The sequence below is a fragment of the Primulina eburnea genome, chromosome 16, assembly GCF_022965805.1.
Source record: "Primulina eburnea isolate SZY01 chromosome 16, ASM2296580v1, whole genome shotgun sequence".
Lineage (NCBI taxonomy): Eukaryota > Viridiplantae > Streptophyta > Magnoliopsida > Lamiales > Gesneriaceae > Primulina > Primulina eburnea.
In genome coordinates, this window is record NC_133116.1 from 9,336,582 (window position 1) to 9,480,760 (window position 144,179).

General features: G+C 34.6%; 8 protein-coding genes and 1 long non-coding RNA gene across 15 annotated transcripts in view; 7 read left to right on the forward strand and 2 right to left on the reverse strand.

The window, feature by feature from the left end:
- The first annotated feature begins 16,705 nt into the window (after positions 1-16,705).
- Positions 16,706-17,209, forward strand: LOC140815997 (protein NRT1/ PTR FAMILY 8.3-like). The gene has a single exon (XM_073175064.1). It carries the CDS (start codon positions 16,706-16,708, stop codon positions 17,207-17,209), a length of 504 nt encoding a protein of 167 aa, XP_073031165.1.
- A 32,649-nt stretch (positions 17,210-49,858) lies between these two features.
- LOC140816299 (protein indeterminate-domain 4, chloroplastic-like) lies at positions 49,859-54,941 on the forward strand. 3 transcript variants are annotated; one of them, XM_073175481.1, is made up of 5 exons: positions 49,859-50,305; positions 50,666-51,065; positions 52,470-52,978; positions 53,513-54,122; positions 54,660-54,941. In XM_073175481.1, the coding sequence occupies exons 1-4, from the start codon at positions 50,185-50,187 to the stop codon at positions 54,079-54,081; spliced, it is 1,599 nt and encodes a 532-aa protein (XP_073031582.1). In that variant the 5' UTR covers positions 49,859-50,184; the 3' UTR covers positions 54,082-54,122; positions 54,660-54,941. The 3 variants fall into 3 exon arrangements, with proteins under 3 accessions (XP_073031582.1, XP_073031580.1, XP_073031581.1); XM_073175479.1 differs by having other exon boundaries at positions 49,860-50,301; XM_073175480.1 differs by having other exon boundaries at positions 49,863-50,301; positions 53,516-54,122.
- Positions 54,942-58,037: 3,096 nt separating this feature from the next.
- On the forward strand, positions 58,038-59,735 carry LOC140817467 (cytosolic Fe-S cluster assembly factor NBP35-like). Its single transcript, XM_073177167.1, is given in 4 exon segments — positions 58,038-58,232; positions 58,337-58,466; positions 58,636-58,825; positions 58,827-59,735. Coding segments are annotated over 4 exon segments (1,077 nt in total). The 5' UTR covers positions 58,038-58,189; the 3' UTR covers positions 59,541-59,735.
- Positions 59,736-65,827: 6,092 nt separating this feature from the next.
- On the reverse strand, positions 65,828-68,228 carry LOC140817077 (uncharacterized). Its single transcript, XR_012114714.1, has 3 exons — positions 68,164-68,228; positions 67,894-68,020; positions 65,828-66,288 (listed from the first exon to the last, which is right to left on the reverse strand). It is a non-coding gene; the product is annotated as an uncharacterized lncRNA (long non-coding RNA).
- A 2,992-nt stretch (positions 68,229-71,220) lies between these two features.
- On the forward strand, positions 71,221-86,686 carry LOC140817521 (ADP-ribosylation factor GTPase-activating protein AGD2-like). Its single transcript, XM_073177247.1, is given in 21 exon segments — positions 71,221-71,388; positions 71,497-71,573; positions 73,464-73,564; positions 74,255-74,325; positions 74,670-74,732; positions 75,499-75,543; positions 76,263-76,328; positions 77,307-77,354; positions 77,461-77,556; positions 77,639-77,680; positions 78,808-78,969; positions 78,971-79,024; positions 79,711-79,842; positions 80,492-80,710; positions 81,445-81,528; positions 81,624-81,893; positions 83,141-83,262; positions 83,759-83,846; positions 84,311-84,765; positions 85,878-86,006; positions 86,489-86,686. Coding segments are annotated over 20 exon segments (2,358 nt in total). The 5' UTR covers positions 71,221-71,340; the 3' UTR covers positions 85,993-86,006; positions 86,489-86,686.
- Positions 86,687-89,193: 2,507 nt separating this feature from the next.
- Positions 89,194-92,659, forward strand: LOC140816270 (pyruvate kinase, cytosolic isozyme). Of its 3 annotated transcripts, none has more exons than XM_073175407.1 (4): positions 89,194-89,338; positions 89,839-90,122; positions 90,812-91,273; positions 91,647-92,659. In XM_073175407.1, the coding sequence occupies exons 2-4, from the start codon at positions 89,865-89,867 to the stop codon at positions 92,457-92,459; spliced, it is 1,533 nt and encodes a 510-aa protein (XP_073031508.1). In that variant the 5' UTR covers positions 89,194-89,338; positions 89,839-89,864; the 3' UTR covers positions 92,460-92,659. The 3 variants fall into 3 exon arrangements, with proteins under 3 accessions (XP_073031508.1, XP_073031509.1, XP_073031510.1); XM_073175408.1 differs by having other exon boundaries at positions 89,215-89,335; XM_073175409.1 differs by having other exon boundaries at positions 89,234-89,342.
- A 2,534-nt stretch (positions 92,660-95,193) lies between these two features.
- Positions 95,194-98,911, forward strand: LOC140816457 (alpha-galactosidase 1-like). Its single transcript, XM_073175734.1, has 14 exons — positions 95,194-95,577; positions 95,944-96,002; positions 96,098-96,154; positions 96,266-96,300; positions 96,397-96,500; positions 96,601-96,676; positions 97,258-97,316; positions 97,412-97,477; positions 97,554-97,637; positions 97,730-97,794; positions 97,940-98,022; positions 98,116-98,206; positions 98,429-98,478; positions 98,564-98,911. The coding sequence occupies exons 1-14, from the start codon at positions 95,441-95,443 to the stop codon at positions 98,795-98,797; spliced, it is 1,200 nt and encodes a 399-aa protein (XP_073031835.1). The 5' UTR covers positions 95,194-95,440; the 3' UTR covers positions 98,798-98,911.
- A 2,053-nt stretch (positions 98,912-100,964) lies between these two features.
- LOC140816263 (katanin p80 WD40 repeat-containing subunit B1 homolog KTN80.4-like) lies at positions 100,965-111,796 on the reverse strand. 2 transcript variants are annotated; one of them, XM_073175399.1, is made up of 18 exons: positions 111,426-111,796; positions 110,281-110,411; positions 109,834-109,951; positions 109,506-109,732; positions 109,038-109,140; positions 108,346-108,416; positions 108,136-108,210; positions 107,900-108,043; positions 107,576-107,801; positions 106,893-107,414; positions 105,333-105,398; positions 105,130-105,221; positions 103,707-103,832; positions 102,790-102,864; positions 102,542-102,654; positions 101,804-101,920; positions 101,615-101,683; positions 100,968-101,530 (listed from the first exon to the last, which is right to left on the reverse strand). In XM_073175399.1, exons 1-18 carry the CDS (start codon positions 111,457-111,459, stop codon positions 101,467-101,469), a joined length of 2,373 nt encoding a protein of 790 aa, XP_073031500.1. In that variant the 5' UTR covers positions 111,460-111,796; the 3' UTR covers positions 100,968-101,466. The 2 variants fall into 2 exon arrangements, with proteins under 2 accessions (XP_073031499.1, XP_073031500.1); XM_073175398.1 differs by having other exon boundaries at positions 100,965-101,683.
- Positions 111,797-138,440: 26,644 nt separating this feature from the next.
- The window catches only part of LOC140816678 (plant UBX domain-containing protein 7), a 5,975-nt gene continuing 236 nt past the window's right edge, over positions 138,441-144,179 (forward strand). The window contains exons 1-10 of one of the 2 annotated variants that reach the window (XR_012114611.1): positions 138,441-138,680; positions 139,866-139,993; positions 140,085-140,198; positions 140,730-140,928; positions 141,533-141,610; positions 142,462-142,530; positions 142,625-142,768; positions 142,937-143,048; positions 143,484-143,826; positions 143,892-144,062. Coding sequence is in view for 1 of the 2 variants with exons in the window: in XM_073176074.1 (XP_073032175.1) it covers positions 138,579-138,680; positions 139,866-139,993; positions 140,085-140,198; positions 140,730-140,928; positions 141,533-141,610; positions 142,462-142,530; positions 142,625-142,768; positions 142,937-143,048; positions 143,484-143,731; positions 144,013-144,179 (1,361 nt within the window). In the remaining variant the exon portion in view is untranslated. Of the gene's footprint in view, positions 138,681-139,865; positions 139,994-140,084; positions 140,199-140,729; positions 140,929-141,532; positions 141,611-142,461; positions 142,531-142,624; positions 142,769-142,936; positions 143,049-143,483; positions 143,827-143,891 lie in introns of both variants that reach the window. The other variant, XM_073176074.1, reaches the window with a different exon arrangement.

Sequence of the window (144,179 nt, forward strand, 5' to 3'; positions counted from 1 at the left end):
TAATGTGCTCTTGGTTGAAAATATGTGTTACAATTTAATTAGTATTAGTCAACTGTGCGATAATGGTTCTCAGTAGCTTTTCAGAAGCGCACATGCACAGTTAAAGATGCTAATGAGTCTATAGTCTTAACCGGAATAAGAGAATGTAACACTTACAAAGTATCATGGAACAAAGATCATGTTAATGTTCGTATATGTTTAGTTGCCTCCCTAAATGATAAACATTGGATGTGGCACAAGAGATTGAAACATCTTAACTTCAAGTCAGTCAATAATATCAAGAAGCAGAATATAGTTGATGGTTTACCTGATATTAGTTTCGTTAAAAATCATGTATGTTCTACATGTCAACTTGGCAAACAAGTAAGATCTAGCTTTAAGAATAAAGGTAGTAAATCAACATCAAGATGTTTGGAATTATTGCATATGGACTTGTTTGGTCCAATCCCTATCATGAGCTTAGGAGAAATAAAATATACTCTTGTTGTTGATGATTACTTTTCTAGATTTACTTGGATAATATTTCTTGCTAGAAAATACCAACCAGTAGCCACCTGATCAAACTTCTGAAAAAGATTCAAAATGAAAAATCAATTTCTGCCATTAAAATCAGAAGTGATCGGGGCAATGAATTTACTAACAAAATTCTAGAGTTATATTTGGATGAACATGGTATTCATCATGAATATTCAGCTGCAAGAACGCCTCAACAAAATGGAGTAGCTGAGAGGAGAAACAAAACTCCAAAAGAAGCTGCTAGAACAATGGTAGCAGATGCAGAAATCTCTCAGCGTTCTGGACAGAAGCAATCAACACAGCGTGTTATACACAAAACAGACAATGATCAATAGGAGGCATAATCAGACTCCATATGAGAAATGGAAAAGGAGTAAGCATAATGTATCATATTTTCATGTATTTGGTTGCAGATGTTTCGTGCATTATAATGGTAAAAATTACTTATCTGCATTTTATTCAAAATCAGATGCTGGACTTTTTCTTGGATATTCAGCAGTAAACAAAGCATATATAATTTTCAATAATAGGACTCTTAATGTTGAAGGATCTATTCATGTTGTCTTTGATGAAGATACCAGTGCTCCTGGAATTTCTAACATGTCAAATCTAAGTAACATATTAGACAAAATTCCTCTGGAACTGTATAGTGAAGATGATGCAGAACCAAGTGTCAAAGATGCTCAAAATCCAGAACCAGACATTCCTTTGGTAGAACGAGTTGTTCAGACACAGGATGTACCAGAACCAGCAGCTGACATTACAGAACCTACTACTGCTTTACCTGAGCATGATCCAATTCCATTAAATCAGGAAGAAATCCCTCTAAACCCTTTTATTTGGAGAAAATCACACCCTCCATCATTAGTTATTGGAAATCCAGCAGCTCCTTTAAGAACCAGAAGGCAAATGATAAATGAATATGTGTATGCTGCTTTTATCTCTCAGGATAAACCAAAGAAGATTGAAGAAGCTCTTCTGGATCCCAGTTGGATTGAAGCTATGCAAGAAGAGCTGAATCAATTTAAGAGAAATGAAGTGTTGTTTCTTGTACCTAGATCATCTCATCAAGCAGTTATTGGAACTCGGTGAGTATTTAGAAACAAGCTAAATGCAGAAGGTTCTGTTGTTAGAAATAAAACAAGACTGGTGGCTCAAGGTTTCAGACAAGAAGAAGGAATAAATTATGATGAGACCTATGCCCCAGTAGCAAGGCTTGAAGCAATCAGAATATTCTTAGCTTTTGATGCCTTCAAGAACTTCAAAGTTTAATAGATGGATGTAAAAAGTGCCTTCCTAAATGGTCTACTGCTAGAATAAGTTTATGTTGAACAACCCTCATGTTTTATTGATCATTTCTTACCGCATCATGTATTTAAATACACAAAGCTTTGTATTGTTTGAAACAGGCACCTAGGGCTTGGTATGACACTCTCTCACAATTTCATGTCAATCATAATTTTACCATCGGCACCGTAGATAAAACTTTATTTACATTAGTTAAAAATAAGTACATTTTATTAGTACAGATTTATGTTGATGACATTATATTTGGATCAACTAACCCTTAATTGTGTGAAAAGTTTGCAAAGATAATCCATGAACAATTCGAAATGAGCATGATGGGAGAATTGACATTCTTCGTAGGACTGCAGAATAAGCAACTCGATACGGAAATCTTCATAAATCAGGCTAAATACACAAAAGAAATACTGAAAAATTTTGGTATGGAAACATGATCTGCTGCTTCCACTCCAATGAGTTCATATACCAAGCTTGATAAAGATGAAAGTGGAATTTCAGTAGAGGTAACTCAATATCGTGGTCTTATTGTCACATTGTTATATCTTACTTCCAGTAGACCTGATATTATGTTTGCTGTTTGTATTTGTGCAATATTTCACTCTCATCCTAAGCAATCGCATTTTATTGCTGCTAAATGAATTCTGAAATATTTAAAGGGTACTCAAAATGTCTACCTATGGTATTCCAAGGATTCTTCTTTCGATCTTATTGGATATGCAGATGCTGACTATGCAAGTTGCCAACTGGATAGAAAAAGCACCAGTGGTTTTTGTCAATTTTTTGGTGATAGGTTGATCTTCTGGTTCAGTAAAAAGCAGACTTTCATAGCTACGTCTACTGTAGAAGCAGAATTACTGGTGGAAGTTGCTACTCTCAATTACTTTGGATGCAACAACAACTTAAGGACTATAGATTTCAAGCCTCTGAATGACCTATATTATGTGACAATATCAGTGCTATAGCAATTACACACAATCCAGTACTTCATTCCAGAACGAAGCACATTGACATCAGGCATCATTTTATTAGAGATAATGTGTAGAAAAAAGACATTCGTCTGGAATATGTCTCTACTGATCAACAAGCAGCAGATATCTTTACGAAACATCTGCCTGAGAATATGTTTTCTTATTTTCGTAATGTTCTTTGTTTAATTGATTTATCATAACTACTGATCACTATCTTCTGTTTTTTATGCATTTAACAGTAGATAATAAAATCAGACGCGTTACAATATATAAGCAGTTACAATTGTTGATATCAGCAGTACTGAGATTTACAGAAGAAATCCTAACTAAAAACTACTGTAATCACCCCCTCTCTTCGCATGATCGTGGTTTGTGAACAGGATGATTCTGCAGCTTAAACATAATAATATAGAATAATCTAATCGATTATTCAGCCTACAGATCCATAAGTTGGCTCCAGGTCTTCATCTTTTTGAGAGCGATGTCTTCAAACATCTTCTTACGATACGCCGGAAGTTGTCTTCGGAACTCCCCTGCTGTATCCGACTCCGGAGCATACTCAGGTGTATCGCTTGCACTGTCCATTTGTTAAGTGACTAAAATGATTTCATTTGTGTGTTTGCAGATATTTATATTAATCCTCGCGGAAGTTGAAGAGTCACTTGACTATTCACCTCCTGTATGAATATCAAGAGTCATCTGTCATTCCCTCAGATCTCAAATCTTCGCATTTAATATTGGTTTATTTCCATTAATTTATGCGGAATATTGTTGTATTATGACTGATATTTCTGTGCCATTTCAAAAACAGAAGGAGACTTTTCCTTTCGATAAAACAATGCGTCTACTGGATTTTGTCAAAAGTGTTGGAAATATTTCAGTACTTTAACACTTCCAGTAGATATTATCATAAAACGACAAATCTTCTTCTAATTTGTTTTAGTAACCACTTTGGACAGCCCGTCTTTTATTGACTTTTAAAATCTTTTAATATTTAAAATCATTGGCTCAAATGCCACTCATCTTTTAACTTTTCAAAATCTCACCGTAAACATATTGACACGTGTCCTTATGTTTACACTGACGGTTGTACATTTTGAACTTAACCGCCTCTTCTCTTTCATTTCACTTTTATGATTTCAGACTATTGCATACTTGCTATTGCTTTCTCTCGCATTCCTTCTACTACACAATCTACTTCGAACCCTTTTCAATTGGAGAGAATGACTGGAGCTTATACACTCAATGCTTACCAAGTCAACTTTGCGTTCGTTCTAACAATTAAGGATGAAAACCTTGTTAAAATGTTCGAGACCATTGAGAAATCTGGTCTTCAAAAATTTCTGGAAGCACCGACAATCATTTACAAGACCAGCCTCTTGGATTTCTATGCCAAAGCAACCATTGAGAATGAAAAGATCAAATACTCTCAGGGAGATGCATTCATAACCATTGATGCTGCAATTATGGGATCAACTTTCTTTCTTCCATTCTCAGGTAATTTTGAATGTTCGATTATTACTAAGGAGGAGATGTCTACTGCTCTTACATCTTTCTCAGCTTCTGGAGAAGAACTCTCTCCCTCTTGCTTTAAGAAGCTTCTAAAAATGGATACTCACCGATATTTCCGCGAAGGCTATTCTGGTCAAGGTTGGCACTTTTAATAGATTGACCAAGGAAAAGGTTCAAGTGATGATGGCCATCACTTCTGAAGCCAAAGTGGATTGGAGTCGCTCCCTGTTCAAAATCATGAAGGACATGATTTTAAGGAAAGGTACTGGTTTTGTTGTTCAAATCAGCAAAATGTTGAAGGATGTTGGTTTTCCACTCACATCCGAACATCATGGTTCATATCTCACCATGGACGATGATGACAACGTACTGGATTTAAGGCCAAAGCCATATGTGGCTGAATTTGTTGCCCTCAAGAAAGATATTTGTGATGTTCAAACTGAGGCTCCAGCACCTCAGAATAAAGTAAAGGAAGAGAACTTTTGCCTTGACTGATTCAGATAAAACCATATCTAAAGAATCTCTTGCTCCCACCAAAGCCTCTCTCACAGCCACTCCGACCAAAAATAAACCCAAAACCACCATCCGCATCAAAAAGACAGCAACCATTGCTGATCTTGATACTATCCCGTTGAGACCAGTCTTTCCAACAGTCATCTCGACCAAACTAGTATCTATCCCCCTCCTCAAAACCAGTAGTCATCCCTACTGCAACCACTTCCACTTCTTTTCAGACCCTCAGAACCTCATTTGGAGTTGTTATTAGAGAACCTGTTGCAGGGTCTTCTACTTTTAGACCTGTGCAACCTGTCTCTGCATCAGACAAAGGCAAAGAAAAACTCTTTGAAGAACCGAAAGATATTGGCGCCAAGTCATTAGTTCAAACAACGTTTGATCTTCACATGGATGAAATAGAGAAATATGTCGGTGGGGACATTATCTTCTTCGATGATTGGCTCAAGGTTAGAGTTTTCCACCCCATCACATATTTAGGAACTCCAATTTTTACCGAAAAGTTGTGAAAAATGAAAAGCATATCTTTGCTTCTGCTAAGACAAAAAATGTGATTGAGACAATTAACAAAAGAGTTACATTCTTGATCAGCTCAAGCGTCAAAAGCTGGATTATGTTTTGAAGACTTTAAATTCTAATTTTGATTATGTGAATCCTACTGCTATTCAAGATCAAGATGTAATACAACTTTTGTCTGATCAGTTGAGATTGATGAATAAGCAACTTCTTACTCAAAAACAAGTTTTTGCCCAACCCTTGCAGTACAGAGTAGGCCTTGTCCTATACATTCTAAAGATTAAGCCAGTTGAGCAAAGGACTACAGCTCCTTCTGAAGCCAAATTCTACAGTACTCCTGCATCTCCGACATTGCATTCTAAATCTTCTTCACTTATCTTTGTTCATGACTTACCGTCTGTTGATGAAGTCATTTAGTGGATTGTTCATGCTGCTACTGCACCAGAAGATTCTCAGGTTGATGATATGGTTCCAGAAGGACATCTAGAAGCCCAACCAATAGTACAATCAATGAAAGAATCAGATGATGCTCCTTCATCTTCACTGCCAGATTTGGATAAATTTTTTGCTGAACATCAAGCATAAATGGAAGCTTTGGTGGAGGTCCCATCTGAATCAAATCCAGTTGTTGAGCCCATGGAAATAATTGAAACAGATACTGGTTCGCACCAACCAGAAGAAAGAGCAGCACTTGAACAATCTACTGCTACAGAAGAAACTTTTGCAGAACCAACAACAGCTCCCTCTTCTGCTCAACCAGAAGCTGTTCCCTCCTCTGCAGTGATTATCCCTCCGTCTGATTCAGCTGCTCACATTGCTCATATTGCATAAATCAGGCAACATATTCAAGAAAGATCTGAATCCCCACAAGAACAGTTTGACCTTGAATTTGAGATAGATGTTCTTAAAAGAACTCTTGACAATCTATCGGAGATTGTAGAACAGTTTTCTCGAGAACATGCTGGTGAAGCTAGTGCTACCAAGCTCTATCGTGACCACATTTCTAAAGAGGTCACTCGCATGGCGGAGTCTTTGGCCAAGGTCTATGTTGAAACCAGTTTATTCAGGAAATCTTTTTTCACAAGTCAGAGTAACATCTTGATCGGTCAAGCTGAGATCATTAAAACTGTCTCTGATCATGATTCGTCTATTCTCTCAGTCTCTAACAAAGTTGCAGCTATGGATTCGAAACTTGAACTTATTGATACCAAGATTGAGTCCCAATCTCAATCTCTTCAGGCGCTTAATGAAAGAGTTTTGAATCAAGCACCATATTTGGAGATGCTGAATAATGGAATTCTTACTCTTATTGACCGAGTGGATGACTTACTCACTCGAACTAAGACTAATGATGCCAAAAAAGGGGAATCAGAAGGTAGAACTGGAGAAGGCAGAACTGGAGATGGCAAACATCATGCATAATATTCTTTCAGAAATCAAGATCCTCAGGACGAGGAAACTTTGTTAAGAGATATTGGAACCATTGTTTAAACTATTTTGTTTATTTACTTATCAATTATCTTGTTAATAACTTTATCTGATTTATGTTATAACTGTTGTTCTTTATCTTTACTAACATTTATGTTTTGGCATCACAACAAAGGTGGAAATTGTTAGACTTAATTTAATTGTGGTGATGAAAGTCAAACCATTAGGACGTGATAGTAATATCAGAAGATGGTATAAAATCAGAAGCACTCGTATCGATAAACAGTACAGTACTTATCGAGTACTGAACGGCTTGTAAAAGCAGAAGCAAAATTAGCTTAAGCAGAAGAACTTAACGTCTTTTGTTTGAACAATACAAGTCTTAAATGTTACCGTTACTTTACCTAGTACTAGTATTAATTACACCATTTAATGATGTACGAAGTCATTTAACATCCCTTACTAGTTTTGGTATAGACAAAGACTGATTATTCTGAAGCTATTTGCATGACCATTTTTCGGTGATAAAGCTGATTTACTCAGAGTCAAAGAAGTCGTTTTGTTTATAGACGTTGATTCAAGGTTTCTATATATAAAAAGATCAATCATATATAGACAACAATGATTATTATTATCATTAAACACATTCTCTATCCAACGTTGTTTTGAGCAATCAAGAACTACTATTATCCTCAAGCTCAATATACAGAAAACAACACACTCTTTATTAGGGATGGCAATTTTCTCCGAACCCGTTGGAGAATCCGATACCCGACCCGAATAGAAATGGGTATGGAGAGATTTTTAGACCCGATTAAATAATTGGGTAATCGGGTATGGGGATTTTCGGGTTTGGGTATGGAGGCGGGTTTGATATAATCCGACCCACACCGACCCGAATACCCGTTTAAATTAAATATATATATATATATATATGTATATATATATATATAGTAATTATTTATTTATATTAAAGATTCATCTTCTCAAATACAAGTAAATCATACATTTATAGTAATTATATTTATTTATATTAAAGATTCATCTTCTCAAATTCAAGTAAATCGATACTTTTTCTTTTCTTTTCTCTTTCGCTTTCACTTTTACGTTTCAAGGTTTTACCGTTATTTTATTTTTCATTCAATTTTTCATCTTCTCCATTGATAAGTTTATTCCATGTTTGACTTCAAAAATCGAAAAATATTTTATTTTTGTGGAATTGCGTACTTTTATTCAACTAATATAAACTATTTTTAATATTTTGTTATTTTTCTATAAAATTTATTTTGCAAATTTTTATCATTAATAATTTTTCATATTGTTCATTTAAATAATTTTTTAAATATTCATAACTTCATTGAAACAATTTAAATTTGAAAAAATTCAATTGTATATGATAATAAGGTATTTGGGTAGGGTATGAGTATCCGATAATCCGATGGGTATAAGGATGGGGATGAAATTCAATACCCGATGGATATGGGGATGGGTATGAGGATGAATTTAATAAATGAGTATGGGGATGTATGTATGAAATCCGACCCATACCCTACCCATTGCCATCCCTACTCTTTATAGAAAATATCCGATTTTCTGAGATCACTTTGTGAGTTGTTACTTCATCTCTTCACAAGTTATTTACTTTACTATATCTTATTGGGAAGAGTTTTGTAATCCGGAAAAGAGCCTTTTCCAAAAACTTGTTGTGTTCATTATTTTGTGTTGTGAAACTAAGAGTTTCAGTAGATGTAGGGTAAGTCCTACTGAAGTGGGTGTGTACAAGAGTTGTACTGTAATAACCAAAGTCTTTAGTGATAGCTTCTGGAAGCAGAAGAAGGAGAGACGTAGAAGATTTCATTTTCGAACTTCCAGAAACAACTAATGTCTACTGTATACTGTTTTATTGTTTTCACCCTCATACCATCATATCATTTCTGCATTTATTATTGTGATCTGCTGGATATATATTCGAACAAGATAAGCTATAATCTCTAGCACCTTTGCAAAAACGTTTAACAAATGAACGAGTTTATTCACCCCTGCTATAAATTCTATATAGATCACCAACAGGATGTTACAGAATCTATGAAAGAATGTGGAAGATTTAATTCGTGCCGAAGTGTTAGTAGTTGCTTTCACAGGAAAATTTACTTTAACATAGGGCGTCCTGCTAGGAAACATATTGGCAGGGAGCAAATCATCTTTAGCAACGTTCTTCATAATGAATTAATATGCGGGTTTTCAAGGAGATATTGGATACATGCTAATCATTGTATCCCATCTGCAATGCATCAATTGTTATTGGTTTGGAAAAATGATGTGGAAATTGTAAAGGCGGACGCGTATCCTTTCAATCTAGCACTAGATTAATTTAAGTATGATATTATGATGGTGTATTTGGTCCTACGAAGTTTTGTTGCAATATTTTGCTAACTGCAAGTATACGATATCAAGTTTTAGTACTCGATTAAGCACACATATCGTTCTCACGTGAAGTGAAATTTAATAACATATTTGTCACGTCCCGGGACGGGAGTTGGTTGACACATGCGTTGCTCTCAAATTTACATGCGAAAACAACCAGCCTCGGAGTACAGAATTCAGAAACCAGTCTTTTATTCATAATACAAAATAAATCAATTGTCTGTTACAACTCGAATACTGATGTTTTACAGCGGAAATGTAAAACCAGACATAACAGTGTCTTAACAGATACAGCAGAATTAACATAAAAATAAACTGAGAACAATAATCTTCTTCACCAGCGTTCATTGAGCCCACGAAAAAGCTGGTACAATTCCGCTCGCGCGCGGCTCCTCGTGCACTATAAACTTTCATTTATAGTATCTAAATAAATTTGATTAGGCTATAATTAACGGTCAATCCAAGAGTTTCACATCGTTTACATTGTAAGTCATATTTTTATTTTCCGTTGTTTCAAAGTTTGTGTCGTTCGGCACCTGACAAACGCTCGCACGCCACAAAATTTCATGTCAAACAAAGTCTATTGTAAGTCGTGTTTTTAGAATTGTCATTTTGGTTATTTCACATGGATGATGCTATTTTTTTTTTTTAAAACATGACAAGACCTGAATTTAGACCTAATATTTTGAGGGCCCAAAATAATATAATTCCTTTATAGACTAGGTTTTTATCGTCCATTTTTTTTTTTTTTTTTTTGTACCAATCTATAAATCATCAACTTTAACCTTTCAAACAAATTTATAGAGTTAATAAATTTTTTTGGGTCTAATTTATTATTTTTTTGTCCAATTTATACACTAGTATTTTAACTCTCCAATCATAGTTATTTCCTTCTACCGTGGCACTTTTTTCTCATGATTATTTTTTACATTGTGATATATTACAATTTCATTTTTTTTAAAAAAAGAAGATAATTTAATTCGTGACTCCATTTTTGCTTCTTGTCTTTATTAATATAAGATCTAAAAATTCTTTAATTTTTTGTTCTGTTATTTTTTTTTTTTTTTCTCATAATCCTCATAATTTTGTAATAAATTTATTTTAAATTTTCTTTTTGAGATAGATTATGTATGTTATTGACTAAGGCAAAAAAAAAAGTTAGTGAACATTAACTTTGTAATTTTAGTTAATATTTTGCTATATAGTTTTGAACATCATATCTTATTTGATATTTTAGTTTACATTTTATATATTTTTTTTTTCTAAAAAATATTAAGTAGGAGATCTCATTTTTTAAGTTCGACTGGTGAGTAAATATTTGTTAATGGAGACTTTGTCTTCCCTAACATTTTTGTGGTTATCTGGCATGTGTCTGATGTGTTTTTTGGAGTTTTTTTTATGTGCTCGTTTTCAAATTGAAGGATTTTAATTACCTAATAACTTTGTAAGGTTTGTAATCAATTTTAATATTTTATAAAGTCTTTAATTTTAAAAACAATAGGTCAAATAATTTTATTAAACTTCACTCCTGGAATTATCATGTTACTAAGTAACAAAAAAAATTGATTAAAATTGTAAATAAGCTAAATTGATTGGCGTAATATAGTCAATATAGATGGGGGGAAACAAAAACAAAAGAGGACAAAAAATAAATGAAGAAAAAAATTGCCATACAAACGAAAACAAAAAGGAAAAAATAAATAAATGGTAAAATGAAAAGAAAAAACAAACAAATAAAGGTCATACCAAGATACTACATTTTGAACATTTTTATCTCATTCAATATTTATATCAAATTTTACAAAATATCAGAGTCGCTAATCATTTTGTCATATATATATATATATATATATATATATATATATATATATGTATCGCGACGCAAACGATGTCTAAAGGTGGGTATTTGTTGGATAATTAAAGTTTCAGTGAATTAACAAAAAAGAAACCAAGCGGCGCTGATCGAACTTTAAATAACTAAGGGTTAAAAATCAGCAAGGTTCAAGAAAGGATCTTTGGAACTTAAAGTAATTTCAGCAAGACTGTCATTTGTATCAAAATTTTTGAAGGTTGTTGAATGTGGATAAGATAATAAAAGAAGACCCCATCGAATCCACAAGCCAACAAGACTCAGAGTTTCCAGCATTGAAAAGTTTATCCGCAGGCTAAACGGTTTGGTTTCGAACATGATTCTAGTGATTGTTTATATTGCAGTGTTTTTGTAATATATCAGCAACCAAAACTTATCCTGTAAGCGGTTGAAGAATCGGTTGAAACAACTACAAGTTGTTGGATAAGGGTGAAGGTTGAAGGCTTGCACTGATCACCAACATACATTCTGAAAAAGAGGCAGGTATAAAGGGCCAAGTCATGCAAGGATGAAATTGCGATCATTCACCAGAAAGGAAATCGAACAAGGAGCATGAAGCCATTCACAAAAGACACGAGAGCTTTTCTTTGAAATCCATAGGAGAGAAAGGCTGTGGATTGAGTGGTGTAATTGTATTTGAAACTTGTTCATTTGTATATCGTTTTGAGTATTAGTGGAAACACCTCCCGTGGATGTAGATCTTTTGATCGAACCACGTAAACCCTGCGTGTCATTCTTCATCCTTATTTGATGTTGATTCAAAGCATACGATTATCATTCTCATTTGCGTTCAATCGTGAACTCAATACACAAAGTTGATTCAAGTTTTAATCGAGAGAAAATACAACAACTGGTATCAGAGCCAGGTTCTTGGCTGTTAAGGAATTCGAAGATGGGCTCCAAGATTGAGGTCGATCGTTTCGATGGATCAGGGGACTTTTCTCTGTGGCGAAGAAGAATGCATGCTGTTCTTGTTCAGCAGAAAGTCGCGAAGGCACTTGGCGGTGAGAAATCTCTACCAGAAAATCTAACCGCTGATCAGAAAATGGACATCATGGAGACAGCATTCAGTTCACTCACTCTTCACCTGAGTGATAAAGTATTACGGGAAGTCGCCTCAGAGAAAACAGCCGCAGGAATCTGGGCGAAACTTGAATATCTATACATGACAAAATCGTTGCAAGATAGGATATATCTTAAAGGTAAATTCTTCGCCTTCAAGATGAATGATTCAAAATCCATTACTGAAAATCTTGATGAATATAATAAACTCATTCTTGATCTGGAAAACCTTGAAATCGAAATAAAGGAAGAAGATAAGTCAATCATTCTCCTAAATGCACTTCCTAGCACTTATTCGGTATTAGTGGATACAATGAAATATGCAAAGGAGAACATGGTATTTGATGAAATCCTGAAGGTCTTGAAAGCAAAAGAATATCAAAGATTAGCAGAAAAAGACCTCGAGGAAGTAGGAGACAGCTTGTACACAAAGGGAAAATACGAGAGAAAGGGAAACATCAACAAAAAGAAATCCAAATTCAACCCCAAGTACAAGAAACTGAAATGTTTCATTTGTCACAAACAAGGCCACTTCAAGAAAAATTGTCCAGATCGATTTAAAATTGGTGACAAAAGAAATGAACATGGAGAAGCATCTGTTGCACAAGATGGCTATGAAAGCGCAGAAGTTCTGTGCATAGGAGACTGTCAAACAGGTCAAGAGTGGATCCTAGATAGTGGATGTTCCTTCCATATGTCACCAAACAGAAACTGGTTTGAAACCTTTGAAGAAATAAAAGGTGGTCAAGTAATTCTTGGCAACAATAAGACATGCCAAGTCCAGGGCATTGGCACAATAAGACTTGTCATGCAAAACCAGACTGAACTTACTTTACAAGGAGTGAGATATGTTCCTGAGTTGAAGAGAAATCTGATCTCACTAGGAAGTCTTGATCAGCTTGGATATACATTCAAGGCTCAAGATGGAAAAATGACAGTATACAAAGGCTCACTTACAGTCATGAAGGGTACTAGATCAAATGGTCTTTACACTCTCCATGGGGGGACACACGTTGGAACTGTCAGTGCAGCTGAGCAAAGCCGTGACGATCCAATGATGTGGCATTTGCGTCTAGCCCACATAAGTGATAGAGGACTACAAGAACTCCAAAAACAAGGACTTCTTGGAAAGATATCACTAAGGAAGCTTGAATTTTGTGAGGACTGTATAAAAGGCAAATCTACAAGGGTGAGATTCAGCAAAGGAACACATGTATCCTCTGCTCCTCTGGATTATGTACATTCTGACCTCTGGGGACCATCAAGGACTCTGTCAAATGGAGGGGGAAGATACTTCATGTCTATAATTGATGATTACTCTCGGAGGGTATGGATATATATCCTGAAAAACAAAAATGAAGCATTTGAAAGATTCAAACAGTGGCTGGTTTTGGTTGAGAACCAGTCAAATAAAAGACTAAAGAAACTCAGAACAGACAATGGCTTAGAGTTTTGCTCAAAAGAATTCAAGGACTTCTGCAAACACAAAGGTATATCAAGGCACTACACTGTCCCATACACCCCTCAACAAAATGGACTGGCCGAGTGAATGAATAGAACCATCCTTGAGAGGGTAAGATGCATATTGGCTCACTCAGGAGTTCCAAAGAGTTTCTGGGCAGAAGCAGCAACCACGGTGTGTTATCTAATCAACAAGTCCCCCTCTGTCCCATTAGGATTCTTAACACCCATGGAAAAGTGGACTCATGAACCGCCTCTTCTGGATGAACTAAGAGCATTTGGATGTGCAGCATATGCACATGTAAAGCAAGGAAAGCTGGAACCAAGAGCAATCAAATGTATCTTTCTAGGATATCCTGAAGGTGTCAAAGGCTACAAACTTTGGTCTATAGAACCAGGAAACCAAAGGACTATAATCAGCCGAGATGTTACTTTCAAGGAAGACTTTTTTCCTTACAAAGATGCAGCTCAAACTGATGAGCCCTCAGCAAGACAAGGCTATCCAAATAATACAAAGTTTGAGGTGGAGCTATCAGACAATCCCCAATGGGGTTCAACTGATGACACATCAGTTGACACTAAATTAGAAAGTCCTTTACATGACACAGATAATCTGGAGCACTATCAACTGGCAAGGGACAGAAGCAGGAGGGTGATTAAACCACCAAAAAGGTTAGGACATGCAGACCTTGTCTCCTATGCATTCTCAGTTGCATCACAAATAGGTGATGATGACCCAGCAAACTTAAAAGAAGCCATGAGCTCTGATGATAAGGAAAATTGGTACCAAGCAATGAAGATGGAAATGGATTCCTTGGAAAAGAATGATACCTGGAAATTGGTGTCAAAACTAAACAATCAAAGAATAGTTGGATGTAAATAGATATTCAAAAGAAAGGAAGGTATACCTGGAGTTGTAAAACCAAGGTACAAGGCTAGACTTGTTGCCAAGGGATTCTCTTAGGTAGAAGGGATAGACTTTCAAGAAGTTTTTTCGCCTGTGGTCAAACATAGATCGATAAGGACTGTATTGTCTCTAGCAGCAAAAGAAGACATGGAGCTTGAACAATTAGATGTGACTACAGCTTTCCTCCATGGTGATCTTGAGGAAAAGATATACATGTCACAACCACCTATGTTTGAAGTCAAAGAGAAACCCCAACTTGTATGTCTGTTAAAGAAATCTCTCTATGGCCTTAAACAAGCACCGAGGCAATGGTACAAACGGTTCGATGACTTCATGATAAGCCATAATTTTACAAGAAACAACTATGACTGGTGTGTATATCACAAGACTCTGAAAGGTGCAAGTACAATGTTCCTATTGCTCTATGTGGATGACATGATAATTGCGTGTTCAGACATGAAGGAAATCTTAGCACTAAAGGCAGACCTAAGTAGCGAATTCGAGATGAAAGATCTTGGACAAGCTAAAAGGGTCCTTGGCATGGAAATCAAAAGAAATAGACAGTCGAAGGAATTGACCTTAATGCAACAAGGATACGTGCTAAAAGTGCTAAATAGATTTGAGATGTTAGATGCCAAACCAGTGACTGGTCCAATGGCATTACATTTCAAACTATCAACGCAACAAGCACCAAACTCAGAAGAGGATAAAGAATACATGGAAAAGGTTCCTTATGCCAGTGCAGTAGGTAGCTTAATGTACCTAATGGTCTGCACTAGACCTGACCTTGCTTATGCAGTAAGTCTGGTAAGTAGATTTATGGCAAATCCTGGTAAAGAACACTGGAAATCAGTTAAATGGATCTTAAGGTATCTTAAAGGTACAACAGACACTGGTCTAACCTTCAAAGATCCAAGAGAACATGACAACTTGATAACAGGGTACGTAGACTCAGATTATGCTGGGAGTATAGACACACGGAGGTCTCTAACAGGCTATATATTCACCATCAACGGCACAGCAGTATGTTGGAAAGCTAACTTACAATCGGTTGTAGCACTCTCAACCACAGAAGCTGAATACGTGGCTGTCACTGAAGCATTCAAAGAAGCAAAGTGGATGAAAAGTTTCATGGAAGAACTTGGATACAAGCAAAAGACAGTGACAGTGTTCTGTGACAACCAGAGCGCCATACATCTCTCAAAGCATCAAGTTTTCCATGAGAGAACAAAGCATATAGATGTAAGGCTACATTTTGTGCGGAATGAGATTGAGACTGGAGATATTCAAGTTCTTAAAATCAGCACAAATGACAACCCGGCTGACATGTGTACCAAGGTCATAGGGACAAATAAATTTGAGAAATGCAAAGATCTGGTCAATGTGACCAGATGCAAGCTGCCTTAAGACAACAAGACAGGAGGAGGTGCGTACACTAAAATTCTTGATTGCAGATAAGGTGGAGAATTGTAATATATCAGCAACCAAAACTTATCCTGTAAGCGGTTGAAGAATCGGTTGAAACAACTACAAGTTGTTGGATAAGGGTGAAGGTTGAAGGCTTGCACTGATCACCAACATACATTCTGAAAAAGAGGCAGGTATAAAGGGCCGAGTCATGCAAGGATGAAATTGCGATCATTCACCAGAAAGGAAATCGAACAAGGAGCATGAAGCCATTCACAAAAGACACGAGAGCTTTTCTTTGAAATCCATAGGAGAGAAAGGCTGTGGATTGAGTGGTGTAATTGTATTTGAAACTTGTTCATTTGTATATCGTTTTGAGTATTAGTGGAAACACCTCCCGTGGATGTAGATCTTTTGATCGAACCACGTAAACCCTGCGTGTCATTCTTCATCCTTATTTGCTGTTGATTCAAAGCATACGATTATCATTCTCATTTGCGTTCAATCGTGAACTCAATACACAAAGTTGATTCAAGTTTTAACCGAGAGAAAATACAACAGTTTTGTTTCCTGAATTATTTCACACAATGGCAATCTCTTTGTTTGGATTTATGCCGCCATAATGCCACCATGCATGATGCATCCTTAGTAGACCTATAATTTGCATTCTTACTTTTCATTTTGCTTGATTAAATTCTGTCATGTAGCCGGAATGATCATGCATGTGCGTGCCGTCACTTTTCTTTAGTCTGACTAACAAAAACAGTATATCCTGATATTTTTATGTCGTTTGTATAATTTTCTGGCTCCCAGTCTATGACAGAATTCTTGTTCCAATTGCCTGGAAAAGAGAGAGGATTCTCAGAGTTGCAAAGAATGGGCATTGTCCTTTTTCTTTTAGTCTTCTGCATGTCCGCTGCTGCTATAGTGGAAATTTGGAGATTGGACCTGGCCCAATCACTCTGGTTGGTGGACGAGCCTGTTCCAGTACCAATAAGCATCTTCTGGCAAGTGCCTCAGAATTTTCTATTAGGGGCAGCTGAAGTTTTCACATTTATCGGGCAACTCGAGTTCTTCTATGACCAATCTCCAGATGCCATGCGCAGTTTGTGCAGTGCCTTTGCGCTCTTCACAACTTCCTTAGGCAATTACCTCATGAGCTCTTTTGTTCTGACCATTGTCACATGGATTCCAGATAATCTGAACAAGGGTCATCTTGATTATTTATTTTGGCTCCTGGCTGGACTCAGCCTACTTAACCTGGTGATCCATGTCTTCTGCTCCAAAAATTTTAAAATCGAATATGGTGACATGAGATGAAATGATATTTTACTGGAAACTACACAGTACAGAAGAACATGATTATTGTTTGTATTTGCTCTTTATATACTTTTAGAAAACGTTCTTCCACTATTTAAAATCTTTGAAGAAATCGGTTCATAGTTTCCTTTAGATGCATTATGTACAGAGTGTTAGTCCTTTCACAGTTTTTTTTTTTTTTTGACAGTTTGATGATACATGAATAATCGGTTTGTAACGAATCTAAGGGCATGTTCAATGATTGAGGAATTTCGTTGATAACTTCATAGTATGGACAATGTTGATAGATAATATCGTAGTGGAGATGATTTTATTCAATAATTTGTTATTTTATTCAATAGTTTTTATATATTCAATAATTTGTTATTTTATTCAATAGTTTTTATTCAATTTAATAAATTGATATTTCAAAAACAAATAAATAAAACATAATTTCAAAAATATAATTACATGTAAATAAATTTTAAAACATAATTAAAAACTACAAATAATTAGAAAAAATATATAATTTGCAAATTTACACGCAATTTTTTTTTTTAAAAAAAACATGCAATTAAAAAATTATAAATAATGAATTGAATCGTTTACGAAGAAATTTTTCTTGTATCTTCGTATAATACTCATGTTGAACGTAACTCGGGTTTGGATCGTTAACTTTTTTTTCCCTATGATCAGATTTTCTTGTTATATGCTGCCCTTGAAAAGAAAAGAGATGTAACAAGAAATCTGATCATAGGGAAAACATGCCCTTGAAAAGGAAGATGCGAAGATTTATCACTTCCTTTCAATATGTTGCTCAATTTTTGCTATATGCTGAGCAATCTTCGCATCTTCCTTTTCATAGTATTGTGTCTCTTATTTTATTTTTTTTCATTTTTTGAGCAAATCTACAACATTTCAAGTTTTCGATCCTTCTCTTTTCACGACCTTTTTGAAGGCCTTCCTTCCCACTCGTCTAATGGTTTTGCTCAATTTCTGCACGACGTCTCTTTCATCGATGATGGCGGTATCTGAGGGTGTAAAGATTCATCATTAATATTCTTAAGTTTCTTGGTAGAATTCATTGAAATCCATTTGAATTTTTCGAATGACCATATCTATCATTTTGGTTGCTCTCTCGGCATCAACCAAGCTTTCTCATCAAATCATGGAATCCCATAATTTTGCTCGAATATTGTTTGAGCAATATTTTTTGTGAAGGGAAATAATTTCCATATTAAATTGATTAATTTCCCTAATATTATCTTTTCCTTGTTCATTTGATTTAATATAATATTTAATTATGGTTTTGCCTTTCTAGATAATTATGTTAAGATTTATTGTGATATAATATCTTCCTTAAATTTAATTTTCTATTGATAATATTATGTGGAATATTGGGTTTGCCTTTTCTAGATATTATATTTATGGTAATGATTTAATGATATATGATATCAATGTTTAAAAAGAGTTTATTTCTAATTAAACTCTCACTTTCCTTGTGATATGTTTCCTTGAAGAATAAAAGTCTACATCTATAAATAAGAGATCAAGGACATTGTTGAAGCTCTCTCTCTCGCTCTCTCTTCTCAATCAATATACATGCACTGTGCACGTCATGGTTCTCATAGAAAAACATCCTACAAAGGCGTTGATTGTTTTGAAGAGCAGTTGTCCGTTTTGTTTTTCACTCTTCGCTTGGAGGTTTTCATGAATGCATAACTGATGCACTTTTGCACGTCGAGATTTCAGAGACAAATAATTCTACGAAGACGTTGCTGTTTTGAAGAGTGCTGGACGTGTTGCTCTGAATGTTGCCAATATCTACAGACAACGTCTGTAACGATGTTGACTGAAGATTACATCTAATTGATCGTGTTTTTCGGGATCAAGTTTTGCTTTCTTGTTCACGTTTTAATATTGTTGGTTGTTTTAGGAAGCTTTATTTTCTCAACTTGTTGAGAAAATTGATTTTTGTAATAATCACTAGTGATAGGTTTTTGTAATCGGTTTGATTTTCTAGTGATTAATTTTTGCCATAAGGCACCGCACAAATATTTATACTTGTGCATATTTAATCTTGTCCATATATTTATGTTAAGTGAATTTGTGTTACAAAAATATAATATTCCACTGCATGTTGTCCGAGATGTTGTAACATCTGGCACAACATTTAATTTTGACAAAAGACAAATTCTCTGTTTTACATCCTATTCTGATATTGTTACTATTTTTGATATATGTCGGACAAAATAAACCTAACAAGTGGTATCAGAGTCAACTCTTTATATACTAAGTGCTGATTCTGGTTTTATTTTGTTTTGACATAAATATTTAATGGACACATCACTTGCAAACGGAGCACTTCGACCACCATCTCCTAAACCTCATGTCCAACAACAGTTTCGACCAAGGAATGAAGAAAAACGCTGGTTGCAAGTGAATCCTTTAGGTTTTGCCCTAGGTGTTGCCACACCTGGCCGCAACATCTGAAAAAAACAGTGTGTTTGAAATCCACAACTTCTGGAAATTTGAGTGGAGATGGTGAATCAGAAGCTGATGATGAAGAAATCACTCTTGAGAGTGAGCAAAAGCTATATGAAGAGTTGTTTGTAGATTGGACCAAAAGAAATAAGTTGAACTCAACTCTCATGAAATAGAACACTGATCTAAAAGCTGTAGGTTGCTAAACTTGAAGTAATCTTGAGCAAAAAGGACTTAGAACTTGGTAAGACCAAAGAATAACTTCAAAAGGCAACTGAAACTTTATCTAAGTTCAACTCGAGCACATTCAAGCTTGATTCTATACTCTTGATGGGAAGGGATGACAAGAAAGGTTTAGGTTTCAAAGCCAGTGTGTTTGAAATAGGTGAGTGTTCAAAATCTACTGTGTTTGTGAAAGGAAAAACTGAAACATTCACACCATCTCAAACTACATCTTCAACCAAAAGCTCTCACCAAAAGACAACATACTACACATGTCCCTAAGAGAAGAAAACGAAGGTACATATGTCATTACTGCTTTAAGCCTGGTCATATCAGGCCCTACTGCTTTAAACTCCGGGATGACTGTTTGAATCGAAAGTCGAGTCGTATGTTGTCCCCGAATGTTGTCCAACATTTCCCACAACACCTCCCATCATCGACCTACAGTAAGACAAATTTGGATACCAAATGTAAAAACTCAATGTACTGTTGTCTATACTTCATTGACCAACTCAATGTAATGTTGTCTATACTTCATTGAGAACTAACACTGCAGGTCATTGGTACTTTGATAGTGGAAGCTCACGCCACATAACAGGTTCAAGAGAACATCTCATCGATTATGTTGAAAAAAATCATGGTAGAGTAACATATGGAGGGGGAGCTAAAGGAAAGATTGTGGGAAAGAGAACTTTGAATGTGGAAGGACTACCAAAGCTTCACAATTTGCTTCATGTTTAAGGATTAAATTCGAATTTGATAAGCATAATCCAATTGTGTGATGATAATTTGCTTGTTAAGTTTGATAGACATACTTGTGAAGTTTTTGATGAAACTAATATGTGCATTATGACAGGTACAAGGTCTTCGGATAATTTCTACCAAGTAGGTGAAGATCTTTCATGCAAACATGTGCAAATCACCGAACTTGACCTTTGCCATCAAAAACTCGGACATGCAAGCTTCAAAACCTTAAAGAACTTGAGTAAGTACGATGCAGTACGAGGTATGCCTAACCTTTCATTTGGTATACCATTTGTATGCGGAGATTGTCAAAAAGGTAAGCAGAATCGCGCGTCACACCCAGTATTGCCATCATCTGGGACAACACACTGTCTGGAGTTACTACATAAGGATCTTATGGGTCCTATGGAAGTTGAAAGTTTCGGAATAAGAAATATTCCTTTGTGTGTGTAGATGACTTTTCACAATTTTCTTGGATAATTTTTATTAGGAAAATTCAGACACTTTCGATGTGTTTAAAAAATTGATCACAAGGATTACAAACATTCATAATTTGAAGGTGAGAAAAATAAGGACTGACCATGGTAAGGAATTCGAAAACACTTCATTCTCATCTTTTTGTGACAAAAAAAGTATTTCACATGAATCTTCTGCTCCAAAGACACCACAACAAAATAGGATAGTCGAACGTAAGAATAGAACACTTCAAAAAATGGCAAGGGTGATGTTGATTTCAAAGTGTATTTTAAAGCATCTTTTGGCAGAAGCCCTTAACACCGCTTGCCAAATTTCAAATAGGGTGTATTTGAGAAGTGGTTCGACTATGACATCGTATGAGATAATTATGGGAAAGAAGCCTAACCTTAAATATTTTCATGTTTTTGGTTGTGTGTGCTATATTTTGAATGACAGGGATAAACTTGCAAAATTTGATTCAAAGAGTGACAAGTGTTCGTTTTTGGGATATGCAACTAATAGTCGAGCTTACCGCATGTTTAATTTACGTACTAGGACTATTATGGAATCCATTAATGTTGCTTTGGATGACTATGCAGATTTGAAAAAGAAAACAGCTGAAGATAATGCGGAAGACCTACTGGAAATTCCAATCATACTGAAAAATGCAGATGTTGCTCCAGATGTTGCAACACCTAGCACAACACTTGACACTGAAGTCACTGAAGCTGAGGACGAAACGAATAACAATGATGACGCAGTAGATGATGGACATAATATTCCAAGTAAAATTAAGAAAAACCATCCATCATCTCAAATAATTGGAAGTATGCATGAAGGTGTCCAAACTCGAAAGAAAGAAAAAGTGGATTACCGAAAGATGGCTGGACTTATTTGCATGAGCTCCTTATACTCCCAGATTAAGTGAATATCTACTGGAAATTGGCTTCAAACGAGGTGAGGTAGACAAAACTCTTTTTATTCAGAAATCTAAAGGTGATATTCTTATTTTTCAAGTCTATGTTGATGATTTCTCACAATTTTCATGGGTTAGTTTCATTAGACATCACTTTATTCAAAATTTAGTAGAAAAAGGATTGATTCGAATTGAATTTTTTGGTACAAATAACCGACTGGCTGACATATTCACAAAAACATTAGATTTTGAGAGATTCTCCAACCTTAGGAAATCTCTCAGCATGTGTTTTAAACATACATAGATGGTGTCTCAGATGTTACAACATCTCGGACAACACCTAACATGCATGTGCATTTCTAAAACTTAGACAAACTGCATTTGCACTCATACTGTTATATGATGTGTTACCACAATGTTGCATAATCTTCTGGTGCACTTACAATTTCTTGTTCTATCTAAACTTAACACACTTGGATATGATTAATAATTTGATTAAATCACAAAGTAGTTGAGAGATGATCATGTACTCCATGACATTGACCCATACGAAAGGTGACTTGAAAAGATTAAATAAAAAAATCAATTATGCATATTGATCTGTATCAGAATAAAATATGGGAAATAGCTATCTAAAAGAGTCCGATGAAGACTGTGCTTTTAGTGTGCGAGCTACCTCTTCTGAATTTCATACAGAAAGTAAAATAGAAGAAATTTGAAAAAGCTATCAAGAGGAGTCCTAAAGAAGACCGTTCTTCTAGTGTGAGAGCTACAACTTCTATGATCAGAAAGTTGTTAAATCATCAAGTGTGAAGATAAATCAAAATTTTTTTTCTGGAATTGTGCGTGTTGTCAGAAGATGTTGCCAAAATTTGTGCCAACACTTCATTTGTGAACATATATCATATTTGTTTTCATGTTTCTATTTCTGTTACATTATGTTATTAGGCATAAATAGGTCATGCATAAACATAACATTGTGAATATTGTTGTGTCATGAGGTACGAGTATTTCGACAAAGAAAATTCGCTGAAATCCAGATTTTACGAAAAATTGAATATGTGTGATGTTTGATGTTCTAGTGGTGTTAATTCGATGTGGGTTTTAATTGTGGAAATTTTTTGAAATGATTTTTGACGCAATTATCTCAGTAATTTTGGATAGTGATTACGGGCTAAAGCTGATCTTGTCTCCTATGAGAACTTAGTTTCTGACTATCGTCTGGCTATAGAGGTAGATGTCCATTCTGGACAAAAAAGGGAGAAAATGCGACTCAAACTCAAGGGACTGTGAATTGAAAGGATCACATGATACCATATATCTGATATCTTTGATTGCTCTTTTTTTTAATGTTCTGCTCTGTTAAGGTTCTGCTTCCCTGATGTGTTTCTGTTTTAATGAACTGCTAATATTGTAGGTGTTGTCTCAGGTGTTGCCAACACAACTGAACAATGCCCGTACTAACTTGATTTTATTCAGGGGAGAAAACTGGAGTTCAACTGAGAAATTGAGTTTGATTTGATTTTGTCCAGAAAGGCAAAAAGAGGGAGATTGAAAGGAAATATAATTTCATATTAAATTGATTTCCATATTATTATCTTTCCTTGTTGATTTGATTTAGTATAATATTTAATTATGATTTTGCCTTTCTAGATAATTATGTTAAGATTTTATTGTGATATAATATCTTTCTTAAATTTAATTTTCTATTGATATGATTATGTAGAATATTAGGTTTGCCTTTTCTAGATATTATATTTATGGTAATGATTTAATGAGATATGATATCAATGTTTAAAATGATTTTATTTCTAATTAAACTCTCACTTTCCTTGTGAAATATGTTTCCTTGAAGCACTCTCTCTCGCTCTCTCTTCTCAATAAATAAACACGCACTGTGCACGTCATGGTTCTCATAGAAAAACATCCTACAAAGGCTTTGTTGTTTTGAAGAGGAGTCGTCCGTTTTGTTTTTCCCTCTTCGCTTAGAGGTTTTCATGAATGCATAACTGATGCACTTTTGCACGTCGAGATTTCAGAGACAAATAATTCTACAAAGACGTTGCTGTTTTGAAGAGTGTTGGTTTACGTGTTACCTTGAATGTTGGGAATATCTGCAGAAAACATCGTAACGAAGTTGGCTGAAGATCGTTTTTGTTACTCCAGTATTTTGGCTCACGTTTTTAACATTTTTGTTTTAGTTTTTATTCTGGTGATTTTTTTTAGAAAGCATTTGTTTTCTCAACTTGTTGAGGAAATTGATTTTTGTGAAAATCACTAGTGATAGGTTTTTGTAAATGGGTACGTTTTCTAGTGATTAATTTTTTGCCCTGAGGCACCGCACAAGTATTTATACTTGTTCATATTTAATCTCGTCCATTAGTTTATGTTAAGTGAATTTGTGTTACGAACTTTAATTTTCCGATGCATGTCGTCTTAGATGTTGTAACATCTGGCACAACACTTAATCTGATAAAACACAAATTCTCTGTGTTACATCCTATACTGATATTTTTATTATTTTCGATATCTGTCGGACAAAATAAACCCAACATTTTGGTTAAATGCTAGTTCACTTATTTTATTTCAAAAAGCGAACAATCATTTCTCAACATCGGTGAAATGTTTTTATATATTGTTCCATGCACATAAATTCCATTCATTTAGCAACTCATGATTAAATTCATTCAAAACCAATCCCTAGAAACTAGAGTTACTTTGATCATTGTCAAGTGTCGGATTGATGGAACCGTTGCAACATGATTTTACGAGGCCTAGCTTCGTCTTCGTATTCGATCTTGTTCCAATGTTTCCTTGTGACGTCTTCATCCCATCATCAGCAGCTAAGTTCTTTCCTTTCATTTTTGATTTAGGAGGATTGATCACTTCCTCAAGATTTTGGAAGAATTGAATTTGATTGAAAAGAAAACTCAACATCTGATCATTTGAGTATTCAGATTCGAATTGAGAAGAATTTGGGGACATCATTTCTCTACGAATAAATTTCATATTTGGATTTAAAATGAAATGAAAGAGGAAGAAAATTTGATTTATAAAGTGAAAGTAGAGGAAATTGAGATTTTTAAGGGGGGTGTATTCAATCTAAACTTTTAATGACTTTTATGGAATTTTAAAATCTAGAGCTATCCAATCTAAACTTTTAATGATTCTATATATGTTTAGTGGTATTCAACATGGATTTTGGTAGAGTTTTAAAAAGTCATGTGGTATTCAAACTTGACTTTTTAAAACTCTACAAAAGTCAAGAGGTATCCAAAAAATCTATAGATTTTCAAGGATTCTTATTTTATTATTCATGTACAAACCTTAAAGCCTTATGTACAATTGCAGAAAATCTAAAATATTCTTCCACCTATACCAAAGATTTTGATGGACTTTCTTTTCTGAAAAATACGCTATCTCTCTTCTATCTCAAGCCATCTCTAGAGTTCTTCTCTCTCAAAAAAAAATTTCTTCTATTCAAATGTCTGATTGATCAATCTTGAATTTATTATATTGCCAATATTTATATGTAAAAATAGATGAATTGTTGTTTTTTCTTGAATCATTATGATTATTGTATTTCATAAATTATTCATTTTAATAAAATTTTATTATGAACTTATAAAAATATTGTTCATTAATATGTTGAATTGATATAAAGAATTGAAATTTTGATTTTAATAAATTGGATAGTTCATTTGTCGTTTTTCACAAATTAAATTTATTTAACCATTAAATAAGTAAAATTTATTTAAATTTTCATAAATAAAAAAAATTTAAAATTTAATAGGTTATACATGAAACGTCTCGCTCATTTTTAAAAATGCGGAAATAATTTTTTTTTTTTACTAGCTCACACTTTCGAAATAACATTTAAAAATGATCTTAAATATTCGACCATAAAAATAGCGTCGTTTAAAAATAATCAAATTCATCCTTTAAAATAATCATATTTATTTTTAACATTAAAATATTTAAAATCATTAACGTATGAAAATATTCATCTCCTCTCAATCTCATAAATCGTAATGCGGAAAACATGTGGTCCTCGGGTCATGTCACCGCACCAGGTCTGCCTACTCAGAGTTCGGAACCTCCAGTTCCCTCATCATCAAGCTCACCTGCATCACACACACCTAGTGAGTCTAAAGACTCAACACGCCTGTACCAGGAATAACAAGTACATATACATAGCACACAGTAGTGAAAAATATCATACTCAACATATCTTTCATGAACTTTAAAAGCATAACGTAAACGTGTTGTGTAAAATCATATCGTATTAAAGCATTTCATGTCATCATATACGTAAAAGTTTCGTGTAAAATCATAATGCCAACACACCTTTCATGAACTTTGAAACATGACTATAAACATGTCCTATAAACTCATGTCGTGTCAAATCATGTCATCTCATATCATCATATACGTGTCAAAACATGTCATCGCATGTTATCATATACTTAAATGTGTCGTGTAAAATCATATCGTATTAAAGCATGTCATCTCATGTCATCATATACGTATACATTTTCTTTTTAATTGAATTCAGTTCATTAGTTGTGACTTTCGTATCAGCTCTATCGTATCAGCTCTATCGATGGATCCATCTATAAAAACCGTGGTACCCGGCGGCGGGGGACATCAGCGACAGCATTACCCGCCCACTGAGCCCGGGCCTCAGCTCATCATATCTCATGTCATCGTATACATATACATCGTCAGTCACAACCAATTCCCATCATTCAAAAAAAAATATCATCATTTTCATCACTTAAGAAAACATGCGTATTCTTAACTTTTCTTTTAAACCAATCATACAACGTATTTATCATAATTGAGTAGAAATCATAAAAACGATGCATAAACATTTAAAATATCATATATTTGTGCATAGGGCGCTGCCAAGACCAAAATCTCACCCCGGGTGCAAAATGACCATTTTGCCCTTGGAAACCCGAAAATTATCGTTTCACCTCTAGACTTCTAAAATTGACCCGAAACTAACCAAACTCCTTAAAATGTCCCAAAAACGTAATTATAAGCATTCCTAGACGTAAACTTGAGCCCATAACACAACTTATCTAATTCGTTTTAAAACTTCGGCCAGGGTCCCAATTTTAACCCGAATCGACCCAAAATCTAACCAGATTTTCTCCTACTTTTTACCATATTTTAAAAACACTTAATAGGTCCCAAACCATGTCATTAAGATGTTAATCCATGGCTGAAAATTTTCAGAACTTGACAGTAACTCTCGGTCCTATCCCATTACCACACCTCATGTGCATTAATCTCCCAACAACTCACGTCCCAAGCTAAATCGATTCTCCAGCCATGAACCAGCCTAATAAGGACCTCGATCAGACCCTCATGCACCTAACAAAACCAAGCCACTGACCCCCTGCACGCTCCCAACCACTAGGAATTAAGAAGACGCAACAAGCTTCCTCCCGAGACCAAAATGCTTCTCCCTAGCTTGTTCGATCGTTCCCTTGTTTTCAGCATGGATCAAGCCTCACTAAACCGTGTCTCAGACCTAGCAGGGCCTGGTCCAAGGCTTGGTTCAGCCCTCACACCGTCGGCTCGGCCTCTACCCCATTCCCTACCAAAAAACGTGACTCTAAGCCACCACACCATCGACCCTACACACCAACAGGAACAGATCGAGATATCCAGCAATATTGACAGCACTAAACCCACTTCACACAGCCCCTTCTCAGTAAGAAAATGGCAGCCCTTTGCACAACATATCATCAAAATTATGAGCAACAACCGAAAAATGCAAACACTCACAGAAAAACCGAAAATCGTGAATGTACAAGGCTGGATCGAAAAACTTTCATGAATTTTCATAAAGATCAGTATACTATTAGCGTGTGTGAAGAGAAAAGGGTGATACATGCGTGCCTTAACGATTGAAGAACAAGAACGATGCAATGGAGACCCGGGATGATTTTTCCTTTGAAGAAATGGTGAGACCGATGAAGCCTTGAGGTTGCTTGTGAGGAAACTGATGGGAAAAGGATATGAGTGGTTGGTGTCGGCTGGTTCAATTATCGGAGTGGGGTAGGTTTAGATTAATGGGTACTTAAGAGTTAATTAAATAGATACATAGATAATGGGCTTTAAAATAACGATTAGAGGTTTTAAAATCTAATTAAGCCCAACAAGCTTAAAAGTAGGCCCATTAAGTCCAAACATACTCCCGAAAAATATTTCGTGTTGGAAAGATTTTGAAAACATTAGCCGAAACCTCAAAACGTCCCCCGATTCGATAAAATTTGCGTACTGTTAAAAATAAAATCATGCGGGTAAAAATACCCAATAAATCCTAATTCTTGAAAAATACCTTTAAAACATCTTATTTTAATTAATAAAAATTAATCATGTAATAAAATAGTTTTTTCCTGAAAATTCTCCGGTCTCCGATTCTCGTTCGAACGTGAAATGCATCTAGAAATCTTAAGGCATAAATTTAATGAATTAAATTATATCATGCATGAATTATGTATAAAATGCACAAAAATAATTGAACACATAATTAATGAAATAAACATGCATTTACTGCTTTAAAACAATTTAATAAAATACCAAAAAATTTAATAAGTTGTATGCATGTGGTTCCCGTGGACTTCCAAATTTTCGGGACGTTACAATACATGTTCAATAATTATTTAAAAGAAATTAATAAAAAAATAAATCACAATTATAAAAATTTACAAAAGTCTACAAAAATCTTGAAAAAAAGTCTATTAAAATCTATGAAATATGTTTTACAATTCAATGAGATTCTATAAAAGTCCATCAAAATCCATCAACTCCACAAAAGCCCACCTTTTAAAAAAAGTCATTAAAAGTCATTAAAAGTTTAGATTGAATACACCCCCTAAAGGTTTAATGATGTTAATTTATAGGAATATGGTTGAATTTTCAAAAATATGAGCGTTGGTGATTTATCATAACTATTTTAAAAAATCTTGATTTTTTTTGCCAAGATTTTGAACTTTTAAAATTTTAATAATTTTTATTTTTTAAAAAAAATTAAAAGTTGGGTGAAATCTGGTCGTTGATCGACAATAACCAGATCAACCCAGCCATTTTTTATTTTTAAAAAAATTGTTATTTGAGGATTGATGTCTTGATCAAAATAACTAATTGAATCAAGTAAAATGGTATTTGTACTGATTTTAGTCTTTTTATATCATCAAATTTGGATATTTGTCTCGTATTATTTTTTTTATTTTTTTTGGTAATTTTAGTTATTTTTAATCGAAGTGTTGATTTATCACTACACATGTCAACTCCGTATTGGTGTCGTTTCAACCAATGTTTTTATAACCGGACCGTTAATCGAACCGGTCAAGCCTTAAAAAATGGTTCAACCGGTTCCACCGGTTCCACAGAACGGTCGAACCGGATCAATAAAATTAATATTTATTTATTTTATATAATAAATAAAATAGTAAAATATTGATTATTTATGTTTTTATAGTTTTTACTTAATTTTTAAGATGAAAATTACAACAAATATCCAAATAAACACCACTTTTCCGGTTTTTCCGATTTTTCCGGGTTTTAACCGGTTTCCGGTTTTTCCGGTTTAACCGGATTTTAACCGGGTTTTTTCGGTTAAACCGGTTTTTCCGGTTTTTTCCTTATCTCCAGACCGGTCTGGAGGCCGGTTCGCGGTTGAACCGGTCCGACCGACCGGTCCGGTCCGACCGACCGGTCCGGTCCGGTCCGGTTTTGAAAACAGTGGTTTCAACGTCAAATCAAAAAAATGAGCGGATGAAGATTGAAATTTGACAACATAAAGGACCAAAATCACAACAAAATAAATATACATGACAAAAAAATACAATTTTCCATGTAAAAAGTCTATTTTTAGTATTTGGCCACTAACTTGAAGCAATATACCATGTTTATTTTGCAGAATGAAATTAAGAATAGAATTATTATTTAAAGATGAATTCTCGGAACAATTATATTTGATTTTATAATTTTCTATATATGTTCCTTTTTTTAGGTAATAAATATGGTGATTTAGGACTATGATAATTTGTTGGTCGCAAAAAACAAGCAGCTCAAGATTACGGTTTCTTTTATATTTTTAAAACTTAAGATCATATTTTAAAATTGAAATTTATTGTAGTGTAAATATATTATCTGTAGTGCCCAAATTCAGTACACGTATAACACATTCATTTATTTAATTAGTAAATCATTTAATTAATTTTAAAATGTAAAAATAGCGTCGTTTAAAAATAATCAAATTCATCCTTTAAAATAATCATATTTATTTTTAACATTAAAATATTTAAAATCATTAACGTATGAAAATATTCATCTCCTCTCAATCTCATAAATCGTAATGCGGAAAACATGTGGTCCTCGGGTCATGTCACCGCACCAGGTCTGCCTACTCAGAGTTCGGAACCTCCAGTTCCCTCATCATCAAGCTCACCTGCATCACACACACCTAGTGAGTCTAAAGACTCAACACGCCTGTACCAGGAATAACAAGTACATATACATAGCACACAGTAGTGAAAAATATCATACTCAACATATCTTTCATGAACTTTAAAAGCATAACGTAAACGTGTTGTGTAAAATCATATCGTATTAAAGCATTTCATGTCATCATATACGTAAAAGTTTCGTGTAAAATCATAATGCCAACACACCTTTCATGAACTTTGAAACATGACTATAAACATGTCCTATAAAATCATGTCGTGTCAAATCATGTCATCTCATATCATCATATACGTGTCAAAACATGTCATCGCATGTTATCATATACTTAAATGTGTCGTGTAAAATCATATCGTATTAAAGCATGTCATCTCATGTCATCATATACGTATACATTTTCTTTTTAATTGAATTCAGTTCATTAGTTGTGACTTTCGTATCAGCTCTATCGTATCAGCTCTATCGATGGATCCATCTATAAAAACCGTGGTACCCGGCGGCGGGGGACATCAGCGACAGCATTACCCGCCCACTGAGCCCGGGCCTCAGCTCATCATATCTCATGTCATCGTATACATATACATCGTCAGTCACAACCAATTCCCATCATTCAAAAAAAATATCATCATTTTCATCACTTAAGAAAACATGCGTATTCTTAACTTTTCTTTTAAACCAAGCATACAACGTATTTATCATAATTGAGTAGAAATCATAAAAACGATGCATAAACATTTAAAATATCATATATTTGTGCATAGGGCGTTGCCAAGACCAAAATCTCACCCCGGGTGCAAAATGACCATTTTGCCCTTGGAAACCCGAAAATTATCGTTTCACCCCTAGACTTCTAAAATTGACCCGAAACTAACCAAACTCCTTAAAATGTCCCAAAAACGTAATTATAAGCATTCCTAGACGTAAACTTGAGCCCATAACACAACTTATCTAATTCGTTTTAAAACTTCGGCCAGGGTCCCAGTTTTAACCCGAATCGACCCAAAATCTAACCAGATTTTCTCCTACTTTTTACCATATTTTAAAAACACTTAATAGGTCCCAAACCATGTCATTAAGATGTTAATCCATGGCTGAAAATTTTCAGAACTTGACAGTAACTCTCGGTCCTATCCCATTACCACACCTCATGTGCATTAATCTCCCAACAACTCACGTCCCAAGCTAAATCGATTCTCCAGCCATGAACCAGCCTAATAAGGACCTCGATCAGACCCTCATGCACCTAACAAAACCAAGCCACTGACCCCCTGCACGCTCCCAACCACTAGGAATTAAGAAGACGCAACAAGCTTCCTCCCGAGACCAAAATGCTTCTCCCTAGCTTGTTCGATCGTTCCCTTGTTTTCAGCATGGATCAAGCCTCACTAAACCGTGTCTCAGACCTAGCAGGGCCTGGTCCAAGGCTTGGTTCAGCCCTCACACCGTCGGCTCGGCCTCTACCCCATTCCCTACCAAAAAACGTGACTCTAAGCCACCACACCATCGACCCTACACACCAACAGGAACAGATCGAGATATCCAGCAATATTGACAGCACTAAACCCACTTCACACAGCCCCTTCTCAGTAAGAAAATGGCAGCCCTTTGCACAACATATCATCAAAATTATGAGCAACAACCGAAAAATGCAAACACTCACAGAAAAACCGAAAATCGTGAATGTACAAGGCTGGATCGAAAAACTTTCATGAATTTTCATAAAGATCAGTATACTATTAGCGTGTGTGAAGAGAAAAGGGTGATACATGCGTGCCTTAACGATTGAAGAACAAGAACGATGCAATGGAGACCCGGGATGATTTTTCCTTTGAAGAAATGGTGAGACCGATGAAGCCTTGAGGTTGCTTGTGAGGAAACTGATGGGAAAAGGATATGAGTGGTTGGTGTCGGCTGGTTCAATTATCGGAGTGGGGTAGGTTTAGATTAATGGGTACTTAAGAGTTAATTAAATAGATACATAGATAATGGGCTTTAAAATAACGATTAGAGGTTTTAAAATCTAATTAAGCCCAACAAGCTTAAAAGTAGGCCCATTAAGTCCAAACATACTCCCGAAAAATATTTCGTGTTGGAAAGATTTTGAAAACATTAGCCGAAACCTCAAAACGTCCCCCGATTCGATAAAATTTGCGTACTGTTAAAAATAAAATCATGCGGGTAAAAATACCCAATAAATCCTAATTCTTGAAAAATACCTTTAAAACATCTTATTTTAATTAATAAAAATTAATCATGTAATAAAATAGTTTTTTCCTGAAAATTCTCCGGTCTCCGATTCTCGTTCGAACGTGAAATGCATCTAGAAATCTTAAGGCATAAATTTAATGAATTAAATTATATCATGCATGAATTATGTATAAAATGCACAAAAATAATTGAACACATAATTAATGAAATAAACATGCATTTACTGCTTTAAAACAATTTAATAAAATACCAAAAAATTTAATAAGTTGTATGCATGTGGTTCCCGTGGACTTCCAAATTTTCGGGACGTTACAATACATGTTCAATAATTATTTAAAAGAAATTAATAAAAAAATAAATCACAATTATAAAAATTTACAAAAGTCTACAAAAATCTTGAAAAAAAGTCTATTAAAATCTATGAAATATGTTTTACAATTCAATGAGATTCTATAAAAGTCCATCAAAATCCATCAACTCCACAAAAGCCCACCTTTTAAAAAAAGTCATTAAAAGTCATTAAAAGTTTAGATTGAATACACCCCCTAAAGGTTTAATGATGTTAATTTATAGGAATATGGTTGAATTTTCAAAAATATGAGCGTTGGTGATTTATCATAACTATTTTAAAAAAATCTTGATTTTTTTTGCCAAGATTTTGAACTTTTAAAATTTTAATAATTTTTATTTTTTAAAAAAAATTAAAAGTTGGGTGAAATCTGGTCGTTGATCGACAATAACCAGATCAACCCAGCCATTTTTATTTTTAAAAAAATTGTTATTTGAGGATTGATGTCTTGATCAAAATAACTAATTGAATCAAGTAAAATGGTATTTGTACTGATTTTAGTCTTTTTATATCATCAAATTTGGATATTTGTCTCGTATTATTTTTTTTATTTTTTTTGGTAATTTTAGTTATTTTTAATCGAAGTGTTGATTTATCACTACACATGTCAACTCCGTATTGGTGTCGTTTCAACCAATGTTTTTATAACCGGACCGTTAATCGAACCGGTCAAGCCTTAAAAAATGGTTCAACCGATTCCACCGGTTCCACAGAACGGTCGAACCGGATCAATAAAATTAATATTTATTTATTTTATATAATAAATAAAATAGTAAAATATTGATTATTTATGTTTTTATAGTTTTTACTTAATTTTTAAGATGAAAATTACAACAAATATCCAAATAAACACCACTTTTCCGGTTTTTCCGATTTTTCCGGGTTTTAACCGGTTTCCGGTTTTTCCGGTTTAACCGGATTTTAACCGGGTTTTTTCGGTTAAACCGGTTTTCCGGTTTTTTTCCTTATCTCCAGACCGGTCTGGAGGCCGGTTCGCGGTTGAACCGGTCCGACCGACCGGTCCGGTCCGATTTTGAAAACAGTGGTTTCAACGTCAAATCAAAAAAATGAGCGGATGAAGATTGAAATTTGACAACATAAAGGACCAAAATCACAACAAAATAAATATACATGACAAAAAAATACAATTTTCCATGTAAAAAGTCTATTTTTAGTATTTGGCCACTAACTTGAAGCAATATACCATGTTTATTTTGCAGAATGAAATTAAGAATAGAATTATTATTTAAAGATGAATTCTCGGAACAATTATATTTGATTTTATAATTTTCTATATATGTTCCTTTTTTTAGGTAATAAATATGGTGATTTAGGACTATGATAATTTGTTGGTCGCAAAAAACAAGCAGCTCAAGATTACGGTTTCTTTTATATTTTTAAAACTTAAGATCATATTTTAAAATTGAAATTTATTGTAGTGTAAATATATTATCTGTAGTGCCCAAATTCAGTACACGTATAACACATTCATTTATTTAATTAGTAAATCATTTAATTAATTTTAAAATGTAAAAATAGCGTCGTTTAAAAATAATCAAATTCATCCTTTAAAATAATCATATTTATTTTTAACATTAAAATATTTAAAATCATTAACGTATGAAAATATTCATCTCCTCTCAATCTCATAAATCGTAATGCGGAAAACATGTGGTCCTCGGGTCATGTCACCGCACCAGGTCTGCCTACTCAGAGTTCGGAACCTCCAGTTCCCTCATCATCAAGCTCACCTGCATCACACACACCTAGTGAGTCTAAAGACTCAACACGCCTGTACCAGGAATAACAAGTACATATACATAGCACACAGTAGTGAAAAATATCATACTCAACATATCTTTCATGAACTTTAAAAGCATAACGTAAACGTGTTGTGTAAAATCATATCGTATTAAAGCATTTCATGTCATCATATACGTAAAAGTTTCGTGTAAAATCATAATGCCAACACACCTTTCATGAACTTTGAAACATGACTATAAACATGTCCTATAAAATCATGTCGTGTCAAATCATGTCATCTCATATCATCATATACGTGTCAAAACATGTCATCGCATGTTATCATATACTTAAATGTGTCGTGTAAAATCATATCGTATTAAAGCATGTCATCTCATGTCATCATATACGTATACATTTTCTTTTTAATTGAATTCAGTTCATTAGTTGTGACTTTCGTATCAGCTCTATCGTATCAGCTCTATCGATGGATCCATCTATAAAAACCGTGGTACCCGGCGGCGGGGGACATCAGCGACAGCATTACCCGCCCACTGAGCCCGGGCCTCAGCTCATCATATCTCATGTCATCGTATACATATACATCGTCAGTCACAACCAATTCCCATCATTCAAAAAAAATATCATCATTTTCATCACTTAAGAAAACATGCGTATTCTTAACTTTTCTTTTAAACCAAGCATACAACGTATTTATCATAATTGAGTAGAAATCATAAAAACGATGCATAAACATTTAAAATATCATATATTTGTGCATAGGGCGTTGCCAAGACCAAAATCTCACCCCGGGTGCAAAATGACCATTTTGCCCTTGGAAACCCGAAAATTATCGTTTCACCCCTAGACTTCTAAAATTGACCCGAAACTAACCAAACTCCTTAAAATGTCCCAAAAACGTAATTATAAGCATTCCTAGACGTAAACTTGAGCCCATAACACAACTTATCTAATTCGTTTTAAAACTTCGGCCAGGGTCCCAGTTTTAACCCGAATCGACCCAAAATCTAACCAGATTTTCTCCTACTTTTTACCATATTTTAAAAACACTTAATAGGTCCCAAACCATGTCATTAAGATGTTAATCCATGGCTGAAAATTTTCAGAACTTGACAGTAACTCTCGGTCCTATCCCATTACCACACCTCATGTGCATTAATCTCCCAACAACTCACGTCCCAAGCTAAATCGATTCTCCAGCCATGAACCAGCCTAATAAGGACCTCGATCAGACCCTCATGCACCTAACAAAACCAAGCCACTGACCCCCTGCACGCTCCCAACCACTAGGAATTAAGAAGACGCAACAAGCTTCCTCCCGAGACCAAAATGCTTCTCCCTAGCTTGTTCGATCGTTCCCTTGTTTTCAGCATGGATCAAGCCTCACTAAACCGTGTCTCAGACCTAGCAGGGCCTGGTCCAAGGCTTGGTTCAGCCCTCACACCGTCGGCTCGGCCTCTACCCCATTCCCTACCAAAAAACGTGACTCTAAGCCACCACACCATCGACCCTACACACCAACAGGAACAGATCGAGATATCCAGCAATATTGACAGCACTAAACCCACTTCACACAGCCCCTTCTCAGTAAGAAAATGGCAGCCCTTTGCACAACATATCATCAAAATTATGAGCAACAACCGAAAAATGCAAACACTCACAGAAAAACCGAAAATCGTGAATGTACAAGGCTGGATCGAAAAACTTTCATGAATTTTCATAAAGATCAGTATACTATTAGCGTGTGTGAAGAGAAAAGGGTGATACATGCGTGCCTTAACGATTGAAGAACAAGAACGATGCAATGGAGACCCGGGATGATTTTTCCTTTGAAGAAATGGTGAGACCGATGAAGCCTTGAGGTTGCTTGTGAGGAAACTGATGGGAAAAGGATATGAGTGGTTGGTGTCGGCTGGTTCAATTATCGGAGTGGGGTAGGTTTAGATTAATGGGTACTTAAGAGTTAATTAAATAGATACATAGATAATGGGCTTTAAAATAACGATTAGAGGTTTTAAAATCTAATTAAGCCCAACAAGCTTAAAAGTAGGCCCATTAAGTCCAAACATACTCCCGAAAAATATTTCGTGTTGGAAAGATTTTGAAAACATTAGCCGAAACCTCAAAACGTCCCCCGATTCGATAAAATTTGCGTACTGTTAAAAATAAAATCATGCGGGTAAAAATACCCAATAAATCCTAATTCTTGAAAAATACCTTTAAAACATCTTATTTTAATTAATAAAAATTAATCATGTAATAAAATAGTTTTTTCCTGAAAATTCTCCGGTCTCCGATTCTCGTTCGAACGTGAAATGCATCTAGAAATCTTAAGGCATAAATTTAATGAATTAAATTATATCATGCATGAATTATGTATAAAATGCACAAAAATAATTGAACACATAATTAATGAAATAAACATGCATTTACTGCTTTAAAACAATTTAATAAAATACCAAAAAATTTAATAAGTTGTATGCATGTGGTTCCCGTGGACTTCCAAATTTTCGGGACGTTACAATACATGTTCAATAATTATTTAAAAGAAATTAATAAAAAAATAAATCACAATTATAAAATTTACAAAAGTCTACAAAAATCTTGAAAAAAAGTCTATTAAAATCTATGAAATATGTTTTACAATTCAATGAGATTCTATAAAAGTCCATCAAAATCCATCAACTCCACAAAAGCCCACCTTTTAAAAAAAGTCATTAAAAGTCATTAAAAGTTTAGATTGAATACACCCCCTAAAGGTTTAATGATGTTAATTTATAGGAATATGGTTGAATTTTCAAAAATATGAGCGTTGGTGATTTATCATAACTATTTTAAAAAAATCTTGATTTTTTTTGCCAAGATTTTGAACTTTTTAAATTTTAATAATTTTTATTTTTTTAAAAAAATTAAAAGTTGGGTGAAATCTGGTCGTTGATCGACAATAACCAGATCAACCCAGCCATTTTTTATTTTTAAAAAAATTGTTATTTGAGGATTGATGTCTTGATCAAAATAACTAATTGAATCAAGTAAAATGGTATTTGTACTGATTTTAGTCTTTTTATATCATCAAATTTGGATATTTGTCTCGTATTATTTTTTTTATTTTTTTTGGTAATTTTAGTTATTTTTAATCGGAGTGTTGATTTATCACTACACATGTCAACTCCGTATTGGTGTCGTTTCAACCAGTGTTTTTATAACCGGACCGTTAATCGAACCGGTCAAGCCTTAAAAAATGGTTCAACCGGTTCCACCGGTTCCACAGAACGGTCGAACCGGATCAATAAAATTAATATTTATTTATTTTATATAATAAATAAAATAGTAAAATATTGATTATTTATGTTTTATAGTTTTTACTTAATTTTTAAGATGAAAATTACAACAAATATCCAAATAAACACCACTTTTCCGGTTTTTCCGATTTTTCCGGGTTTTTAACCGGTTTCCGGTTTTTCCGGTTTAACCGGATTTTAACCGGGTTTTTTCGGTTAAACCGGTTTTCCGGTTTTTTCCTTATCTCCAGACTGGTCTGGAGGCCGGTTCGCGGTTGAACCGGTCCGACCGACCGGTCCGGTCCGGTTTTGAAAACAGTGGTTTCAACGTCAAATCAAAAAAATGAGCGGATGAAGATTGAAATTTGACAACATAAAGGACCAAAATCACAACAAAATAAATATACATGACAAAAAATACAATTTTCCATGTAAAAAGTCTATTTTTAGTATTTGGCCACTAACTTGAACCAATATACCATGTTTATTTTGCAGAATGAAATTAAGAATAGAATTATTATTTAAAGATGAATTCTCGGAACAATTATATTTGATTTTATAATTTTCTATATATGTTCCTTTTTTTAAGTAATAAATATGGTGATTTAGGACTATGATAATTTGTTGGTCGCAAAAAACAAGCAGCTCAAGATTACGGTTTCTTTCATATTTTTAAAACTTAAGATCATATTTTAAAATTGAAATTTATTGTAGTGTAAATATATTATCTGTAGTGCCCAAATTCAGTACACGTATAACACATTCATTTATTTAATTAGTAAATCATTTAATTAATTTTAAAATGAGTTTTAAGCCGTGCATGATTTAATTGAATGCATTATTTTAAATTATTTATGTTTATGTGATGCACGTTAAAATGTTTTTCGAGTTTATGTTTCAGGCGATTATCCGAGACGGGATTGAGGAAAAGAGACCGGTGATGATTTTGGCAAATTTAAAATGTGGTAATTTTATTTTAAGGTTGAGTATGGAGCATTTTAAATGATTTATTAAATTTTAGCATTTTAAAGCCTAAATTATTCGTTTGGGAATTTTAGAGTTTAAAACTTTTAAAATTAGTATTTTATGTGTTTTATTTTAATTAAGGAATTTTTAGTGAAGTTAGTCATTTATGTATTTTAAATCTTTTTAGTGGGTGAGCATTTTATTAGCATTCAAAATAGCATTTTTTTTAGTAGCCATCTAATTAGTACTTTTAATTGGTTGCTAATTATACAATTAAGCAATTAAATTCCTAAATTTCTTCCCAAACACACGCACACACGCACTAACACACACACACACATTCACGATAACACACTTACATTTTCATTCCATTTCATTTTCACCATTTTAAAAGAAAGTTTAGGGTTCTAGGAACCTTCAGCAGCCGCCCCATCCCCTTCACCATCTCAGCCACTTTTCGTGAATTTTATTACAAGATCTTAGCGCCACGATCGTCCCGGATCGAGCCTCGCACCATCTCCGCTTCGGTATCGTCGTCACGGTATTTTTAAATATCAAAAGGCACGTATATTCTGTACTTGATGCATCGATCATGTCATATTATGCGTGCGTTGTTATTTATGCGTAAAACCATGTGTATGTTGTGTAGAAATTTAAGCAATCATGTTTAAATCACTTTTGGAGCCCTTTTTAGATCTAAAAATCACGTTTTTACTATTCTGGTTGAAACTGCGAATTTTAGGTCGAGATTTTGAGAAAACTTTAAACTAGAAAATTGTAGAACTTTTCGATGCCTTCGATTTGATATAAAATTCGAGATTTTTGGATGAAAATTGAGTGAGTTATGACGTTTTTTGTGGGACTGCTCAAACTGCGACTTTTACGAAAATTGTGTTCTTGAAGTTTCTATGTTGCAGGCTTCTTTGGGGATCTACGGGTGATCGCTGCTGCGTCTAGGTGTGATTAGTAGGATGTTGGGATGTTAATTGATACGTCGTTTAGTGTCGATAGGCACTCGAATGCATTAGAAGTCGTGTTGAGTCTTTAGACTCACTAGACTTGATCGATGCAGGTGAGTATGTGGATGAGGAGACAGGAGGTGGCGACCAAGGGGCAGGCTTGGACTGAGCGAGAGGTTAACCCGAGGACCGCAATGTTTATGTTTTTAAGCAAATGTTAATTTACTCTGACTTCATGTTTTGAGGGAAACACTTGAGAAAACTTTTGAGAACAAATTTTATTGTAGTACTTTGAACCGCCATGTCTTATGGGGGAGTTGGTTGGGATATTTTTATGGCAAACTTTGAATGTTATTTTATGTTTAAGAAGATTTTTAATTTTTCCGCAAATTTTGAGTATGAAAAGTACGGTACGTTACATTATCTACCGAGAAAACGATCGAAATGTGATGATTTAAAATATTAAAGTTACCAACTATAATCTTAGATAAATCGACAAACATTCGATCCTACAAAGTTTGTAACTAACATGTAAGAAAGAAATATTTTATCACATTAGGAAAATGTAAAAATAAAAATAAAAATTAATTATATACAAATAGTGATTAATAATTACCATCCAGAGTGGGTCTCGTGTGAGACCGTCTCACGGATCCTAATTTGTGAGACGGGTCAACCTTACTCATATCCATAATAAAAAGTAATACTCTTAGCATAAAAAATAATACTTTTTCATGGATGACCCAAATAAAATATTTGTATCACAAATACAACCCGTGAAACCGTCTCACACAAATTTTTGCCTACCATCCAAAGTGATACCTCATGGATGAACCCACTACCCATGGCCCATTCCAAGCCCAAATGGAAGACATGATCATCAAGGGCTCAGGTATTTTCCTATAAATACTAAGTTTGAGTGTTTAATTCAGACATTCACTATATTGTTTTCAGCGGCACCCTTAGCTGCTCCCCTCATATATCCTCATCCATTGACTTGAGCGTCGGAGGGGCTACGCCAGGACACCCTCCTGGCCCCCTTCTAACGGTCTTCTTCATGATTTCAGACTCAGGACAATTTCAAAACTATGCGCCTGTACTAGTGACACTTACCGGAATCGGACCCTAAATTTCCCGTGAGTATCACTTGGGGCCGTCTGTGGGAAATTTGAGTTGAAACGTAGAGATGGTAGGTAAGAGAGGGAGTAAAAGAGCTACCTCAGCATCATCGCGTCCTCAGAGGGGACCTGAACAATCTCATGTTGAGACAAGACAGGAACAACCTCGTCAAGAGACAAGAGCTGAACAGCCCCTTCACGAGACAAGGGTCGAGCAAACCCCGTCCCAATGAGAATGTGGGGAACTTGACCCTGGAGCTGTTGGGCCAATTTATCACTCGGACAGTGGATGAGGCTATGAAGAGGAACCAAGAATCTATGTTTGTTGAAAAGAAGGCCACTCGCCAGGAGCGAGAGGAAAATGCTGAGGGCCACCAGAGCAGGGTTGAAGAGACACAGCCGCACCAAAGTGGGGAGATTGGTGAGATGAGAGAAATGTGGAAGAAAATACGGATGTTGAGGCAGCAGTTGAGAAGCAGAGCGTCAGAACCCAAGAGAGGAAGCCCCTTTTCACTAGCCATTTTAGAAGAAGGACTTCCTACAAATTTTCAACAGTCGAATGTGAGAGAGTACGATAGACATACTGACCCTGAGGAACACTTGGGGAGATTTGAGAATGCGGCACTGTTACATCAATATTCAGATGGGGTCAGGTGCAGGGTGTTTCTGGGCACGTTGGTGAGGTTAGTCCAGCAATTGTTTAACACCTTGCAGCCCAACTCCATACGATCTTTCGAGGAATTTTCCGCTGCTTTCTTGTACAGATTCGCTTGCAGCAAAAAAACACCAAAAAAAACTATTTGAGCCTGTTCGTGGTGAAACAACAAGAAGCTGAAACTTTGCGAGAATTTGTCCAGAATTTCAACAACGCAGTGCTGGAGATACCAGCGGCCACTCCTGACATCATGATAAGTGCCTTTACCCAAGGACTTAGAGGAGGAGAGTTCTTTAAATCATTAGTGAAGAAACCTCCATCAAGTTATGATGATCTGTTATTTCGGACGGAAAAATATGTAAATCTTGAAGATGCCCAGCGGCATAAGAGGATGGAGCTGCAGCCTGGGGGAAGCAGAGTTGAGGGAGCAGAAAGAGGAGGTAAGAAGAGAGGTGCGGGCGAGAGGGAGGATGATAAGGCTAGGGGCAGATGACAATTCTCATATCATGTTCTTCTAGCTGGGAGTCGTGACAAGGTGATGGAGGTGAGGGAGCCCAAGGGAAGGTGGGAGAAGTCGCAAAGGGTTGAGTGCATTGTTAGATTGCCTTCGCGGGATAGACGAGAAGGATCCTCATCCAGGAGTCGACAGAGGTCTCCTCATCCTGGAGTCGATAGAGGTCTCGCTTGTCCCCTAAGTGCGGTCAAGGCCCTCCATGGATAAATCAGAGGATCGAGGAGCAGAGAAGGGAAGGTCGAGGTCAAGATGTCCCTCAGGAGCCCATCGAGCCGAGAAGGGGAATGAACGAGGATAACCACCCTACGAGAGGAATTATTCATATGATCTCGGGGGGTCCAACTGATGGAGACTCTGGGCGAGCTCGGAAGGCACATGGGAGAAGGTGGGAGAACTTTGAGATATCTAGTGGTGCATACTTACCACAAGATCCTGTCATCAGCTTTGGACCAGAAGATCTCTGAGGCGTTGTGACTCCACATAACGATGCCTTAGGTGGTGACGACCAACATTGCCAATTATGATGTGGCGAGGATATATATTGATAATGGAAGCTCCGTAAATGTCTTGTTCAAGAGCACGTTGGATCAAATGAAGGTGGAATGATTCGAGTTTGAGCCAGTCTCCACCCCGCTGTATGGGTTTGCAGGACCTGCCATCCCACCTTTGAGTCAGATTGTGCTTCCCATATCCTTGGGAACTGATCCTCGCGGGTAACAAAAATGATAACGTTCACCGTGGTGGATACCCTTTCAACGTATAATGGGATCCTAGGACGGCCAGCCCTGAAGGATTTCAGAGCCGTAAGTTCAACTTATCATAAGAAGCTTAAGTTTCCTGTGGAAAAGGAGTTGGAGTCTTGTGCGGGGACCAAAAAGTCGCGCGTCGATGTTATGAAGGGGTAGTGAGGGATGATGGAAAAATAGCGTTTGTGGAGCTTAACATGATTAGGAAAGGAAGAAGTGGGCAACTTTGTCCTGTGGAGGTACAAGATAAGCAGAAATCGAAGTTGTAAAATGCGCCGGGCAAGGCTCTAAAGATTCTCGAGAACGCTTACCACCTTAGAGAATATTAATCTTGACTTGAATTTTGTTGTATTTCATTTCTTAATTTGTTTTACGTAATTAGTGAATTTTAATAAAGCCAAGTTCTTATATTAAGTTCGTGGATGTTGTTATATTATGAGGATGATATGAATTAAATTTTATTTTCCTACTACGGCATCGCCTAGTAAAGGAGCAGAATTGAGAGAGAAATTTTATTTTCCTGCTAAGGCGTCGCCTAGTAGAAGAGTAGAGTGGAGGAGGAGAATTAAATTTTCCTGCTAAGACATCGCCTAGCAGAGGAGCAGAGTGTGGGAGAAGAAAAAATTTATTTTCCTGCTAAGGCATCGGCTAGCAGAGGAGCAGAGTGGAGGAGGAGAATTAAATTTTCCTGCTAAGGCATCGCCTAGCAGAGGAGCAGAGTGTGGGAGAAGAAAAAATTTATTTTCCTGCTAAGGCATCGCCTAGTAGAGGAGCAGAGTGTGGGAGAAGCAAAAATATATTTTCCTGCTAAGGCATCACCTAGCAGAGGAGCAGAGTGGAGGAGGAGAATTAAACTTCCTGCTAAGGCATCGCCTAGTAGAGGAGCAGAGTGTGGGAGAAGAAAAAATAAATTTTTCCTGCTAAGGCATCGCTTAGTAGAAGAGCAGAGTGGAGGAGAAAGATTGAATTTTCCTACTAAGGCATCGCCTAGTAGAGCAGCAGAGGAGATGAGATTGATATTAAACTTTTCCTACTTGAGCTGAGCCTGGTAGAGGAGCAGAGGTAAGGAGATTGAAATTGAATTTTTTCTATTAAGACATTGCCTAGTAGAGGAGCAGAGGTGAGGAGATTGATATTAAATTTTTCCTACTGATGCATCACCTATAAGAGGAGTTAGATGGTGAGGAGGTCGAAGTTTTATTTTTCATTCTAAGGACTATTTTAGCAGAGGAGTCAAGGGCGCAGGGACGTGGAAATTATTTTCCCGCTAAAGCTAAGTAGAGGACCTTGAAGATGGGGGCGACAAGGGCATGCCGGGTCAGAAAAATTTATTTGTTTTGTCGATAACAAATGATGTTTGCCGCTGCGAAAATTACGGAGATCGACCTGCCCTGTCAGGTCGTGGGGGTTTGGGGGCAACGCCCCCAAAAGCTCTTCAGAAATCACATTGTGTTCGCAAGGGGCGAAAGGCGAGGCTATGCAGGGCGAGCGCTCGACGTGCTGGGCAAGGTTGTGCTTGGGCGAGGAAGGGCGAGGCTGTGCTTGGGCAAGGGCACGCAAGGCGAGGGGCGAGCGCGCTGTCGAAGTGCTCGGGCGGTGCGAGGGGCGAGCTGAAGCACGGGCGAGCGTGGGGCAGGCGCTGGGCCAGTGGGCAGGCGGCTGTGCAAGCGCTCGGCGTGGGGCGAGCTAGCAGGCGAGGGAGAGAGCTGGCTTGGGGAAGGGCGACGAAGGGCGAGCTGGCGTGCCTGGCGAGCGTGATGAGGGGCGGCGAGAGGCGAGCAGAGCGCTCGGGCGGTGCGAGGGGCGAGCTGGTGTTCCGGGAGAGCGTGAGGAAGGGCGGTGAGAGGCTAGGAAAGCGCTCGGGCGATGCGAGAGGCAAGCTGGCTTGCCGGACGAGCTTAGGGCGAGCAGGGGCAAGCATGTGCTCGGCGAGGCGCGCAGGGCGAGAGGTGCGCCTGGGCGAGGCGAGCGTGCGCTGGACGAGGCGCGCAAGACGAGAGATGCGCCTGGGCGAGGCGAGAGTTCGGGCTGGGCGAGCGCTCGTCTTGGCAAGGAGACGGCGAGACGATGGCTTGAGCGCTGCGAGGGCAGGAGGGCGAGGCTGGGGCGAGCCGAGAGCGAGCGTGCGCAGGGCAGGAGGGCGAGGTTGATAAGCGCGCAGGGAGACGGCTCGGCTGGACAGTAGACTCGACTGGAGCACTCGTGGTGCGGCGATCGTGCGGGGGGTAGGAGGCGAGGCTGGCGGCGGCGTACGTGAGTGATGACAGTGAGGTGATGATGAAGCGATGTTAGGGTTAACACGCAGATGAGACGTAGAGGGGAGAGAGCTGGTGAATTGAAGAGAAAATTCTGTAGGGGAAAGTGAAATTGAAGTGAGCAGGGGACTTCTATTGATAGAGGACGCCCAACCAAATCTTTCCTTTCAAAGCAAGATTGAGATTTGATTCGTTTCCAAATTTTTGGAGACTGACGGACGGCTGGAAGAAAATGCATAACTCGCACTCGGTACTGAGGACAGCACAACTAATCGAACTTTGAACATGCGATTCAGTTCGACTCGGAAGGGGGAGACTGGTGATATCCCATGGATGGACTCACTACCCCTGGCCCATTCCAAGCCCAAATGGAAGACAGTCCCATCAAGGACCCAGGTATTCTCCTATAAATATCAGGTTTGAGTGTTTAATTCAGACATTCACTATATTGTTTTCAGCAGCACCCTTAGCTGCTCCCCATATATCCTCAATCACCGACTTGAGCGTCAGAGGGGCTACGCCAGGACACCCTCCTGGCCCCCTCTAACGGTCTTTTTCGTGATTTCAGGCTCAGGACAATTTCAAAATCATGCGTCATGTACTAGTGACACTTACTTGAATCGGACCCTAAATTTCCTGTGAGTATAATAAAGTAAAAGTAACCTTTAGATATTTGGATAAATATTTATGGAAAACATGTCACACAATATGCTAGTAAAAGTGGAGTTCTGAGTTAGTAAACTGAACTTTTTTTATTACAAAGTGTTTGGATAAACATGCGAGGACAAATATGCCAAGACAAATAATGTAATTCCAATGAATTAAATATGAAAATAATTTATATGTAACACTTTTTCTGTGTCGATTTATCCTAATCCCTACAACTAACTAATTAATTAAAATATAAAACAAAATTGACTAAGAAATATGAATTTAAATTACAAAATTATCGTAATTAAATGTGACAGGCATGGATGAGGAACTGACGAACGTACTGTTGTCCCCCCCAGACCCAGAAAGGTAAACTAATTCATTTTATTAATTTAACTATTTTTATTTATTATATTAATTATTATTAATAAAATATATACTTATTTATTTAATAATAAATAAAAGGAGGTGGACCCCATTCCCCCGCCGCATATGGACAGAATATGGGGCGTGGGGCTCAGCCTGGAAGCTCTGCGCTTGCACCTTCCTCCTTTCTTCCGTCCTACACAAAAATCTGGCCCATCCGGTGGCGCAAACGTTAACTAATATATATATATATATATATATATATATATATATATACTTAGAAGAGGAGTCACGTGGAATACGTAAAAACGGGGAAATTATAATTTTGATGTTTTATATTTGCTTTTTTAGTTATCGTTTTAATATATTTTATATTGTCAGATTTCAATGTTAGCTCGCTTTTTTTATTTTTTTAACCATTTTTAATTTTTTCCTGATGTACGCGCTAATATAATGCCGATGTTGCTTTGATGAGGTATTTAGTATCATTTCAAGACTTACCATGACAGAAATTACAAAAAAGGAAATAAACATGATCATCTTGTTGAATTCTCAAATTTTAATTTTATGTGTCTAAAAATCACTATCATCGTGTGATTGATTGTATGCAATGATTTAGTGTTGAAAATTTGATTTTATAGTTATTGAAATGAATATCATGTGGTATGTGATAATTTGTGGCAAAATTAATTAGCAACTTCTTTTATTAACTTGGCTTACTAGGGTTTGATATTAAAGGTTGATCTTAATATGATATTTTCTTTCACTAATTTTTTTTTATTAGAATGCTGATATAATATTAGTTATATGTTGATAATTTTATATCATGTTTGACATTGCTAACGTGGTAAAAAACCAACTTATTGGATTAAAATCAAAATTTGACGACTAAAATTTGAAACACATTTATACGACTTTTATACTTTTGTTATTATAGTTTTTTTGAATTTGACATTAGAGATTTAATTTAGAAATGTTTGATGTCCTCGTGAAAAATCAGTATGTTTTTTTTTTTTTTTTCATTTTTGGTCATATTACGTTGAATTTTTATTTTTAGTACGGTAATTTGTATCTTTTTTTCATTTTTATTCATTTAACATGATTTTCGTTCTTGGTGTTTTTTTGACACGAAGAAACGATGGACTCGGGTTTAAAAAAATACAAAAAAAGAAGAAGATGTAAGTTATATGACTAAAAATAAAAATTCATCATAAAATGACCAAAAATGAAAATTAAATACAAGTTACACGAAATAAAAATGAAAATTAATTGTTAACTTGGCCAAAAGTTAAAAAACTGCAAATTACAGAACCAAAATTAAAATTTTTCTATATATATATATTGAGCTTCAAATTATATTTATTTCAATGAATTCAATATTTTAGATCTATAATGATAACTCATTATATTGATTGTAAGGTTGAAGCTCGCTATAAATATTATAAATCAAATATACAATTTTATGTTTTGTTAGAAATAAACATAAATTTATTTAATTAATCTACTACAAATCAACAAGTGAGTTATGTTTTTCTTACAATTATATATCAAGTTTTTTTTTGGATAAATATTGGTGAATTATTATTCAAAAACAAAAACAAAAACAAAAATATTAGAAATAAATATGTTGAACTAAAATATTGAAATAACATGTATATCTTAACAATCAATTATTTTATCAATGAACTTTTAACATAAAATTAACCCCTAGACTTATAATTTGACTATGCCCCAGCCTAGTAGTCTGTAAATCAAGCTCATAAAATAATCCATACTGGACAATTCTCGTGCCATAGATTCATCCGAAAAAGTGTTAAAATCTTTTTCGATTTTAACTCATTTGTTTTTGTACCGCGTACGTGATTGCTATTTTCAATTACCCAATTTAATCTTCTTACATTGCAAAATGGATCGCAAACAAAAGGGAAAAAATGAGAAATTTATTGTCAATTCAATTTGGTAAATTTATACTGTCTCTTAAATGCATGGAAATTTATATAATGTTAGAAAAAAAAAATTATATTGGGGACTATTCATTGTCAGATTGCTATGCTCTACCAGTCTAATTGAGCAATCTTTTAAAATGTAATTATAAATAATTGAGTTAATTTATCTTATTGTTTTTTAAAATATTAAATAATATTTTAAATTTTAGTTTTTAAAAAAAAATCCAGGTGAAAAATAGTCTAATTAATTTAGTTATAAATTTGTTATAAAAAAATTTGAATATTAGTTTAATAATATTTTTTAGTTTAATAAAAAGATAGGGAGGTTAAATAAGACCCAAAATACAAACCATTTAATGATATAAATTTTCTAAAAAATTGAATTAAATTTATAAATCAGTTATTATTATATAAATTATTTAATTCATAATTATATAGCACTGCCTCTGAAGTCTTAATTGACATGGAAATTATAAACAGTGTTAGAAAAAAAAGGGGAAAATATGTCAATAAATAACATTCCATCAGTCCCAATCTGCTGTCAGATGGCTAATTTTCTATTCTCAACCAGTTGATTCGAATTTTTTAAATTTAATTATAAACTATTGAGTACTTAATATATCTTAATTTTTTTAAAAAAATTAAAGAATATAATAAATACTGTTTGAAATTTTGGTTTTGTTAAAAAATTTCAGGTAAACAATAATCTAATTAGTTTAGGTATAAAATTTTATAAAAAAATTGACTTTATGCAGAAATAGGAATTTTATTTTTAAAATTATTTTTACATAAGTTTAAATAAAAAATTTGTCACCATAATAACATACAAATCTCTTCCATTGATATTCACACACACACACACACACACACATACACACACATATATATAGACAAAAATTTGTATGAGACGGTCTAACGGGTCGTATTTTGTGTGACAGATATCTTATTTGGGTCATCATGAAAAATATTACTTTTTATGCTAAGAGTATTATTTTTTATTGTAGAAAAAAGTTACAAATGCTAAAATTTATCATATATATTTCCATGCTTGACATTTGTTTAGAGCTACGTCACGGACGTTTTTTCATGAACGACAATTGTCGTGTGCAATACAAAAAGATAAATTAACGCAAATTGCAAAAATTTCGAAAATGGCCTACTTTTTTCATACGATACATATAATCAATGCGTGTGATTTCACATATAATCTGGATTTCGGATTCGAGTCGCGTTAATATATATATATTATGAGAAATTAATAAAAATAATAATCGAATTGATGGTGAAAAATCAAATAAAAAGAGAGCTGGTAGGTTAAATAAGACCCAAAATATAAACAATTTACTAATAAATAAATCAATTTTATTTTTTAAAATAATTTATAAATCAATTATTATATAAATATAAATTATTTTATTCTTTCATGAAATTATATATTACCTAGAGTCACAATTAGCCAAAATAGCTGTCTATCCTATACTAAAAAGCATCTTTTCAATTGGAAAATTTAATTTTTCACTGAAAGCAAGGAAAATTTACATGTACAGTCCAAACAAAAAGGTATCATATCAAAACAGCCATGGCTAATAATATTGAAGCTTTATACACACACATATATATACACACATATCCTCTTTCGTTCTCTATATTTATCTCTTTTTTTCGCTTATCCATCGATTTTCGCATCGTTTTCTATTAAATTTCTTTCTTTAATTTACATATATATATGTTTATATCTTCAAGTTCCAATCTGCAGAGCTTCAATCCCATGCCAGTTCTTGAATCATTTCCATGAGATAAAGCTAGAATTCGCAGAGGTGAAGTAATCGAACAGAAACACATAGATGCGTGAGTTTTAGCCGAGCAAAAATGGCGGCTTCTTCTTTTTCAGCAGCTTTTCTTGGAATGGGAGATGAGAATGAGATTCAGATTAAGGAGCAGCAGCAGCAGCAGATTTTGTCGGCTGTTCAATCTCAGCCATCTGCTTCTAATTTGCTTAAGAAGAGGAGGAATCAGCCTGGAAATCCATGCGAGTATCATCAAGAAATTAATTATACATATTCTTTGTTTTAAACCAAATCCACGATAGCCAAACGAGTTTTTTTTTTCTTTAAAATTTTGATTAATTTCTTGCCTTTTCCTCTCTAACAAACTTGTAATTAAGGTTGAAACCCTAGCTATATGTATGTCTTTTCAATCCCACAAAAGTTTCCAAGAAATGAAGTGGAATTAATCTTCAAAAAGCTTGCTAGCTATATATCTGGCTAGAAGGCCTAATCGATGTGAAAATTTCCATTTTTATTTATTTATTTTGCATACAGAATTTTGATGATGGGTGAATTATTAGTTATATGTTAATTCAAATTTGAGGTTCCATTGATTAATTTTTGCAGATCCGGATGCAGAGATTATAGCACTGTCTCCAAAAACCCTAATGGCTACCAACAGATTCATCTGCGAAGTGTGCAACAAAGGGTTCCAAAGAGAGCAAAATCTGCAGCTCCACAGAAGAGGCCACAACCTGCCATGGAAGCTGAAGCAGAAGGGTCCCAAGGACCAGATCAAACGGAAGGTGTACCTCTGCCCGGAGCCGACCTGCGTCCACCATGAACCCGGCCGGGCCCTCGGTGACCTCACCGGGATCAAGAAACACTACTCGAGGAAACACGGCGAGAAGAAGTACAAATGCGACAAATGCTCCAAGAAATACGCCGTACAGTCCGACTGGAAGGCCCACTCCAAGACCTGCGGCACCAGGGAATACAAATGCGACTGCGGCACTCTCTTCTCCAGGTCCGCCTACACACACACACACGCACACACGCACACGCACACATATACATGTATGTTTGTATGTATCTGAGGTGGGTTTTTGGTTTTCTTGATGATTATTTAAGTGCATGCAGATGGGGTGAAAACCCAAAAATAAAAATAAAAAGGTTTTGGTTTCACGGGTGCTACAGATCTTGAAATTGATTCGTTTTATTCTTTGGAAGTTTGCCTGTGGGAAAAAAGAGAATGAGTCCACGTGAAATATGTATGTGGAAAACGCCATCACATAAGAGGGGGACTCTGGAACATTTGCATGTGTTTCTTTCAAGTGTTATTTTGTTTGTGTAATCTGTGGTGTACAAGGTTTGTTCCCTTATGCCTTGGTTTTTATGCGCTGTGTTGTTCTATTTGCAGCTATATATCCCTTCCCCACTCTCAAATCTCATCCACCCATTCATTTTTCCTCCCACTCTTTTATACAATTATTTCAAATTTCTCTCTATTCAATTTCTTATCAACAACATGATTTTGTATATTTTGAGGACAAACAAATTTTCAAATCAAGTTTAAAATGTTAGAAGCTCGGTCCTCACGACGCCTCCCTCGCGACCTAAGAGTGTGGTCGGATGGAGTTATTAGATAGGAGAAAATGATATGGGGAGTTAATTTCAAATATTTTGTACTAATTTGTAATCCATTAAAGTTCATGAAATTTAATACTTTTCAGATTACAAGTTTAATAAATTTAAATATTTTAACTTAAAATCATTTAATTTCAAATATTTCGATTTGAGCATAACCTAACGTGATATATTTGTGTGTAGCTTATACTTTTCTATAATATATACATGTAACTACTACCTTGTAAATGTTGTGTGCAAATAGCTAGTGAGAAATTGATCTACCTCTCCCAACATTGGATGCTCATGCTCAATTATATATACACATCTTGTCTTCTTTCCCTTAAACTTTTGTGAGTTCAATCTACCAACTAAATTATTCCACCCTCTCATGATTCCCTACTAAGGACTGAGGAACAAAATGTCTCCATATTTTATAGTCCCATTCATATTTATTTCAATTTACTATATTTCTAGAGAAAAATATTGATATTAAATCAAATTTATAACGGCTATTCCGAGTGTGTGTATATGTATGTATGTATGTATGTATGTATGTATGTATTGTGTGTGTGTGTGTGTATGTGTTACCATATTTTAATCTTGTACATTCCACAATAATCTTGTCATTAAAAATGCATCCAAAAAAATAAATGAAATTGCTGAAACATATGTATTTAATGAACAAACCATTGTTATTTCTTAGAGCATGCATGCTAAAATTTAAATATTAATTTAATACACAAACTGTTGAGTGTATTTCATGGATGTTTTATATAATTTGTTTGTTTGATTTTTGTTGCAGGCGTGATAGTTTTATCACACATCGGGCATTCTGTGATGCCCTAGCCCAAGAAAGTGCTAGGAATCTGAATCCACCTTCACTCAACACCGTTGAATTCAACCCGGCATTAGCAACTCATGATGTACTCAGGCTCGGAAATGGCGGCACGACCAGGCATGGCCCACAGTTCGACACCCTCGTCGGCCAGGGATTCCGCCTTCAGCCTCCTTCTTCTGGGGCTGCCGCCGCTCTTTTCGGGCTGCAACCACATAATGATAATCGAGAAGACGAGAATAATCAATGTTTATCCTCCTTCGGATTAACAATGCCAAACAAGTCGCCTTCATCGTTTCAAGGACTGATGCAGTTTCCTCCCCAGCTTCAGATAACTGCCAACAATGGCTCGAATTCTTCCTCCATGGCTGGCCTTTTCAATCTCGGCTTCTTTCCAAACAGTACCGTTGATAATGTTGGCGCCAGACAAGGTTCCGGTGGCGGGCCGGAAGAGTACGTCACTCTCTTCTCAAATGGTACGTCTGTGATTTGTGTATATATATGTGTGTGTCATGCATACCTACCACTAGATAGAATGACTGATTATTATCAATGGACTGCATTAGTATATGTGAGGAGTTCGAGGGGATATGATCATATTAATCTCGGAATTTTTTGAAAAAAATAAAATTCGTAAGAATTTAAATATTTTTCACAATGGAGTCATAGACATTTGAATCTCATGTCCAGCCAAATTTGCATTTTTTTATGACAATGGAACTTATAATTGTTACCTTTCGATACATATCGGGTAAACCTCGAACTAATACATTACATATTATTTTCTGGCATTTATGCACGCATCCAATAGTAAGCATTCTTAAGTGATCTTCCTGATAGAGCATAAGCATTGCTTCAATTCAATTGTATATGTATGTATGTATGTATGTATATGTGTGTGTGGGAATCAAGAACTAATTAAAAATCAAACTTAAAAACTATATATTATTTTTTTTATAACTGAATATTTAGTTTTTCTATTACTATATTGTGAATTGTGGATTGATCAGCAGGTAACATCATGAGTGCTGCTATCCCTTCACTCTACAGCACCTCACATGCCACACAAAACCCCAGCGCGGCACACATGTCCGCTACCGCGCTGCTACAGAAGGCTGCTCAGTTGGGCTCAACCACAAGCAACAACGCTGCATCGTCGCTGCTCAAAACCTTCGGAAAATCGAATCAGTCGACGCTCGACCAAGAAAACTATGGAGGGTCTTCTTCTGTTTTTGGAGAAAGTTACAATGGGATCAGCCATCTCCAAGATTTAGTGAACCCCATGAACTCCTCCATTGGTGGGGGCACATATGATGGAGAAATTCATGAGAACGATCAATACAGAGGATTCCGAGCTTATAATAGTAACAATAATATTAATACTAATGAGAATGATACAGGTTTTAGCGGCGGCGGCGGCGGCGGCATAGAACGAGCTGGGGCGGGGAGATTGACGAGGGACTTTCTTGGGGTAGGAAGAGGGCAGCTGCAACATGGCATGTCGTTCAGCTCGTTAATGGAGCCGCAAGGAAAGAACGGCGCATCGCCACAAGCTTTTGGGAGGGGGAGTTTCCATTGAAGCAACTACAGCTTTTCATTCTATGAATCGGAAATATGAAGGTATGCATGCCAACTACTGGTAGCATTGCTATCATCTTTATTTTCTCATTTCGAAATTACCTTTTTATATGTTTTACACACACAAATATACATATATCATGTAAAATTTCATGTATGGTCCTTAATATTTGATTCATAGCAATTTTAATTCTCTATGTTATCAAATCTTATAAGTATTAGTTCTGTACTTTCCGATTTGTTGAAATTTTAGTGACGGCTGATATGATACTATACACGTACATTGGTGTCACTTCTAAGAATGCAAATTTTCCTTATTTTTTTTATTAATTTTAAATCGTTTTTATCTACAAAATTAGAGATTACATCAAAACTGATAACTTTATGAATGATTTTTTTTAAAAAATTGATCTATTTATGCATTAATATGGATGGTACGATCATGCAATTACATCATGCACGTAATTACTCTCTATATTACCTCGTACTGAAATAATAATGCAACAATTATCGTTTACATGATATTATTATTTAAATATTTTATTTATAACATGAAATTATTGTTATCCATGCATGCAGGAAATTAATATATGATCGGGTGTGATTCAAGAAGCGCTTCTGACGATCTCCATGCAAGGGGTACAACCACAAAAGAAGACCTTTTTTAAAAAAAATAAGTTATTTTGGGGGAAAAACTAGGCAACATATTATAATTAATTAAATATAATATAGGGAGACAAGTTTAATTTTGTTTTTCATTTTGTAGCAGACTTTTTCTTTGTTACTTTGAACCTTTGGGAGAAAAAAAACGAAAATGAATGCGAAAATTTATATTATTGCAGAATTAATATTTTAGGAAAAATCATTTTTTTAGTTTATTTACTTATTTTATTTGGGGTTTTAGTTACTAACTCGTCGAACTTCGGTTTAGATAGATACACACACTAACGTGCAATTTTTGGTTATTTTGGTGTAATTATTGTTGATATAACGTCGAGCAAATCAGCAATTTGTAGCACTATATCAACTCTTCAATGAAATACGACCAAAAACCAACAAAAATCAAATTTATTATTGCATGTACCAAAACAGAACTTTGAATAATTAATGAACCAAAACCCAAAATGAGATAAGTTATTGTATCGTAAGAATTATTTTCTCAATAATTTGGTAGCATTTGCAATACCTTATTTCAAGTATTTCTCAACTTATACATACAATTTATAAATAATATTTCATTAGCTAGAAGTTTGGGAGTACTTGAAATAAATTCTTCTCTAATTTACATGATCAGCTTTTATATAGTGCATGATAGCTATTCTTGACAATCAATTATTTTGAAACGAAGTTAAGCTCATAATTATTATATTTGTAAAAAAAAAGTTTAATTTTCAAAAAAAAAAATTATGAGCGGATAATTATTCAGCTAATTAAATAAATCGTCTAATCAAGATGGCTGATGACGATATTCATGTTGTAGTAAAGGTTCAATTTTAATATATTAATATGAAAACATATGAGATTTAATTCCTCGAATAATAATTATTCATTAAGTTGAAAAAGACATATCAAGTGACTCAAGACCCACCCTCGTGTCTTTCGATCGATTTTTGAGAAGAAACATTGTATTATTGGCCAATGAAACTATTAATCAAATTATTTCAAAGTCATCACGGCTGCTTTATTATATATATAGTCAGCAAGAACACACGACGCATGCATGTAATATTAATTATCGTTTTTAGAAAAAATATACGAAAATTGAGATTAAATTAACTTTATGACATTAATAAACTAGAAAAAAAAAGAATGAAATAAAAGAAATAGAGATTATATGGAATAAAAGTTAAAAAAAATTATGTTATAAGTGAGAAGTTAAAACAATAGTTACAGGCAATGGCGGAGCCAAGATTTGAAATCTACACTACCAAAAAAAAAATTGAATCCGCGAAGGTTTTTGTTAAAACCGTCGCGATGTAAATACCACTATAAAAAAAGTGTTTCTAGAAGCGGTTTTTTAAGAGCACTTTTAAAACCGTTAATTTGTGCAAACTGAACAACAAAATCGGTTTTACTTAAACCGTTTCTATTTCCTTGCTTTTATCAATGGTTTCATAACCGCTTTAGTTGCGTCATTTTTAGTACCATTTGTATCAACCGCTATTATAAATTGCTCTTATTGATTTAGCTACTAGGATCATTATGGAAACTACTCTAATTGAATATTTTTAACAGCAGTTTCACAAAATCAATGTTGTGGACCGCTCTTATGGCTCTGTTTTTTTAGGACGGGTCTGAAAATTATACCTATTGAATACATTTAGCATTGGTCATATAAACCGTTTATGTCAATTGCTCTTATTGTTATAACTATTAGGAGCATTCTGGAAGCAGCTCATATTGAAGACATGTAACAAAGGTTTTAACAGACCGGTGTCGTGGACCGCTTTTATTGCTCTATTTTTTAAGATAGGTTTAGAAATTGCACCTATTAAATACTTTTAGTATTGGTCGTATAAACCGCTTCTATAAATTGCTCTTATTGATATAACTATTAGGAGCATTCAGAAACAGCTCATATTGAAGACATGTAACAACGGCTTTCACAAAACCAGAGTCGTGGACCACTTTTATTGATCTAGTTTTTATGATTGATTTGAAAATTATATATATTGAATACTTTTTAGCTTTAGTTTTATATACCAATTATTTGATTCGCTGCTACTAGGAGCATTCTAAGCACTGATCATATGTATAAACATTTTATATATGAACGAGAAAAGCATGAACCTTTTATTCTAGCTTCACAAGCTAAAATGGTTTATTATGTATGTGATCCAAAAGAAGAGGACCGGTATTGTGTTATTCGTCATACACCAAGAGATACATACAATATGGATGATGAAGATGACATCAATACAATGCATTTTGTTGATCTCAATTTTTCTAGTATGCAATCACTGTTAATTGATATAAATGGGGAAGATGTTGAATTAACTAGATCTGATGTTGAGGGCTCAATAGTTGATGGCATATCTGTCGCGGACAATGAAACTGATGGTGAAAATTTTAATTGAATTTTGTGTTTTCCTGCATTTTGGTGAAAACATATCTCGGTATTACATGAACTTTCTAAAGACATGGAGAAAGTATTTAGCCGTTTATTCGACTACTAGCTTTAAATAGAGATAGTTCATCCGCAAATATTAATTTCTTGGTTTGATTTTGGTTTTGGTTTAAAAATTAAGTGTATCTTCCGAGAGTTTTTTATGTACCTTATAATTACCACATTTTGTTCATAATATTAAATATTATGGATTCTTAAAAAATTAATTTAAGAAAAAATTAAAGAAAATGAATATAAAAATAAATATTATGGTAGAGCGATCGAACCGTGGTGCTTGAGCTGCTGTGTGGTTTAAAAGATTTGATTTGCATCATTACAACCAGCTATAGTTTTTGGTAAAACGGTAAACATTCGGTCCTACAAACTCTACCTAAGAAAAGAGACATAATGCAGCAGGACTCAATGTATTTGCGACGGTTTTAATAAAACCGTTGCTAACCGAAGCGACAGCTTAGACAACCGTCGCTACGTAGAGACGGTTCTCATTTAACCGTCGCTAATTATATACCTGTCGCACATTGGCAACGGTTCGGCTTATATCGTCGCAAACATTAGCGACGATTTTATTAAAATCGTCGCAATTTTTTTTAAAAACGACAATATATACCCGTCGCTAAATATGACGACAATGTAAGAAAAACCGTCGCTACTTTATAGCGACGATTTTTATCGCGATGGTTTAAGAAACAACCGTCGTGTTGAGATCCTTGCATGAATGTTTCAACATCAAATTGGAAATCAAATCATAGGTCATGTTGAGATAGGATGACTCACATGCACATTAAGGTGGTTTTACATTAGTTGATATGTCCCTATGATGTTTTAAAATATGGGCCTATTATTATTTGGGCTTCGACACTGAGGGACTCGTTTAAGGCCCAGTCCACTAAGAGCAACCACCGACTTTACCCGGTTATCTAAGACGCTATTTCTTTCTAGGGTTTCCAAGGGGTTGGTTTTTCAGACAAGAAGAGTAAGAGAGATGGAAAACGGAGGCAACGAAATACCTGAAAACGCCAATGAACGTATGTGAATCTTCTTAGCTGTTGTTCAATTTCAGATTTTAGCTCTTTATTTTTTGTTGAGATCGCTTATTTTTTAATCAATCTTTTTCTGGTGAAAATTTCAGATTGCCCAGGGACTCAATCTGAATCAGCTGGAAAATCCGATTCTTGTGAAGGATGCCCTAATCAGGAGGCTTGCGCTACTGCTCCGAAAGGACCCGACCCAGGTCTAAATTATTTATTTGAGTTTATAAAGTTGTATCTAATTTGTTTGATCTGATTTTTTGGTATCGAATTTCTTTTAATAGTGAGTACCATTAAAATCAATGTCTGGGTTTTCTCCATAATCATAGAGATGCTAAAATATGAAAAAGACCATCCTTTTTGTGTTGTTTTCTGACTGGTTAGCTATATATTCCTGTAGTATGGCAACAGTAAAACACAAAATTCTGGTGTTATCCGGCAAGGGTGGAGTTGGGAAGAGTACATTCTCAGCTCAACTTTCTTTTGCCTTAGCTGGTATGGATTATCAGGTAGGTCTTCTTGATATTGATATTTGCGCTCCAAGCACCCCGAAGATGCTCGGTCTTGAAGGGCAACAGATTCATCAGAGTAAACCTTGGTTGGTCTCCTGTTTACGTTGAGTCTAACCTTGGGGTCATGTCTATCGGTTTCATGCTCCCGGACGCTGATGAGGCTGTCGTATGGAGAGGGCCACGAAAGAATGGACTCATCAAGCAATTCTTGAAGGATGTGTACTGGGGTGAGCTTGATTTTCTAGTAGTCGATGCACCACCTGGGACCTCAGATGAGCATATTTCAGTTGTCCAGTTCCTTAAGGCGACCGGAATAGATGGTGCCATTATAGTTACCACTCCACAACAGGTATCTCTTATAGATGTGAGGAAAGAAGTCAGCTTCTGCAGGAAAGTCGAGCTACCGATTCTTGGAGTCGTGGCGAATATGAGCGGTTTGTGTCAACCATTGTCGGATCTCAGATTCTTGAGCCTGACAGATGCTGGCGAGCAAAAAGACATGACTGATTGGGCTATCATGTACTTGAAGGAGAAGGCACCAGAAATGCTGAATTTGTTCGCTTTTTGTGAAGTTTTCGACAGTAGTGCTGGTGGTGGCGCAAAAATGTGTCGAGACATGGGGGTTCCCTTTCTTGGAAAGGTTCCCTTGGACCCTCAGCTGTGTAAAGCTGCAGAAGAAGGAAGATCTTGCTTTGATGATGGTAAATGTCAAGTAAGTGCTCCCGCCTTGAAGGCGATTGTGGAGAAGGTGTTGTCGGAATTGAAGGCGTCAAGAATGGAGGGTGTGGCGTAGATGCTTGCTGTAAGTTATTATCAGGGGGAGGACTGAGGAGTGTGTTATGTACATTATCAAATTTTTAAAGTCAGCGAAGGTTATGTTCAAGAATTATGTTTCGTTTATGTTCCCGAAATGAATAATTACATATGGAATAATTTTCTTCGACAATGGCTAATTTGTTAGTACAAGTTTATTTTGTTTTTGTTTTAATTTCTCATCAACCAAGCCCAGTTCAGTTGGGGCTGATTTACCATCTTTATATTGATGTACCGTGTACGAGGTTGGCTCGAAATATTCAAAGTCTTGGCAGCATCATTCGAAAATAAAAGTTAGAAATATATTTATAGTATTTTGATAAAATACTAAAATTTTTGAGGAATAAACAATACACCCCTAATTTTGTCTATGAAACTGAATGTAACACGACGAGTTATTGGTTCTTTTTGAGAGACGAGTTGGTGATATTCATGAAATCTGAATAAAGACTGGCAGAGTGATCTTAGCGAGCTGAAATTAGAAAACACAAGACCGTGTAGTGGTAGTACATAGTTTTTGAAAGGATCACATGCATTTTTGGTGGCATTCATCATATTTCATAATCTGCGATATTGAAGCGCGTGAAAGACCATCTTTTGATACATAAAAACCATAGTTATGATACATGTTCATCGTAGTTTCAAAATGTTTCTCATTAACAAAATCTTCAATATTTTCGTTATTGAACTCGCAAGATTCAGAAACCGACAAAACATTGACAATATGATAATATATCTTCATAATCCTGCAAGAAAAAATAATGAAAAAATGAATATCTCTAAAATCATTCATTTTTAGATGATTAAATTAAATATTTTTAAACTAAAACATACAAAGATAATATTTATAGACATAATCTTACTATTGAAGCTGACATATTCTATGATTATCTTACTATTGAAGCTGTGATCTACGATTCTTCGAATTATAATATTCATCAATTACAGAATCCGTGTCTATATTTGAAGCAAACTCTCTCTTAATGTAGATAATCATAGAATATGTCAGAAAACAATTATCTCCCATTTTATTGCGAAAAACTGTTTTAACATGCTTTATAGCCGAAAATGCACGCTCCATAGTTGTCGTGGAAACGTGCAAAGATAAAACTAGACGGATCAACTTGTCAAGCAAATTATAATGTTGCAACTTTTTTGTTTCAAATAACCCTCGGCACAATTATGAGATAGTGAACATTTTCTGAATATCTTCATGACAAACTGCATCGAGCTCATAACGTTGTAGTTGACACCTCAAATGATGCATTTCCTGTTCAGTGAAGTCCTCGGGATAATACTTCTCAGCGAGAGTACAAATCTTGTCAATGTTGAACTATTTAAAATTATCTTTTAGATCCAAAGTAGAGATGAGAATTAGAAAGTTTTACTGTCTCATTACTGAATCTAGAGTTTAACTCTTCCAACTCAAAATCTATGGCAACATTAGATATATCATGATGAAAGTGATGTTCAACTGTGATGGTATCCTTTTTTCCGGAATGAACGAGTAGAATGCTTATAATGAGAACTCATCTCGGGCATATCGACATCCAATCTTGTGCAAAATGATTTTATATACGAAAGAAAAATATCAAAACCATGATTTTTCAGTGTTAGGAAAAGTTCTTTAGTCGTAGAGATCAAATCCATTGCACTTATGATATCAAAAGATTTTTGTTGCAATGCACGACAAAGCAAATTTGTGATCCCCAAAATTGTATGCATCAAATGCAAAATAAAAATGAAATCGAAATACTTCATGAAACGTCTGCTATTCGTTTTCTTAAAACATGCTAGAAATTTTTATTTTTTTTAACCTCACTTAGCATCGGCCGAACCATAAAATATTTTTGACATCATTTTAAAAATAAACATCCGACTGCCATTTAAAAATCCAAAGGAAAATATTTTAAAACATAAAATCGTCAAACATTTTACCAACCTAAAAACATTATTTGAAAAGTATAGCTCATACTATAACCTCTCAAAAATCTCTCATAACATAAATAAAAGACGTAAAAATATCTTTAACATTACTTAAAATCATAAATAATAACTAGTGCGGAAAACTAGCGTCGGTCCTCGGGTTATGTGCCTCTTCAGTCCAGCAAAGTTAGCCATCAAGACCTCCATTATCATATTCATAATCAATATCACCTGCATCAATCACACTTAGTGAGTCTAAAGACTCAACACGTCATATTCTTGATAACGAGTGATACATAATACAGTTAACATATAACAGTGAAAAATACTTGTACTTAAAATATCGTTTTCCTGAAGATACATAAACATTTTCGTAAACATTTTCGTAAACATTTTCATAATGCATAAAACTTTTAAATAAAAACATTTTCATAATCTTATGAATAAACATTTCATATAACATAAACATATTCATATTCATATCAACATATTCATGTCATGTTCATATCAACGTAATCATATTCATATTCGTATTCATGTTCGTGTATGTTGAATTCAGATCGTTGATTGTGACTCGTATTCTTAAACGTATTGGGCGATGGATCCATCTAAAGAAAACCACAGTACTGGGCGGCGGAGACACCAGCAACACTATCACCGGTCAACTGGTACCTTGGCTTACGTATTATCATATTCGTATTCGTATCACGTATTCGTATTCGGATCCGTATCCAATGAAACACGATCGTCGGGCTCCCACTGGACCATAACCCTCATGATATTTCCAACATATTCAGTAGTCACAATCCATTCACATCCTTCAACATGTCGTATTTCCATCACTTAATAAAAACATGCATATAATATCATTTTATTTTGAAACCAAACATACAACATATCTTTTAAATGTCCAATTTAAACCTTAATAATTCATGAACATTTAAAAATCATATTTCAACATATAAAAATTCATAAATATCCATAATCATTGAAAATAATCATATTAGCACATAAAACAACATTCAGGACACTGCCATGACGTTTACTAATTTTTAGGTGTAAAAAGACCGTTTTACCTCTGGATGTAAAATTTCCTGTTTTAGACATTTTCTTAATTTCATTGACACTAACATGTGCCAAATAATTATTTTTTTCCATATTTTTATTTCGTTTAAATCAATGACTTTTAATGTATCCCTTAAATAAGTCGTATTATTGCGTTTTAATCTCGAATTAAACCAAAACTTAAAATAAAATTCTCAAATTAAAAACTTAGGCTTCTAATAATTATTTAAGCTTAAACCTAAATTTTCATAATTTTATGAAGCTTAAAACTAGACTTTTCAATTAACTCGTTAATTAGCGTTTCGTGCGTCGATTAAATCCCGAATAAATCCAAAACTCAATATTTTGACCCCAAATTTTAAACATAACATTTTTATGATTTATTCTACCCTTTCAAGTCGTGAGCCACACCCGTGGACCCATGGATTCAATTTTAGTTGTTTAATTTTCGTTTTTGACACCTTATCGAACACACTGAGCCATCTCCTAATTTACTCGAGCCACGATCGAGCCACCTTGAGCCAAACCTAGCCAACCCATCTAGGGACCCTACTGTACAAGCCCAGCCCGAAAACAAGCACTGGCTCGCTCCCAAAACCTGCTGAAACTTGAGCAAATATTCTGCATGTGTGTGTGAGTGCATTCCCACTTGTGTTATGTTTCCTAGTTACCTAGGACTCTTCCAACCATCTAACCACTGACCACCCATGACCCTTACTGACCCTAGACCACGCTCAAACACGTGCCAGCCCAGCCCAGCCCAAGCCACTGGACCAGCCCACAAGTCACCTGAAAAGTTCAGCAGCCTGCGCGTTCCTAGTTTGCTCCCTCACGTTTCATGTTCTGCTCGTGCCCTCCTTGAACCAAACCATACCAGCCCCTGCCCAGACCCTTGTGCACCCCCTTAGGACCCTAAGGACCGAGCCTAGCCCTGCCCCAAGCCCCCTGGACGAGCAACTTCCTCCCTGCACCAGCTGATCACCTGCGCACATCCCTAAGCAATTCTCGAGTGGAGTCCTAGCTAGCTAGGACTCCTCCCAACCCCTGGTCTCGAGTCTTAGCCCTCCTAGGACTCTCCCTAGGACCTAACCACGACCCCTAGGACCCAAACTCCTGACCTGGTCGAGCCCTCTTGCCCCATGCACCACCACCGATCCTTGCACCTCGAAACTAACAAACAAACTCACGGCCCTCTTTGCTTCTCTTGCCTACGGTTCCAGCTTAATTTTTTCTTTTATTTTATCATGCTTTGGCTATAAACAATTCAATATTAATACCCTATTCATGACAGCCCCTTAAACAACATAAAAACATATTTTTTGAACCCAAAACACATGCTTTAAAAATCAATTATGATGCATCTACGAAAATATTGCAAGGTGCAACTTGTTTTCATGAAATTTTCAAACATAAATACATAATATGGTGTGATGATGAGTAAAAAGAGAATATGGCGTGCCTTTGCGTATTTTACGCACGAGAAACCGTTGGCGATTGAAGAACGGCGACGAAGATCCTTGGCTAGAAATTTCCTTGAAGCTTTCAAAGCTTTTCTCTTGATTATTGCTTGTGTGTGCCGTGTATCTTTGGAAGAATTTTTCAGAAAGTGAGGCGTGTATTTTTGTGTGAAGAGTGTAGGGTTTTGCACTTTATATATTAATTAACACACTAACAAAAGCCTTGACATATTAACAAGTTAATTAGGCCCATTAAGCCCATTAGTGTTTAATTAAAATATTAAAAATAATTATGTTTAAATAAGTTTGTGAAGTCAATAGCCGGGTTGTCAAAACGTTCGTATTTTTACTAAAAATCCAACACCGATAAAATATACGTCCCGGCGTATAAAATAACCTAAAAACCCCTGATTTTCAGAAATAAGAAAAACCCACAATCATATTTTAAATAATTAAAAACAATTATTTAATAAAATCATTTTCCATTTTGCAGCCATCGGTCTCCGTTCTTCGATCGCAACTCGAATAACCTTTAAAAATACATTTTAATGCAACCATGTAGAAAAATAATTTTAAACATGCAAATATGCACAACATAATTAATCCATGAAATTAAAACCATTAATTGAAATGCACAAGGAATTTAATAATTTACGCATGTGGTTTGCGTGGACCTTTAAATTTTCGGGGCGTTACACTTCATCACTATTAATGAACCACCATCTTCCCCGCGCATTGAAGTAGAGGTTCCATCGGTTATAATGTTTTCGAGCACATTAATAGTTGCATCATAATCTATCAAGCTGCAAATAGAATCAAAATGAGAGCTCCAACTAGTAGTATTTGCTCGATGCAAAGTATCAATCTGATTAGCTACTCGCCTAGTCTCGCGTTCAACGACAACAACAGAACGTGGAATTTCATTAACTTGATAAGATTGTAACTCGGCATTGCGCTTGGAAGAAGATTTAACAAGAATGATAATATTCGTCGGATTTGAAAAGAAAAGCCATATATAGATCTCTTTTTCAGCCGCTGCAACTAATGCTAGTTGGAGTCGATGGGCAAAACAATATACATAATATGCACATGGGCGATCTTTAAGAAATAAAGCTTGCAATACATTAAAAACACCACTCATGTTACTAACACTATCATACTCTTGACCTCACATATTATGAATTTCTAGATTATAATTAGTGAGGACATCACATATTTCTTTCTTGAGTGTTGCAGCTGTGGTGTCATGAACATGCATAATTTGGAAAAAACGCTCCCGCAAAAAACCATGGGCATCAACAAATCTCAAAATTATAGCAATCTGTTCTTTGTTAGATACATATTTTGCTTCATCTACCAAAATACAAAACTTAGAATCTCCAATTCCATCACGGATTTTATTTCTGACTCTATTGCCAATAATATGCAAGAATTCTTTTTGAACTTCTGGTGATGTATATATTGCATTTCCCAGAGCCTTATCTAAGATAACATCACCAATACTAGCATTTTATTTCCTCAATAGTTTTAACATCTCGACGAAATTGCCACAATTTTGAGAATATGAAGATTCATCATGACCTCTCAATCAACATGCTTGCAAACTAAGCCAACGTCCCGCTCTCAATTGTTGCTGCAAGCCTTAATCGATTTTTTTGAATATGTTCAGAAGTTTCTTGATTCATAACTTTATCTATATGACCAGTAACATTAATCAAATCAATAACAGATTTCGAAGATTTATTGTGTGTCGAGTTAAAACTTCCCATGTGAGACAAAAAACCACACTTGGCTCCATCATTAACGCGTTTCTAACTTCTAAACCCTTCATTTGTAAATGTAGATTGTTGTGCTCCACTTAATTCAAAAAGATAGCACGGAAAACAAAATATTGCATCCTTCGAAGGAGAGTACTCTAACCATGGAAACTTTTTAAACCATGTATATTGAAATCGACGATGCTGCTTCCTTGATTCAGACCGTGGGTATTCCGACAATTTAGGTTGATATGACCTCATTTTGATGTAAGCTCGTCTAATTTCATCATGGTGATTAACAGTATGTTGCCACATCGAAATACGCAATCCAGGATCTCGTTCAAGGAAAATGTCATCAAATTCAACTCTTTCAGATTTAGAAGGAGGTTCGAGTTCCTCATTAAAAGTGGATGCATGCATGAGTCTCGGTCCTCTCATGTGATGAAAGATTATCAACTATTGGCTTGAAGAATGACATATTATTGTTTCTCTTCATTCTTTCTTGAATTGACATTAAAATAACCTAATATAAACAAAAATATTAAATTGAGATTAGAACCAAAATTGTGTACGCAAAACAGAGACCAAAACAAACTGATATATATATAATGAACTTCATATTTTATTGGCTTAAAACTAAACGTATGATAAAATCTGGTGTTGAATATAATAAATTAATTTGGTATTGAAGTTGCAACAGTGCACAAAGCACCTATGCAAAAGTAATAATATTTTAAAAACCACAAACATAGATCTTCTAAAATGGAAATATGGATCATGGATGGGTAGTTTTGCTTGTGATTTAAAAAAATGGAGTTTTATGTTCTATTTCAAATAATATGATGTTGCTGGTCTATTTAACTCTTGGCATACATACCTATATTGTTTATTAAAGTCAATTTTTTTTACTAATTAACTTTGGTATAAGAGCAAATTTTTTATTTACTACTAATATTTCAGTTATAATAAATTATATCAAATTTACTTGAACCAACCTTCAATTTTCTTTCACCATTTTTGTCTTTTGAGCCGGATCGAAGCTTTAAAAGAAACTAAATACACAGAAGGGAGAGCACAATCAATGCATTCACGAGTAGATTATATTATAAAAATAAAATAAAAAAATAATCACATGAAGATTTCAACTCTTTTTAAGTTAATAACAAATAGAAGCATGTGATCCATTCATCAAATTATATCATAAAGAGAAAAAAAAAAAAAGCTCAGCCAGATTAATGATAATCTTTGAGTGGACTAATTACAAAATACTATATATTATATATTATGCTTATGAAATGTTCAACTTTATGCACAAACAATACTGAAAACTACATTCAGAAGGTAATATGTTTGATCAGTTCATATAAAAGGTCCCTGCAATTTATCTTGACCAAAGACATAGAATGAAGGGAGAGCACAATCAATGCATTCACCAGTAGTCAGTAGAAATGGAAAGGTTCTGAGGGATGATATGAAGTCATGAATTGAGGGAGTTTGTTCATGTTTATTGGGGAAATAAAAGATTTGGACAAACTGGAATAGGAAGAGCCTAGCTATAAATTATAATTAAAGAGGGCAGTTATGGCTTTTGAAATATATGAAATGGCAAAAACTTGTGTGAGACGGTCTCACAGGTCGTATTTGTGAGACGAATCTCTTATTTGGGTCATCCATGAAAAAGTATTACTTTTTATGCTAAGAGTATTACTTTTTATTGTGAAAATGAGTAGAGTTGACCCATCTCACAGATTAAGATCTGTGAGACGATCTCATATAAGACCCACTCATATGACATTTAAGATCAACAAAGCAAATATATCAACAAAGCAAACACCTATAGAACACAACATAAGCATGTTTAACGCAAACATCATCTTACAGAGGAAAATCTAAAAGAACACATTAAAACAATTAAACAAAGACAGCAAAGGAAAAACAAATATGCGAGGAAGCATATGAACAAAGGCAGTTTAGGAACCCATGAAGTTCTTAAATTCCTTTGAAATGAAAATGAAGCGACATTAATTGGTTCAACAAAATATTTTCCTCCGCGAGTGAAACAAGGAACATTAAAACATAGGAAAAAACTATTTTCAGAATTACTTCGTCAACGGCAAGGCAACATTACCTCTTAATTCTCAGGTTTCGAATTCTCGATGCAGCCTTAATCACCAAAAAATGCTTTCCCGAAATTCCTCTCAAAAAAGTACCATTTTCTCTCCTAAAAAAATTCTTCGAAGGCGAAAAATCCAGACCTACGTTAATAAAAATCAGAACATATTAACGGAATCACAGAAATCAATAGAACAATAGTTGAGAAACATAAAAAAAATCTAGTGCTAAAATTTTAGAGTACTTAAAGTTGAACAACTAAAAATCATCTTGCAAAGAGGCGTACTTGGCCAGAGGAAGAGCAGGGAGGGAAAATGGTGGTGATGCACTGATGCTAAAATCTCTTTTTTTTTTTTTTGAAGCCCACATATTGAAAGCAAATTAATTAGAGTGATAATTGGGCCATTGGGATAAATATATATCAGGGCAAAATTAATACATAAAACTAAATTATTTTTTTTGGGCCAACTCCGGCTGCAGCCCAGGTGACCTCAAGCCTACCGCAGCCATTGGTTACATGGGTAAAATTTGAAAGAAAATATTTTTTTTTTTTGTATTTTTGTCCATATATTGTTAGTTAGTGATAATTATTTTTAGGATTATACATGAAATTCAACATTAGTGTAACTAAATCGAACCAAAACAGTTTCTATAACATGCTAAAACCTTATAATATAATATATGTGTGTTTGTGTGTGCGCGCGTGCATACGAATGTGTGTCTATTGTACGGATATACATAATATATTATTTTATTTTCTAAAAAATATATTATTAACATATAAAAATGAGAAAATTTCATTTTGAATAATGTAACTTGCATATTTTTTTGTATTGTTATCGTTAAATTTATAATTATAATCTACTAATTTATACTTTTGTTTCAATTTTAATCATTTCTCATCTCAAATCGACAAATGCTGACGTATAATCGAAAATTGCAGAGGCGTGATCAGACATTGCTGATGTCCGATGACATGTCATCACTGTGGTTAAAAATGAATAGAATTAAAAAAAATGTAACTCGGTAAACTAATACCGTGAATTTAGGAGTGTCAAAATGCGATACGACCATGTCAACCCGACACGACCCAACACGAAAAAAATCAGGTTCGAGTTGGGGTTTTTCGGGTTCGGGTTGGGTGGATTCAGGTTAGTGCCATGTTAAGCGGATTTCATGTTGGGTCGGGTTGGGCCGCGGGTTGACCCGCGACTTTTTTTTTGAAAATATTACTTATATTTTTATATATTGTGTGTTTGAACAAAATTTATTGTATATTTATATGATAAATTTTCATCATTTAATATTTACTTTGCATATTTTTATTTTTTTAACAATTTTTTTATTTGATTTAATAAATATACTTTAAATTTTCTACGATTAAAATTTCAAATTTAAATCGAAAATTTTGTTATTATGTGTTTAAATTAAAATACTATTATTATTTTTTATTTTTTTGAATTTTTTTCATTAATTTTTTTTAAAAAAATTAATAAAATTCGGGTTAGGCGGGTTAGACGGGTTCGTGTTCGGGTTGGGGGTTTTCGGGTTGTTTCGGGTTGGGGTTTGGTTCTGGTTGAAAAGAAAATAAAAAAAATTTCGCGGGTTAACCCGAAACCCAACCCACCCCACCCGATTGACACCCCTACGTGGATTGATCAAGAACATGACCAAATTAAAAACAAGCAAGTTAATTTTTCCCTATAAAAATATAGATGGTAAAACAACCCTTTTACGTTTCAAGTCTAGCGAAAATCGACGAGGGTACCTATCCAAAATTATTTCATATAAACAAGTACAAAAAAAAATTGTCCGATTATTCTTTATTATGTAATATATATTGTCCCATGATTCTTTATTATGTTATATATATATATATATATATATATATATATATATATATAATAAGTATTTTATGTCACATCACTCCATTTTCAATTTGTTCACATGCTATGTTTAATTTATTTCAGCATAATTATACGATTTATATGTTTAAACACGTTTTCAATATTAATTATCATTTGTTTGGTGTTTATATATATATGTGTGTGTGTGTGTGTGTGTGTGTGACATAAAATACTTATTAATACTTGTAGTTTTCACACACATTATTGGTGTGATTTAAATCTATCCTTTGTAAAATATCACATTTCCAATAATTACTAGTTATCTTTTAGGAAGTGTTGGTCCCATGCAATTAATTTTTTTAAAAAAAAAAAACAAGATGAGAAGGTTAAATTTTTTCCATTGTTTTTTTAATTGATTACAATTTGGGAAAATCTACGGTATTCACAAAGTAGCAAAACACAATATTTAGAATACTTGAAGCAAGTTTATTTTAAAATATAGGGTAAGTAATCACACAAGGATAAAAGAACAAAAAAATATAGATGTTCGAAATTGTGTAATTCTCTGTACCATCTACTCTTCCAATTTTTGGAAGAAACTTGTTTGCCATTCTTCAATAATATTTTTCTATTTTCAATGATGTTTTTGTTAGATATATCGATGTGATATATGTAACTCCCATTGCATAAATTATTTATTTGTTTGAAATCTAGATTTCATTAATGATAAATTAAGTAATTGTTTACTAAGGAATGTAAAAAAATTGGAGGACATAGTATGGTTGATGTTTTTCAGGTCTAGAAATTTTATGAATATTTGGAGTTGGATGGTCACTTATGGTGTTGGAGATAATTGTCGCATTTTTGTTGTTGTGTTTTAGGAGTTGACTTGATCGGAATCAAATTTTATTTGATGAAATAATTATATCAGCCACATATGTTGTTTTTCAAACCAACATCTTATGAAATAATTTCATCGCACCAATTGTGAAACCAGTTCTTGACTGAAGATGCTCAGCGCATCGTTCTTATGATTCGGAAAACTTATATCGAGAAATTACTAGCTTCACTATGCAATATATTCAATGATCGTTTGTATATGTGTTTTTGCTATATTTTATTATTCGTGGGACGATAGCATAGCCGACACCACCAAAGTTGTCATGATTTTATGTTTTCAACCTTTCATTTACGTCATCAATTGTAGGGCAAAAATTTGTGTGAGACGGTCTCACGGGTCGTATTTGTGAGACGGAGCCTCTTATTTGAGTTATCAATGAAAAAAGTATTATTTTTTATGCTAAGAATATTACTTTTTATTCTGAATATATGTAGGGTTGACCCTGTCTCACAAATTAAGATCCGTAAGACGGTCTCACATGAGACTCACTCCAATTGTAGATATATATTTTTCAACCTTCCAAATATTTCATTCCATCACTTTTTCAATTATTAAGTCTCTACTTTTTATTTCTAGCTCCGCTTGCCTCCAGTCTCAATTTTTTATTTTTTATTTTTTAAGTTTCCATAACGGCGTCGTATAGACGGGGGAGATCACACTTGAGCTCGATCTAAATCTCGGTTCACCTGGGATCTAAATCTGAACGAAGAAGAAAATGGCTTGGTTCATGAAGCTCGAGGATTCTCCCGCGTTCCAAAAACAGGTAATTTCTCTACATAATTCTTGTCTTTTTTTATTGGATTTATTCGTCACATTATTTCATTCACGTGACTCTTTTGTTTATGGTGTTGTATGTTGATTTGAAATTTAGGTGCGATCGATAGAGCACACGGCAGATGAGCTAAGAGATCGGTGCCAGAGGTTATATAAAGGCTGTAAGAAATATACGTGAGTACGCTTTGCTGAACAAGTCTTAATTCTGTGGCTCTGATGTTACTGTACAGCTAATGTCGGAGAATGTGATGCCTTCACAGTTATTTTTGCTTGGAAAAATATGGTAGATTTGATCGTGTGGATCTTCTATCGATGGCTGAATGATTTTGACATGTATCACATGGATTTTGCTCAAGAAAGCTGCTCGCGTTTTCAAGACTTTAAAACTTTTGCTGTTTTCTCGTTGCTTTGTATTCTTGGTCAACTCTTTGTGCTTTTTTCCCCGTGTTTAGTTCAGGAAAAAGTCTATTTTCCGTTCTATGGACCTATTATTCCATCAAGTCTGAGAGAGGTTCCAATCTCACTTTCTTGAATTTTGGGTCAATATTTTTCTTTTTTCATTCTTAAATTGTTGGAATATTCTTGCAATGAAAACTATCAATTAATTAAATTACTTAAGACAGGAGTAAATTGAAAAAACTGTCTCTATTGTCTTCTACTGGACTTTATGCCCATGATACGACCAATGTATTTGTTTTTTTTTCACATCTCGCTGATGCATAAGTTCATCTTCACTTATGATTTTGCTGAGAAAATAAATTACTTTGGCACTGGTGAAATTGGCTCCAAACAGAAAATGGATTCTAGTAGTTAAGGAGAGGATAGGAAAGTTAATCTACACTTGCTTTATTAAGAAGAAATGAAAGACAAGCTTGGCATGGTTTTCCTTGTACACAAGTGAAATTACCTTCATCATAGTTCAGGTCCTCTTTATGTGATAAACCAATTTTCCTGGGTATGGAAGTCTAAGTATGTGGTTGGCTCACCCACATCTGCTAAATGGCCAATTGTCTCGGTCTAGGCCCATGGGTGGAACCCACAAGTGAGACTTTAGCTTCTTGGGTTTGTCTTATAGCTATTTACATTTGTTCTTGTTTTCGGATAGTAGTAATCCTAGTTTTCTTGGCAAGCTCATTTCATCCATGGTAAGGCGACTCTAAACTGATCTCATGTGAGAATCCAGTTCAATGGATTTTGCTAGAAACTAGTTCACATTTATCCTTTTTTCGAAAAGTATCAATAGAAGTTGCTATCAGAACTCTTCCAACTCACTTAAAAACTTGTCCAAACTCCATCCAAAAGTTGATAAGCAACACCGTAAGTCCGTAACAGTAACTGAGTTCACATCCATATGACATAAGAACTCGTCAGTCTTTTCCACTTTGCTAACCTAGGATGGTGAAGTGGCATGGGCCATTGTTTGGTAGCAAAAGAATATGATGTATTTGAATCAGGTGCATTCTAACATCCCATCCAAAATTTGTTGTAGGAAAAAGGAGCGACTTTTAAGATCTTGGTAGTTACTAAATTTGTTGTAGAAAAAGGAGCGACTTTTAAGATCTTGGTAGTTGCTACTTCATGAAAGCCTTTTTTTAACTTTGTTTTTAGCATTTGATTACTAGCGACCTTTTAGATCTCCACGGTTGCTACATGTGTATCCTAGACAAATAATAAAAAAATATTTGAGCATCCATGCTCAAGTTTATTTGCAATGTGTGGAGTTGGATACTTCTTTCTTCCATCAATTGTCACAATATGATATTGGTCAATCTTAGTGGCACGGGCAGACAAATAATAAAAAAATATGGGATCTGCAAGATGTGTAAATTATAATTTATTACTTTGATTTATTTCGCTTTAGCATGTTTATGTATAGTATTGCAGGGGCATACATCTGGTAATGTATGATAGGGGAACTTTTTGTTCTTACACCCAACATGTTGACAAACTAATATACCTGAGAAAGAAAAATTATGAAATGATACTTACTTTTTTGATTTGTAAGATTTTATGTATATAGCTTTTCAACATTGATACATTAGATAATGCGTTTTTATGATCCAGAGAGGTGCTTGGAGAAGCTTGCAATGGAGACATGGGTTTTGCTGAATCATTAGAAGCATTTAGTGGCGGCCTTGATGACCCTCTTGGTATTTCCATTGGAGGTACTAAATGGCATATTTATTTATAAATATTTTTCTGCATCAATGCTCTAGTTTGGAATGGGAGTTCAGAGTTGAAGTTGATCAAATTGCTTTTGATTGTCATTTTGAAAATTTTAAAATTTTCAAATGGTTCTAATTTCCAAAATAGTATAATGCAGGACTTTTTCTTTCATTTCATGGAGTATCTATTGTTTTAAAATTTTTTTGGTCTTGCTATCTGCTGAAATTTGATGAAAGGCTTGCACACGACATGCTCACTTTCGTTGATTCAGATTAATGTAAGTTTGGGCATTTGCCCGTAAATTTTGTATCAACAGTGGAATTTTTTGTCAAAACAGTGTCACAAACCCGTGTACGGCATTGAGCACCCAGACTATCAGCCTGCGAGTCTTACCACTCACCGTATGAATGAGTTTTAACTCACTCGAGCCAAAAAACACACTTCAACAATTTGTAATAAAGCATGTGAAATTTACTAGTTAAAGCCCCAACTTGCACTAATCTATCCAACATTTTCTGGAGTTAATTTTCATTTTTGCTTCTCTTCACTTGTTTGACTCCTGTGATTTGGAAACCACCAAAATCTTAACATCGGATAGAGTTCAATGGAGAATGGGGATTCGTAAAGCATACCGTAATTCGGATTTAAGACTTGGTATAATATTGATATTTCTCTTTGCATGTCAACAGGTCCAGTCGTATCAAAATTTACCAACACATTACGTGAGCTTTCTACGTACAAGGAATTTCTTCGTTCTCAAGTGAGTTTGTTGCATTTGAAAATGTATGAACGTTCATACAACTCTTTGATTTTAGTCACCATGTTTTCACGAGTTAATCACCCTCTTCATGTACCACTATATTGGAAAGTTAGTCTCATTTTACTTCCTCTTACTCTTTAGCCTCCGTGGTATAATATTATATAGTTGTACGAAACTATATATCCATTGAAATTTGGTCTAGCTCGACGATGGCTCATCTTGAGAAGCTTGATTGTTAACCATTGAGTTTAATCCTATTTTGAGAAAATATATTCAAATCTTGTACTCCAAATTTTATTTGAAGGCTTTTTCCTCTGAAAATATGATAAATTTCTTGTCTGCAGGTTGAGCATGTTCTTGTCGATCGCCTGTCTCAGTTTTTGGCCAATGATTTGCAAGGTGCAAAGGTGGGTTGGTTGATAAAGCCGTAGTAAGCCAAAGAATCACCACTTTTAGATAATCTTGAAATATTGGATTTCGAATTTCATTTGCCACGCCATGAGAAAAATTTAATCCTTATTAATTTTACTTTTCTTTTCTTTTTGGTCATGATTGATGTATTATTTGCTTCTGTGCTTGGTGGTTTCGACAATTTAAGAGGCATAGGTGATTTAACCTTTTTGTTATGGGCATTAACACAGATAAAACAAGCAATAGACATTATCACACATCAAATTGAATGTCAGAACAGTATTTTTTTAAAGAAAAAATAATTGTGCTCATAACTCTGAGGAAGTTTTTTTTTTTTTTGATAGGAAACATAATTTATATTAGTATAAAATTGTTTTTGAAGTACAGAAAGTGGACTAGTGGTCCACTAAGATGAAATGAAAGACTAATCTCTATCAATAATTCTGAGGAAGTTTAATCTTTTAAACCTTATATAGGGTGGTATTTTTACAAGACTATTCAAATGAGACAAATGCAGATAATGCAAACTTGGTTTCATGTGCATGCAATGACACTCATATGGGAGGTTTGCTATTTTAAGCAGCTAAAAGTTGTCATTTGGTTATTTTCGATGTTTTTGCCTCTAGTTCTCCTTCTCCCTATGCAGCTCTTAGTCAATGATGTCATGATTGCATGGTTTGGAATCTCTCTCTGGAAAACATACGTGAGAGAATATAATTTTCTGTATCATGTTGTGTGATAATTATCATTTGTCTCCTGTAGGAGTCGCGTCGCAGATTCGACAAGGCCATGGGATCATACGATCAGGTATTTATGCTTCTCCTGGTAAAGAATTCTCAATTAGATCATCAGTCATTGGTTTAAGATTCTAAATCCGATAATAGAATATATTGAGGAATTATGACTAGAAAAATTATTTAACCTACACTCAACTTAATTACTTGAGAATTCAACTCTGATTCTAGATACCCTTAGTTTATGCTGCTTAGGAAAGTAACTTTTCGCTTATGAAAGGAGGATGAAAGTATCTTACATTATTAGCCCCTGACAGAATCTATCTGCAATGAATTCCCTTTGTGGAGTCTTTCCTGTCTTCTCAGCCATGCATATCTTGGTTTTAGTGAGTATGACTAACATTGGATTTTGAAATAGCTGGGAGGTAATGAAGAGAGAAATTCGCAGCACATGGTTTATGTGGTTTAGTCAAGGGGCAACATCCTTGAAACAAATGCCCCATGAACGAAAATGATGTTGATGTCTCTTAGTTTGAAGAACAATAATTATAATGATAAATATTAAATGTTCAAAATCAAATCAAACCCCGGTTCAGTTAATCGATCCCTGATTTATGGGGTTGTGTCCGAGTAAAACTTATCCTTTTTTGTCTTGTATGATCTAATTTTGAATCATGCTGGTTTCCTGTCCATGATGGGCCCAGAATGGTACAAATTGTTTCTTTGGACACATGAGCTACTTTATATTTCGTAAGATCTTTCATGCCTTTAATGTATAACTTGTGGTGCCAGGCACGAGAGAAGTTTTCTTCTTTAAAGAAGACCACTCGGGATGAAGTTGTTGCTGAACTAGAAGAAGTATATTTCAATTCCATTCCATATTGTTTTTTACCATGACTGAGTTTGTCGAGTAATTAGTGTAGCTTTGAAGCTTATTATTGTCCATAATATAATATTTACCACCTTGCTTGTTGAATTTACGTTCTGATTTGCATTGATCATTACAATTAATTTCATTTTTAACAGTATCATTATTTTATCCTCGTTCTCTAATTTCCTAATAGCTTGCCAAAGGTCCCATGGTATACCCAAACTTTGGATGACTGTTGTAACTTGTGATGCCATGCATATCATTTGGAGCTATTGTTAATATTTTCTTTATTATGCTCATATAACGTAAAATTTGAAACTGTTTGTTCAAAGAGTTTGAACTTATGGAGGCGGTACAATAGTATTTCTATACTATAGCAGGTCTCGCACATGCAAGTTAGATCGGATATCAGATAAAGAAGACCATCCGGACCAATTTAATATAATACAATACATGGGATTTTTATGCTCCTGGGGTCTTGAACATTTGACCTCCTAACTCTGATACCATATTGAAATAGTTCATTCCAAAAGCTCAATCTCGGAGGACGCATACAACCAATAGTTTATGCTTTGACTGTGAATCAATGTTTTGTTGTGAATGATTGTGAAATCAAATATTTCTTTGTTGGTGGTGCGGGGCAAATTAATTTGATATTCTATTGCCTCTGCTTGATGCATCAAACTAGTTGTTGACATTTGACCATTTTTGGCAAGTTTCAAATTCCTTGGACATGTCATGCTATGCTTGAAAATTTGTGGTGTCATGGTCTGTGGTCTTTTTTCTTTCTTGTATTAATCAAATGTAATAATTTATGTCTGGACTTTTTTATTTGTGTTTGAAACTGTAATGCAAGCTTCTATTAGAACTATCTTAAACTATGTTGAATAAATTTTCCTTTCCATTGTATGATATTGTCTTTTTTCCCTAAAACTTTGGAAACTTATCTGGTCATTGTGTGGTAGGAGCTGCAAAATTCGAAGTCAACATTCGAGAGAAGCCGCTTTAATTTGGTACCAGTGATGCGATAATGATTCTTTCTTCATGTTGTATTTTTTTTTTTTTTTGCAATCCAACTTTTAAGTTGAAATTACGTTTCCCTGATATTAAGAATTTCAGGTAAATGCGCTCATGAATATTGAAGCAAAAAAGAAATTTGAGTTCTTGGAATCATTTAGTGCAATCATGGATGCTCATCTGAGATATTTTAAATTGGTGTGTTTTTGAGTTACGCATTTGAAATCTTTTAAAATGATTGATGACACATGTCCATCTAAGTCATCGCTTCACTGTTTAGGGTTATGACTTGTTGAGCCAAATGGAGCCTTTCATTCACCAGGTACATCAGTAATTTCTATCTTCTTGTGTAAATATTGCTTTGAGTGAAGAAGATATGATTGCACGTGTGACTCAGGCAGCTAGTGACTTGCAGAAAATTAAGGAATAGTAACATTGGCTGCATGCTTGCAACATTTGAAAAATAAGCAGAATGATAGTACCCCAAACAAGAAGTGTTGGGACTGGTAAATCAAATTTAAGGCGATTTTACTGTTCTTAATATTTTGTTCCTCCGTGTATTCTTTGGTTCTGACTTCTGATAAAATATATTTTTTCTCTCTATGCGGTTTAAATTTTATCTTTGATGCCGTACATATGTTTTAGGGCAATATTTTGATTGTTTTATGAGTGTGTTCGATGGACTAACAGGTTGGTTTAACCTATTCTCAAAGAAATTGCTATTGAAGTTCATTATGTTGGTTTCTAGCTTGCAATCCCTTTCCCGTGGGCTCTATTGGCCTTGGAAATTGTGAGGCAGCTCTCAATTGTTGAAGGAATACCAAGAATATGTGTTTTAAAGGGAGTAGTTGTGATGTCCCCGGTTGATTGTCGGCAAAGTTTGTATAAGTGTAACAGTGGCTTAATGAACTTCTTCAAAAATTTGGGTTACCCACTTTGGTAATGTGAAGTGATTGCTAGTAGATATCACCGCACATTACTCACCCTCGTGGCCCTTATTCCCATGGTTTCGGGGTGTGATGTGGTGCCAGCTTTACCTTGTGGCCCTTATTCCCATGGTCTCAGGGTGCGATGTGGTGCCAGGTTTATGCTTTTGCTCTTATAAATTTTTTATTGTGATAGACTCGCAAACATTGACTCAAGCATTTGAAATATTTCTGATTACATGAATCTAGTTATTTAATGAATCTAGTTATTTACCAACTTTTTTCATTATAATGCTTACTTTGATCAACTGCTAATCATATTAAGCATTCTGCTAATGGTGAAATTTTTGTGATGAATAGCATATTTGTAGCTATGATTTGCCTTTTTCTTTTGAGTTATTGTTCTTTTCAACGCCCTTTTGTATAGAAAAAGGTTTGCAATAAAGCAGTAAATTATGACTGCAGATTCTATTAGTTTCTTCCAAATGGTGTATCTGATTCCTTGTTTTTGCTACAAGTTCAGGTTTTGACTTATGCGCAACAATCAAAGGAGCAGGTAAATATTGAACAAGATAGACTTGCAAAAAGGATTCAGGAGTTTAGGACACAATCAGAGCTGGCTCAGACGCAGGCATCCAATAATTTGGCAGCTTCTGCAAGTGCCATGGGCACAAATGCATTTGGCTATGAGTGCTTACAAAAGCATGGAGGCAATCATGCAGTCTACTACAAAAGGTGAGGTGAGTTATTTTTTGCAAAGGTTTTAGTTTGCCCTCTGATTGATGAAGGATTGCATTCCCATTGGCACAAGGTTCAAGAATATGGCTTGTTACATTTCCATCCCATTTGTCTTGATAGAAATATGCTTATTGAATTGCAATAACTGCGACTAGGAACAGATAAAAACCACTGAAACAGTATGAGGCGGCCAGCGAAAGGAAGTTGGATGCACAATTTTTGCACTAAAAAATAGTTTGTGCTTACGGTAATCTATTTTTAAATTTCGGTAAAAGTTTAGATTGGATCAAGATGGTGATGTGTAAAGTCTGTGACCAAGACTAAGGCACTGAAGCATTGGTAATTAGAACTTGGAAAAGCATTAGGTGGTTGGAAGTTTGTTAAAGTCGAGTAGCTAGGCTAAATTTTATAGATGTCGCTGCTGCCTGCCAAGGCATACGTTTCCAAGTAGGAGTTCAAATGTTCTCTGTGCATTTTTAGAACTGCATAAATTTTCCATACTGGATGAGTAGTGAATTTTATGGCACATTCTAAGATTAAAAGGATTTTTATTCATTGTGGAAACAAGGAAGAATTGTTTGATATCATGGATAATTTTATTCCTTAAAATTTAGGAAATCGAAATTTCTGACAGTCTATGCAGATGACTAGTATCCAGTGGTTTATGAAATTTCATTCGTTCGTATAGGTTCAAACAATAAAGCAGGGGTATCTTTTGAAAAGATCTTCAAGCCTGAGAGCAGATTGGAAAAGGAGATTCTTTATACTTGACAGTCTGGGGAATTTGTATTATTACCGTAACAAAGGTGCCAAACCAGGGGTAAGCTATAATTTTATAGCAGGTCAATTTGGTTACTTGCATTTCTGATAGATCAACTTGTATTGCCTTTGTATCTGTCCACTAATGGAGCATAATCGTTATTTTTCTTTGAACTTCTCATTGGACCTTAATATGCATTGTCGCTAACACCATTATTTTATGGCTACTAGGATTTTTAACCTGTTGGGAACTTCTATAACTTTGTGTCCTTTTAACTTGCTAGAACCTCAAACTGTTGAAAAACTTAATTGATGTACCGCAACAAGAACCTCAAACCATTTAAAAACCACAAATATCTGTGAATCGCCATTGTAATTCTCTCCTCTTTATAGGATCTTCCATGGTTGTCTTAGTTTTGACCTTTGATAGACACTATATATCACTGATATATTGTGTTCTAGCTAATTGCTCTTTGGGTTAAGTTTACTGTTTGCCAATGGAACTTTAGATCTTGGCCTTTGCTGATGATAGTTCTTCAATAAGTCATCATCTTTCAAAGTTTCCCTCACTATGAATATCTTCGCATGAAACCTATTGAGGAAACCATGAGTAATTTTGTTTAGTTGGCAAAAAAAGTATAGTTGTGGATTATAACCTTCCTCAAACGATGGATGAAATGACTTATGAGCCTACTTACTCTGTTTCACAGGGTTCTCCCTCACTTCATTCTGCCCATACGTCAGAACATAATAGTCGAGTATTTGGTAAATTCCGGTCTCGCCACCGTCAAGCATCATCAGTTGGTGATGAAAGTTTAGGATGTAGTACTGTTGATTTGCGCACCTCCACAATTAAGATTGATGCAGAGGATACCGATCTACGTCTTTGCTTCAGAATAATCTCTCCATCAAAAACTTACACCTTGCAGGTAATATACTTTTGCATAAAAAGATTCTTTAGGTTACACCTTGTGGAATTCAATTGTTACCATTTTTCAAGTAATATATTTTCTTTCTGTATGATTGTATACGGTTATTGTTTTTTTTTAAACTTTATTTACTGATATTTTATCTCAAGTAGATCTAAATTACATGAAAAAATAAACATGTTAAATCTAATTTTTGACCTTTTTTCTTTGCACGCGGTAATTTATATGCTGATATTACATCCACAGATGCAAATTCATCGAAGTAAGTCAATGACACATATTGTATAGCTTTTTCAAACAACCAATACCCCATGTCAATATCTGTTCACCAGATAGATATGGTATCAAACTTCAACCATGCAGAAAAAATTCTCAGTGACCAAGACGTGTCTCTACAATGTACATTTTCAATATTAGGTGTGACATTGTTGAGCTTTGTAAAACAACCAATACCTCATGTCAATATCTGTTCACTAGATAGATATGGTTTTGGACCTTAACCATTAAGAGAAAAATTCTCACTGACCAAGACGTGTCTCTATACTATAGAGTTCCAATATTAGTTTTGATAACATTATGCAAAGTTGTCTTCATTATCGGTATCCAGAAGCTTGCATCTATTATATCTTACATGTTCCAAGTTTTAATTCCCCTCCCTATTTATTTGCCAGAATTTTGGAAGTATAATGTTTAGATTACCCACTATAACATCCTTTGTAAGTTGTTCTGGATAGGCCGAAAATGAAGCTGATAGAATTGATTGGATGAACAAAATAACAGGAGTTAGTACATCCCTCTTGACCTCCCACTTGCAGCAGGTCAGCTTTGTTCTTTGATCAGCTTTGTGGAGAAATTGGCTGAAATTGTTGAGAGAAATCATGTTCTAACAAAATTTCATTTGCATAACTGGCAGTTAGATGTCACAAGAAATGATAATGCTAAAAATCACGATCCCTATGGTGCGCCTATTACATCTCTGCTTGACACCGATGGAAGTATGTCAGATGCCACGAGAGTCGATCAAGTTAATTTTGTTCCTAAGATTCTGAGGGAAATTTCTGGTAATGACCTATGTGCTGATTGTTCCGCTTCTGAACCTGATTGGGCATCTCTGAATCTTGGCATCTTAATGTGCATTGAGTGCTCTGGCGTTCATCGCAATCTTGGTGTTCACATTTCTAAGGTATAGTTTATTTTAACACAATGGAATTTAGAAGACATCTCTGCTATTTCTTATTATGTTTGTATGTTTACCTAAGATTTTGGTTTTTTATTCTTGTATATCATTTACTAAGTTGTTCCTTTATCATTCTCTTTTATGTTTTTATTTTTAAATCAAATAAGTAGAAAGTACGGAACTTGAGATGTGTGTATATCATTTGATATGTCATTGATGAAAAATGCAAGCACATTTGCAATTAAGAGGAGACAAATTAAATCAAATTCTCAAAGTAATTACAAAAATTCTAATTAAATCAAGCTAAATATGAATGATATATTTTCCAACAGTTCCTTCTAGCCTCAGTATAATAGTGTGTATGGATGATTATTGGACTATACTCTGAAAAGTAAAAGAATTTGAATGACGATAATTCCATGAAAGTTGCAAACATTCAGTAGTATTCGGTAAGCACCTAAGTCAAACGGTAACTTTGTTATTGACCAACTAATATTTAGTGGTATCCAATCTCTTGGTCCCTGGCTCCATGCAGAAAGGAAAAAGAATTTCACTTTTTTCCTTTCAGAATGGGAGGATTAGTGGAATCCTATTAATTGTAGGTTTCTCCAGACTTCCGGAAAAAACACGAAACGATAAGGAGCTTGAATTATAGAGACTATCTTATAGGAGATGGATTTAAAGCTTACTATGAGTGAGAGTGATATATGAATTTCCACTTTAATGCTACTAGGAGTTTGAGGGAAAAGTAATGTTTGGTGGAGTTTGTGCCTGAATCAAATTAATTTCGGTTGTCTTGGATCCATTCCAAGGATGGTAACATTGGATGTCAAGTGTATAGAATGTAACAAACTATGATGGAGGAAGTGAAATATGCATTAGAAGATTTATATATACCTCAAAGTGACTCTAAAATTGAAAAGATAGGTTCAGTGCTCAGTTACTTATCCTGCTTATGATATATGACAATGAATATTGGGCTACCGAAAGACATCATATTGAAAAACAAATAAGTTTTGTTGATATGCTAATGTTAATTTTAGGAACTGCTTTGGAACTAAGGAGTTTGAAAAATGGCTTACTTCTATGGTAGCTCGTGTGGCATAAAACCACAATTTAATGTTCAAATTTGTGGTATTTATTTATCATACTTGTATAAGGGCTATGTATGCATGATTAAGAATGTGCTTGGATTTAAATTTCTATTACTTAATGTTAAGAGTTGTGACGATCTTTTTTCCATGAACCTCCAGGTCAGATCGGTCACATTAGATGTGAAAGTTTGGGAGCCTGTTGTTTTGGACTTATTTCGGGCTCTGGGAAATTCATATTGTGATTCTGTATGGGAGGAGTTGCTTCCACCACACAACTTCATGTATGTTCCTTGAATCTTCTGTGAATAAAGGAGCTACACCTGTTGCAAGCAATACCAAGCTTCAGGGGTCACCTTTGGAGTTTATGCTAGCATAGATCACTATAAACCAAAAATACTAGTAATAAAAAAAGGAAATGTAAATTCATGTCTGCTGACTGACTGACTGACTTTTAATTTTCAAGTTCCATCTTTTTGATATCACAACCAAATGTGATGGAGATGAAAGTCCAATAACTGCATGTTGACAGTTGAATAGATTCATCAATTGCTGTCCTCTACTTTTTTAGGACAGTGAACTCCTAGTCCACTGTTGTAACACTTACTACTATTTCATTAATAAAGTTTTGTTTCCTATAAAAAAAAATTGCTGTTCTTGCATTTTTCATGCAATTGCATCAATTAAATTTAGTCAATTTTCCTCCAGTGCTTTTGATTTAATGATTTTGAGCTAGAACAGTATCCATTGCCTTCTACTAAATGAAACTATCATATGCAGAAAACAGGAGTCTGAAGCCATATCATCTGTTACCAAACCAAGCCCTGGGGATGGATTTCATCAAAAGGAGAAGTACATTCAAGCAAAGGTACATGTTTTGAAAATTCTGATCGTACTACCTTCTACAATTTGGTTTTCTATTGTTATTTTTTTTAATTGCGGTACAAATTTCTTATTGCTTAATTAAGATTAATTCTTTAATTAAGATTAATTCTATTAAAAAGTTTGTTGCTTTTGATTTCTCCCTTGGCTTCTTCGCACGAGGATTATTACTGGCTACAGCCTATGTTTGTTGTGGGGGTATAGAAAGTGGATTGGTTTTTGAGCTCTTTTGGTTACATTTGCGCAGACAAAATGATTTTTTGAAATTTCATCCATCATCAACTATTATCTCAATATTATATTCCTTACCACAGAATATTCCAAGATAATTAATCTGTGTAAATCGAAGATGTTTGACAAGCTTCTTTGACTTTACACACCGTTCGTGTAAATTTCTTCTTACTTTGACTCGTGCTCAGAAAATCATAACTCATTATGCTTGGTATTCAGTATGTTAGAAAACTGTTTATAAACAAAGAAGCCACGTCAGCAAAGGATATGTCACCTTCTACAATCTGGGAAGCAGTTAAGGCCAACAATCTGAGAGAGGTGTACCGCATCACTGCAGCATCCAGCATTAATGTAGTAAACATCACCTATGAAGATGTAATTGGTTGTGAAATGAACCTTGGTGAACCAAGTCCTCAACAAAGTTTTCATCGTTTCGAAAAGAAAGAACTCGACCCAGCAACCTGTGAGAAGATCAATTCATCAAATGATCCAGGAAACTGCCTTCAGGGATGTTCATTATTACATCTAGCGTGCCATGGTGGGAATCTGGTTATGCTTGAGCTTTTATTGCAGTTAGGTGCTGATATAAACAAGTGTGATTTCCATGGAAGAACTCCTTTGCTACATTGCATATTGAAAGGAAACAATGAGCTTGCAAAGCTTTTGCTTAGAAGGTAAAATCACTTTTGATCGACTCTTTCGATCACAAATCTATGTACTATTTACTTGTGCCACTTTCAAAAGATATCTAGGCATGCATCTTTTGACGATAATAGTTCCTAGAGATGTAAATGTCAGGTATTGTGAAAAGTATGATATTCTGTCTCCCATGACTTCGAGCATTTGAGACGAGCGATTTCAAAATGATATCAAAGCCGAAGGGTGACAAGTTCAAAAACCTAGTGTGCTAAAACCATATATGTTTCTTAAAGTTGGTATTAGGTGACCTTTGTTGCCTGATTTACACGCTTTAAGCATTTATTTGGGAACGCTGACTATTTGTGGGTGAACTTTGTTTTGATACTCTTTCCTGATATTTGATTGAAACCTGTACAGAATGTTGATAAATGAAATCTAACCCTAAATGATTATTTGACATTTGAATGTTGTTCTTTTTTTATATATTTTTATGTGATACTAAAATTAGATGGTTCTTTTCTGATAATCGAAGCCGACCAGTGCTATTATTTTTTATCGGAATGAATAGAGTGATAGAAGGGAGTTAGGAGGTTGTCCCGGTGTAACTCCTAAGCTCATTCCTAGCTCCTTGGCTTATCCAACACTCATTAGTGCACCTCCTAGCTTCCTTCCTTGCCCATCACACCTCATAGCTCGCCTCCACACCTGTCATGCCTCGTAACTCACTTCTGCACTTGCCACACCTCACAGCTCTTCTCCACCACCCTTTGGCTAGACATAGCACAACTCCAACTACTTAACCCACCCTCCAACTCCCAACTCCTCAGCGCACTTCTTAGCAGCTTGGCGCACCTCTAGCTCCTTAACACACCTCCTAGAGCCTTGGCACACCTTCATCCCCTTGGCACACCTCCTAACACCTTGGCACGCCTCCAGCTTCTTAAAACTCCTCCTAGCACCTTGGACACCTCCAATCCCTTAATATTCGTCCTAGCACTTTGGCGATACCCCAGCCCCTTAGTGCACCTCCATGCGCCAAGAAACAAAATATACTTCCGTATTGTGTAATTCTGTAACTTCCTGTTCTTTGCAGCTAATGGTAGCGTTTATCTGATCATGTTATATTGTGCCTGATTTGTGGTATTAGAGGCGCATGTGTGTCTATAAAGGATGCTGGAGGCTTCACAGCTTTGGAAAGGACTATGGAAAAGGGAGCAATAACTGATGAGGAGCTTTTCATCTTGCTCGCAGAAAATGAGTAACAGGCAATCTTCGAGTAAGTAATACTTTCGCTAAATCTTCTCTGTTTAGGCCATCTGTCTCTAATTTTACTCTGACTGAAGTTTAACTATGCGTAGTCTGCAGCGTTATTCTCTTTCATTATAAATTTCAGAAATTAATTTTGTTTATATCCCTAAACATGAACTGGATGTATAATTTGGCGCCGCATAAAGAAATTGGATCTAGAGATAATTAAATTTTATTCAAAATCTTGTCACCAACCAAAGTGTCTCTTATGGTTTGTCTACTGCAGAGGTGTTATCCCTTAAAAATAATGAGCTTACTCGAGTCATTTAATACATTTTTGAAATATCGACATCATATCTTTTCTGTTAGTTCCATTAAAATTTGCTGAAATCGCTACTACTTTCCCCAAATAAACTTGTGTGTGGTTGCAACCTCTAGCAGGCACCTGTGATTGCTAATATTCTTTATATTTCATCTTTTCAACTCTGAACGTAAATTTTTTGTGTGTAGCTCGAGGAAGGGACACTGAACATGTAAGTGCGGAAGGTTCATTTTCTCGTATCTATACATCACAGGTAGACTGACTATAAACCAAGCCATTCATATTTTGTTCAGCCTATAGTTTTTCATTGAATTTAGACATTTTGTTAACAAAAACATATTGCTATCTATTATTTATTCGGAATTCTTTGCATGTTTTTTGTGTGATATCAGAGTGACTGTATTTTATTTGGATTATCTTCTATGTATCACAATCCCAAAATTTAAAGCAGTAAAATTATAAAAAATTTACTCAGGCCTTGAATCCTTTGATCGACTTGGGTGTGTAATGGGTTGGTCTTTGAAAACATAGTCGAAATTTTGAAATAGCGGAACTAAAAACCCGAAACAGATTGAACTTTGAAGATTATTCAGTTTAACGAGAATTGAGAGACAAACCAGAAACTCTTTGTTTGAGAATATTTTAATGGAAAAGTATCTACGTATCTATTTATGCGAAAATGGTCCATTCGGTCTATACTTACAATGAAAAATAATCAAGTATCCATGTATAAATATATGTAAGATGAGTTGATCTCGTCTATGTTTGTGATAAAAAAATAATATTTTTTTATGGATCTAGTTGAAAATTTATTTTATAGAATTGATTTATAAGATGTTGTATGGACATTTTTGTTTTTATTTTACTTTTTAAAAATATATATATTATTCACGATATTTTACACGCAGTCCCCTCGATCCCTCATTTATGATCTAACATCTTATCTTATAATTAAAAAAAAAAAGAATCAAAGGACAATACAAAGCATATTCGAGAAAATGATATGGTGTCACATATGCCTCATTTGACGTGAGCACGTGTGGATGCGCCATAAATTAGTGAACCTCGACGTGGCGAACTGTAAATGCTTCGTCTAGGAGAAAATCAAATATCCAAATGTAATAATACATGTCAAATTGGATATTTATTCTCTCTCCTTCTCTTTTTCTTTTTTCCTTTTTTTCTTTAAATGTAATAACGTGTAAGCATATCTACATGTACAAAAAGGTTTCAAAAATATAGTAATAGAAATAGGGATTTGTTTATGGTTAATACGTGAGTAGTGTTCTAAGTATTAATCTAACAGCTATGATGTATTAGTATGTACGACACACGCATTATGTGTTTGTACAATATTTTTTTAATTAATTTAGCTTATATTTAAATGATGATCAAAATGTAATTATAAAAAATATTGAGAGACAACACTATCATTTTGATATATGAATTAAAATATTAAATAGAAAAAAAAGAATATAAAAAAAATATTTAAGTAGGAATTGAACATAAAACTTGATGTTTAAAAAATAAAAAATATATCTACTGATCTACATTGACTTTCTTTAAGATTTTAGCACTTTGTTCATATATATAATTATTAAAACAAACCATGACATCAAAAATTAGTAACTTTAACTATCTCAAATTTAATAGTATAATATAATGAGTGGTTCTCACGTGAGATCGTCTCACGGATCCTAATATGTGAGACCGTCACACGAATCCTAATATGTGAGACAGATCAATTTTATCGATATTCACAATAAAAAATAATACTCTTAGCATAAAAAGTAATATTTTTTCATTGATAACTCAAATAAGAGATTTGTCTCACAAAATACGACCCGTGAGACTGTCTCACACGAATTTTTGTTTAACATAATATAATATAGACAGTATAGATTTCTATTTGAAAACAAAGAAGCCATCCTTTGTAGTCAGAATTGAGGCATATTCTTATAAATCGCATCGAATAATTCAAAGCCGGGTACATAATTTTTTAGGTCATAGAATTCACATTATTTATGCAAATTGAAAATGATTTAGACATGATTTCTATCCTTTCATCAATGGCTGCCAAAAAAAAAGAGGAAATTTGCTTAAATTATGGGTAAATTTGCTTAAATTCTCACATTCAAATTTAAATTTGCATTAAATCCATGTCAGACAAATTATGTTTTGAACTATCTTATCCAAAACAAAATGTATATGCACTCTCTGAGTCTATATATATATTCTCATATGAAAATCTATACAAAAAGTAAAAAATATGGAAATGATATATTATTTTTGAATATTAACTGTTTCAGATATTGTATTAATATATAAAATTTTTGTGCATGCAAATAAACATAATAAATATTAGTATTAATAACACATTTGTCTTGGATAAAAATAGGTACAAAATATTGAAAATTTGTTCATACTATATAATATTTGAATATCGTTTGTTCAGATTTGGTATTAATATATGATTTCTTTTATTATCCAAATATATGTAGCACATTTTGATATTAATAAATTTCAATTCTATATACAAAAAATTATTTTTTGTATAAGATCTAATACATATAGTACTCAAATATGAGTATTGAGTATCATATTTTGAATGTTTTGTACCGAATTTTCATTTAAAAAGACAAATGTGTCGTTAATATAAATATTTGTTATACATGTTTGAGTATTCAAAATCATATATTAGTATATTATTTAAAATAATTAGTAGTTAAATATAATATATTATTATTTATTATATTTTTAATATGTTTTATTTATAGCTTTTCGTAAAAAAAAAAAAAACATGTAAGTTCAATAAGTTCAAATATAAGAAGGAAAAAAAATTGTTTCATTTCGAGAACGTATGTTTATTATGTTAATATTAATATAATATTATTAATATTACTCAATTAATTAATTGATCCATTCCGACACATGACTTGGATTGGACTAGGCTTTTAAAATTCGACGCTGCTGAGTTTTTCTACACGCTGCAAGAAACAAAACCAGCTGCGACGAAGAGACTTTCGAGACACCAGGTGGTTGGTACCTTCTTCTTCAAGCTTCGAATTAACTCTGATTCCTTCTATTAACCCACTTTTTGTTCGGTGTAATCTTCAAGTGTTGCGGATCTGAAGTCTTATTGTTGTTTCAAATATTCTGCGCTTTTGTTTTTAGACAATACATTTGTGTTTGTTTTTGTACGTGTTGAGTGATGAGATCATGGCTTTTTGCTGATGAAGAATCTTAGTTTTTCAACTAATTAATTAAGGAATCAGAAGAACCCATATCTTTTTTGTTGTTGAAATGGCCGTTTTGGTTTGGTTTGGTTCTTTTCTTCATCTTTAGTCAACTCTGTGTGTGTGTGTTTCGATTTAGTTCGAGGAAAATGAAAGAATGTCGGTGGGTGTTTCACGTGAAAGAATATGTTTTTGGATTTGTCTCCGCGTACTTCTGGATTTGGAAAGTATATTCTTGAAATTATTTCTGTTCGGAATACGCCTCTGAGGTTGTTGATTCGATGGATTATGTTTATTTGTAGCTTTCGAGAGAGTTGGGCATTTAGAAATGGCGAATATAGACATTGAAGGAATCCTGAAGGATATTCCTTCCGATGGCCGGATACCCAAGACGAAAATTGTGTGTACTTTGGGGCCAGCTTCTAGATCGGTGGAGATGCTGGAGAAGCTTCTCCGGGCAGGTATGAACGTTGCAAGGTTCAACTTTTCGCATGGATCCCACGAATACCATCAGGAGACTCTGGAGTCTCTGAAGATTGCTATGCACAATACTCAGATCCTTTGCGCCGTCATGCTTGACACGAAGGTCTGTTGTGAATTTATATCCGTATGTTTGTGTAAATTTGTGGTTTGCTTAGTGTTGTGCTTCGTCCCAGTTTTGTAGAGATTTTTTTCTGTATTTCAGTATTTAACTTATGATTCTGATGTTTATATTTAACCAATAATTTAATTCTTTAGTTGTCAAAAACTATATCGGCTGATGTGAATTGTGTTAAATATATTATTGGCGTGCAATTGCTCGTCTTTTGCTCAGCTACCATATTCAAACAATTGAGATAGAGATCAGATTTATATCTTATTGGTCCTGATACGCCATGCGAAGCATTATCAGGAGACCAAGAATATTATGAAGTTTTCTGACTGACTTGTAGCTGCTACCTCTTTGGGTGAGCCTATTTCAGCATTTGTATTAAGAAAATGTATGGCACATCCAAACTTTGTTCTCTTGGACTTGATTTTGTGATCTTTCATCTAAAAAATTGTTGTTACGTTGATTCAGCTTTGATAGTCTTTTGTCCTCGAGGCATTGACTTTAATCCTGTCACTTTTGCCATTTTCATGAATTTTCGGGGATGTGGTGCAATGATCTTGTATCACTTAGCTCCAGCTGCTTTCATCCCTTCGAAACCTTCTAAACTGAAATATACAGCCTAAAATGGCAATTTATTTTCTTGAATTCGTAATGTTCAATTATTTGCATGTATTATCTCTCAGGGGCCCGAGATTCGAACAGGTTTCCTGAAGGATGCGAAACCTATTCAACTAAAGGAAGGCCAAGAAATCACAATAACCACTGATTACAGCATAAAAGGAGATGAAAAAATGATCTCGATGAGTTACCAAAAGTTGCCGGTTGATCTGAAACCTGGAAATTCCATTCTTTGTGCCGACGGTACCATCACACTTAAGGTCTTATCATGTGACCCTGGCAGGGGAACTGTGAGATGCCGTTGTGAGAACACGGCCATGTTAAGTGAGAGGAAAAATGTAAATTTGCCTGGTGTTGTCGTAGACCTTCCAACACTCACGGACAAGGACAAAGAAGATATCCTTGAATGGGGTGTTCCTAATAACATTGACATGATTGCCCTTTCTTTTGTGCGCAAGGGTTCTGATCTTGTCAATGTTCGTAAATTTCTCGGTCCTCATGCCAAGCGTATTCAGTTAATGTCCAAGGTATTGAGAACTATTATAATTATTTTCCCATGTGATAGCATCAATCCGCTGTGGAGTAATGAGTTGGCCCTATTGTTCGTATCAGCATATGTGGCTAAGCAATCAAATGTGATGTGTTTGGCCTGTTGTACGAATCAAAATATTTTATTCACATTATTATAATCGGTCATAGTTTCTGCTACAAAGACGAATTATGGGTCTTGCAAACTTACTCTGTTAATATCTTCTGTTTTCATTTTTTGGATCCTCAAACCCCCAAGAATGAACCACTGACTGTTTTTCTTTTTTTCTTTTTTCTTTGTTTGAGAATTCTATCAATATTTCTTATAAACTTGTGGCATATTTATTAACCATCAATATTTTTTTATCCAAGATTGAGAATCAAGAGGGAGTTATCAACTTTGATGAAATCCTTCGTGAGTCCGATTCATACATGGTTGCTCGTGGTGATCTCGGAATGGAAATTCCTGTCGAGAAGATATTCTTGGCCCAAAAAATGATGATATACAAGTGTAATATTGCTGGAAAGCCTGTGGTGACCGCCACTCAGATGCTCGAGTCTATGATCAAGTCTCCAAGGCCTACACGTGCCGAGGCAACTGATGTGGCAAACGCTGTCCTAGATGGCACAGATTGTGTAATGCTAAGTGGAGAAAGTGCTGCTGGAGCCTATCCTGAACTTTCTGTGAAAATCATGGCGCGCATCTGCCTTGAGGCAGAATCTTCTCTTGACTATGAAGCCATCTTCAAATCAATGATCAAGTCGACCCCACTACCAATGAGCCCGTTGGAATCACTCGCATCCTCTGCGGTTCGAACTGCAAATAAAGCTAGAGCAAAACTCATTGTCGTGATGACACGTGGCGGAACGACTGCCAAACTGGTCGCCAAATACAGACCTGCAGTCCCAATCTTATCAGTGGTTGTCCCGGTCCTGACTACTGATTCCTTTGATTGGGCTGTTAGTGACGAAACCCCAGCAAGGCAGAGCCTGGTATACCGGGGACTGATTCCAGTTCTTGCCGAAGGATCTGCAAAAGCCACAGATGCTGAATCAACTGAAGTCATATTGGAAGGTGCTATGAAAATTGCCACAAAAAGAGGCCTTTGCCAGCCCGGTGATGCTATTGTTGCGCTTCATCGAATCGGGAGCTCTTCTATTATCAAGATTTGCTTGGTTAAGTGACCCTCGCAGCACTGATATGATTCTGTGGAGTTCGTATTTTTGGCACTTTTATTTTGTTTGAAAATAAATTCAGTTCATATTCGAGTTTGTATCATGTTGTTCTTGAACTGGGATTCTCGTCTTTGTCTCATGTTTCCTGGAACTCCACTCCAGATTCATCTGATTGCTTTGCTATATATTTTGAGGGTTGAATTTTATAATCTCAGATTCTTTATTGATTTTATCATTCATTCTTGTCTTTCCTTTTAATGATCGTGGCTGACACCACACACACCCACACAGATACTCGAACTCGATTAGATTTAGATTTGGGAAGTTCGGGCTCGATTTGAACTCAATCGAGTTCGAGTTCGAATGTATTCGTAGCATGATAGAGTTCGAGCTAGACTTCAAGTTTGAAAAATTCTATATAATTTAATCTTCGGTTTAAATTTTGTATTTATATTAACAAATATATCCTTAAATTATAGATCATCTAAAAATAATAAATATATAATCAAGGACTTTTTCATTATTTTTTTTAAATATGGGTTGAAAGTAAAAAAATTTAAGCACTCTTAATAGATTTTTTAATTTTTTTAATATTAGATTTTCTTAAGATGTCAAAACTAAATTGCTCATTTGCAGCACTAGAATAATAAATACTCATTTTTTTTATGAAATAATCCATGATATTCCCTTCTGACATTTTAATTCACCTATAAATAAAAAATTATTTATTATTTAAATTTACATATAATTACAAAATATTGATAATGAAGAATTTAGCTCAGAAAAATTAAACGTAAAGATGAATTTATAAATTAAATATATCAACTATCTGAATTTACTAATATATGCTCTAAAATATTTAATAATAAAAATAAAATAAAATGATACAATAGTTAAGAAAATCTATATAATGTTTTGACATGTAAAAAATAAGCTTTGAGAAATTATTAACAGTGCCTCTAATTGATATTTTGAGGAGTAAACAAACTAACATTTTCTTTTCGATTATATAAGTTTATTTTTCCACACAAATTTAAAAAAATAATTATAAATAATAATTATACAAACACTAACTCGATATATTCTTATATTATAATAAGAAATAATACATCCAAACGTAGACTCGACTCTCGAGTGTTGATAGAATTGAATTATTGTGGAAATGTCATTATTTTAGTACATTGGCCTAAAATGGGAGGGCCACAAGACCCATGTTTAAGCATGTTATTGGATCGGATCGGATCGGATCGGATCGGACCGGTTCTTGATCGAATTAAACCGATTATGATTTTTCGGGTGATGAAGCCTAACCAATCTTATATGACATCGGATTAGATCGATTTCAAATTTATCATATTGGGAGTGTAACTCAATCAAAAACTCAAATCAAATTAATCTGATTTCAAATCGAATCTGGACCAAATTAAAATTAATTTCTTTTAATAACCATTATGCATATAAAGAAATTATATTAAGTATAAGTCATGAACTAGTTTCGATAACAGATTCAAACGGACTGGATTAAAATGTCCTCATATCAAATTTTTTGAAGCAACTCATTCCGATTTAGTATTGTGTTAAATTTGAATCTAACTCATAACCAATTGGTTCAGGATTAAACCAAACTAAATCCGGATCAATTCTGAATTGATTCAATCAGTTAACCATGTCTATTCTTACTAGTTTACACAAAATCATTAATTATTTACGTTAAGAAAATGATTAATTATTTTAATAAAAGATGCGTATTCAATTGTCATACATTTAGGGGGAACACACCAGATGAAAGTGATAAGGAACTAAATAAAGTTTTATCCAATCAATGAAGCAAAGTTGGTAGCTTTTGTCTTTGGTATATTTGAATATTCCGTCTTGGCATCAAAATATCTATATATAAATGATATTGTAATCTTGAAATCAATAAGAAATTGATGGTTATGGCACATCCTTCCAGATTTAGTCAAGCACATGCAGACGAATGATATCTCGCTATCAAGAAATACAGATACGATCTGTAATGACGCTGTGACATAAATATTTTTTAATCAAAGATAAATACAGATTCGAACATATGTGAAAGCCAATAATTCGACAAGGAGGACTTCTAACAATATAATGACATAAATACTTTTCGATCGGAGAGACAATGAGTTCAAATACATGTTAAATACTTTTCGATCGGAGAGACAATGAGTTCAAACACATGTTAGATAAAAAAATCGCCCACCTTCATGTAAAGAAGAAAATAGGAAATATATCACATATGACAAGGTCATATCCAAGGCATTTTATTTACCTTTCATTTATATTTTAATTTTTTCACCCATGTCTTCCTCACTTGAGCTCAAGGGCATTATTGAAAAAAAAATTATGAATTAACTCTTGGAAAATGTTTGATTATTTTTGGTTGGTTACAGTAATTATATCGCTATTACTGATTATAACTTTGAACAAAGCGACAAAAGTTCGGTCAATTTTTCTATAATAATATTACTCATAATCATTGTAACTGATAATCAAATTGTATTTTGGATGAAAAATAAAAATACATGTAATCTATCATATGATCGACAAGCAAATTAAATATGTTCGTCTATGTTATACCAGAAGTGTTTATCTCTTTATTTCAATATCATTGGTTCTTCCTATTGTTATAAAAATTGACATTCAATTGCTAATATTTTACCGTATAAAAATCTATTGACTGATATTTGACCAGTGTAATATTGAACAAAGTTTCAAAGTTGATTTGAGGAGAAAAGGAAAGAGAGCAAAAAACAGATCATGTTATTGAATTCAGAATCCTAAATATCGTTACGCATTAGTTGCACAGAGAGAATAAAGGGACATTCAGTTAAAGCTAATTGATCCTCATCTCCTCCAAATTTGAAACCTTAAAAATCTTATCCACTATTATATATGTAGGAGAGCATAAAATTTGAATACCCAAATTCTTGTTGTAATACTTTTTTAAGCATAATAATATACAGATGGAGGCATCATTTCTTGCAGTGTCAACAATTTGGTTGTTGCTGATCGTTACTGCTGCTACTGCCACTTATGATGCTGAAATCAAGAACAGAAGGAATCTTCTTGCAAATGGCCTCGGATCAACTCCTCCAATGGGGTAAATTGTTGTTTTTCTTGGGCTTATTTTTGAGAGATCTCATGTGGGTTTTTCTTGATTCTTACTTTTTCTTGGTGGGAAGCTGTAAAAATTATGTCTTTTCTCGTTTTTGTTTTTGTTCTTGTTTTTTTTAAACTGTTGAATCAATAAGTTTTTTTACAGCTTCCCTCCAAGTATTCTTTTTCTATATGCGGAGTGAAAAACACTACGCTTATTGCTAAATGTTGATGCTTTACTGTATTTAAATCTTTTCTGAAATTTTTCTCTCTATGTGACTTCTAGTTTGCCATATTTTTTGAAAAAAGTAGTTTTAGTGACTGAATGATTTTGCTATGATTAATATATTTCTATTAAATTTTTTTTCAGGTGGAATAGTTGGAATCATTTCAACTGCATGATTGATGAAAAAATGATTAGAGAGACTGGTTAGGAACTATTTCTCAATTAGTTCCCATTCTAATTTCAGTTTCTCTCTGTTTTGTTTAGGAATATTTAAATTTGAGCTTTCTTTCTTTACCAGCTGATGCTCTAGTCTCCACTGGTCTTGCAAAGCTGGGATACATATATGTCAATATTGGTACTTTTCAATCTTCTAATAAGAAATTTTCTTGATTTTTATAATCAAGCATACAATATAAATGTCACACATTGATTTATCTAACTCGAGAAACTTTGGTACTTCCGTTAGATGACTGCTGGGCCGAAATTTCTCGAGACGAAAAGGTTCACATTTCACAGCATTTCATGCAAAGATTGGTTCTATATTATGCATTTTTTTTCCTTTGTCTCTTTATAATTTTCTTGAAAATCATTTGTCAGGGTTATCTGGTGCCAAAGAAATCCACATTTCCTTCTGGGATGAAGGCTTTGGCTGACTATGTTCATGGAAAGGGACTTAAGTTGGGAATATACTCAGATGCTGGGTAACCTTGGCTATACACGTACAATACATACATGCATTGTTTTAATAATATACTGAATTATAAATATTGTTGTGATATTGTGATCTACACTCGTTTGCAGCTATTTCACTTGCAGCAAAAAAATGCCCGGTTCACTCGGCCACGAGGAACAAGATGCCAAAACTTTTGCTTCTTGGGTAATAATTTTTTTCCAGTTGGGAACCACTTGTTAGAACTGCACTGAAAAAATCCCACCAAAAGTGCTCCTAGGCTCGAGCTTAGCAGACTTGGCCCTTAAACGAAGCCTGAGCCTTAACTTTGAACCCCAATTTAAAATCTCAGGGTGCTCTTTAGGTGTGTCTATAATGTGGAGATGATAAATCTAAGATGAAATGCAGGATGATTGATAATCATTCATTTTCTTGTGAGATCGGACAGACCAAAATGATTTGGGGCTTGTGTATCACATCCCCAGCCCCTTTGTATTTGTGCCGTCCGTCTGAGGCGAGGGCAGTCGAACTAACCAGATTCTACCATATTAAATGAGCCGCGTGTCATGCCTTACTTTGCACCTAGCCACTACAAAATCCATGCACTTTATTGCACCTTGCATCTAAATTTTCATTACTACGATTCATATGATAATATTTGACTGAGATTTCTCTATTCAGATTCAAAAAATAATCGAAAACACATTGAATCTTGAGTAGCCTTGTTGATTAACCATCTCTGGTTCTTGTTTTTCACTACAGAAAGTCTTGGTTATTATATTCTGCAGGGCATTGATTATTTGAAGTATGACAATTGTAACAATGATGGATCAAAGCCATTAGTTCGGTAATGAGAGTTAAACATTTCAATTCGATGTCATCTTTCACATTCTTTTGCATCTTCCCGATTCAGTTCTTTCTTTCTTTTCTATTCTTATGTAGATATCCGGTGATGACCCAAGCTCTTATGAACGCGGGACGCCCTATCTTCTTTTCCCTTTGCGAATGGTGACATAAAAAAAAATTATCATACGAGTTCTAATTTCTGTCGATTGTTGACGACTTTTGTGCTTAAAATAAACAGGGGAGATATGCACCCGGCCACATGGGGTTTTAAGATAGGAAACAGCTGGAGAACTACAAATGATATATCTGATAACTGGGATAGGTATAAAAATTCATTTTTTGTGTAGTTTAACAGTTCAAGATCGTCTTTGTATCTAAAAACCATGATTTTGAATCTTATTGATTATTATACAGCATGGTTTCGAGAGCAGATCAGAATGAAGTTTATGCTGAGTATGCTAGGCCTGGTGGCTGGAATGGTTAGTATAATGAGTACATGGGGTGAAACTAAATTAAAGCTTACAACTTCGTTTCCGAATTTAGGCCCTGACCCGTATTGTGGATCGTAGTTTATGTCCTGATTATTACGAAATATCCAAATTTTTCTGTGTAAAATGAATGCAGATCCTGACATGCTTGAGATTGGAAATGGAGGAATGACCAAAGATGAATACGTAGTTCATTTCAGTTTGTGGGCAATCTCCAAGGTCTCCCCACATTACTTGCAAAGAATAACATATACTGATTTTAATAAAAAATCCTCAGATTCCCATCTTTTTCTTGATTTGTTCTCATATCAGGCACCTCTTCTTATCGGTTGTGATGTGAGAAACACAACAAAAGACATATTGGATATAATAGCCAATAAAGAGGCCATTGCCATCAACCAAGGTGTGTATATAACCAAATCATCAACTGCTATATCTTATTCTCAAGGGTCAAAAATCATAGGAACTTCCAAAAACTACACAAATCATCAAAGAACAAGGGGATTTTAGCAACATATTTAAATTTTTATCCTGTTTCGAATTTTGCGTGGATGCTAGATGCATTTTCCCATATTATATCAAATATTTATAATTTTTTTAACATAACATAAAATTCTTGTGACAGACAAACTAGGAGTTCAAGCTAAAAAGGTTCGAATGGAAGGCGACTGGGAGGTACTACTCCATCCTCCTCTGCTCACCTTATCACACAAACAGTCACTTGCGATTTCATAAGCTATACTTATATGTGTATGTATAGGTTTGGGCTGGACCGCTTTCGAAGTACAGAGTGGCACTGGTGATTCTGAACCGAGGGGCTTGGCGAACGGCCATAACCGCTCACTGGGATGACATTGGGATTCCTGTTGGCAGCACTGTGGTTGCAAGAGATGTGTGGGAGCACAAGACCTTAAAGACAAGGTTTGTAGGGAATTTGACGGCAACAATAGATCCACATGCATGCAAAATGTATGTATTAAAGCCAGTTTCTTGAATGAAATTCTAATCTTTGAGGGTGAAAATTAAATATAGCAATCACCCTTGCAATGCAATAATGGTGTTGGTTCCATTAATTTCTAAATAAAATGAAATGCATAACCAACTCTGATATCTTGGTGTACTTTTTAAGTTTCAAGTATATTCATCCTTGTAACAATGATGTGGATTTTTTAAATCTATATTATTTAGTGCTTTATTAATGACATAAATTAGTTTTTATTTCTTAAAAGTATGTTTTAATTTAATATTAATACATATAATATATTAAATTTTTATATTAAAAAATATTCACATATTCAAATAATTTCCAAAATTATACATCATTAATTAGAAAGTATGTTTTTTTCTCAACAAAATTACAAAAAAAAATTGCTTAAGATAGAAAATTAAAGTACAAATTGATTAACCAACTTCATATTTTTCATATATCTAAATAAACGTAATAAAATTCAAAAAACATGCATGTTTACCTTAAAATTTTGAAGAATCATTTGAGGATATAGTATGAATTTTTAAAAAAAGAAATTAAAATGGAGTGTGTTTAATGAAATGAGGAGTGTAAATAATATTATCTATTTCAAAAATACATGATATAGAGAGAGATAAAGATATAGGTATAAATTTAGTTCATATGAACCAATTGCAATACAAGTTGGGTTGGGTCACCTCTTATTTCTTATAAAAAAGAATGAGTTAACTTTGAATCTCATTTATAAAAGAACAGATCCAACAATAAATTGTATTTTTTCTTTATTCTTACATGGAATCTTAAAAAATTGTATTTTCTCGGTTTTGCTCCTTTCTTGTAGAGTTTCTTTTCTTGGTTTCTTTATTGATTTGTGTGGACACCGAAATTAAACATGTGTAGAGAATTTATTGTATTAATCTCTTTTTTTTGTTGGTTTTCTTCTTTATCTAACTTTTTCTCGAAAAATAGTTTTTGAAAGGGGCATAAGTTGGGAACATACGCAGAAGCTGGGTAATTTTGGCTGTATACATACATACATGAAAAGGGGAAATAAAAAAATTGTCATGCAGAAGAGCATGTTTTGGTACCGTAACTCATCAAAGTTTCTTCTTATTCCGATAAGTTGGATTTTTCTAATTTTTAGTCATTTTTCTTGGAGTGCTGACGTGGTGTCGGATCAACAATATCTAACATGTCTGCATTGTTCGGTGCCACATCATCTATACATGACGTTACGTAGCATACCGGTGAAAAGTACTAAAAGTGAAAAAAAAAAAAAAAAAAAAAAAAACGAACTTATTAGACTAAGACGAAACTTTGACCGACAAACAAGATCGAAAACCAAAACATGAGGGAAGAATTTTGTAATTTTTCCTACATGCATGCGTTCTTCTCATGTGCTGAATTATAAACAGCGTTGTGATTGTCATGCACATTTGTTTGCAGGTATTTCTCCTGCAGTACAGAAATGCCCGGTTCACATTTGTACGAGGAACAAGATGCCAAAACTTTTGCTTCATGGGTAATACTAGCCTTTTAGTTAGGAATAAATTGTTAGAATGGCATTGATAAAAGCCGATATGGCGCGTGTCGGGCTCGAGCTTAGCAAAACTAGAGCTCTTCAATTGTATTGAATATTGGATCACCCTTGAATTGTAAAAACGGATGTGGCTGACAATCACTGCTTCTAAAAATAATCGATTTAATTTTATGGTCTAGTTCGAGAGAGAGTGTGTGTGAGTGTGTGTACACATTTAATGATACAAACTAACATTATCTTCTCGTAAATAGGATGCAGTTGGAATATCACAAGCTGCAACTCAGATGAAAAAACTAACCACCATTACAACAAGTTGACAACTATGTATATAAATTAACCATGATAGGCAAGATCCAACTTTCAATTGCAGTTATGTCAAAAGAGAGGGCACGGCGCGCAATCTATGTTTCACATGAAGTAATACCCTTTTACAGGACATGTAATATAATGTGAAAATATGTGAGAATTCTGCAAAAATTCACTTAGAACTAAGACATCCTATAATATGACATGTGGGGATGGAATATTTCTCTCTTCCTATGTAGCATGATTAATGCCCAACAGAGTTCGAAAAATTAATAATGTGACGAGTTGTAAATTATCTGAAACTGTGCTAGGTATTATAGCTAAGCTGGTAGAAATACATGAAATTGGGAATAGAAAGGTAAATACACAATCACATTGCATATGCTCTCAAGGACAGTAGCACAACTGAGGAACCTTCTGATTCCATTACATATTTGCCCCACAAATTTCAACCAAATGTGAGAAAGCTTTATAAAATATCCAACAGAAATAAATCAAGTTTGTACAAATTTCACTAAGGTGCGATCCTCTCATCTTCTCTAAGTACATAAATATTCTTATCATCAAGCTTCTCTCAACTACATATAGAGATGCAAGTCAAGAGACGTTTTGGGTCAGACAAACAATGCAATTAGACAGACAGGTAATACAAATTTGCGGGTCAGGCCTAACTGTAGAGTAAGAAGGTTGTGAATCAAATAAATTCGAGTTAAAAGAATAATCGATCAGCGGTGGCATGAATCTACACAGGCTGCCAGAAGTTTGAAAGAAGCATAACACCAATTTGCAGTACCGTAAAAAAATCGTAGCTACTGACCAGTGTATAGTGTAATGAATGTTAATGATTTACTCATGAAACTTCTTGAAGAGCCAGATTCAGCTCATGCGCAGACTTGGCCATAGAACCCCCTCTCCTGCAAAATTGGCAAATAGAATTGAAACACCGCTGAATTGCCAAGGTATTTGCATAACCTTCGTGTGAAACATGAAATCCATACCTCATAAGGGCGGGCAGGCAGAGCTTTACTTTCTCAAGTTCAACAAAGCAGAGATTGCAACGCTCCAGCCTTACCACAATATAAAGCAAGGGAAACGTCTTCCGATCAGATACATTACATAATTATCAATGTTTCAAATTATATTAGTGAATGAAACAAGCATGTAATCAAGGAATGAACCGACCGAACCTTTGCTCTGCCTCAATATCTACACCAACAGGTGATTGGGCTGCTAACGAAGCGTAAATCACTGATCCAAATACTCTGACCAGCTTTAGAAGCATGCCCAATGAAATTTCTTGATGCCTAAAGAAAAATAGTTCTTCAGATTCTATATAACAACCACAACAGATCTAATGTTTTTGGGTCATCATGGACAACAGCCAACTGCGTGAATAAAATGATTTATGCATTCATCTTATCATTCGAATAAGAGACCGACCAGTGCCAAACAATGTTACCCAAAAGGTACAGTGGTCACTTTTTCATCCACTAAACGTTGTGTTGCTGATGAGAACCATCACGTTAACATGAATACCAAAGAGAATAACCCTAGCAAACATTAGATGCAACATCTAGCATTAAGTATGAATATCATCGAGCAAAAGGTCCCTGAAATCATCTTTCTTCCCTCAGGTCCCACTTGTTCTGCAGTACAAAGAAATATGACTAAAGCATTTTCGGGCCTTCAAGAAATCCTCAGTTCTCATAATTATTCCCTTCTGCTACTCGAATCCAAATTCAGAAACATACAGAAAATACAAAAGGTTGGATGTTAAATAAAAGGTAAACCTCTTAATTATATTTTCAACAAAAAAAGGAACAGCTTTACTAAAAAGAAACTACATTCTTTAACCTAGGTAACATTCAATGTTAATGGGATGAAATAGAAACGTTATTAAAGATTTTTATAAGTGTTATATTTACCTATCCATATTACTTTCAAGCAGTCCGGTAAGGAGTGGCAGAAGACAAGCACAAATGTCTAATGTAACCATATCGATCTTTTCTGCCAAGAGGCTCATTACGTCAGCAAGCACCTGCATTACGAGGAAATATAAGTACTCCACTGCTTGCACAGGCAATATGAAGATGGAATTGGACATTGTTCTGCTATCGGTAAAGCAAAAAACAAGAGCTGCTTCTATCTACAATATTGGAAGAATAACACTTACACTATGATCACTCATTTTGCTGATAGCACTAAGAACACCTTTGATATCATGCCTTTGCCAGTAGCTGTGGACTACCTGCAGAATTAGTGCCATGCAAAATAAGAGTTATTTCACTCTCTAGAACCAAACACTCACAAAGCATGCTATACTTATTCTGAAAAATATATATCACATTTGATTATTTGTCGTGGTAGTGTAACAAAAGCATCAAATTCATGAGTTAAAATGCATGTAAGTTCAGCAATAACATGATAAATGTTCCCAAAAGAGGTTTCAACAAAACCTTCTCCACAAAGATATATTACCACCAACAAATAAAGAAAAAAGACTCCCATCGGCAAAGAAAATATGGCAGATAACTAAGTTACAATGTAGCATAAGCTACTTGCTATGTGGCCCATGAATGGAGTTTCCAATCACGTAATTCAAACTTTATAAAGCAAGTAGCACCAGGAATTTCAGGGGCCAGTCATCTGTACTTTGGTCAGCTCAAGATTCTGCAACCAAGATATCCCCAAGCAATGACTTTTTATTTCCACGAAAGCATTTCAAGGAGGAAGAGAGACGTCAAAGTATATTACTTCATCTAACAACTTTTCTGAAGCAGATAGAAGTTATTCTTAAATCAACCAGAAAAAAAAGCCAGTTCTTGTTTTCCTGTGTACATACGAGAAAAGGTTGCACGAGATTTTTCACATCTCGACCTCGAACTCAGTGTAATTTATTCTGTTTCTCTCTCCTTTGTTACGTATGTAATGAAAAAACTTTAGTGTCTGTCTACATCTATAGTTATGTGTCTTCAGATATGATGGAATCAGGTTGATAATCCATTGAAAAGAGCACACAAATACACAAAAGCATAAGGTGGGTTTAACTTATAGAACAAGACTCCACAAAGTAGTCACCACAATATAAACCTGTAGTTTGGCTAGACGAGATTGCATGGAACCAACGAATTGATTGTGGGGTTCCATCAAGTCAGTAATAGTATCCTCATCACTAGCAGAAACTGACTCATCTCCACCGGGTAAAGGGTAGCCTCTCTGTTGCGGTGGTGGGAATAAAAAAACATGTCAATTATTTCCAGAGTAAGTGGAGATAAGGTGAAGCATTCAGATCAAACCATACATCATACTACTAGCCTTGAGCGAGTAGCAGATGCCACTAAGAGATGGAAAAAAAAACAGGGAAACCTCCATATGAAATTTACATGTTTTCATCAAGCTATTTAAAAAATAATGCTATTGTATGAACCAGAAATAATTGGATCGCATAATGAACTGAAGTGCCCTGATTTTAAGCTGGTGGTATGATATGGGAGATGTGAAGGTAAGAATGCTTTGTAGGCAAGCCGCGAGTGAAAACTATATTCCATGCACAAATTTCAAGCAGCTGTCTTTTCAAGAGAAAAGCTCAAAAACACGTGACCACATACAATGAAAGTTTGAAAAACTAATAGTTTGAAGTAATTAACAAACTGATAGCTGCAAATACCACCCAGCTACCCTAATGAAAAGGAAAAGGAAAAGAAACTGTGACAGCAAAAACAATCAGTTTTTCCCGCAAGAAACAGCTTCAAAGTCCATCAGGAGCATATCTCAAGCACAAAAACAATCATTTAAAAGCTTTCAACAGATGCAAACTTTTACTTTGGTTCTAAATTAGCCATGTATCGTATATAGTAACGAATACAACTATTTAATGATCGATATGCAAATTTAAAGCATTTCTTCTCATATTCTTTATTTTACTTTTAGTCAAAAAAATAATAATTATATGTCATATTGGAGTTTAAATTTGTGAGCTTTGATCTATTTTGAAGAACATCAAAACAAAACTCATGTTCAAACTTCAAAGAACAAGTTGAAGTTCAACTCTAAAAAATGAGATGAAATTGAGTTAAATGTCCACTTCCTGCTCAAACAAAAAAATTTAGCATTAAATTATCAGAGAGAGAAAAATATTAGCCTATTAGGTCAAATGCACCATAAAGTATAGTGGTTTGAATTAGAATATAATAGAAAAGTAGAATTATTACTGGGAGAGGTGAATTATTGATTTATAATAATAATGTATTGAGGAAGTTGAAAGTTGAATGAAAAATATTTTTGATTGAAGAACTTGAAAATAACATAGCATGTTCATGTTTCCTGGAAGCGAAAACGTTCCCGAAAAAGATCAAGTGTTTTGGCAAAAGTAAAGAATGAAAGAATATTGTTTCCTAACTTCACCAGACGTAGATATGTGGAAACAGAGAGAGAAAGAGAGAGTTCTAGTCCATTATTTCAGAGCAAGACTTGCATGAAGTTAATCATTGCAAACAAGTTGGAGTATGCTTACTAATCTCCTTGAGGCGTTGGACGAAGCTAGACCTCGATAACGAGAACTCCTATCCATCTGCTCCGAATTTGAGACCAACGAATTTGTTCTACCTATGATTAAAATAAAAATTGTCCATCTTCAAACTGCATACTGTGAGTTGTAAATTAAACAAAAAAGATAGAACCAACTTGTCCTATTAAGCAAACCAAAAGCAGCTGTACCTCCTTTTTGACCATCCAGATGAGGTCTATCTACGATCACGTCACTATCAGCCCCACGGAAATCATCTGTGAACATTGATTGAAATCAAATATGGCAAGCCATTTTTCTAGCACATCTACTTATCTGAAGAATTTAAATTGATAGTCGATGCCATAAACTCAACGGTGAAAAAGGTGTTAGGGAAGCAGGGAGAGGTGATAAAAGGTGTTAGGGAAACATGGTTAGACATGAAGCACATACACCCTGAACTAAAATGAAGCGGCTTAGAATTCATATTTTGACTTCTCTTTGGTCTGACAAGCTTAAATTTATCACTGATTGTCAGATCAAGAAACCTACCACTTTCTCTAATTCGATTACCCTGAAATGGTTTTTGATTTTGCAATTCCTTTTTCTTCATTTATACTACCTCAATTGACATACATTATTAAGACTAGATATTTTACCACAAAAAACGTTTTTTGCTCAAAAATGCACATCATGAAGGCTAAAACAGTTTTTAGCCAATAGAAAGTGAACCGACTTCATTTATTGAGTTGGGAACTCACTCTTTCAACCATTATTATAAAATAAATTAGATCATTAGAGTTGGACCAGAGAAGCATCATCTGGATGTGATGTCGACTGATCTGGTGAGCCTTAATAAGCAACAAACCCTAGGTATTTTTTGGGGGGGTTTTATGTGCTAAAAACAAAGAATTTTTTTTACCTTATGATTTACTCTCAGATTAACCAACGCATCCTTTCGAGTTTCTTCCTGTACAGCGTGGTTGCAAGGATAACCTTTAAAATTATAAATTAGTTTTGGGCTGGCATCTGTTCAGTATTCTAAGTATTAGCATCGGGAAACTTAGGTATGTGATCCTTTGCCTCTCTGTTGTTGCAGTAAAGAATAAGATGCCTTGTAGCCTTGCATAGGTTACAGAAGGCACCTGTTTCCAATCATGGGATAGGGTATGAGTTGGAAACTACACTAAGTACACAGAATCCAGAGGAAATCGCAAAAGTCATAGGAAATCCGTATGCAGTATAAATGCAAGTGACAATCCTTCTCATTTTTATCATGCTTCACTGAATCACGCCAAAGTTTAAACCCAAAATAAAAATTCCATAAGATTGATCATTCTTTGTCCTATGTTCACTTGCCAGCTTGAATCTTCAAGCCTAATATTCATCACCCACTGCCACATCCCAAACTGTATAAATCCAACAAAACTAAATATAAATCATCAAACCAAGGATGAGAGCTTGTCGAGCACCTGAAAATCCTGAGGATAACTTTGATCCCCCTGGAAAGGTAAACAGTGACTTTTGACCCCTAATATGACAATTATCCCAACCAACTCCCCATGTGCACTTCCCACATGAGGCATCATTAGTGTGTTTTATGAATGAAGCAATCCACAGGTGCTAAGTTTTTGGAACTGCTTCAATACACTCAGATACTCTATTTTTCCATCATCTTAACAAAATAAACAAGCGATAAGACATGGATGTGGGGGACTTTTATCAAATATACAAAAAAGGCAACAAAGTTGTAGATCAGTGATAATACATACAACTTTCATGTTGGTATGTGAATTGGGCATCAGTGTTTGCATTTGTTCCAAATATTCCAGAATTAATATGCTTGTCGTCTTTTCCTTTCCTTTCAGCTGCTGCAACTACAGTGATTGAGCTCTTAACTCCAGTAATAATATTCCTGTCTGGAACACTAAAATCCATGGCTTTCGGGAGCTCATTATCAGGCTGAGATGAATGCAGCATCTCCAAGTTATCTCTGACATTCGAAAACTTTCGAAGATCTGGTGTTTTTGACTGCACTGGTAAAGGCAGTGTCTTCACTGAACCTCCTTCCTTTCTAGATTCGGTACCTTGTTCTACCCTTGGATTATTTCTAGGCACAAGCACTGGTATCACATCGGATTTGTTTAACATTGGGATATTAGTTATGGATTGGACCTTTGCAGTTTGCCGCTTTGTTGCTGGTGCGTTGACCACCTCTGACGAATTTATTTGAGTTGGTCTGGGAACAGCGTTTAAACTTGTCCTTTGAGGGGTGCAAGGAGCACTGGTAGTAGCTTCAACAAGCATATAAAAAACAAATATTTAATATAAACCCAGAAATGAGTATGAATATATGAAGAAAATTTGATGAAAATATGAAAGAATTACGAGATATAAGAGAAAAAGTAAATATTCCCAAATATTGAAAAAGTAAACACGTCAAAGATTTACTTACATGAAAGAGATTTGGAATCCTTACTAACTTCTGAATTTTGCTGGACAGAAAACTTTGTGATAGATTTAGTCTCTTTCACAGAACTGGCATTGTATGAAACTGAAAGTCTTCCCAAGCCGTCCTTTACATGATCTTCCTTCAATATTGTTGAACCACTGGAATGAGTTTTCGGCTCAAGGTGAATATTTAATCCAGCAGTACTGCCCTTTGCATATGGTTCAATACGCTAGACGCATCACAAAGTTGAAGAACAACGCCAATTAATTTCAAATAAAAAAATTTAAAGATTCATAGTTCAGAAATAGCAATAAATTTGATTGTTACCGAAATATCAACAACCCATACTCCAACACAACTTTGATTGAAGGAACATCCAAGAAGCTTCCCTTCATGAACGTTCATGTCTGATAATTTAGACCACCCCACGTCTACAGTAGCATGATTTTTTATGGGTTCCCATGAATAAACCTACGCCATTAACATCAAGTCAAAATGAGAAGCGCCGGGTGGCCCGCGTAAAATTTGGTGCATTATCTCAGAATAGAAATAAATAAGCCTACTTTTAGATTCTCATGCAAGCCACATAGCAGGGTCTTGCCATCAGTATTGAAGGTCATAGAACGCACTCCTGTGGACTAAATTTCAAACACATGAACAATAGTTATTTGATGCTCATAGAATAACATTGAATACAAAGCTCACAAAACATGAAGAAAAACACGTCAACAGTAACATAAATGGCATGAGATTAGACGAAAAAAAGAGCTAACCTCAGGTCCAGCTGAACCCATTAGCTCAAAAGTTTCAAGATCCCAGAATTTAACTGTTTTATCGGCTGAACCTGCCATAGCATTTCAAAAAGGGTGGCCAGAAATTAAATAGACTGTCAACTTGTAAGAAGATCCAAATTTGAATAATTGTTCAGACTTCATCTTTAGATTATAGACACAGACAACAGAATGATAATAGATGACAAATGGAACATGAGCTGCATAAGGAACCCAAAACCATAAAACCATCAGTAGCTATCTATTTCTTCCCTTGATTAACTTAAAATCAGAAATTAATATTCTATTAAGCAAAGGTCTCCCTCTACTAAAGGAAAGTGGAAATCTTGCATTCAAAGTTGCATTCTCTTAACAATTTCTGAAGAAATGATAATAAATTTTAAGAAACATAGGGAATTGCGCCGTGTATCCTGTAAAAAGGAGGTATTATTTGTCTACAGTAAATATGCTTTATTAAAACTCCTGTAGAATGTCCTAGATAGCAATATCTCAGGACTATCAGTAGCACTTCTGACACATCCACCGTTTCAGAAAATATTAAAGCAATATTATTTGTTCACTGGTGGTCAACTGCAAAGTGACGGAACATATTAGCAATCAAATAGATTGACATATAGAGCACTAAAAATCACATAAACTTGCAGATGTAGCAATTCGACGATAAATTTTACCACCTGTGGCCAGCAAATATTCCTGAGGATGGAAATCAATGCATTGAATTTGCCCCTCGTGACTTTTAAAATCATGCAAAAGCTTGCCGGCAGTTAAGTCCCACAGCTGTCATAGCAGAAATCATGTTGAGAAATGGAACAACAATGAGAGAATCCCACCAATGTAAAGGTAGAACATCTTGATATTTCACGCAGTAAAGACATGCTAGAATTGACAAAAACATGACAAAAAACTAAAAAAGAGAACGAATAATGTCAACAATGACCCCTTGATACATGCTAATCGAGATTATTCGATTTGATACAGCATACAGAAAAGACAGAAACTCATATCAGGTAGCAGAAAAGAAAATTTCACATTCCATCACATAAAGTGAATTAAATGCTTTTTTTCTGTTAATAAGCAAAAATAAAGCTGTAAATTTTAAATGGAAAATGACAAACAAGAAAATTGGGAGATAATAGTCTAACCTTCACAGAATTGTCCTCTCCACCTGAAACAACCCATCTACCATCAGGTGAAAACCTGATTGCATTTACACCTCGAGTATGACCCTTGTAAGTGTGTATACACCCTTTTCTACGGATATCCCATATTTTTAGGTTTGTGTCCAGAGATCCAGATGCAAAGAACTCCCCAAAAGGGTGAAAGTCCAGTGATATGCAGTTGGATCGATGACCAGTGAGAGTGCGAATAACTATCAAAGACATGAGGAAAAAATCAACAGCAATGGTTTGTTTTTCAAAAAGAGGGATAAAAATGCAACTCATCAAATAAACTGGATAGCAGAAAGCATACTCTTGGCCTCCTCCAAATCCCAGAGCTTGATTGTACCACTAGCGGCACCTGCAGCTACCAACACCTCCGTAGTATCAAAGCTAACTGAATCGATTCCACTCGTATGGCCCGACAAACTCTATGTGATTAACCATGAATATAACACCAAATGAGATAAAGTAAGGGAATTCATCAATTATCATTTACACAGCTATTTTACTTGTCAGAAAGTAAATAATAATAATCCTGTGAAATAGTGGAGCATCAGCTAAATCTATGCTGTGTTTTTGGAAAAATGGTTCATGAAATACCCACCCTCAGCCGTGTACATACTAAACCTAAACATGATCGAGTGGTTTTGAATTGGGAGATCCAACAAAATGATGCAACTCACGGAAACGCAAAAAGGTAGAGTAGAAGAAATAGGAATACACTGAGAAGAAATATGAAAGTGAGAATTGAACTGACCAGTATGGCATTAGGCTTCCCAATAGCCCAGAGGTTGACCTTATGATCTTCTCCTCCAGTCACAAGAACTCTTGATGATTTCTTCCCAATCTTTAGGCAGTTCACGCTTAAAGAATGAGCTACAAATTCCTCTGTCAGAAAATACACAGTCAAGGAGCCAAACATACATTTCACTTTTTATTTCCCTTAACTCTACTTCTCACTATTTTATTCATAAGGTATACATCTGAGACATAAAAAACAGAGGCCACAAACAGTATTAAAAATCTAAGAAATTCAAAGATGGGTCCTGCTCTTGATAGAAGTACAATGGGCGTTTCTACTATGTCCTATCCTAAAAAATCAATTCTCTGCTGGACTGTTACCACTGAGATTGCTCGTTAATTCGATTTGGAAGGTAGAAATCTTGATACTTATATCTTTTCGGCAAATATAAATTCATAGTGATTTTTATTAGATGCTATTACTTGTCTTTGGAAATTCATTAGATGTTCTTCGATTGTCATTCGACTAGCTGAACCATATCTATGGTCAATGGTGTCAACTACTAATCTCAACATTCTCAGTATAGGCACTTCTTGAGGCCCCCCAATCAACTCACAAGCTCAAATAAAATTAAAAAAAATTCTACAGAACACTCAGATATACCATTGTCTAAAGTTTTCACAGTGTGTGAACCATAACTTATTACGTCACAATTGCCAGTTTGATTTTCTGATACATGATTCTGCACTCAAAATATCAACAAGACTTCTGCTATAGTGTGTAATGCACATATTCTCTAGCATGATGTACACAACAGTTGTGTGATATCCATGGAGGTCAGATTTTAACTCAAATACTTTTTAGCTTATAAATATTAAAATTTTCCAGTTCACAAGTGCTAAATAACCAGATGCTCTTAATCACAAAAGCTTAAGCTTACTTGCTCAATAAGCACCAAAAATAATTCTAGAGTGATGAACAAATAACAACGTTACCGCGTATTGATAGAATCAGTAACCACCGCAGCTTGACAAAAAAATAAGTAATAATTAAAATAGGGTGTACCAGATCCAACTATATAACCACATCATGCTACATTTCCCTTCCAAATCAAATCCCAACAAGTTTAATTAAACAATCAACTAGAGTAAAAAGGATACGTAGCTTGTAAGCTCGTTTGGTGGTTGTCGTCATTGCGGAACCCCTATATGCCAACCCCCAAAAAAAATAGCCCAGAAATTCCACTTGATCGAGTGGAGACTCAGGCTACAGATGGGACCCTGGATCCATCAGCTCCAGATCCAAAATGCACCAACCCCCATTCACATTCCTTCGACTCGTTCACTTCCGATTCCCAATCTTGCGGGGCGGAATCCGAACAAAACAGCGAGCAGATTCGGAGGACTTTGGAGGGGTTTTGGGGACGAGGAAGATCGAAATGTGGCTGATTTCGCAGACAGATATTTGAATTTGGGTGCGTTTGGTGGAAGTATTTTGGGGGTTGCTAGAGTATTTGAATTGGTGCATTCAAGATGCGTGGAAACTTATAATAACAAATTTTTAAAAATGTGAAATTTATAAAAATTGCGATTTGATTTTGCTACTCGATTATTTTTTTTTTTACAAGAAAATAGTATAGTTAATTAATTAATTAAACTTTCAAATATATGGTTTGGATCATACGTTTTGCATTTGTTTTTACATTAATCTTGCAATTTTTACTTATTTTATTTCAAAGCTCGCACAATTTTTCCACCCTAATATATATTTTTAAGACAAAAATTTGTGTGAGACGGTCTTATGTGTCGTATTTTGTGAGACGATCTCTTATTTGAGTCATTCATAAAAAAATATTACTTTTTATACTAAAGAGTTACTATTTATTGTGAATATCGGTATGATTGACCCGTTTCACAGATAAAGATTTGTGAGATCATTTCACAAAAACCCTACTTTATTTTTAAAAATAATTTTAAATTCAAAAATATTAACTTACGTGAATGCGTTGCAATATATAATCAATTGATCTAGGCATCTAGTGTTTGGAGTTATGGACCAATATAGAATCAACGACCTTATTTTTGTCTTAGTTGAGAGAATGAGAGAGATCTAGAATATGTGTCTTCTTATATACATTTTTGTTATCGTTGTGCCTCGAGTTTTTTGACCCATCATAGAAGAATTAATTATGTATGTTATATCAATTTATTTAATATTTTAAAAACACGTAATTAATAATTAAACCATTTTATTGGATATTTTATTAGATAGGTTGTCTATATATAATTAATTAAATTATTTGAAGCTACAAATTAATTCAAAAAGACTATTTAACGAAAATAAGATGTGGGGATGTTTGTTGGTGGGGGGACGATTGAAAAAGTCACCATATTTTGTGTGGCACCTACTTTTACACACTTCATTCAATTTTTTTCACTAATCGAATTATACACAATTTTCTATTTATTATAATTTTTATGTATGGTGAAAATTATATTTGAGTCTTATAACATTTCTCGTGTTTCTAAAATTACGATAAAAATTTTCTCCCTCTTTTTTTTACCATTTCAAAATTACATACTAAAAAAAAATATTCGAACGAATATGTTAATAGGAAAAGAATTGCCTTGATTTTTAGACCTAGTTTTCTAGGCGACAAATGCATTTGTGTTTGAAGGATTCCACATTAATTAGACTGCGACAATTTAATATTTATTATTGCAAAACCGAACTAAATTTAAACAATATTTTTGTTAAACGGATTTCTTATCTGACCTGATCAATGAGAAAGTATTATTTTTTATGTCTAAAGTATTACTTTTCACTCTATATACAAACTAGATCGACTCATATTATAGATATAGATATGTGAGACCGTCTTATATGTAACATAATATATGTACTTGAAATACGAAAAAGTGATGAGAAGTAGTGTGATGCCATTTGTAACAAAATTGTGAATTCGTTTCATTGAGAAAAAAATTCATGGTAGGGGTGATGGTTTGAGCGGTTTTTTCTCAAATATCGAAACGAATCCTCGTGTAATGTTGATTTCAAATATTAATTTAAATTGTGTTTTTAATTAAAAATTAATGTACCGTTTCGGATGATTATACGTTTTTTTGAATTAAAAATAAATAAACAAGTAAAAATCAAGAAGTAATGAATTCAATCTTCAAACATGTAAGCAATATAGGTGAATAATAAATACGGTGCTTATTAAAAAAAACAATTTCAATGAATTTGTTAAAAGAACAATGAATACCTAAGAAAATATAATAAAAAGTCCGTACGATTATAAATTTATAAAAATGAATTTTAATTATAAAATCATGATGGGTAGAACAATCGAAATGTGATGATTGAATTGTTATATAACTTTTGTTAAAACGAAAAACGTTCGGTCTTATAATTTACGTCAAAGTCACGAGTTTGATTCTTAATGATTGCAATTAATTCAAGTATTGAGAGAAAATTGTTGAGGTGCAATAACTGTATCTCTTGAGTATAGCAATTGAAAATGGTGTTTGAGCTGCAATACAATTTAAAAAATTTGAGTTGTGTTGTTATTATCATCTATAACTTTTAGTAAAACAACAAACGTTTGATCCTACAATGTTCAAAATAAGTTGGCAAAAACTTGTATGAGACGATCTCACGGATCGTATTTTGTGATATGGATCTCTTATTTGGGTCATCCATGAAAAATATTTTTTTTTATGCTAACAGTATTACTTTTTACTGTGAATATCAATATGGTTGACATGTCTCACATATAAAGATTCGTGAGATCGGCTCACAAGAGACCTACTCAAATAAATTTTATCAAAGTGTACCGCTATATGCATGGCCTTTATTGATTACATGAAATTAAAAATGAAACTTATTAATTTTTTTAATTAAATTTTAGAAAATAAAATAAAATATAAAGAAAAGTGTGATATATATATATAGTTGGATGGTTTGAAATTTTTTTAGTAAGTATAAAAAAAATCCATCATCATACCAAATTTAGTTAGTATAAATGGTTTATATATTGTATATATACTCTTCATATGATGCACACCTACTGTAAGCATCCTATGTGAGCACGGCTGAAATGATGTCTACAAATTCACATATTATCTAATATGACTTACATATTTAATATATTTACATCATTATTGTTCAAATAATAATTAAAAACATAACAAAATTATCACAATTCGTATATATAAAAAACATCCTTAAAAAAGTTAAACACATATTCCCTGAACATTAGTACTATATTAAAGTTAAACACTCGTGTTAAGTATTTTATTGTGTCGGTGAAATCTTCTATACATATTTATATAATTTTCAATTTCTATCACTCCCACCCTCCATAATTTTCTATCTTCAATCTCGTATAAAAAAAAAATTTAATACTCAAGATATTTATAGATATAATAAAATCTTTATAAATTAATACTCGATAAATTAATAATCTGTTTAATATAATATTTTTTTCTCGGTTCCGACTTGGGTTATTGTGTTGAATAAATAATTTTGAAAATTAATAAGGTAATATTTTTTCAAAAGACTCGTGTATAAAACTGTGGTCCCTTCAATATTATAAATTAATAATTATCTAAAATACAAACATAGCTGGAAAAATTTAGTAAACTATGATTGTAGTTTTAATGAATTTAATTATATTGTTGTTATGTCTATGGTTAATTATATTTCATTAGTCAAAATAGTGACAATTATTGAATTAATAAAAACAATTAATATAATTTACTTATATATATATATATATATATATATATATATATATATATGTATATATATATATATAGGGACGGATCCAGGAATAAGAGTTGGGGGGGCTTGAACTCAATATGATAAGTTATATATTATTAAAAAAAATTTACATTAGATGAATTAACATCATTCAGGAAAAGAAAACAATAGAAACAATATGCCTTATTTGTTGAAGGCGAATACTCCAACCAATAAAATTTCTGAAACTATTTTTTCTGAAAACGACGATTCTGGCTTCCAAATTTTGTACCTGGATACTCCAACATATCTGGTTGATAAGGCCCCATATTTATATATGAACGTCTTATCTCATCTCGTACATTAACATGATATTCACATATCTGTTTTCTTTTTCCCGGATCTCGTTCAATAAAAGTAGACGAAGACTGATGATCGTCTCTAGGAGAGGAACATGAAGGAATTTGGATATTGGGAAATAGAAGACTTTCACTGGATTGATATTGCATTGTAAGGACCGTAGGAATTGAAGTATCTTCACTAGCTTGATGATCTCTCTTCTTAAAGAAATAGGATATCAATGTTTTTCCTTTCTTTGCAGCAGATTGATGTTCTATTTTGAAATAGTTCAAGTTATAATCCTAAACAAGAATAAAATAATTATTAAACAAATAAACAAGTAATAGTCAATCAACAACTCAACAACAAACAATCAAGAAACCACAAATCACGCACAGAGAAGCTATAAAAAACAAAATAAAAAATGTATAGCCAATTCTTACCTGGATTGTTGCCTTGCCGATGAGCAATTCGATTTCTTCGGGAGTTCGCAATTCTATTCTGTCGCTAAAGGGCTTGGGACTTGGGAGAGAAATTTTGTAGAATTGAGGTGGGGCGGATCAGAGGATATGGGATGAATTTGGTCTCATCCTTGTAAATGGACGGAACTTGATTGGGCTAAGACATTGATGTACGACGGTTTTTGAAACAACCGTCGCTATTAGCAACGGTTTTTTAAACAACTGTCGCTAATAGCGACTGTTTGAATTAAAACCGTCGTCGATTCACATCGTCGACGGTTGTACTAAAACCGTCGCAAATATTAGCGACGGTTGCTGAAAAACCGTCGCTAAAAAAAAAAGTGGGCTGGGCTACAGCCCTAGAATAAATCCGTCTCTGTATATATATATTCAATGAATTTTTATTTATATAATCTGTCTCAGAAAAGAAATTAATCTGATGACAACTTTAGAAAGGATTGGTCTAGAAGATCTACAAGAGCTTGCAGAATCTTTCGCAAATCTCAAAGTCGTAGATCTGAAGATGAACACAGTAGGAGGAGAAACACCTACTATCACCTGGTCATTTTCCCAAGAACCACCAAGAGCAAGTGTGGGATCTCAAAATATAAATATGAGAGAATCTCAGTCCGATTTCCATACTGGTGGAGGATCACACCCAGCGGGAACAAGGAGAAGGAGGAGTCAAATTCTCTTACACCAAACACTCTATGGGAAAACTGTTTTAGATCATATACATCCTTATGGGGTTATGCTTAACAATGATATATTAGATTTCAAAAACAGAAAAGATCTCATAGATGACTGGACATCTGCTATGAGAATCGCAGCAGGAACACTTGATCTTAACAGAGAATGATTCGTTAAACTTTTATAAATGAGTCTTATGGGATCAGTTAAGATTGCTTGGGACATGACTTCATTAGAAACTAAAGAGTCAGTCCTAGCTGGGGAATCTCTTAGTGAGATCGCTGAAAAAATGGCTACCATATTTAAAGCACAATTTATATGGGTAGACTATTTTAATAGTCAAGATACAGAGAAGGGGAAAAAATATACTCAAGCTCTGTATAGTCTTGAATTACATGATATATGTTTAGTGGATGAATACTTTATGTTATTCACTGAATATAGATGAAATTCAGGAGTCGAAGAAGATATAGCTATGCAGCTTTTCTTCGCCAAAATGTCAAGTCCCTGGAGGGAAATTCTCATAAGGGAATACGTATCTGGCAATCCAGATACATTGGCACGGAGAGCCTCTTTCCTTAAAGGAAAATTGGCAGAATGGTATCATATGGCAGCATTACAAACGCCTAAAGGATATTAACAAAAGAACACCTCTGTGTTTGTAAAGAAAATGATCTTCTAACAATCATTGGAAGTAAATCACAGAAGCATAAAAGGAAAATTTCTAGAACTCATAATTATGCTAGAAGTAGAAGAAGTTCTTGGAAACCAAGAACAATATGGTCTAGACAGAAAGCCAGATCTTACAAATCTGGACAAAGAAGTGGACCATCAAGGAGTAGGATATCATCTCGAAGTACAGGAATAACACCTATAAAGAAAACTTTCAGAAGAGCTCAGACTCGAGCAAATGAAAGTTTCAAAGATTGTAACTACTGGACATGTGGAGCAAGATGTCATATCTCGACCGACGGTCCATAAAATGAAAAAATAAGTATTAAATGCTTCGATCCAACCCCAGATATTGAAGAAACATTTTATTATCAAGATCTCATTCAGGTATACCGATTTGAGGATATTGCCTCAGATGAAAGTATATATGAAGAAGAAGAAGAAGATATCTTAAGTCAGGGAGAATCTGATGGAACTGAATCGGAATCTGACTGAGGACGAGGTGTTTCGACAAGAAACACATGAAGATCTGACTGGTTTCTTTAGCCAGACAACCATATCTCATAACATAGTCCAAAGGATCGTGAGAGAAAATCCTAGTCTACAGAAATATCAAGGATTCTCTGCAGGACAGGTAGAAAAGTTCTTAGGAAGTCTTGTCCCAAAAAACAGAAAGCATCATCTAATCTATAAAGTTTCTAGAAGGGAAATGACAATCTCGATGGAACTTACGGGAAATAGAATGGATATGCAATTTGAAACGTCTACTCGTTTTTAAAAGTGCGGAACATATTTTTTTTTAAAAGCTTAAACTCATCCAAAATCATACGTAAACATAAACGAATAAAAATCTTAAAATAATCACGTATAAAAACATTCATCTCCTTTCAATTTCATAAATTATAATGCCAAACACATGCGGTCCTCGGGTCGTGTCGTCGCACCAGGCCTGCCTACTCAGAGTTCGATACCTCCAGTCTCCTCATCATGAAGCTCACCTGCATCACACACGCCTAATGAGTCTAAGGACTCAACACACCTGTACCAGGAATAACAAGTACATATACATAGCACACAACAGTGAAAAATATCATACTCAACATATATTTCATGAACTTAAAATCATAACGTAAACGTGTTGTGTAAAAATCCTATCGTGTCAAAGCATGTGATCTCCTATCATCATATTCGTAAACGTGTCGTGTAAAATCATGTCGTGTCAAATCATGTCATCTCATATCATCATATACGTGTCAAGACAGCTCATCGTGTCATCATAAACTTAAACATTTTCTTTTTATTGAATTCAGTTCATTAGTTGTGACTTTCGTATCAGCTCTATCGTATCAGCTCTATTCGATGGATCCATCTATAAAACCGTGGTACCCGGCGGCGGGGGACATCAGTGACAGTATTACCCGCCCACTGAGCCCGGGCCTCAGCTCATCGTATCTCATGTCATCGTAGACATATACATCAGTCAGTCACAACCAATTCCCATCCTTCAAAAATATCATCATTTTCATCACTTAATAAAAACATGCATATGCGTAACTTTTCCTTTAAACCAAGCATGCGACGTATTTATCATAATTATTATAATCAGACGTTGATTAATTGATATGATTGAGGTTATAAGAACTTAAATGACGAGGCCGGACGTCGGTGCAAGAAAAATAAGATTGTTGTACAGAACTCGTGGCGCCCGAGCGGTAGAAAGAGACCGCCCGAGCGCCAATGCACCATGGATGTGGATTTTGGACAGAAAGTCTGGCGCCCGAGCGGTAGAAAGTTACCGCCCGAGCGCCAGTGTTCCATAAGAACATCACTCGGACAGAACGTGTGGCGCCCGAGCGGTAGAATATTACCGCCCGAGCGCTAGTGTGTGATAAAGAAGGATTTCGGGCAGAAACTGCCGCGCTCGAGCGGTAGTTTCTTACCGCCGAGCGCGAGTCATGCACAACGTAAGGTTGCCACTTGCCCTTGAACATGCACGAGATGTATATATATATATATATCTGAATTGCATTTCTGAGAATTAAAGAGAGAGCCGAGGGAGGGAAGCTCTAAATCCTTACGCTTTTTTAGTTCAATCCGTCCGTTTGATTTTGAATCTGAGTACAGTACCGAGTTCCTGTCAACGTAGGCTACAACTGGACGTAAGTTTTGCTACGTTTTGATAAGCTTTGAAATTATGCTGTTGTCAGAAGTGAATAGAATTCATATATGATGTTCTTGTCATGTTAGACATCATAGAATCGAAGTCAGATTAAAGAACAGACTGTTTATGTAATTGTTATGATTTTTGGAAGGGATTTGACTGAAAATTCATATCAGATATGTATTGTTATTGAGATTATGACTGATATCGATATTAATTATGAGTTCTGGTATTATATCGGTGATGTTTGGATTGACCGGGTTATCCAGATTGTATTGTTATACCGTTGAAACATCAGTTGATTGATATTGATCAGATTCAGTAGTGATTTCGATTATATCGTTGATATGGATTAGATTGTGTCTTGACTTGACATTGATCAGATTATGTGTTGATCCGAATATTGATCAGAACAGGTATTGAATTGAGTTGTTTACTGATACTATATCTGTTCGATATTGTTATTACCAGATTGGGAATGGACCGAGATAGAGTCGGAACTTCTTCTTCTTCTGAGCGAGAAGATAAAGGTATAAATTAATGTTGAGTTGGGATTGCACAACTCGAGTGAGGTTTGACTCGAGTTTCCCTAAATCACATACTTTACTTTATTGCATTGATATTTGCATTAAGTTGATTGATATACTTGTTCTCTTGAATTATAGATGACAGGTATTAGACGCGTAGTCTTATGACAGAAGTGCCTGATAGTGGTGGGATCACCCCGGGCACATTGCACGATGTCATAAGATATTGTATTGGCGGAAGTGCCATTGTCTGTCGCTGGATAATTGGCTATCGATGTGGATAGGATTAGAGCTCCTTCTATTACTGGTGATCCGTATTGTATCGATGTGGATAGAATTATAACTTGATTCTATTACTGTTGATCGATGTTATATCGATGTGGATAGAATCGGAGTTTCTTCTATTACTGTTGATCGGTACTATACTGATGTGGATAGAAACAGAGCTTCTCTATTACTGATGATCGATACGATATCGACGTGGATAGAATTGGAGTCTTTTCTATTACTGTTGGTCGATATGGAATGCCAATGTCTGGAAACCGGGATCCCTAGGCTAGGACTGAGTCTAGTCTAAAACGTGAAGTCACGAGTTGGAGTGACAATTACATTGATTTATGTATTGATGTTGGTTATGTTCCTGAATATGGTTTATATTCTTTGCTGTTCCTGATATTGGTACAGGTTTAGAATAGGAATTATTCTTGATATTGATTATGTTCCTGAATAGGGTACATGTTTAGAATATGATTTATTCTTGTTATTATTTCATGTCATGATGTTGATATGTGATATGATTTTCTGTTATATGCTTTTATATTGTTTATATGATGGCATGTATACATGATTTATACTGGGATATTTATATCTCACCGGAGTTATCCGGCTGTTGTCTTGTTTTGTATGTGTGCATGGCAACAGGTGGGCTAGGATCAGGGTCAAGAAGAGAACGAGGCTGGACTAGATAGCGTGGAGATCCGGGCAAATTATCCAGAAAGATGTTTGGAAAAGTTGCCCAGGCAAATTATCCAGAAAGAGTTGAGTTTCCGTTAATACAGGAAATAGATATCCAAATAGAAGACAAACCGATTCTACAAAGGAATCAAAGTCTTAGATTGGAATCAAGAAGACTATCTTTTCAGGGAGATAGAATTACGAGTTACAGGTGGGGGGAAACTGCATGTCATAGAAACCTAACAGGAGCTAAAAAAAAATTTCTACAATAGGAAAGCTTAGATGCCAGGAAGGTGGAAAGAAATAGAAATAATATTTGATATTACGAAACAAAGGAATCAATTTCCTTGTAATACCATATACTGTTTGGAACAACCCGTGATATGAACTTACCAAGGAATGATTCAAATCGGAGAATTGGAAGTTCATATTCAAGGAATTCCATGGAAAGAATCAGACCGACTGATTCTTGGGCTAGAGTTTCTCGAGGAACACAAACCTTGAAAACAGCTAGAATATGGAATGGAGTTTATGACCGATGATAGAATGTGAAAAATACAATGACCACAAGCTCATTCTCCGTATACATTCCCGTGGGAATGTTGTATGAACAATGGAGTTCACGACACCCTGTGATCACAAAATCATAGTCCATAGAATACGCGAGGCATTTTACGGAAAATTGTCGATCCAGTTTCGCATCAAGCGTGGTGATGAAGGAAAACTTTTGAACCTAAAAATGAATGATTCTAGACGGTTTGGAGAAACAATGCTACAGTTAAGAGAAGATAAAAAAAACTCCAACCAGAAGATATAGAATATCTTAAGATAACTCTACACAAGAATGAAGTATAGTTTGAATCTAAGGTATCATTGAAAGATGTCAAGAGAAGGATCAAAGAAAATTACAATGAAGATCCATTGGCATGGTGAGACAGAAATCAACTCAAAGCTTGCCTTAATATTAAGGAAGCCAAAGAGTATGAATTTGTTGGTTGCAAGCCTATCCCAATTAATATAATTGATCAGAGGGATATGCAGATTATAATCAAAGAACATTTGGATCTTGGTTTAATCAAAACAGTAATATCACCATATAGCAGTCCAGGTTTTCTGGTAAAAAATCATGGTGAGATAAAACGAGAAAAACCCAGATTAGTTATTAATTATCAAGAAATTAATAAGATTCTGGAGTTTGATGGGTGTTTTATACCTAGTAGAGAACATTTGATTAGTTGCATACGCAATGCCAAGATATTCTCTAAGTTTGATTGTAAGTCCAGATTCTATCAAATTCGTATGCAGGAAGAAAGCAAGAAATTCACAGCTTTCTCCACACCCCAAGGACATTATATTTGGGAGGTATTACCAATGGAATTGGCTAATTAACCTCAGATATTTCAAAAGAAAACGGATAATCTTTTTAAAGATTATTTTAAATTTATGTTTGTCTATACTGATGATGTTTTAATAGCATCTAAAAATATGAAAGAACATGTCAAGCATTTAGAAATTTTCTCTAATGTTTGCAAAAAATAATGATTGGTTTTATCTGAAAAGAAAACATTCATTGCCACATGAAAGATCGAATTTCTAAGAATAGAAATCGATGAGTCTGGAATAATTTTGCAAGATCATATTGTAGAAAAAGTGCAAAATTTTCCAAACGAGTTAAAAGAGAAGAAACAACTTCAAAGTTTTTTGGGAGTTGTTAATTTTGCTAGAATGTTTATTATAAACCTAGCAAAACACATGAAGGTTTTAGTCCATTATTAAAGAAAGATGCAAGATTTATATGGATAAAAGAACACATAGAAGGACTTATCCGATTAAAAGAGATTTGTAAAATTCTTCCAAAAATGACTATTTCTCAAGATGAAGATAAACCGGTATTGTATACCGATGTTTGTGATCATTGGTGGGCTGCAGTTTTAACAAAGTTCACACCAGATGGAGAACAACCCTGCATGTATTGTAGTGTTTTATTCTCAGATGCAGAAGCCATAAGATGACATATCAACGAGAAGGATTTTTATGCAGTAAAAAGGGCTTTTGAAAAATGGCCATTATTTTTACTTACAAAGAAATTCAAAGTTGATAACACACATGTGAAAGCTTTCTTAAGGAATAGAATTGTAGTGCCCAAATTCAGTACACGTATAACCTATGCATTTATTTAATTATTAAATCACTTATATAATTCTTAATTATTTATTTAAATTTTAAAATGAGTTTTTATCCATGCATGTTTTATTTAAATGCATTATTTTATATAATTCATGTTTATGTGATGCACGGTAAAATATGTTTCGAGTTTCATGTTCAGACGATTGTTCGACGCGAGATCGAGGAAAGTACCGGTGACGATTCTTGGCAATTTAAAATGCGGTATTTTATTTTAAAAGCTAGGAAGGGGCATTTTAAATAATTTATTAATTTTTTTAATATTTTAAATATCTTATTTATTTATTTAGTGATTTTTAGAATTTTAAAGTTAGCATTATGTATTTTATTTTGTTAAAGAGGAAAATTTTATAAAATTATTGTGTAATTATTTTAATTGAGTAGTTTGATTAAATTAGTGTGTGTTAACCTTTAATTAGTATTTTAATTAGTTAATTTAGCTATAATTTCTCCTAATTAAAAACACGCACACACGTTTTAATCACCCACACACACACAATTTTTCACACACTAGAAACCGTATAACACACACACACAAGCTTCAATTCAGAATTTTATTATTTTGAGAGAGTAATATTAGGGTTCTTAGTCTTGAGAGCAGCCGCCCCTTCCCTCTGAATTTCCAGCTAGTTTTTGTCATTTTTGTGCAAGAAAAATCGAGCCACCATCGTCTCGGATCAGGCCTCACTCCGTCTCTGCTTCGGTATCGCCGTACCGTGAGTTTTTCACATTAAAGGCACGTATATTCTGTTATTTTTGCATCGATCTCGTCATATTATACGTTGTGTTGTTACTTATATGTAAAAATACATGTGTGATTTGTAGAAGTTTGAGCAATTATATTTAGATCACTTTTGAAACCCTTTTTAGATCTAAAATCACGTTTTTACTGTCTTTTCAAATATTGCGATTCTTCGATCATGATTCTGAGAAAACTTTCAACGCAAAAATTTTATGACTTTTTGATACATTCGATATGACAGTAAATTCGAAATATTTGGATGCACATTGAGTGAGTTATGGCGTTTTTTGTGGGACTGCTCAAATTGCGTTTTTCAGAAAACTATGTATTGATGTGTTCTTGAGATTTTTTTGTGGCAGGCTTCGTTGGGGATCGACGAGTGATCGTTGCTGCGTCTAGGTATGCTTAGTATGACGTTGGGTTGACATTTGAATTGTCGGTTAGTGTTGATAGGCACTTGAATACATTAGAAGTCGTAGGAAACGATTTGGTGTAAATTGTCACGTTTTTGAATTATATGTGTTATAGGGTGGACGTCGTTGTTTTGGGTGTTCTTACGAATTTGAATCGATGTTATGGCATACTAGGATGGGTCTCGGGGTGTCGGTTCATGTTTCGTACAATCGAGTCTAGGACGATAAGCATGGCATGTACAAAATTCTCGTGAGTTCGCGTCCAACGAGGGTACACGGACCCGGACACGGGGTCCGTGTCTTCGTTTCTTCTTGAATGTCCTTTTTGCGAGCTGACAAGGTCCCCCACACGGACCAGAGCACGGGGTCCGTGCCTTTGTTTTCTTCTCAGTGTCAAGTTTGCGAACACACACGGACCCCCACATGGACCAGGGCACGGGGTCCGTGCCTCCTCTTTTCTTCACGACACATTTCACCGCACGGACACGGACTCGGACCCGGACCCGGACCTGAGCACACAGTCCGTGTGTTTGTTATTTTGGGAAAAAAATTATAGTATGCTTTGAGGTTTGATGTCATGGTTTAGTACAATGAATTACAAGGTCGAGTCATGGGAATTTTAGAATGTCCTAAGGAATTGAATGAGCTCGTAAGTAAGCATGATATTTACATCTAAGTTATGCAAGTTAAGCAATTGAATTCATGTTAATATGTGCAACAACGGTCCCAATCGAAGTTCAACGAATCCCTCAACGCCAAGTAAGTATGTTTGACGTGCAAGAAAATCTTTTAAGTTTTTGAGGTATGCTAAATGTCTTGTGACCAAACTATGTTGAGGATTGGAAAGCGTTAAATTATTTACGGGGACCGATCCGCCCGTTAAATTATGAACGGGTTTAGATCGAGATTGGAAAGCGTTAAATTATGAACGGGGACCAATCAGCCCGTTAAATTATGAACTGGGATCTCATGTATGTGGCAGTGGATTTTTCTCTGTCAGCCCAGTACTATGGTTTAGTCTGATCAGGCAATTTATGTTTTGGGTCACTTGCTTTGAAACATGCTTCTACGCAAAATGATGAATTTATGTATGTTTTAGTATGTTTAAGTAGGCAAGCATGTTTAAGAAAAGTTTATGTTGATGGCACGTGTAATGCCCAAGAATTGTCGTAGAATTGATCAGACAAGATTAATGTAATGCCCAAGACTTGTAGAATTAATCAGATAAGATTATGAGATGTTACAAGGATTAAAAATGTGGATTTTTAGAAAATGCAGGACTGCACCCGCGGTCTGGGAGACACCGCACCCGCGGTGTAAGTCCAGTAGGGTAGGATTTTGGGCGAAGCAAGACCGCACCCGCGGTCTTGCATACACCGCACCTGCGGTCAAGACACCGCACCCGCGGTAATGATAACACCGCACCCGCGGTCTAAGCTTTCGGGAAAAAGAAAGGATAGACATTGCATGAGCGCACCCGCGCTCCTTGCACTACCGCACCCGCGGTCATGCGTGGTTGCTGAAAAATGATGCCACGTTTCAGAGTTTGCATGCAATATATATATAACTGATTTACACGTAATTCATCAGAAATTCAGAAAAGGGGCGAGATTTTTGAGAGAAAAATCCTTACGCCTTTTAGACTTGCGATTGTGAAATATCCGTCTATCAGAATTCAAATCCGAACGCAGTATTGTGTTCCTCTCGACACGAGCTACACAAGGACGTAAGTTTTATTACGTTTTGAGATGTTTTGATAATACGATGTTGCTAGAATTGCATGTGATTCAGATATGGTGTTTCTACTACCGTAGACAATGTAGAATTGAAGACAGATTAAAGAACAGACTGTTTCTGTAATTGTTATGTTTTTCAGAGTTGATTTGACTGAGATTTCATATCAGAGTTGTATTGTTATTGAGATTTTGATTAGTATTGTTATTGATTATGAAGTCTGATATTATATTTATGATGTTTAGACTGACGGGGTATCGAGACTGTGTTGTTATGCCGTTTAAACATCAGTTGATTTAGATTGATCAGATTCAGATATGATGTCGATTAGATTGGGATATTATTGATATGACTCATATTGTATCTTGTTCAGACATTGATCAGATTGTATACTGAATTGAGTATTGATCAGAACATATTGTGTTTTGAGTTACACATTGATACAGTGTATTTATATTGTCATTTCAGATCGGATATGGACAGACTGAACTTCGAGACTTCGTCTTCCTCAGACGGGGACGACAAAGGTATGATTCATGTGATATTCTGGAAGAAACAACTCAATTGAGATCACCACTTGAGTTGCCCAATAAATCACATACTATATTCTTGTTTATGATTTATATGATTATGCTTTGTTTACTGATTGTATTCATGCATTTAAGATAGGACAGTTTGGAGATCAGCCAGACGGCTAGACGTTCGGTGATATCACAGCTTAGGAGAAGATCACCTCTCCTATTGTAGATGTGGATACAGATCAGACCGAAGTCTAGGAATAAGACGTACAATCACCCCGAGTGGTAGGGTAGGTGATAGATCGTCTTATTCACCCCGGGATCCCTAGAGTGATAGATCGAGTCAAGTCTAGACATGATTTGATTAGGACTTCATGCTTATATGAATGTGGCTCCTAGATCATGGAACCCATCGTTATTGCTTTCAGTTGTGCTAGCATGTTTTTATGATTTAGATTGTTTATATGCATGTTTATCTGATTTGAGTTGCATGCTTAATTTCATAGATTATGAAATATATTGTGTTTATACAGGATCGCATGTTTTATGAATTAGTTTATTTATATACATGCTTACCATGTTTTATACTGGGATTTATTCTCACCGGAGTTATCCGGCTGGTGTCTTGTTTGTATGTGTGCATGACATCAGGGGAGGCAGGATCGGGGTCACGAAGATGATGAGAGAAGACGAGTTTAGCGTGATGATTACGAACTTACAGTAGATTGGATTTTACTACTAGAATTTTAGTAGTGAACCTTAGATTAGAATGATGTACATTATTGTATTTTTTTTATACTGAATTGTATTTTATATACAGACATGTATAGTATTTAGATTCCATTACCTTCCGCAGTTATATAATTTAAATATAAAATTTTTAGACCCTGTTTTATCTTAATTGATAATTAAATCCCAAAAAGAGGATTAAGAACATGATTAGCGTCCGGGTCTCCACAGCACGTCTAAGTATGTATGTACGTATGTTCAGGTTTTGATATGCAAGTTCAGGTTTTAAGTATGTATGTTATATTTTAAAGTTGTATGTGATTTTATTATGTAGTACTTGTTACTTCCAGTTTATACGTGTTGAGTCTTTAGACTCACTAGACTTGATCGATGCAGGTGAGGATGTTTATGAGGAGACTGAAGGTGGGGACCGAGGAGCAGGCTTGGACTGAGCGGGAGACTAAACCCGAGGACCGTCATGTTTTGCTCACCATTCAATCATATTTTATCATGTTTTGACAGCGTTTCCATTGGGTTCATAACGATTCTTTTAAAACAAGCGCAAAATCATAAAAACGTGGAAAATACATATCATACCGTAAAATAATTGAACACACGTATTTTTTATGCATAATCAATTAAAAAACACATATGCGGAAATATATATTTTTTATAAAGTTCTCATTTTGAAAATAAACATTTAAATAAATCGTATGTATGCAAACCTACGTATATACATCATTTAAAAATTATCATAAACAGTTACCAATAAAAAGATAACGGAGTAAATACGAGTAAAATCCTAACATCAACCAGTAAAATAAAACAGTGTATAAAATCCCCATATCCTCTCCAAAACATAACATCATAAATGTGCGGAAAAATCATAAGGTTCTTGGGTCGTGTTGCCTACCAGGTCTGCTGACTCAGAGTCCAGCACCTCCAGTCTTCTCAGAATATAGCTCACCTGCATCACACACGCTTAGTGAGTCTAAAGACTCAACACACCTGTACTAGTAATAACTAGTACATATATGTAACACACAAGAGTGAAATATAGCATAATCAACATACATTTCATGAGCTTAAAAACGTGAACATAAGTGTGTCGCATAAAATCGTAACGTATCAAAACATGTCTCATCATGTTATCATATTGTATGTGTAACCGTAACCTATCAAAACATGGCAATAGCATGTATCATCGTATGAGCATATACATGTTAAAATCTTAATTTGAATTTCGTTCATTATATGTTACATTCGTATCATCGTGTCAGTCGATGGATCCATCTACGTGTAACCGTGGTATCCGGAGGCGAGGATCATCAATGACAACATTACCCGCCCACTGAGTCCGGACCTTAAATTTCATCATGTTAGTCACAACTAAATCCCTTCCTTCAAAAACGTGTCATCATTTTCACCACTTAATTAAAACATGCTATACGTATTCTTTTCCTCAAAACCAAGCATGAACCGTATTTATCATAATTGCGTAAAAATCGTAAACATGAAGTATAAACATTTAAAATATCTTAAATTTGTGCTCAGGGTACTGCCATGACCAAAATCTCACCCTTGGTGCAAAATGACCATTTTACCCATGGAAACCCAAAAATTATCATTTCACCCCCGGACCTCTAAAATTAACCCGAAGCTTACCAAACTCCTTAAAATGTCGCAAATTTTTTTAAAAGCATTCCTAGACATAAACTCGAGCCAAATTCACAACTTAACTGATTCGTTTTTAAAACTCGGACCGGTATCCCAGTTTTAACCCGAATCGACTCGAAACTTAATCAAAATTTTCCCAACTTTTTACCATACCTAAAAAACACTTAAAAGACTCTAAAAACCCAAAAACCTAGATTTTAAATGTTTGAATTTACTTGGACAGTTGCTGGAAAAATCCAGCAACTCAACCCTCACCCTCAGCCGAACCACTAGCACCCGAACTCCACCCTTACACTCAAGCCGATGGCTCCAACCCATAACCAGCCTACTGTGGACCTAGGACAGACCCTAAGGGACCTAGGACCTACCAGAACAAAGCCAACAGCCCCATGCAAGGCTACCCAACAACATCGAACACCAATCCTCACAACATTCACCCGAGCTTCCCTTCACTGAAAGCATGAGGCCGGCTAGCACGGTGGTTCCAGCAGTGGCATGGCCTTATTGGGCCGTGACTCAGACCTACTAGGGTCTGATCCGTGCCCTGGTTCAACCATCACAGCGCCCGATCCACCCCCTAACCGAACCACAGCCCCAACCATGCACTACTAGGAAGCAGCCCTCGATCTCCCCTCCTACAGCATCGGCGCTTGCTTTCCTACCTCAAACAACAACTTAACCCTTACATCAGCCACTACCAGCCCTGAAACCGCAGCCCCTTACACACACAAAAAAACAGAAACAGTGAGTGACAACCGAAAGAATGCAAGAACGTTAGAGAAATTGAAAGCCATGCATACCCATGTTTGGATCGGAAATTTCACAAATAAATAAACGTTTTACAACATGTATGTAGCGTGTGTGATGCGTAAAGAATGATACGAATGCGTGCCTTGGTATTTGAAGTGCAAGATCGAGTCAAGGGAACCCGGATGGACTTTTCTTGCAAAAACAAGGCAAACACCGATGCTTTCAGCTGCTTGGGTGTTGAAACCAAGGGGGGGAATCTGAATGGGGTGAGTGTCGGCTGATACACGTTTAGGTTTAGGGTAAATGGTGCTTAAGTGCTAATTATATAGTTAATAATTTGTTAATGGGCCACAATTTCATTTTAAAAGTTTTAAAAGAGTTTAAGCCCGATAAGCTTAAAATTAGGCACATTAAATCCAAACACACTCCCGAAAAATATTACGTGTTGAAAAGATTTTGAAAATATTAGCCGACCTTTAAACAATCTCCCGATTCGATAAAATTCGCGTACCGTTAAAAATAACATCCTGCGGGTAAAAATACCCAAATAAAATCCCATTTTTGAAAAATCCACTTAAAAACACCTTATATTAATTTATAAAAATAAATCGTGTAATAAAATAATTTTCCTGAAAATTCTCATGCCTTTGTTCCTCGTTCGAGCGTAAAATGCACTTAGAAAACCCTAATGCATGAATTTCTAAAATTTCATGAATTAAATCCAATCATGCATGAATTATGCATAAAATGCATAAAAATAATTAAACACAAAATTTAAAATAAAATCATATATTGCATGCAGACAGGTTACGTGAATTAAATTTCCTGGACCTTACACATATTATGATTCATATGATGTTTAAAAGAGTTTAGAAAGCGTGCCTTTGCGTTTATAACGCTCGAATCTTCAATCGTCGGCAAGAAAGGACGAACGGGCGATGAAGAACACAAGCTTTCTTCTCCTTATTTTTTTCGAAATTTGTGTGTGTGTGTGTGTGTTAGTGTGTGTATTTCGGCTGCTGATGTGAGGAATTATGAGGTTTCAAGGACCTAGGTAGCATATTTATAATTTAATTTGCAAGTTAAATGTGCTTTGGTTTTGGGTTTGAACTTAAGGTAATTGTGTCTACTTAAATTAATTAAATTGGGCTCAATAACACTTAATTAATTAAAACATAAAAGTTTATAAAATTAATTTTCATAAATAATATTTTTGATATTTTATAACTCCTTGTTTGCCCAAAACCGGCTTCCTGGAAAAAATCGAGCTCGACTCGTAAAATAATTTGAACTCCATCATTTTTAAGAAAAATTAAATCATTTTTAATCATATTAACAAAGCCTTGTCATTATTTAAATAAAAATACATATTCTTGTCTTGGTCGTCCCCGGTCTCCTTTCCTTGCCTATTATTGAATATTCTGATAAAATCCTTAATTTTATGAAAACATGTCACATAATCATTTAATCATGCATTAATACATTGATCATATAATAAATATCATGCAAGCATTTAAAAAGAATTAAGCAATTAAAATAAATTTACATGTGTGTGGTTTACGTATGTTGATTTTTCGGACGTTTAAGTTATGGCCTATGTGGGCAAAACTACAAAAAGCAAAGGGAGACCAATACCATGCATCGGTAGGGATGGCAATGGGTAGGGTATGAGTCGGATTTGATACATCCATCCCCATACCTATTTATTAAATTCATCCCCATACCCATCGGGTATTGAATTTCATCCTCATCCCCATATCCATCGGATTATCGGATACCCATACCCTACCCAAATACCCTGTTATCATATACAATTGAATTTTTTCAAATTTAAATTGTTTCAATGAAGTTATTAATATTTAAAAAAATTATTTAAATGAACAATAAGAAAATTATTGTTGATAAAAATTTGTAAAGTAAACTTTATAAAAAAAATAACAAAATATTAAAAATAGTTTATATTAGTTGAACAAAAGTACGCAATTTAAAAAAATAAATTATTTTTCAATTTTTAAAGTCAAACATGGAATAAACTTACCAATGAAGAAGATGGGAAATTGAATGAAAAATAAAAGAGCGGTAAAACCTTGAAACGTAAAAGTGAAAGTGAAAGGGAAGAGAAAAGAAAAGAAAAAGTATCGATTTACTTGGATTGAGAAATGAATCTTAATATAAATAAATATAATTACTATATACATACATATATATATATATATATATATATATATATATATATATATATATATATATATATATATATATATATATTAATTTAAACGGGTATTCCCCATACCCGATTACCCAAGTATTTAATCGGGTCTAAAAATCCCTCCATACTCTCTTTTATTCAGGTCGGGTATCGGATCCTCCAATATGTTCGGAGGAAATTGCCATCCCTTGCATGCAATTGATTTTGCTAGTTCCAATCCAAAGGGTTAATTTAAAAAACAAGGTAGATGATGGAGTTTTGCAAAATTAAGGTAAAACGCCATCATCAATGGAGGACACTGCAATATATTTTGTAACGTCCAAGCTGTTGCACATGATGCCAACAATTTTTTTATTGAATTTAGACGCATATCTTATTAGTAAAATAGGAAGACTACAAGCAAAAGAAGAGATTTGAAACTCAAATTCAATAATTTGAAAAATACATCACTTTAATTGGTGAGTCAGTCAACCAATTTTTTTTAAAAAAAATTATTTATAAAAAATATTTAATTTATCTTAAAAATGCAATTTTCTTTTAAAAAAATATTTATTTAAGTATGTGTTGGCTTAGTTTTCGAAAATATGTCTCTGTGTATCCGTCTACTTATTTTTTATTTTATTATTACTATTAAAATGGTTAATAAAAAAATAATTGGAATACTACAATTTTAATTTGTACATTTTTTATTTTTTGTAAAAAAATTATTTATGTTGGCTCAATTAAGTTTTAGTTATTTAACAACATTAGCTAAACTGAGAGGTTTGGGAGTCAAATTCGTTTAAATTTCAACTGATAACTAAGTTTACCAGACTGCCATATGAAGACCAACAAAAGGAATTTAAGCTAAAGAAACATTCTCTAAATAATCAGTTAGACTACTCAAAATTACGGATAAAGTCTTTTGCACAAATAGTATCTGAATTGTCAGAAATCCATGAGCACCACTGAAACGTCAACTACTCTTTTTTCTTTAAAGTATTCTCGAAAATTTTTTTCCCCTCCCTCACCATCTCGGCCGAAATTACACATACACATATATACAATAATTTTGACTCCAATTTAAAATAAAAATATACAAACTAAATTTCAAAAGAAAGTAATTTGAAACACTAATTCGTCATTTGTTTTCCAACCCTAAACTTAGCAATATTTCAAAATCATCCTAACTGTAACATCCTCTCCAAAATCCTCAAAATCATATAAAAATTTAACGTAAACTTAAACTTAAATCATAATCATAATGTGAAAAATCTAACACTGGTCATCAAGTTGTGTGCACCTTCAATCCAGCAAGATCATCAATCAAAACCTCCATCAACATTACTATCATGCTTATATGCATCCATCACACCTAACTGAGTCAAATGACTTAGCAAACCATAATCTTTATAACAAGTAGTACATATACAGTCGCATATAACAATGAAAATACTTTTACTTAAATAACTTTCCATGACATGCATAAACATAAAAAATTTTCCTTTCATCATTTTATAGCATATATCATTTCATCATAAATATTTTTCCTTTTCATCGTAAATATATACATTTTCTTTTTATTGTATTCAGATCGTTAATTGTTACTTTCGTTTCAGCTTTAAGGTCGATAGATCCATCTACATGTAACCACAGTACTGGACGGCGAGAACATCAGCGACACTCTCAACCATCAACTGAGTCTTGGCCTATCATATCATCATATCGAAATACGATCGTCGGGCTCCAATCTAGGGCTTTCTCTCGTAGACGGGCTCCCTCCGGGGTCTTCTCCCCAGATGAGTTCCCTCTAGAGCCTTTTCCATCACGATATCCCCAATCATATCATCGTATCATCATAATAGTCACAATTACTTCACCTTCTCCAACGTTTCATATTTTCATCACTTATATAAATCATGCATATAAATATCATTTTTTCTTTTAAACCATATATACAACATGTCTTTTATCTTTAACGTTTTATCATAAAATTCCATAAACATTAAAAATAAACATTTTAACATATATTACCGCATCCAGGGCATTGTCAGGATGTCTAACAATTTTTCAGGTGTAAAATGACTGTTTTACCCCTAGAAGTATAATTTTTCGTATTTATCCTTAGACCTCGAAACGACGTCCCAAATGATTCCAAACTTAAAATATAACCCCAAAACACTCTCATAAATATTCTTTAGACGTAAACTTATGCCCCTCGACTAATTTCCCAAAACATTTTTAAAGCTTAGATGTACATCTCGGTTTTGACTCGTATTGACTCGAAACTTAACCAAATTTTACCAAACATGAATCGAAGCTTAATAACACCTAAATAAACCATATTCAACCCAAATCAGTCCACCTAACACCCTCTGAATTGCCCTGCAAGCCTACTGAATTTCTGCCCCTTATTTTCTAAAACCATAGTCTAACATGCCATGCATCCCTTCGCTCCTAGGCCCAAAACAACTATACCAGCCCCTATTTGACCACCCTAGGACTTTATTGGACCCCTATGCACTCTACTGGACCGAGCTTGAGAAGCCTAAACCCATAGCCCCTCAATCCCGTCCAAACGCATGTACCCGTTCCCCCCCCCCCTCCCCAAAAAAAAAAACCCCCGTCAAAGTTCATGCACATCGACCTTGCCCTTCGAGCCACCCTCATGCCACAATATTGGGAACATCATGTAGGCCACTTAAGTCTACTGAACCTTCCCTAACCGCAGCTAGTAGTCGTGACCCTCGAAGACTCCTAGTCGAAGAATCCTTGCCCTTAAGGAGTCTATTTTTGTTCTACATGCATCAGCCTACTGTCCAGCCCTTAACCTTCTTATGGCTCTTAAAACATGTTGAAAAACATCCCTTCAAGTTCCTCTACCATGGTAGCTCCTTTGTGCATCATCATGAAGAGTTTTATATCATCAAAACATGAGTTATATGCATGTATGCCCATAAAAACGAAAATGAAACTTGTGCAACATATTTTTCATGAAAATTTAATCAAATATACATAATATGGTGTGAAAGATGTTTGAAAGAAATTTAAAGCGTGCCTTTGCGTATATTACGCACGAAAAACGGCTTGCGATACGAAGAACGTCGGCGGGAGACGAGGGATGCAACCTTGCTGATTTTTCCTTCAAATTTCGTGGCTTTCCTTCACAAAATACGTGTGGTGTGTGGGTTGGCTGATGATGGAAGAGTCCTTGTAAAATTTATGGGGATGGGGCGTGTGTTTTGTGGCATTGAGGAAGGGTTTTTGGCTTTTTATTTTGATTAAAACTCATGGTGTAAGCCTAAGCTCATTAGTCTAGTATATTAGGCCCATTAAATCTATTAATTAATATTTAAATATTTTATTTAGAAAATCTTGTGAAAATAATAGCCGAGTTCTCAAAAAGTTCTTATTTTTTTCGAAAATCGAATACCGTTTAAAAATACAACTTGGCGTACAAAAACACCTCATTTTCAAAATTTTCTTTTAAAATAAACCACATCTTAACCGGTTAAAAATAATTATTTAATAAAAATATTTTCTTTTATGTGGTACCCGGTCTCCGTTCCTCGATCACTTCTCGAATAACCTTTAAAATATAGTTTTATGCATTCTAGTAGAAAACCATCTTTTAAATATGTAATCATGCATATCATATTTAATAGATGCAATTAAAAAATTTAATTAAAATACATAAGAAATTTGATAATCTTACATGCATGTGTTTTACGTGGACCTTCAAATTTTCGGGACGTTACAACCACGTACAATGCACGATTTTTCAGAAAAGACAATGCTGTGAAAAGACATGATTAACGACTATCATATTTCAAAAGTATATAATATTTGATTTTACTGACCGCTAGATCTAAATATATAAATATATAAGTTTGTAAGTCAGTTAGTCTCTCCCTCTTGTTCGGAAATTATTACATAAGAAAACAAAAGCATTCAAGCCTTCAAGAGCCCAACTGATCTAAGGACTTATTAACACACGCTTAAGTATTACATCAGAACATTAATTATCAATTTGTACTGAATATTTTCTTTTTAAAATACTTGTAAATGTCAGTCAGTCTATAGTTCAGTCTTGTTGTAGCGAGTAATCTAAACTAGGAGTTTTAGTTAAGTAGTAAGAAAGTCTGACTAAATCGGGTTGTTATAAAAGTTGTGATTGCCAAAATCTTCTATTGAACATCCTTCTTACAAAGAAAAAGGGTGGCGTAGGAGTTATTCAAATATTCGAATATCCAGAAATTCTTCATGTTATTTATATTCCAGTCAGCTTATTCTTGACGAGCCAATTTTTTTTTGCTTAGCCATTTTGGAGTATCCAATCTATCAGTTTAGCTTCCATCCGCACATAATTTATTTCATTAGCTAACTGATAATAACTTGACGATAATTTTAAAATTCAATTTGCTAACCAATCGAACTTCAGACAAAGTAGTGTGATTATTTATTCAACATTCCTCTAAACTATCAATCGATCCTAACAATTTATTATATAAATATAAATAATAATAATAATAATAAAAAAGTTGTGTATATGTGTTGATCCACTTTTTTTTTTTTAAAGTTAATGAATTTGAACTTCAACTTTAAATTTTTTGTATGTGGACAAATTTGAATGATAAATAACTTTTTTATTTTTTTTCGTAGACAAAATTTTTTGAACTTGTGGAAAATTTTCAAAAGATAAATTTATTAATATTTTTCTAAATCGTTGTTCGACTCAAATTCATTAATTTTTTTAAACATAATTGGATCAACACACATTGAAGGATCGAGTGTGCTAGTGTCTTTGAAGGCATTTCGAACATTATATTCTCCAATGAGCTGCAATAGCTCGTATTCTAAGAATGTTAACACCGTTGAATTAATCGAGTTTGGTTTAAAACCAAGCGGAAGAAACTCGAAGTAATCCTTCGTGAAGAATACTGTTATATTAGAAAACATTTTAACTCATGTAAACTGAATAAATGAAAAATGGTAAATTATTTTTTGCATTCATCAGTTCAGTTATAGTGAGAGCTGAACCGATAGATGCTCTAATTGATCCAAACAGTTTGAAAACATCATTTAATCAGTTAAATATACAAGGTGTGTTTATGGATATTCGGAGACTTCAACTGTTCATACGTCACCCATTCTACCTCCACAGGTAGGATCCACTAGAAGACTTTGATTTATACAACTACTTGTACAAACCCACTCAGCTAGGACTTACACTACTGCCTAAACTGAACTCCTAGCTACGACTGAAGGCAACACCTTCCAGCCAAGACTTCTTTAACGTCTATGTGTCAAAGACTACATACACAAGCTTAACGTCTTTGTGCAAGACTGTATTTGAGTGGTGGTGAGAGTGTTTGTGTGTGAGATTTGAACAAGGATGTTCTCACACACTGAGAGAGATAAGCTTCTAAACTAAGCTGATATGTATTTGGTATCCCTCTGGGCTGATTGCTTCTTGAAAGCTGATGAGAAAATAAGTGTGCCCTTTCTTTTACTACATTTTCTCTGGTATTTGCATTGTAGCTCTCTCTGTCTTCACCGATCTACATCTTCCATTTATAGGCGCAAAGTTAGATCGTACAGTGAGACTCATTTATTGTATCTGTTGCATTTTGAATTCGTTTCTCGGACTTTGTGTCTCGACTCATATCCTGTCCCTAATCCAGATATTTTAGTGTCCCATTGTATGTAAGTTTTGTATGTTTACGTCGAAATATTTATCTAAATATATTAATTTTTGTCATTTTCGGTCTCATGTGAGATAATCTCTCAGATATATATCTGCGAAACGGATCAACCTGATTTATGCATATAGCGAAAAATAATACTTTTGATGTAAAAAAGTAATAACTTTTCACTGGTCGGATTGAATTGGAGATTCGCCTCACAAAAGAGATATGTGAGATGTTTTAATAGAAGTTTTTGTGATTTTGAAATCACTAGTTTTTCTAATTTTTTTTATTAAAAACGATAGATTACCTAAAATGATAAAAATATATATAAAGATATAATTGAAGATTTAAAAATAATGATTTTTTTTGAGAAACTAAAAAAAAAAATGTTTCATCAATAAAATTATATAGTGAGGCTATGCTTGTAATGTCAAATACGGTTTTACCAAATCAATTAGAAGTTAATTAATATATGTGCCTACTTTGTATTAATGCTTTTCATCGAGATATGCGCATACACATTAATATTTTTTTTTTAATTTCGAGAGATTATATTAAAATTTAAAACTTTGAAAATGTTTTGTATATTAGGAGTATATGATTATTTAATTTTAGAATCTAAAAATAGAGATAAAGATTAATAAAATATTTTATTAGGATATATTAAATATATGAATAAGATATAAAACAACAATTTTTTTAATTATATTTTTTGTTAAAAAAAATAACACATTTATAATTCGAAACAAAAAATATTTCTAGTTTGAACATATTACGATATCAAAATTAATTACTTTAATATTTCAAATTTAACAATGACTTTAATTAAATATTAATAAAATAAATCTTTTATTTATGAGAATAAGATAAAATTCCAAAACAAAATATCTGATATCTTTTATAATTCATTTATTTATTATTTTTGGAAAACTAATTTATTTATATGGATACGATAAGAGCTAATCTAAATCTAAAATAATTAAATTCGCAAACGTAATAAGATTAATTTCCCCTGTCGAAGATAAGTCATATTCGAAGTCTGCTGCGCTTGTCGTTCATCGGTGTTCTATATATACCCCATTCGCACTTCTTCTGGAACCCTACCAAATCAATTTACAAAACCCAGATAAAAAATTGAAAGATGGAAGGTATTCCATCTGCTACGGATCAGCAGATTATGGTGTCTTCGTTTCTCGAGATCGCAGTTGGCCAGACCGCCGAGACGGCTCGCCAGTTCCTTCAGGTGAATGGGGTTTTGGTTCAGTTGTTTGCGATTGCAGTTAATGTGGGATTGTTGATGTGTGATTGAATTTCGCAATCTACTGATTGGTTCCTGGCCCATTGCGTTCTTTGCTACTTGAGTGCTCGGTTTGTTTTTTTATCCTGTTAAATCGGTTGCTTTTGTTGATTTGTTTGATTTTGAGTTGATGGGCATTTGTGGTTAGTGAATGGAATTGTAGGGGAACTAGTTATGACTGGTTCCTATGTATGCTTATGCTTCTCAGAGGGGAGGTCTGTGTGCTAACTTCTGGTTCTAACTGCTAAATTATGAAACAGGCTTGTTATGAATTATTATGACTCTAAGATACGGAATTGAATCTGTATTTGCATTCGACTTTAATTATTATGTTTCCATTAAGTGTTTACATAGCTAGTTTTTGGAACCATATGCTTGTAATTTTGACCATAGCTACTCTACAGTACCGCTGAATTCATTATTAATTTTACTACGACTGAAAGCATATGTCAAGACTAAATTTTGCCTTAGAGATCAAATATTCGTTTTGGCCGTGAAAGAAGAACTATAAACGCGTGTTCAAATTTGGAGCTTTGTTGGATGGCCCAATGACTGGGATTCCTTCAATTGAAATGAGACGGAAAGACGATAATTGTATCACTGCATTCGATTTCGAATTAAATAGGAAAGAGATCGATCAAAAAATCCATAGCTAATTTTGGCGAAAGAATAACATAAAGACTCTACGAATCTTTTCTATCCTTTTAATTTACAGGGAGTTTCTATTGTGCAATTTTTGAGAAACCAGGGCTATTACCTGAACTTCTAATAGCGAGAGAGTACAAATTGGTTTGCTGTGTTCCTATCAATAGTTGGGACTGAGAGCTAACCCTATAACTTAAGAAGCACAATTTGTGAGGGTGGAGGTATTTTTGTTTTAAGTAAGTCTATTATTTGTAAAGCAGTAGCGACTGGAGGCTAACCAACCTAACCTTGATGTAATTTAAAAAGCACAGTTTCGTGGGGTGAAAGTTTTTGTGGTTATTACTTTACATAGTTTTCTCTCTCTCGAATCATGGTTTACTGTAGGATGGCCAACTTCTGTTCATCAATGGGTTTGTTTGACATATTAAAAATATTGGATCTAAATCCTTAAATTATGAAATGTTATGTAATGTCTATATGACGCAGGCCTCTAGCTGGAGGCTTGAAGAAGCTATTCAACTTTTTTATGTGGGAAATGATGGTGGAACAACTGCATCTTCAGTATATTCTCCACCTGTGGAAAATGATCTCCCACCCCATGACTCAAACTTAAGGTATGTCATTCATATGAATTTTTTTCAATTTTTTTTTTGTTTTTTGTATATTCCACTCATGCCTTACTTTTTTCATCTTGGAAACCAGCAGTGATTGGGATAAAGATTTAACAGATCAAGATTGGGGACAAGGTGAAGGAGATAACATACGACCACCTTTACCTGTGAAAAGGGATGTTCTTTATGACAGTCCCTCTGTCTATGGGTATAGTACTCTCGGGCTACACTTTTTAAACTAGGCTACAGTTATAACTCTTGTGTTTAAAAAAAAATTATCCGTTCCAAAATGTATCATGTATTAGAGGCAAACAAAAATACACTAGATTTCCGGCTTAATAGTTAATGGCACATGTGTGGGAGTACAAATTAGGAATTTCTAACACTATGAAATTAAGTTATCTTAGGATTTTTCTGCTCTAACTATGGGGATATCTAACTTTGTGAATTCTCTTTGGTTGAATTTTGAATGTTTTTAATTGAGTGGACAATCCATTATCCTCTGTATCCCGTTATCAATTTATGGTTTTCCGAAAAATCTTAAGTAGTCAACCTACATTTTCTGGAAATATCAAGTTCCTTCATTTGAAGCTAGCTCAAGGCTTGTTAACCTGGTTATGACTTACGAGACAAATATTTTTTGTCAGTTTGCCCCTATTCACTTTTTTATGCTCTCATTTATTGTTGATTACCGATTGCAATTTATTGTCGTGAAAGCTTATTTTGTCATATTCGCCAGAACAATGAGGATGGGTGGTTCATCGCATGGAACTCATTCTGTAGTCCCCTTCCGCAATTTTGAGGAGGAAATGAAACGTCCTAGAGTCTGGGAATCAGAACAAGGCTCATCCTCTTCTGTAATTAATAAAACACAGGATAACCTTGCATCTTTGTACAGGCCTCCATTTGCTCTGATGTTTCATGGACCATTTGAAAAGGTACGTCATGTAGGTATATAATTTGGAAAATATTGTGCTATCCTGTGAAAGAACTCTGGTATGCTGACCATCTCCTTCTGATTTTCTCTATCAAGAAATTGCTAGGCCGCCTTGGTGTACCTTTACATTTGTCTTTATTTGAATTGCTTTCTGTTTCCATTGTCATTGATCTCTATTGACATGTATTGATTGGCTTGTTAAGAGATAATTGCACCAGCAGACGAGCTAGATTTTTGTTGTAGTTTTGTTCTTGAAACTTGGTGGGAGGATACATCGTTTGCTAGTCGGAACTAATGAAAATATCCTACTTTCCTTCTCTCTAATGTTCTTCAACTTTGAAGCCTCCATACTTTTTTCCTCAATGTTTTACTTATTTTTTCTTGTGATCTTCTCTGTAATTGAATCAAGATGCTTATATGCTTGTTTTTATTCCGGTGACATCTTTAAGATCGATAAAGCAAAAGCTAGAAAATCACGTTGAGGGTTCCTTGTCAAAAAATAATAATTAGTGGGATTGATGCACGTGAATTGATTTATTTATTTTTACTATGTTTTCACCATGAATTAAAATAATTACTTCCATTACTTGTTTTTTTAATGCCAGGCTAAAGATCATGCAAAAATACAGAATAAGTGGCTCCTTGTAAACATGCAGTCAACCAAGGAATTTAGCTCCCATATGGTATTATTTATTTATCTCTTTCATGCAGCAATAGCTTAGAAATTAAAACTTTGCTATCAACAAAAGTTTTATTCTATGTAATACCAAAATAACAAACCCAGGAACTGATAAAATTATTGATTGTGCTGCCTTCTATTTGAACCTAGTAAACATTGATTGTTGATTGTCCAAGTTTATTTCCAAGTTAAGTTTGTCCAAATTTGAGCGCAGGACTGAAAACTCGCGTGTTAATCTAATTTATAATCTTCTAATGGATGATAATCTAATAAACATTGATTGTTGATTGTCCAAGTTTATTTCCAAGTTAAGTTTGTCCAAATTTGAGCGCAGGACTGAAAACTCGCGTGTTAATCTAATTTATAATCATCTTCTAATGGATGATAATCTAATAAAAACCTGGACAATATGTCTGCTTCATGTGTCCCAGATGACTGAGTGACAAACATCCCTTGCTAATAGAATTAAAAAATTTCTTAAAGTACAATGCTACCAATTTAGAATAACTACACAAACTCCTTTTTGTTTAGAGTGCCTTTTCTCAATCACTGAACGGCCCTAATTTTAGCGTCTAGCTGTCCCAAATGTTTTCTGAATGTACCCAGCTATCGCGTTACATTGCACAACTTTTTTTGCTCTCTCTCTCTCTCTCTCTCCGATTTTCTAAGGTTATTACATCACATTGCACACTTGTTTCTCATTAAAACACCCCCTCTTTTCTGCCATATAGACTTGTAATGTTTTTTCTTGGTTGTGCGCCTCTCTCTCTCTCTCTCTCTCTCATGTGCTTTGATTGACAAGTTTTCTCAGCACATGTCCTGACTTTCTCTTGAACTGTATTTGCTGCTTTGAAGTTAAACCGTGACACATGGGCAAATGAAGCTGTTGCTCAAACCATCAAAACGAACTTCATCTTCTGGCAGGTTTGTATTATTCTTGTGCTGACTGTCTAAATTATTATGATTGTTGTGATGATTTTTGTTCATTGTGTTGATATTTCAATCATATGTGCTATAGGCATATGATGATACAGAAGAGGGCAGCAAAGTTTGTACATATTACAAATTAGACTCTGTCCCTATCATCCTCGTGATTGATTCAATAACGGGTCAGAAATTGCGCTCTTGGAACGGAATGGTTCAACCAGAAAGTTTGCTGGAGGTATATGAGCTGTTCATGTTATTGCTAAATGCAATTGCACTGAAATATGCATTTGTTTGTTTATTCGTTTTCAATATCAATGCACACTTGCACCTGAAAGATTTCAACTTTTAGTTTACTAAAAATTCTTTCATGTCTCCTAACAATTCTTTCTTCCTTCTGCTCTAGGATCTGTTGCCATTTATGGACGGAAGCCCCTCAGATCATCATATTAGTCTATCTCATAAACGTCCCAGAGAAAGTTCTAAGACACCAATTTCTCATGTTCATTACATACCAGGTTTTACCCCATACTTCTGGGACTGCTTGGCTCTATAGCTCTTTCATGTTTAGCTAATTCCACTTCTGACACTTCAACTTATACTAGAGGCAATACGAGAGGCAATATAAATTCATAAGGCAAAAATCCCAGTGGCTTATATTGAACTTGGAGTTCAGGCATTTGTTTGGCATGCTCTTAAATTTCTTTTGGCTACTAAATGGCAATGAAAGCCCTTGTGCACGATAAGAAATATGTGTAGTAAATGACCTTTTAAATAACATACAGGTGCTTGATAATTTCATCACCTAGTATGACTTGGTATTGCTTCATTTTTTAATAGTACTGTTTTCTTCCTTCACCTTCAATTTTTTATTATCACCGACTTGCTCAACTCTGAAAATGACATGGTTGTCTCACCTGATTTTAATTTTAAAAATACTTAATTGGATGCAGATGAAAGTAATGACGAGGATGAAGAATTGCAGCGAGCACTTGCAGCCTCGATGGAGAATAATGAGTTCGATGGAGGTGCCGTGACTGAAGCAGATGATGCCAATGTCGAGGATAAAGTGAAGAAGCCTGCGTATTTACATTTACCCGAAGAACCCAAGGGCGATAAAAATCTGCTTTGCCGGGTTGGAGTTCGTCTCCCTGATGGGCGGCGAGTTCAGAGGAATTTCCTTCGGAGTGACTCAGTTCAGGTATAAATGCCTTCTGATCATTTTCTATATTTGCTCGTAGACTAAGTTGAGATTTACTCTCTAAAGAAGGAAATTGCAGGCATTAATATTATGCGGTGGGGAAATGATGTAAAACTGGTATTTGATTTAGTAAGAGCTGGACGGTTTTTTCCTCAGAAAGGAAAGAAACCCCTATTCTTCCTAGATCCCATCTCTGCTAATTCGATGAAGAAAGTCACAATTATGGGATTTTTCAAGGAACAAAATTTCTGGCTGCCCGTATCTAATGCATTTTTTTACAGCTGTTGTGGTCATTCTGCCATTCCGAGCTGGAGAAAGATGGCAAAGGCACGCAGCCATTTCGCCTGACTCAAGCTATTCCAGGCGCTTCGAAAACTTTAGACTCTGGTTCGAATTCAACATTCGAGGAATCAGGTCTTGGCAACACAATGGTATCCGTTACCTGGGA

Excerpts from the sequence above, each read along its gene's own strand:
- LOC140815997 (XM_073175064.1), top strand. The coding sequence starts at position 16,706 with ATGACAGAATTCTTGTTCCAATTGCCTGGAAAAGAGAGAGGATTCTCA.
- LOC140816299 (XM_073175479.1), top strand. The coding sequence starts at position 50,142 with ATGGCGGCTTCTTCTTTTTCAGCAGCTTTTCTTGGAATGGGAGATGAG. Across the intron at positions 51,066-52,469 it reads TGCGGCACTCTCTTCTCCAG|GCGTGATAGTTTTATCACAC; the intron begins GTCCGCCTACAC and ends TTTTTGTTGCAG. Across the intron at positions 52,979-53,512 it reads CGTCACTCTCTTCTCAAATG|CAGGTAACATCATGAGTGCT; the intron begins GTACGTCTGTGA and ends TGGATTGATCAG.
- LOC140816270 (XM_073175407.1), top strand. The coding sequence starts at position 89,865 with ATGGCGAATATAGACATTGAAGGAATCCTGAAGGATATTCCTTCCGAT. Across the intron at positions 90,123-90,811 it reads CCGTCATGCTTGACACGAAG|GGGCCCGAGATTCGAACAGG; the intron begins GTCTGTTGTGAA and ends ATTATCTCTCAG. Across the intron at positions 91,274-91,646 it reads GTATTCAGTTAATGTCCAAG|ATTGAGAATCAAGAGGGAGT; the intron begins GTATTGAGAACT and ends TTTTTATCCAAG.
- LOC140816457 (XM_073175734.1), top strand. The coding sequence starts at position 95,441 with ATGGAGGCATCATTTCTTGCAGTGTCAACAATTTGGTTGTTGCTGATC. Across the intron at positions 97,478-97,553 it reads TTCTTTTCCCTTTGCGAATG|GGGAGATATGCACCCGGCCA; the intron begins GTGACATAAAAA and ends TAAAATAAACAG. Across the intron at positions 98,023-98,115 it reads GTTTGTGGGCAATCTCCAAG|GCACCTCTTCTTATCGGTTG; the intron begins GTCTCCCCACAT and ends TTCTCATATCAG.
- LOC140816263 (XM_073175398.1), bottom strand. The coding sequence starts at position 111,459 with ATGACGACAACCACCAAACGAGCTTACAAGCTAC. Across the intron at positions 110,412-111,425 it reads CAAACGAGCTTACAAGCTAC|AGGAATTTGTAGCTCATTCT; the intron begins GTATCCTTTTTA and ends ATTTTCTGACAG. Across the intron at positions 103,833-105,129 it reads CCAACGCCTCAAGGAGATTA|AGAGGCTACCCTTTACCCGG; the intron begins GTAAGCATACTC and ends CCACCGCAACAG.